The sequence below is a fragment of the Oncorhynchus mykiss genome, chromosome 12, assembly GCF_057628025.1.
Source record: "Oncorhynchus mykiss isolate SJ-2025 chromosome 12, ASM5762802v1, whole genome shotgun sequence".
In the NCBI taxonomy this organism is placed as follows: Eukaryota; Metazoa; Chordata; class Actinopteri; order Salmoniformes; family Salmonidae; genus Oncorhynchus; species Oncorhynchus mykiss.
Window position 1 is genome coordinate 57,409,097 of NC_143033.1, and position 144,179 is coordinate 57,553,275.

A 144,179-nucleotide genomic window follows, 5' to 3' on the forward strand; every position below is an offset into this window, starting at 1 on the left:
TATATATCTTGTCACACCCTGACCTTAGAGAGCTGTTTCATTTCTCTATTTGGTTAGGTCAGGGTGTGATGTGGGGTGGGCATTCTATGTTTTGGTTTCTATGTTTCTTTATTTCTATGTTTTGGCAGCTAAGATAAAATGCTACAAGGAAGCAGTGAGCAGCCACGCAAAACGGTCTCGAGTGGCAACCAATCTGCCCAATTAGCTGTTTCCATACACCTACTTATGTTGATCCTCCCACTTATTTCGCAACACCCACTTTCAGACACTCCACAAATGCAGTTACCCAAAATGTACACATTTTTTTACTAGTCTTGCCAGCAATCTAAACTTGTAGTAATCATCACCGAATACTGACTGGGCACACAGTACATGTGCCCAGGGGCCCTGACCTCCTGGGGGCCCCCATTGATTTTGTTAGTCACTCTCACTCAGATATAATTTACATGGCATAAGTCAAAATGTGTAGAATTGCAGGATATTAGCTGTATGTTTTTTCTCTCTGTCCCATGACAATATTTGTAGATTTGCATGAAATGTTTTATAAAATTGCTAAACTTCTCTCCGCCCCATGGCATAATGTGTAGAATTGCATAACGTTTGCTTTAAAACGACAACATTTTCTCTACTCCCCATTGCAAAATGTGTAGAATTGCAGGAAATTAACCATTAAACTACAATTATTCTCTCTGCGGTCAACGGGAGCACTACAATATTTTGCCCGCGCACCACAACCAAATCTGGGCCTGCATTCAAAGATGCCAGTCACTTTTTAGAGAAGCCCTGACCCCGCCCAGCACACGTTTTTCATTTGTGGATGCTTTCCAGACAGACAAGTGATGGGCAGAGGGGAGATCGTATTGCTCAGTGGGTTCGCCTGGGCATGTTGAATTTTAAAACATTACAGATAGAAATTGAATGAATATAACTGACATGATTCCTTAGAATCAGAGAGGCATGTTTGTTCTACGTCAATCTTTTCTATCTGAACTTTGGTCCGTCCTCCTGCTGAACGCGGCCCTGGTATCCACTCTTCCCTATGTATGTGAAGCTAGCCACAATAACGATTAGCCACAGTAGTGGAATTTGCGGTTCGCCTTCTAAATAAAAGTCTGTAGTTGAAAGTGACGCAAATAGTGGAGTCGTGCCATATATGGACTAGATAATAACACACGGGTCAGAATGTTGTTACATAATTTAAGATTAAATACAATAATTAATTAGTTTGACAATAAACAGAAAAAACTGTTGAAATCCTACTGTGGATGTATTCGACTGCATAATTCCATACATATTTTGTGTTTCAGCCTGAATTTAAAATGGCTTAAATTGAACATTTTTGTCACTGGCCTTCACACAATACCCAATATGGTCAAAGTGGAATTATGTTTTTTATGTTTACAAATTAATAAAAAATGAAAAGCCAAAATGTCTTCAGTCAATAAATATTCAACCCCTTTTAATGGGGTTGATTGTCCTGGTACCACACTGACAGGTCTCTGACCTCCTCCCTATAGGCTGTCTCATCGTTGGCTGTGATCAGGCCTACTGCTGTTGTGTCGTCAGCAAACTTAAAGATGTTGATGGAGTCGTGCTTGGCCATGCAGTCGTGGGTGAACAGGGAGTACAGGAGAATAAATAAAGCACGCACCCACTGTGTTGAGGATCAGCATGGCAGATGTGTTGTTGCCTACCCTTACCACCTGGGGATGGCGCGCCAGGAAGTCCAGGATCCAGTTGCAGAGGGAGGTGTTTAGTCCCAGGATCCTTAGCTTAGTGATGAGCCTTGTGGGCACTATGGTGTTGAATGCTGAGCTGTAGTCAATGAACAGCATTTTCACATAGATGGTCCTCTTGTCCAGATGGAAGAGGGCAGTGTGGAATGCGATTGAGATTGCGTCATCTGTGGGTCTGTTGGGGCGGTATGCAAATTGGAGTGGGTCTAAGGTTTCTGGGATGATGGTGTTGATGTGAGCCATGATCAGCCTTTCAAAGCACTTCATGGCTACTGACGTGAGTGCTATCGGGTCTGTATTAATTTAGGCAGGTTATCTTCGCTTTCTTGGGCACAGGGACTATGGTGGTCTACTCGAAACATGTAGGTATTACAGACTCGGTCAGGTAGAGGTTGAAAATGTCAGTGAAGACACATGCTAGTTGTTCCGCCATGTTCTGAATACACGTCCTGGAAATCCGTCTGGCCCCGCGGCCTTGTGAATGTTCACCTGTTTAAAGGTCTTGCTCACATTGGCTACAGAGAGCGTGATCACACAGTCGTCCGGAACAGCTGGTGCTCTCATGCATGCTTCAGTGTTGCTTACTTTGACACCGCACATTCATGAACTCAGGATTTCTGAATAGGCCTTGAAACCATTCCAGGACAATCAGAAGCACCAGCCCCAACAGTAGGTCCACTTACTACAGGTACATCCATGTAATCTCCATCAGTCCGCACTGTACTTCTACCAATCTGTTTTAAGGCCTCTGCATATGATACATCATGACTGATCCTATATTTCTGAGCCTCTCTAGCCTCTCTCTGTACCTGACATCCACCAAATGCGTCACTGTGTTATCTCCCACAATTACAGCACTTAACCATCACATTGCTTCCACAATCATCGTAATCATGTGCCCCTCCACACTTGGCATATATTTTCTTTCCTTTACACTGAGCAGCTACATGTCCCAATCTTTGGCATTTAAAACACTGCAGTGCATATGGGACAAATTCTCTAACAACGAAGCTAAGGAATCCTATCTTTTTCCAGCAAGACTGGACACTGATAAGCCTTCACTTCTTTGACCCTCTCGCATACTGATCAACCTTTTGGCCTCAAACACTCTGCCTCCCTTCACATTTTCTTTAATATCATCTATGGACATATTGGAACCACAGTGATGACTCCCCTCAATCCGGCGCCGACAGAGATGGCCGCCTCGCTTTGCGTTCTCAGCAAACTATGCAGTATTTCTTTTTTTTATGTATTATTTCTGACATTGTTACCCTAGGAAATCTTAAGTTTTATTACATGCAGCCGGGAGGAACTATTGGATATAAGAGCAACGTCAACTTACCAACATTATGACCAGGAATACAACTTTCCCGAAGCAGATCCTCTGTTTGGTCTACCACCCAGGACAATGGATCGGAGCCCAGCAGCAGAAGGGGAAGAAGAAGCGGTCTTCTGGTCAGGCTCAGTAGACAGGCACATCGCGCACTGCTCCCGAGTTTACAACTCGCCAACGTCCAGTCTCTTGACAACAAGGTAGATGAAATCCGAGCAAGGGTTGCCTTCCAGAGAGACATCAGAGATTGTAACGTTCTTTGTTTCACGGAAACGTGGCTCACTTGAGACACGCTATCGGAGTCGGTACAGCCACCTGGTTTCTTCACGCATCGCGCCGACAGAAACAAATATCTCTCTGGTAAGAAGAAGGGCGGGGGGGTATGCCTTATGATTAACGAGACGTGGTGTGATCATAACAACATACAGGAACTCAAGTCCTTTTGCTCACCTGACCTAGAATTACTTACTATCAAATGTCGACCGCATTATCTACCAAGATAATTTTCTTCGATTATAATCACAGCCGTATATATATCCCCCCCCCCCCCACCACGCAGACACATCGATGGCCCTGAATGAACTTCATTGGACTCTGTAAACTAGAAACCACATATCCTGAGGCTGCAGTCATTGTAGCTGGGGATTTTAACAAGGCTAACCTGAAAACAAGACTCCCTAAATTTTATCAGCATATCGAATGCGCGACCCATGCGGAAAAGATCCTGGATCATTGTTACTCTAACTTCCGCAACGCATACAAAGCCATAGCCCGCCCTCCTTTCGGAAAATCTGACCATGACTCCATTTTGTTGCTCCCAGCCTATAGACAGAAACTAAAACAGAAAATGCCCGTGCTCAGGTCTGTTCAACGCTGGTCCGACCAATCTGATTCCACGCTTCAAGATTGCTTCGATCACTTGGACTGAAATATGTTCCGCATAGCGTCGGATAATAACATTGATGAATACTCTGATTCGGTGAGTGAGATTATTAGCAAGTGCATCGGTGATGTTGTACCCACAGCAACTATTAAAACCTTCCCCAACCAGAAACCGTGGATTGATGGCAGCATTCATGCAAACTGAAAGCCTGAACCACTGCTTTTAATCAGGGCAAGGCGACCAGAAACATGACCGAATACAAACAAGTGTAGCTATTCCCTCCGCAAGGCAATCAAACAAGCTAAGCGTCAGTATGGAGACAAAGTAGATGTGGCAGGGTCTACAGTCAATCACGGACTACAAAAAGTAATCCAGCCCCTTCACGTACCACGATGTCCTGCTCCCAGACAAACTAAACAACTTCTTTGCTCTCTTTGAGACACGACACGGCCCGCTACCAAAACCTGCGGGCTCCCCTTCACCGCAGCCAACGTGAGTAAAGCATTTAAACGTGTTAACCCTCGCAAGGCTGCCGGCCCAGACGGCATCCCTAGCCGTGTCCTCAGAGCATGCGCAGACCAGCTGGCTGGTGTGTTTACGGACATATTCAATCAATCCTTATCCCAGGCTACTGTTCCCACATGCTTCAAGAGGGCCACTATTTTTCATGTTCCTAAGAAAGCTAAGGTAACTGAGCTAAATGACTATTGCCCCGTAGCACTCACCTCCGTCATCATGAAGTGCTTTGAGAGACTAGTCAATGATCATATCACCTCCACCCTACCTGACACCCTAGACCCACTCCAATTTGCTTACCGCCCCAATAGGTCCACAGACGACGCAATCACAACCGCACTGCACACTGCCCTAACCCATCTGGACAAGAGGAATACCTATGTGAGAATGTTGTTCATTGACTACAGCTCAGCATTCAGCACCATAGTACCCTCCAAACTCGTCATTAAGCTCAAGACCCTGGGTCTCGACCCCACCCTGTGCAACTGGGTCCTGAACTTTCTGACGGGCCCTCCCCAGGTGGTGAGGGTAGGAACCCTGCTGATCCTCATCACTGGGGCTCCACAACGGTGTGTTCTCAGCCCTCTCCTGTACTCCCTGTTCACCCATGACTGCGTGGTCATGCACGCCTCCAACTCAATCATCAAGTTTGTAGATGACACTACAGTGGTAGGCTTGATTACCAACTACGACGAGACTGCCTACAGGGAGGGGGTGAGGGCCCTCGGAGTGTGGTGGGAGGAAAATAACCTCACACTCAACGTCAACAAAACAAAGGAGATGATTGTGGACTTCAGGAAACAGCAGAGGGAACACCCCCCCTATCCTCATCGATGGGACAGTAGTGGAGAGGGTAGTAAGTTTTAAATTCCTCGGCATACACATCACGGACAAACTGAAATGGTCCACCCACACAGACAGCGTGGTGAAGAAGGCGCAACAGCGCCTCTTCAACCTCAGGAGGCTGATGAAATTCAGCTGGTCACCAAAAACACTCACAAACTTTTACAGATGCACAATCGAGAGCATCCTGTCGGGCTGTATCACCGCCTGGTACGGCAACTGCCCCGCCCACAACCGTAAGGCTCTCCAGAGGGTAGTGAGGTCTGCACAACGCATCACCGGGGGCAAACTACCTGCTCTCCAGGACACCTACACCACCCGATGTCACAGGAAGGCCAAAAAGATAATCAAGGACAACAACCACCCAAGCCACTGCCTGTTCACCCAGCTGTTGCTTCACCAACTTTTTTTCCATTTCCTCCATTTCGTCCCCACTACTCGCTGTCATTTCCCCCGCCTTTGGGGGGGTGCTTATGTGAAACATAGCATTTAAATGTTGAACACCGTTCAAACTGAACGCAGCCCAGGCAAATGCAATCCATCAACGCACTATGTGGCATTGATCAACCAATTGTGTTTTAGATACCACCCACACATATTTGTTTGATACCCCCTTATTATCATATTGGAGGAAGAAATACAGAAATAAAGAAATAAAGAAATAATATAAATGAAAAAAATGAAAGTGGGATTAATTATTGAAATAGTTATTGATCTATTTATGTGTGCATTCATTCATCCATTTATTTCTAATTACTGCAGATTTGGTTCTCCATACATTCCAATCTTGTTTAGCATTATCTAGTCCAAATATGGCATGATTCCACTATTTGTATCCGTTTGCAATCACTGTCAATTTGCAACTTTTATTTTGAAGGTGAACCCACAAACGCACACGAAGATGACAACTGTCGGTTACCATAGCAACAGAGTAACCAAAAATGTTCTTCTTGTGAAAAAAAGTGTATGTTATATCCCCATAAACATGCATAAAAATGATTTACAGGCAACATAAATTACTAACCCCAAAATGTATTAGAAAATAATGATTTGTATTGTTATATGTGACTCCATAAACCTATAATGTTAGCCAGCTAACTAGCTAGTCATGTATGTGATAATGTTTCACCCTGCAGGCTACGACCCCGCCCACAGCTGACCCCGCCCTGTTCTATGTGCAACAAGAAGGCGTACTCATGGAGAATGATTGATGCCTCTACTGGCAAAAAGACCATATTAGCATTGGCAGCGCCATTGAGGGCTTCCACCATGTTAATGTCGTCAACTGGGTGGGACTTAAAACTTCATTGGCTGATCACTCCTGTTGACCCTGTTGGTGTCCAACTGGGTCATCAGGAGGGATCAGCCAAATCGTGAAGAAGAAAATTGACTTCTTCAAAATGAATCTGCCCATGCTGTCACAGACGCTGTAATGGCAGAGATACAAAAATGAGTCCTCTATCTATCTCCATGTGGGTACTTTACTTTTTAGGACATTTGTTGGAAGGATGATGAGAGAGGGAATTTAGCTGTGTCGATGAGGTAAATTACGAACTAAGGGGAAATGCGACCGCATGCGCTGGCAGAGCGTGGAGGTCAATGAAAGTATGTTGAGCCTGGGCACAGAAAATTAAACAGAAAATTAAAAGATGGAAGAAGGTAACATCTACCACTACACCTGACGAGAGTGAGGATGGGTGGGAAGAGGAAGTCAAACGAAAGAAATCCAGCATGGCAGGAAAACATAAAAGCAAAAGGTGCAAACAAGCAACATTACCACTACACCTGACAAGAGTAAGGATGAATTACCTGGTGGCAGGTGCGGTGAAGACCGCCGAGATTGAGTCTCACCCTGATGATGACAACTATAATTCTGGCCAAGTGGGAGTGAGACTTTTGGAGAGAATGGATCCTTGTAGTCTGGAGGATCCATATGTGGTGTCAGGTACGGTGGAGAAGAGGTTGGGGATTGTTGAGTTGGTGAAAGTAACTCAAAGTGAACTCGTGATGATTTTTTGTGGTTATACCATCCAGAGGGAGTGGGCGATTCATACCAAGTGCCTAGGGACAAGTCCTGTTACTTGCTTTGTCCTCCGGAGCAGGGCGCCGTTGAAAGGAGTGATAACTGGAATGGCATTACATGTTGAGGAGGAGCAATTGAAATTGAAGATTCCCGGTGTCTGTGACGTCCCCAGTTTGCTGCGACGTAAACCTGGTAGAGATTGTGGTGAAAAAGAGAAGACATTGTCTGTTTTGCTGATTTTTGTATGCAGAGTCTTTACCCGGCAAAGTTGAGTTAGGATGTGCCTTGAGAGATTTTGTCCCAAACCCATTACAGTGTTTTAGGTGCCAAGCTTATGGTCATGTTGCAGCAGTTTGTAGGAGGGAGATTCATACATGTGAGAAGTGTGCAGGAGGGCATGAGACAAATGATTGTGTAGTACCAGTGGAAGAGATTGTGTGTGTTAACTGTATACAGTTGCAGTCGGGAAGTTTACAAACACTTAGGTTGGAGTCATTAAAACTTGTTTTTCAACCACTCCACAAATTTCTTGTTAACAAACTATAGTTTTCGGAAGTCGGTTAGGACATCTACTTTATGAATTATACAAGTAATTTTTCCAACAATTGTTTACAGACAGATTATTTCACTTATAAATCACTGTATGACAATTCCAGTGGGTCAGAAGTTTACATACACTAAGTTGACTGTGCCTTTAAACAACTTGGAAAATTCCAGAAAATAATGTCATGGCTTTAGAAGCTTCTGATAGGCTAATTGACATCATTTGATTCAATTGGAGCTATACCTGTGGATGTATTTTAAGGCATACCTTCAAACACAGTGCCTCTTCGTTTGACATCATGGGAAAATCCAAAGAAATCAGCCAAGACCTCAGAAAATGAATTGTAGACCTCCACAAGTCTGGTTCATCCTTGGGAGCAATTTCCAAACGCCCGAAGGTACCACGTTCATCTGTACAAACAATAGAATGCAAGTATAAACACCATGGGACCACACAGCTGTCAGCAAGGAGGGCATTCTGTCTCCTAGAGATTAATGTACTTTGGTGCGAAAAGTGCAAATCAATCCAAGAACAACAGCAAAGGACCTTGTGAAGATGCTGGAGGAAACAAGTACAAAAGTATCTATATCCACAGTAAAACGAGTCCTATATCGACATAACCTGAAAGGCCACTCAGCAAGGAAGAAGCCACTGCTCCAAAACTGCCATAAAAAAGCCAGACTACGGTTTGTTATGTTTGGAGGAAAAAGGGAGAGGCTTGCAAGTCGAAGAACACCATCCCAAACGTACAGGGGTGGCACGGGGGTGGCAGCATCATGTTGTGGGGGTGCTTTGCTGCAGGATGGACTGGTGCACTTCACAAACTAGATGGCATCATGAGGAAAGACAATTATGTGGATATATTGAATTAACATCTCAAGACATCAGTCAGGAAGCTAAAGCTGGTTTGCAAATGGGTCTTCCAAATAGACAACGACCCCAAGCATACTTCCAAAGTTGTGGCAAAATGGCTTAAGAACAACAAGGTCAAGGTATTGGAGTGGCCATCACAAAGCCCTGCCTCAATCCTAAAGAACATTTGTGGGTAGAACTGAAAAAGTGTGTGCGAGCAAGTCCTTCAAACCTGACTCAGTTACACCAGCTTTGTCCGGAGGAATGAGACAAAATTCACCCAACTTATTGTGGGAAGCTTGTGGAAGGCTACCTGAAACGTTTGACCCAAGTTAAGCAATTTAAAGGCAATGCTAATAAACACTGAGTGTATGCAAACTTCTGACCCACTGGGAATGTGCTGAAGGAAATAAAATATGAAATAAACAATTATCTCTACTATTATTCTGACATTTCACATTCTTAAAATATAGTGGTGATCCTAACTGACCTAAGACGGGGAATTTTTACTTGGATTAAATGTCAGGAATTGAGTTTAAATGTATTTGGCTAAGGTGTATGTAAACTTCCGACTTCAACCTTAAATGCATGAATAGGGAGGAAGTAACCGGCCTCACATTCCACTACAGTAGGTGGCGGTGTGGGCAACTCACTGTTAATTTCCTCCAATATATATTTTATGAAGAAGATATTGAGCTAGAATTTGGTGTCCCCTCCAACTTTCGGATCTTTAATATCCACCCGCACAGTAGGTGGCGGTATTCACATATTCTTGTTGCGATCGCAATTATACCAAAGAAGAAGAAAAGGCTAGCGAACCAAAAGCAACAGAACCAACATGGCGGAAGGTATATGTATTTTTACGCCCTTTCTTTATTAGCTAGCTAGATGCGGATTAAATGTATTACAGGAATAGCTGAATGTCTATAAGATATTTGATTTAATGGGGATTTGCAGTGTTTAAAAAAAATAACGACTGTCTCTTTTTCTTGTGCATTTAGCGGCTAATTTTTATTTGCAGCTAGCTAGGGGTCGTAACTAGTTACTACAGCCACAAAGTTGTACACCCCGCCCATTTCTACAATGTATCTTCTTAACATGCTATTTGAAATTGAACCTTAACCACACTGCTACCCAAAACCTTAAACTAAGACCCAAATGCTACGTTTATTTTTCATGAATTGTTACGATATAACCAATTATAACATAGTGCTTGTGCTATCTAGTGGAAACCCTAGCTAGCTGGTAAGGTGGTCTGGTGTTGATGGTGTGATTTGGGCGGAGAAAGCATCTTGCCAGCAATACTTGTGAAGCTAGACACTTTAATTCGCGGGGTGCTTGAACACAATTCACTGGATTGGTATATCTAAAGAAAGCCGAATTTGCTAAGGGAAGTGATTATACACTTCTTACGTTAGTTTTTCGTCAATATTGTAGTTAAAACTAACGTTAACTGTACAACTCGACCCCAACACAGAGTACATTTATGTCGAGAATAACGTTCAAATGTAGCTAGCTAGTTGGTTACTTAACTTGAGTTGCTGAATTTGGTGTTGCATTATTGAATGGTTTTATTTTTATTGTAGCTAGTGAGCTAAAAGTATAGCTGCATATATTGTATGAGTTTGTGGGATAGATGGCAATTAACGTTAATCTCGACTGAAGATAAATGTAACTCGAGTCGGCAACACATTTACCCGATTTGACACAGTACAGTGAAAATATTTTGAATAATGTGACTTCCGCCAGTTTTATTTTTTTGCTCATTCAACTGTGTGGCAGCCTCCTCGAAGAGTGCATTTACAGTAGGTCTACAGTACATGCTAACTAACTACTCCGTGTCAATTATAACGCTACACCAGCAGGTGTTTGTGTAGCTCTAGCACGTCATGGAGTTGTTTGTGCTGCCTAAAACTTGCATGGATTGATTTTGTTAAGTATTTCCCTTTTGTCATGCTAAGCCAGCCAATATTTTTTTTTACGAGCAAACGTTAGATTTCAGAAGCTTGTCACTCACTTTAATCCCAAGTGATGTGTACAGTTGGATAAGGCTGTAGTTTTATTGCCCCTAAAAAGTTTCTTCTAATGATGCCCGTACGTGCTGAGTTGAAGGTAACAAGCTTAAGACATCCTCTCTTTTCAAAATGAATGGAACCTTATGAATGAAGTGTGACAGGTATGAGTGGCACTTGGGTATAAAGCATGCATTTAGATTGTGGCTCTGAACAGTTTTTTTTGTTCAACAGCTCCGCCTATCTTACTTATTACATCAGTGAACCTTTCCTGTGGTCGTTGATCAGTTGGTACCGCCTTACCCATGACTATAGCCAGCAAGCTAGTGTTAGCCTTTCACTCTGACTCGAGGGAGGGCAAAGTTATGTGCTGCCTCAGCATTCTGTCTCCACTCAAATTTAGGGAGAAAGGGGAAGGAAATGGGAGAGGGAAGTAAGTGCAATTCTGGGCTGAGTGGGCTCAGATGTGTACTAAACCCTAATGTGAAACATCCATAGCTTATATCCAGACAGGAAGCTGCCTTGCAAAATACTAGGTCTTCTTTAAACAATACAACCTCAATTAGGGATACTTTGGCAAGAGAAAATAACCACGTATCCATCTATTTTTTTAAGTGAGTAATGTGAGTAACCATAAGTGAGTAACCAGATAAATAAAATAAATCACAACCGCTATGATGGAAACAGGAAGTTTTGGTACAAGTTTTATAAATGCTGACAGATCATTTGTTCGTTTGACATGGTGGGATATATTTTTGTGTCTGTAAAATGTATTATGGGAGAAATAGTGACGGAAACTCCTTTATGCACAAATATTTATATAATAACCATCATATCGAATTATTAGGCTACAGATGAAATAAGTGATGATGAACTTCACATGGTGGTGAAAGTGCACGGTATTAACTTGACACTCCTTTCAAATAAATGTTGAGGATCTTATTCTGCTTGACAAATACAAATATTCTCCATAATTTCATTATGTCGGCTAACCTACCTGCGGAGCCTACCCACACTGTATCTGCGAGCTGTTAGCTAGAGTGCACATGCCAGTACCAGAGTATGCACACTGCTATTTAACGCAACAGTTTTTGTGACTACTATCGGTAGAGTTTTAAAAAATGTGACGGAAACCCTTTCAACATTACATTTTTATTCAGTACATGAACACTAAGCGAAAAAGTACATTTTGTGTACACTATGAGTACACACTGAGTTTTATCCTCGACAAGTCAGTTTGTTGGAAACATACCACTTGTGGGAAAATTTGCATATTTTCTTTATGCAGATTTGGAATATTCTCATGAAAATCTGTTGCCAATTGGATGGAAACCTAGCTAATGAGACTTTCTTTAATGTGCTGTTTGGTTGTACAACAATTCCTATTTGTCTTAATTTCCTTAACTGGTTAAACAACACAAAGCATTGTGAGACAGAATGTGCTCAATGCAACCTTGCTTTTAAGCAGCTTTCTTCTTCTCTTCCCCTCCTTTATCTCTTTACTCTCTCTGTGACAGAGGAGGTGGCCAAGCTGCAGAAGCACCTAGCCCTGCTGAGGCAGGAGTATGTGAAGATGCAGCAGAAGCTGGCTGACACAGAGAGGCGCTGTGCCATGCTTGCTGCTCAGGCCTCTGTCCAGGGCTCCACCAAGGCCTCCGTAGCCGGGTCAGAAGACACCTTTATCAGCCGCCTGCTGGAGATCGTGGCCGAGCTCTACCAGCAGGACCAGTACAGGTGAGGAGAGGTGTGTGTGTGGGGGCATGTAGTTTGTGATGTATGCAGCGACATACTGCCATGGTAACACCCGGTAAGAGGACCTGCTTTATCATTGCTCCTTTGTTTTCTTGAGGTGGAAAGCCAAGAACAAGAAAATAATTGCACTTTATGTGATATCATTGTTCAAAATCGCATTGATTATACCAAGCCGGTTTTAGATTTTCTGATTCACAGCTATCTACAGAAATCCTGAGAAATTATGCAATACTTAACTAGTTACTTTAGCGATGAACATATTTTTTCTCACTTATGTTGTGTTTGTTTTCATGTTTGTAGTGATCTGAAGGTGACTGTTGGAGAGACGACGCTCAACGCTCACAAGTTTGTCCTGGCTGCTCGCAGTGATACCTGGAGCCTGGCTAACCTGGCCTCAACCTCCAAACTGGACCTGTCTGGTGAGCTACCCTCCCTGCTGTCACACTCACGTCACTATAACCCAGAATGTAATCTCAGTAAACCCAGAAGTAAAATCTCACATTAATTTGGGTTGCTACGCCATGAACTTGCTGCGCAAAAAAGAAGTCTCCACCCTCGAGTCCGTTGTGTTCATAGTTTTGGGAAAATGCACCACAAACGGTTCCTTCCAGCAACTGCACTAAAAGCAGTTCATTCATAGTGTAGCTTTAGTTCAGTGGCGTTATCTTTCATTCCACTCGGGGTAGTTAACTCCGTTTCTCCCATGCTGGGTGTTCCAGATGCCAAGCCGGAGGTTGCCATGGCGATGTTGCGCTGGGCCTACACAGACGATCTGGAGCTCAGTGAGAACGATGCCTTCCTCATCGATCTGATGAAGCTGGCCAACCGCTTCCAGCTGCAGCTGCTCCGAGAGAGGTAGGCAGGGGCTGAAATACATTGGCTGTGTTTGAGAGCAACAAATTCTGCTTAGTCACTGATCTGTTACCGACTGTCATCTCATTCACACGTGCACACACTCTGGGGGTTGGAAGTTGTTCTAAAGCCAAATGGTGTTACTGGTGGTTTACTGCCTAAGGGCACATGTGCTCTTTGTGTTTTTCCTGTCTTCTAAGGAAGCTATAAATGCATTGTCCAATATTTCCAATTGACATCAGTGATCTCAAACATTGCTTTTGTTCTCTTGGAACAGGTGTGAGAAAGGGGTGATGTCATCTGTGAATGTGAGGAACTGTATCCGGTTCTACCAGACTGCTGAGGAGCTGGACGCCACAACACTCATGAACTACTGTGGAGAGATTATCGCCAGCCACTGGGTGAGTCTCCACTGTCCAACTGACTGTTAAATGTTCCCCTGACTATCCAACTGTGGACAAGACGGTCTCCGGGTTCATGGGAAAGTCAGGCCTGGGATTGAAGGGGCTTGAATCAATACACAATCCATTTAATCTCTCAGATGACGTCCCGAAGTGCTCGGCCTGATCATGCATCACTATACTGGGATCTCAATTTACAGTGCTATTGATTATCCTCTAGCTCCCATCTGGATGATCTGTTACATACTTAACTCTTCTTAACCTCATCTAAAACTCTGTTTCAAAACACCTTTAAAGGGAAGATTGCAGGATTAGGTTGCTGTTAAACATTCTAATTTGTTTAATCCTTCAAACTAAAAGTTCCAATGTGACATATCACTTGACAATTGTATTTTTGGGAAAACCGTCTATTTTATGTGAATTTGACCGAAGCCACGTCGGAAAATAGTTTAGAAAAGTGACGTAAAGAGGAGCAATGCGCAACCAGGAGTGACGCAAACCACTGTCCACATAAGACGGTAAAGAATGAGTCCTATTGTTTTTGCAAAACTATTTCGGCACATTGAAAATCAAGATAAACCTTTACCATCATAGTAGACATTAAACGTCTATAACCAAACTGGCTAAAACTCTGTAGTTGGCCAATGGTAGCTATTTCTAGCCACATGCCAACCTGAGTGCTACTACTAGCAGTAGTAAATCCAGGGATAATTACTGACACAAACATTGCCTTCCATGATATCCTGCATGTTATATCGGCCAATAATGACCAGGCAGTTCAGAAAAAGCAAAGACTTGAATAATGAAATTGATCCGATTGGTGTTTGACCATTATTTTCTGCAAAATGTGCAGTATTCTGATGTAGCTAGCTTTCTATCACCAAACACCATGCTTGATCCGTGTGAGTGGGCCAGTTGATTTTGCATGGTCAAGTGCCAAGTCCTTTTTTTATCATCTACTAGTAACATGACAACTCTTTGGGCACTTTACTACCTACTTACCCGATTCAGCTTCATCACTGAAGCCACCCCGTTGTGCTGTAACACCATTGGTGTCAATGGACTTGGAGCCTACAGCTTCATGGGGAATCCACTCTTCCACTATTGGAAGCAGTCATAATCATTTGAGCCCGAACATTTCTTTTTCTCTCCCCGATTTCGTGGTATCCAATTGGTAGTTGGTCTTGTCCCATCGCTGCAACTCCCGTACAGACTTGGGAAAGGCGAAGGTTGAGAGCCGCGCGTCCTCCGAAACACGACCCCCGCCAAACCTCACTGCTTCTTGACACAATGCCCGCTTAACCCGGAAGCCAGCCGCATCATTGTGTCTGAGGAAAAAACATACAACTGGCGACCATTTCAGTGTGCATGCGCTTGGCCCGCCACAGGGGTCGCTAGAGCGCAATGGGACAAGGGCATCCCAGCTGGCCCAACCCTCCACTAACTAGGACGACGCTGTGCCAATTGTGAGCCGGATCATGGGTTTCACAGTCGCGACTGGCTGCGACACAGCCTGGAATCTAACCAGGATCTATAGTAACACAGGAGGCCCTGTGAGCCCCAACTATGACTGAAGGGCCAGGGATTCCCATGACCCAGTCTGCCTGAAGTGGAACAACTTTCTCCTCGCATTTCGACCAAATGTGCATGCCGGTGAACTGCCGCCACCACCAGGCCTTTTTTCTCTTGAAGTCAAAGCCGCAGTGTACAGTCGTGGCCACAAGTTTTGAGAATGACACAAATATTAATGATCACAATTTGCCTCAGTTTGTATGATGGCAATTTCCATATACTCCAGAATGTTATGAAGAGTGATCAGATGAATTGCAATTAATTTCAGCCCTGCCACAAAAGGACCAGCTGACATCATGTCAGTGATTCTCTCGTTAACGAGGACAAGGCTGAAGATCACTCTGTCATGCTGATTGAGTTCGAATAACAGACCTGAAGCTTCAAGAGGAGGCTGGTGCTTGGAATCATTGTTCTCCCTCTGTCCACCATGGTTACCTGCAATTAAACACGTGCCGTCATCATTCCTTTGCACAAAAGGGCTTCACAGGCAAGCATATTGCAGCCAGTAAGATTGCACCTAAATCAACCATTTATCGGATCATCAAGAACTTCAAGGAGAGCGGTTCAATTGTTGTGAAGAAGGCTTCAGGGCGCCCAAGAAAGTCCAGCAAGCGCCAGGACCGTCTCCTAAAGTTGATTCAGCAGCGTGATCGGGGCACCACCAGTACAGCGCTTGCTCAGGAATGGCAGCAGGCAGGTGTGAGTGCATCTGCACGCACAGTGAGGTGAAGACTTTTAGAGGATGGCCTGGTGTCAAGAAAGGCAGCAAAGAAGCCACTTTTCTCCAGGAAAAACATCAGGGACAGACTGATATTCTGAAAAAGGTACAGGGATTGGACTGCTGAGGACTGGGGTGAAGTCTTTTTCTCTGATGAATCCCCTTTCAGATTGTTTGGGGCATCTGGAAAAAAGCTTGTCCGGAGAAGACAAGGTGAACGCTACCATCAGTCCTATGTCATGCCAACAGTAAAGCATCCTGAGACCATTCATGTGTGGGTTTGCTTATCAGCCAATTTTGCCTAAGCCATGAATAAAGAATGGTACCAACACATCCTCCGAGAGCAACTTCTCCCAACCATCCAGGAACAGTTTGGTGACGAACAATGCCTTTTCCAGCATGATGGAGCACCTTGCCATAAGATAGATGTTTTGTTCCCCAAGCCACTTAGCTATTTTGGGTCCATGGCCAGGAAACTCCCCAGACCTTATTCCATTGAGAACTTGTGGTCAATCCTCAAGAGGCGGGTGGACAAACAAAAACCCACAAATTCTGACAAACTCCAAGCATTGATTATGCAAGAATGGGCTGCCATCAGTCAGGATGTGGCCCAGAAGTTAATTGACAGCATGCCAGGGCGGATTGCAGAGGTCTCGAAAAAGAAGGGTCAACACTGCAAATATTGTCTCTTTGTCAATAAAAGCCTTTGACACTTATGAAATGTTTGTAATTATACTTCAGTATTTCATAGTAACATCTGACAAAACTATCTAAAGACACAAAGCAAACTTTGTGGAAATTAATATTTGTCATTCTCAAAACTTTTGGCCACGACTGTATTGTTGGTATGAGTTTTTGATAAATGTAATTCATATTGCGAAAATAGAAGTGTGTAATATTTGTTGTTCATAAACTTTTGCATAAAGAGCATTTAAATAGATTATAATCTATCTACGCTGTTAGATTTTTGGAAATATATTGTGCAACCTGTCCTTTTTTTAAATTAAAATCAATCCATTCAATAATCTAGCAGCCAATTTGTACTCAACAGCTGAATCTGAATGGTATCACTACCTAGTTTCCCATAGCAACCGCAGTGATTACCCTATATTTATTCAGCAGCAGCAGGCTGCCACTGCAAATGATATTGTATGATACATTCTTTTTTTCTCAATTTTGTACAATTTTTTAAAAAATATATATTTCTACAATTTTCAGGGTGGTAAAATGTCAGTGTAAACTTAAATGACAAACCAGGATAGGCAGTAAGTAGAAAAGGTAACGGATCAATATGTTTGTAAATAATATCATATTTGAGCACTAACAATCACCAAAATAAACTAGACAGTCATGGAGAATCTAAAATTCCATGGGCCATGGATTTTGTTGTTTTTAAGTCACTCCGATAGCATTATAACACGGCATAAGCAATTGAAAAATGTAGCTTTGCAGGAAATTAGCTTTGAAACTGCAATTTCTTCTCTCAGGCCCATGGCAGATGTGTAGAATTGCAGGAAACCTGCTTTAAAACTAATTTTCTCTGCCCATGGCAAAATGTGTTGAACAGAACATTTGCTTTTAAACAGCAACAGTGAAACACTGCTGAAAAAAATCGTAGGGGAAACACTGCAACTGGTCATCTGTTCTGTCTCCTTGTGTCCAGTCTGTGGGGTGTATCCCATATATTTTAAGTCCTGAGCCCATAATTGAGTTATATCTCTGCGTGTCAAGAAGCCCATTGTCTTATCACCTCATTAATCCCATGCTCAGTGGCCAGATCCCTGTGATTCTCAAGTTTCTGTTAATGACTAGGACCAAGGAAATTACTTATCTTTCTTCAGCTGACTGACTCCTGTTAGTGCTGCTGCTGACTCTGCCTGACTGATTGCGGTGGCCCATGAAGGCTCAATTTGCTGTTTCATTATACTTATATTACTCTGGTGTAGGCTTTGATTAGCGGTTTGGACTGAGGAGATAGAACTGATTTCAATATGAATATAATTTGGCACTGTCAGGTGTTTTCATTCAACACTAAAGAAAATAGCAAATAAATTTAATATAGAATAAAAATGCATCCACCTGTCTAATTGTAACACCTCCTAGATCATATAATTTCTAGAAGGTAAAAAGCCCCTCAAGACCACTTACAATGGCAATGTCAATTCTAGTAATGATATTTCTAGGACCCAGATGACAGAGCTTTTTCATATTTTCATATTTTAAAAAAATAAACTCCCATCTTTGTCTCAACAGGATGACCTAAGGAAAGAGGACTTCAGCACTATGAGTGCTCCGCTGCTCTTCAAGATGATCAAGTCTAAAACAGATTTCCCTCTTCACAAAGCCATCAAAGTTGAGAGGGAAGACGTGGTCTTCCTCTACCTCATTGAGATGGACTCGCAGGTGAGAGAGCTTCACATGTTGTCCTCTGAGAAGTAATTTCACAGAAGACCAATATGCTGTTCTCAGCTGGAGCAGGACCTGTATTAGGGATTATTTATTTAAATAAGCTTTGTTGCGCAATTTAAAGGTCAATATACTTTATTTCAAACAGTTAGGGATATTCTAATGAATTTAGGCCTTGTAAAAAATACATCTAGGCTAAATATAAGACTTGCACAACCATAAGACCCACTAATAATGACATTATTTTATCAAAATAGTTTAACCTGCTTTTTTCCCCCAATAGTCACTGATCTGACTTTCAAGTCTGTCTGTGAAAATGCCCTTTTTGTTAACATTTTTGCCAGAACCATGCATATGCACATTCACTAAGAATGACCATAAACAATCTCTCAGCACAAGCTCACATGCTAGTCAGTAGCCAGCTAGTCTTTATATTTAAAGTTTAGCCAACTTGGATCTATTTGCTTGCTAACAAGGTAGAATAGTTTAATCGTTTTACACCCTCCTGTCTGTCTCCAACCTCCAACTGTTAGAACAACAGCCTGTTTACTTTGTTTAGATGTTGAAATCAAGTGCCCTACCTGGATAAGAAGATAAGCATTTCTCGAGTTGCTATGTCAATTCCTTATTTAAATACATTTTATGCTGCTAGCAATGTGTGACAAACAGAGTCATTTTCCTCAATCATCGATACTCCGTGTTTGGGTTGTCTGCTCTGTGCTAAATTTTGGAAGTTGAGACATAAAAAAAAGGTAAGGGAATCAACCGATTTTCTGTTGGACCAAAACTCAAATGCAAATAGCGAGTTGAAACTGCTTGTTGTCAGAGTGAAATAAGTTATATTTTGTCGTTGTCGAGTGGCAGGGGGAGGAGCTTAGTGTCTGCAAGTGGGAAGGAGCGAAGTAGAGACAAAAATGAAAAAATATAAAAACCTTGATTCTTGCGATACAGCAATTTGGAACATGGCGCTAAAAGATGAATTGGATATATCAGGAGTCTGTTAGAGTGCTGATAAAGGATCAGTTACAGACCAGTGTTGAGAAGCCAACTATACCTTTTTTTCTTCCTTCTTTATATACATCTTGTATTCTCCACATTTGCAGTTGCCTGGGAAGCTGAATGAACTGGACAACAATGGAGACTTGGCCCTGGACCTGGCTCTGTCTCGTAAACTGGAGAGTATCGCCACCACGCTGGTCAACAACAAAGCAGACGTGGACATGGTGGACCAGAGTGGCTGGAACCTCCTTCACAAAGCCATCCAAAGAGGTAGGGGGTGCCGCACATTCTCTCTGCAGTATGTCACATACTCGCGTACCGTATGGCTTCAGACACATTGCATTATCCACAACAACACAGCCCTCCCTATGTAAAGCTCAATGCTGGGCTAGAGATGAACCATGTTGAATATTAAGGGTAAAGACACACCCCATTGTGCGTCCTAATTAGAGGTTGACCGATTATGATTTTTTTTCAACGCCGATACCGATTATTGGAGGACCAAAAAAGCCAATACCGATTAATCAGCTGAATTTTAAACTTTTTTACATTTATTTGTAATTATGACAATTTCAACAATACTGAATGAACACTTATTTTAACTTAATACATCAAGAAAATCAATTTAGCCTCAAATAAATAATGAAACATGTTCAATTCGGTTTAAATAATGCAAAAACAAAGTGTTGGAGAAGAAAGTCAAAGTGCAATATGTGCCATGTAAAATATGTGCTATGTAAGAAAGCTAACGTTTCAGTTCCTTGCTCAGAACATAACAACATATGAAAAGCTGGTGGTTCCTTTTAACATGAGTCTTCAATATTCCCAGGTAAGAGGTTTTAGGTTGTAGTTAATATACACTGCTCAAAAAAATAAAGGGAAGACTTAAGCAACACAATGTAACTCCAAGTCAATCACACTTCTGTGAAATCACTGTCCACTTAGGAAGCAACACTGATTGACAATAAATTTCACATGCTGTTGTCTATTCCATTTGCACAACAGGTGGAAATTATAGGCAATTAGCAAGACACCCCCAATAAAGGAGTGGTTCTGCAGGTGGTGACCACAGACCACTTCTCAGTTCCTATGCTTCCTGGCTGATGTTTTGGTCACTTTTGAATGCTGGCGGTGCTTTCACTCTAGTGGTAGCATGAGACGAAGTCTACAACCCACACAAGTGGCTCAGGTAGTGCAGCTCATCCAGGATGGCACACAATGAGAGCTGTGGCAAGAAGGTTTGCTGTGTCTGTCAGCGTAGTGTCCAGAGCATGGAGGCGCTACCAGGAGACACGCCAGTATATCAGGAGACGTGGAGGAGGCCGTAGGAGGGCAACAACCCAGCAGCAGGACCGCTACTTCCGCCTTTGTGCAAGGAGGAGCAGGAGGAGCACTGCCAGAGCCCTGGAAAATGACCTCCAGCAGGCCACAAATGTGCATGTGTCTGCTCAAACGGTCAGAAACAGACTCCATGAGGGTTGTATGAGGGCCCGACGTCCACAGGTGGGGGTTGTGCTTACAGCCCAACACCGTGCAGGACGTTTGGCATTTGCCAGAGAACACCAAGATTGGCAAATTCGCCACTGGCGCCCCCCTGTGCTCTTCACAGATGAAAGCAGGTTCACACTGAGCACATGTGACAGACGTGACAGAGTCTGGAGACGCCGTGGAGAACGTTCTGCTGCCTGCAACATCCTCCAGCATGACCAGTTTGGCGGTGGGTCAGTCATGGTGTGGGGTGGCATTTCTTTGGGGGGCCGCACAGCCTTCCATGTGCTCGCCAGAGGTAGCCTGACTGCCATTAGGTACCGAGATGAGATCCTCAGACCCCTTGTGAGACCATATGCTGGTGCGGTTGGCCCTGGGTTCCTCCTAATGCAAGACAATGCTAGACCTCATGTGGCTGGAGTGTGTCAGCAGTTCCTGCAAGAGGAAGGCATTGATGCTATGGACTGGCCCGCCCGTTCCCCAGACCTGAATCCAATTGAGCACATCTGGGACATTATGTCTCGCTCCATCCACCAACGCCACGTTGCACCACAGACTGTCCAGGAGTTGGCGGATGCTTTAGTCCAGGTCTGGGAGGAGATCCCTCTGGAGACCATCCGCCACCTCATCAGGAGCATGCCCAGGCGTTGTAGGGAGGGCATACAGGCACGTGGAGGCCACACACACTACTGAGCATCATTTTGACTTGTTTTAAGGACATTACATCAAAGTTGGATCAGCCTGTAGTTTGGTTCTCCACTTTAATTTTGAGTGTGACTCCAAATCCAGACCTCCATGGGTTGATATTTGATTTCCATTGATAATTTTTGTGTGATTTTGTTGTCAGCACATTCAACTATGTAAAGAAAAAAGTATTTAATAAGAAAATTTCATTCATTCAGATCTAGGATGTGTTATTTTAGTGTTCCCTTTATTTTTTTGAGCAGTGTAGTAATTTATAGGGCTATTTCTCGCTATACCATTTGTATTCCATATACATTTTGACTATTGGATGTTCTTATAGGCACTTTAGTATTGCCAGTGTATCAGTATAGCTTCCGTCCCTCTCCTCGCTCCTACCTGTGCTCGAACCAGGAACACATCGACAACAGCCACCCTTGAAGAAGTGTTACCCATGCAGAGCAAGGGGAACAACTACTCCCAAGTCTCAGAGCGAGTGACTTTTGAAAGGCTATTAGCACACACCCCGCTAACTAGCTAGCCATTTCACATCGGTTACACCAGCCTAATCTCGGGAGTTGATAGGCTTGAAGTCATAAACAGCGCAATGCTTGAAGCACAGTGAAGAGCTGCTAGCAAAACGCACAAAAGCTAAATATGCAGGTTTAAAAATATACCTCTTTGTAAGGCATTGATGTTTATGGTTAGGTACACGTTGGAGCAATGACGGTCCTTTTTCCGCGAATGCGCACCGCATCGATTATATGCAATGCAGGACATCCTAGATAAACTAGTAATATCATCAACCATGTGTAGTTAACTAGTGATTATGATTGATTGTTTTTTATAAGATACGTTTAATGCTAGCTAGCAACTTACCTTGGCTTCTTACTGCATTCGCGTAACAGGTAGGCTCCTCGTGGAGTGCAACAAGAGGCAGGTCGTTATTGCGTTGGACTAGTTAACTGTAAGGTTGCAAGATTGAATCCCCGAGCTGACAAGGTAAAAATCTGTCGTTCTGCCCCTGAACAAGGCAGTTAACCCACCGTTCCTAGGTCGTCATTGAAAATATGTTCTTTAACTGACTTGCCTAGTTAAAAAACTTGCCTGTCTAAAAACTATATTTTAAAAATAAATGGCCAAATCGGTGTCCAAAAATACAGATTTCCAATTGTTATGAAAACTTGAAATGGCCGATTTAATTAGGGCCAATTCCGATTAATCGGTCGACCTCTAGTCCTAATTCTCCACACGTCTCCTGATGTGCGCACTACTACAGCATCTGCACACAGCCAGTCATGGAATGGAAAAGTGTGGAGAATGGAGAGACAGATCATGATTTCCCTGGCCCCTTCTCTCCCTCCGCCCCCGCAGGTGATGAATTTGCCTCCACCTTCCTGATCCGCCACTTGGCCCAGGTGAACGCAGCCACGGTCGGGGCGGTAGAAACCCCTCTGCACCTGGTGTGTTCCTTTAGCCCCAAGAAGCACTCTGGGGAGGTGATGAGTGGCATGGCCCGCATTGCAGAGGCCCTGCTCAAGACAGGGGCCAACCCCAACATGCAGAACAGCAAGGGAAGGTGGGTAATACTATATGGCAATCCCTCTGATCCATTGAGCCCATCTGGTGTGATATAGCAACGGTCTATTCAAATGGGAGTTGATGTTTCGACTGATTGTTCTGACTTCAAATCAGCATCTGAACTTATTTTAAATTTGATTTTAAAAAATTACAGCTTTTTTCTCTCCAATTTTGTGGTATCCAATTGGTAGAAGTTAGTCTTGTCTCATCGCTGCAACTCCCGTATGGACTCGGGAGAGGCGAAGGTCGAGAGCCATGCGTCCTCCGAAACCCAACCTTGCCGCACTACTTCTTGACACAATGCACATCCAACCCGGAAGCCAGCCGCACCAATGTGTCGGAGTAAACACTTTGATCTGTTTGTGTTACATGACGTATTTTTGTCATGATCCCGATACTGTGACTTTATACGTTTTTTATTTCCCAGAACTCCCCTACATGAAGCGGTGGTGTCGGGGAATGAGCCTGTGTTCAACCAGCTCCTACAGTGTAAACAGTGAGTTAAAACAGAAAACCATTTACTAAACCAACGACCTGGGTCCTACTCCCCATTGACCTTATTGAAAACAGCCTCAGGAGTAGCCTCTATTTCCTGGTGTAATACTGTCATCTTTTCTCTCGCCCCCCCCCCCCCCCCCCTTTCCTCTGCTCTTTCTTCCTCGCTTCCCTCCTGTGCCTCTCTCCCAAGGCTGGACCTGGAGCTGAAGGACCATGAGGGGAGCACAGCTCTGTGGCTGGCCCTGCAGTACATCACCGTGTCCTCTGACGCCAACGTTAACCCCTTTGAGGACGACGCTCCGGTGGTGGAGAATGGAACACTGTTTGATGAAAACAGCTTTGCAGCCCAGCTCATCCAGAGAGGCAGTAACCCAGACGCACCAGACACAACCACAGGTAAAATGTCTCATTTGAAGGGAACATGCTAAAATGTATACATGTTTATGTATGATTTGTAACTTGGATGAATATGATGCAATAATATAAAGTATTAAACAATACGGAAGTCAGTGCACTTATGTTTTTGAATCTTACTTTCCTTTTCCCTTTCTTTCTCTCGCTTATTCCTTCCCTCCATTCCTCCTCAGAGAACTGTCTCATGCAGAGGGCAACGGGTGTAGGCAGTGAGGCTGCTGCCCTCTTCCTGGCCACACATGGGGCAAAGGTCAACCATGCCAACAAATGGGTATGCAATGATGCACTGCAGGATCACATGAAACATCATACCTCTGCCAGTTCATCACAAATTACTACTTCAGACACTACAGTACAATAGTGAATCATAAGTTATACTGCATCACAAACTACTTCGTCATACAAGCTAAACCCCCCCCCCCCCCCCCTCATCCTGTCTGTTTGTATGTCTGACGCTGTGTGTGTCTCCTCCCCTCCCCCATAGGGTGAGACCCCTCTCCACACGGCGTGTCGCTGTGGTTTGGCTGGCCTGACAGCAGAGCTTCTCCATCAGGGGGCTAACCCTAACCTGCAGACGCAGAAGGCCCTCCCCGATGAGGCCCTGGCCCAGGGGGTGTCCCTGCAGAGCCCGCTCCACATGGCCATCGTACACAACCACCCCGACGTGGTGTCAGTCATCTTGGAGCAGAAAGGTAGGTTAGTGGACAGTGGGCAGCATCTCTGTGTCAAACAGCCCAGGGAGATGAATGAACATGATTGACACCCAGCGTGAAAATTGGAATTGTTACCTGCATACCAACAATTTTATTCCCTGGTGTTTCTAGCCAATGCTCTTCACGCCACCAACAACCTGCAGATCATCCCAGACTTCAGCCTCAAAGACTCCATGGACCAGACGGTGTTGGGCCTAGCCCTTTGGACAGGTAGGCTTCACCAACAACAAAAAACGCTACACTCATCAGATGGGTAGCTACTAGCTATGTCAGTGTGAAAGAGCCTGCCGACGCTCTATCAATTTAAAATGCTTTTAAAGGGATACTGTGAGATTATGACCTTTGTCTACATAACCAGAATCGGATTAATTTGTGGACATGATTTGTATCTCTCTTTGTCCAGTATGAAGGAAATTAGAGGTCATTTTATGAGCCAATGTTAACAAGCGTAAGTGAAATGACTCTAACTCTACAGGTACGCTAGCATATGCTAATGTACCTGTAGACTTCCAGTCATTGGAAGACTACGGGTACTCCACCAGTTCAGTTCATGGGTAAGTAGAAAGATGACTTAATTGCCAAAATTGCGGCGTATAACTTTAAAAGCGGAGTAGTTTCATGTCCTTGTAGGGCTCACACCTTCACACTTCCTCCTCCTTTTCCAGTCTCGCATGCCATGGATAGCGAGACAAACAGAGTAGGTATGTGCAGCCAAACGTTTCTAGTCATGATAGTCCAACCTAAAACATCGTCCATAGACCAGTGGTTTTCAACCTGTGGGTCCGCACATTTTAAACGTAAAAAAAATAGATTTGTTTTCTTCCTAATTACTATTAATACTTCCTATAGTATTTTAAGCAATTTTTACATTTACTTTTCACAATGCAAATTTTAATAATAGGCCTTTCACTGCTAAAATGTACTACATTTGACTGCCAAGAGATTTTGTTAAAATGATTTTTGACTCTGCAAATGGTCCTCAAGCTTTTGACTAATTTGGTGGTCCCCGGAAAGGAGAAGGTTGGGAACCGCTGCTATAGACGTAGTCCACGCTGGAGTCGAGCAGTAGTTCCCTTTACAGATTATCCCAGATTGAGTTCTGGTTCCTGCCGTGTGCTCCACTGCTTTGCCTGTGCTTTGCACCTGCTTCTTTTGGGCTTTTCCCTATCTCTTAGATAAAGATACAGAACAAATACAGTGGAGATGTGCAATTAACAGGATTTTAAAAGGGTAGTTTGGTCTCACGGAACAATGATCTGCATCAGATCATGTGTTCAACCTCACTGCCATTCGGGATCCACAGCTTTCAGTATGTCTGTGTCCTCTCATCTGTCCCTCAGGTATGCACACCATAGCAGCCCAACTCCTGGGCTCTGGGGCGTCCATCAACGACACCATGTCCAACGGTCAGACCCTGCTGCACATGGCCATCCGCAGACAGGACAGCAAGAGTGCCCTGTTCCTCCTGGAGCACCAGGCTGACATCAATGTCAAGTAGGAGGACTCGGATCAGGAGCTTCATAAACCAGCAGATGCATTTCTCAGTTCTTTATTTCCCCTCAAGGGGAATTTTAATTTGCCATCTTAAAAGTCAGATAACGTATCATAAAGAAACTGTGGAGCAGTCTCCCATTTTATACAACAATGCAAAGATGTATGGAAGCACAAGCCATAGGTGATATGATCTGTAGTGTTACACATTGGCTGAGTATCTCTGTGAGGTGTTTATGTAAGTAGGTATAAAAAAAAATCTCTCCCTGCAGAACCCAGGAGGGTGAGACGGCGCTGCAGCTGGCCATCAGTAACCAACTCCCCCTGGTGGTGGACGCCATCTGCACACGGGGGGCCGACATGTCCGTGGTGGACGAGAGGGGACACCCCCCTCTGTGGCTGGCCCTGGAGAACGGTCTCGAGGACATCGCGTCCACACTGGTGAGATTGGAGGAGAGGGGGGTAAAGGAGAAAGCGATGGGGGGAGGAAGAGGAAGGGGGTGGTTGTGGAAGTGGGAGCCCACAAATGAATTTAAATAAGAGACTATGTTATCCCATGATGGTTGTATGTGAGAGCCTCAAGTGTTCTAGTCAATAACGTGTATGTCATGAGTAGGGCCAGGAGTCATCCAGGTCAGGAGAGAACTTCTGGTTGGTCCTAGTTTTGAGTGGGATTGGTATGAGAATGTCTGCTTGTTTCTGCTACTGTAGGTCCGACACGGTTGTGATGCCACCAGTTGGAGCTCTGGCCCCTCAGGCTGTCAGCAGACCCTCCTCCACAGGGCTGTGGATGAGAACAACGAGGTCACCGCCTGCTTCCTCATCCGCAGGTCTGTCTGATCACACTCATCCCTCACAACGCACTCATTCCTTTTGATCAAATTAACACATTTATATAATGGAGCGAGTGTTGCCGATGCGTCTCACCTTCTAATGCACTCATCCCTCAACGGGTGGCTGCACTCAGCCCTTACTGTGGTCTCACAGCAAATTATACTCATCCTTCTTTATAGCAAATATATTAACTGCCTTTTTATATCTGAGAGTGGCACCTCACCTTTTAATGCCCTTATCCCTCAATGTGCCCATATTCCTTGCATTGCAAGTGCTGTGCTCTACCAACTGAGCTACACAGCAGTGGTTTCCAACATTACATTTTTTTTTGTAGTATCTTGATGGCATATACAATTCTGCGGCACACCTAATTACCACTAAAATTTAATTTAGTGGTAATGACCTGATTGATACTGTAAATCATCTATTGTCTGAATGATGCTGTCACCCCCGTGCTTCGCGGTTGGGATGGTGTTCTTTGGCTTGCAAACCGCCCCCCTTTTCCTCCAAACATAGCAATGGTCATTATGGCCAAATATTGGCCGTTATATTTTTGTTTCATCAGACCAGAGGACATTTCTCCAAAAAGTACAATCTTTGTCCCCATGTGCAGTTGCAAACCGTAGTCTGGCTTTTTTATGGCGGTTTTGGAGCAGTGGCTTCTTCCTTGCTGAGTGGCCTTTCAGGTTATGTCGATATAGGACTCATTTTACTGAGTTTGAAGGCTGACCTTGAAATGCATCCACTGAGTTTGAAGGCTGACCTTGAAATGCATCCACAGGTACACCTCCAATTGACTCAAATTAGGTCAATTAGCATATCAGAAGCTTCTAAAGCCATGACATAATTTTCTGGAATTTTCCAAGCTGTTTAAAGGCACAGTCAACTTAGTGTATGTAAAATGCTGACCCACTGGAATTGTCATACAGTGAAATTAATCTCTGTAAACAATTGTTGGAAAATGTATTGTGTCATGCGCAAAGTAGATGTCTTAACTGACTTGCCAAAACTATAGTTTGTTAACAAGAAATTTGTGGAGTGGTTGAAAAACAAGTTTTAATGACTCCAGCCTAAGTGTATGTAAACTTCCGACTTCAACTGTCCATACAAATTATTAGACCAAAGGTCTAACAGTTCACCTGACAACAGTTCACCTGACACAAGACTGAATCCAAACATTACACTCTTGTGCCTTTTGCATTTACTGTACTTTTGCGCCATTTGTTGTAACTAATTCTGAAAATACTCAGGATATGGCTGGGCAATAAGGCCCAAATATAGTATCACAATATTTTTAATATCTTTGACGCTATTTGATGTTTTTGAATAATAAAAATTATACATTTTGCTTTATTAGTTGGGTGGCAACACATACATTCTAAGGGATTTCAATGGGTCTTTCTCCATTCTGATTATTTTATACTGTTCAACATCAATCAATTTCCGTCCCCCCTGTATTTTAATTAATTTCTTAATTTCCTGCACTGATTTGAGAGAATTTTCACACTAGCACATAAGGCTGCACGATATGGGCAAAAAAGGCCTTATTTTTAACCTAATGTTGCAATTGCTATTTGACTTGCAATTTAGATCAAAACACTTGGGTGAACTGTTGGAATCATGGAAATTCGTTAGTTAGAATATAAGTCATTGAGGGCCTTTGAATACAGTGTTTGCCATGACAACGAATGAAAATGCCAAGGAGTTATTGTGACTGGGTAGGAACCAAAGTGTTTGTCAGTGGTTTTACTAAGGGACTCTATAATCTTTGCCTACATTAAATGTTTCTTCATGTTGCCAACATATTCATGCATTGGCTATTCCTCTTTGATTTAGAAGAAACTGTTGCACAAACAATATGCTGATTTAGGCCTACGCCATAACGGGTATCAGGCTGTATAGTTCTGATTCAGTAGATTTATTACTGAGCTAGCTAACACAATTAAAACATTTACAAGGGTTTGAATGAGGACTAACTGGTGTCTCCAAGTGGGCGCACACCTTTCCAAAGTGTGCACAGTTCCTAAGCCATTTCAATGCGCTTCTATGACTCAAAGAAGATTCTTCAACTATAAGGTACTTTTTGGAGCTCTCTTAGCTGTGCCGTTTGGGAAATAGAGCAAGCACACTTTAAGGTCATTTGGAACACATCCCTGCATCCCTGCATCCCTGCCATCACACAATTACTCTTTAGGCAATCCAAAAACAGTGTAGTATAAATCGCAATCTGCGTAAGGTGGGCATAATTTGAAAGTTTATTCTGTTGCCAACATGACTAGCTAAATTATAAAATACGGTCTTAGGGCTAAGCTTTCACAAGGCAATTCAGAGAAATGGATCACCATTTTGGTGCGCATAGAAAGTCATGAGGGGGTCTGACAAAGTGCGCAGAAGCAGAGCGTATCTCCCATTGAGCTATAAAAGAGGGCCGCAAACAGATCTATTCCCTGTGTGATCACTACCGTCTCTCTCGAAATGAATGACTGAGCACAGAATGCACCCCTGCCCTACAAATAGAATATCAGATTTCAGAGCGTGATGTCAGATATGTTCTATCAGAATGGGTGCTTCATCCAATATCCTGTATGACAGCTGTGAGCAGCCAGTCGCATCCCCCTAACCAGCCATTAGCCTACTCAGCTGCTTCTTATCGTCCGTTCTTTCTGCGCATCGCCATCAGTTTTGAAATCTTATTTAGACATGATGGCAAGCTGTGGTGTGCAGACAGTGATGGGGTTTGTTATATTTGTTTAATTATTGGCGTGGCAAACCCTGTGGTATCACTATTGTCATGACTGTCTTGTGAGGATCACGTTCCAATTTGGTGGGATTGTGACAGGAACCAGGCTTCTCTTTCTCCCACAGAGGGGAGAGGGAGGGTGCTGGATGGTTGACCGTTCATACCCGGTCGTAAAGTTAAGCACGATAGATCTTGTCCTCTCTCTCTTTCTCCGTTTTAGTATCAACCAAAGGAATGCCTTTGTCTAGAGAGACTTTTGCCCACCCAAAACTCCAATGTCCAAAAAGTGAATATCGGAACAATATTTCTAACAGAAGAATGTGGGGAATGGTCAGTCGGTAGATGTAGAAAACTAACTTGTTTTTTTTACATTTGTGATGTCAGTTGAAATACTGTAACTTGAAAAGGATACCCCCTTTATCTGTCAAGTTTTCATCCAATATGTGGTGCATCCAATATGACAAATTATGAAAGTAATTTTGTTAAGATTGGAATGTGAATTTAGGAGTCATAAGAGAACTTGTAATCATATCCTTTGCACATTAAGTAGCCACGCTCCGAGGTGAGGTCAGAGAACTTGTCACCATGACCAAGAGTGCATAAAGACTTGGAACAGGTTTCAACCTTGAAACGTGAGGCGGGTAGCTTCATGTTGGAAGTGGTTGACGCTTTGAACCTCAACACGAGGTGAAGAAATGAACTCAACTTCCTTTGGACCAGAGAGACGAAGAGATGTAGCTTATGTACATCGTTGTCTGAATCCTGAATACCAACACGAGGAGGAAGAGGCGAGAAGCTCACTTCAGACAATCACTGGTACAGCTGATTAGCTGTCTTAAGTCAGATATTGAGAAAAGCGAGTAAAAGTGAGACTATCATACTACGCTCATCATCAATGGGAACTGACGGGCTACGGTTCGTGTGCAAGTTACATGATTAATATGAGGACAGTCCTAGAATGTATCCACGATAAGTGTCCTCGTTCTCTCTCTCTCATATATATATATATATATATATATATATATATATATATATATATATATATATATATATATATATATATATATATATATATATATATATATATATATATATATATATCTCTCTCATGGAGCCCCAGACCGAGGGTGATTGACCGTCATCTTGAACTTCTTTCATTTTCTAATAATTGCGCCAACAGTTGTTGCCTTCTCACCAAGCTGCTTGCCTATTGTCCTGTAGCCCATGCCTTGCCTTGTGTAGGTCTACAATTTTATCCCTGATGTCCTTACACAGCTCTCTGGTCTTGGCCATTGTGGAGAGGTTGGAGTCTGTTTGATTGTGTGTGGACAGGTGTTTCTTATACAGGTAACGAGTTCAAACAGGTGCGGTTAATACAGGTAGTGAGCGGAGAACAGGAGGACTTCTTAAAGAAAAACTAACAGTTCTGTGAGAGCTGGAATTCTTACTGGTTGGTAGGTGATCAAATACTTATGTCATGCAATAAAATGCAAATTAATTACTTAAAAATCATACAATGTGATTTTCTGGATTTTTGTCTTAGATTCCGTCTCTCACAGTTGAAGTGTACCTATGATAAATTATAGACCTCTACATGCTTTGTAAATAGGAAAACCTGCAAAATCAGCAGTGTATCAAATACTTGTTCTCCCCACTGTATATAACAAACTATAGCTTTGGCAAGTTGGTTAGGACATCTACTTTGTGCATGACACAATTGTTTCACTTATAATTCACTGTATGACAATTCCAGTGGGTCAGAAGTTTACATACACTAAGTTGACTGTGCCTTTAAACAGCTTGGAAAATTCCAGAAAATTATGTCATGACTTTATAAGCTTCTGATAGGCTAATTGGCATCATTTGAGTCAATTGGAGGTGTACCCGTGTATGTATTTCAAGGCCTTCCTTCAAACTCAGCGCCTCTTTGCTTGACATCATGGGAAAATCAAACAATAGCACGCAAGTTTGCAACTGCACATATGGGAAAGATCATACTTTTTGGAGAAATGTCCTCTGGTCTGATGAAACAAAAATATAATTGTTTGGCCATAATGACCATCATTATGTTTGGAGGAAAAAGAGGCAGGCTTGAAAGCCGAAGAACACCTTCCCAACCGTGAAGCACAGGGTGGCAGCATCATGTTGTGGGGGTGCTTTGCTGCAGGAAGGATTGGTGCACTTCACAAAATAGATGGCATCATGAGAACGGAAAATTGGCTATATGGGTCTTCCATTGTGGTCGCAAATGGGTCTTCCAAATGGACAATGACCCCAAGCATACTTCCAAAGTTGTGGCAAAATAGCTTAAGAACAACAAAGTCAAGGTATTGGAGTGGCCATCACAAAGCCCTGACCTCAATCCTATAGGAAATGTGTGGGCAGAACTGAAAATGTGTGTGCGTGCAAGGAGGCCAACAAATCTGACTCAGTTACAGGAGCTCTGTCAGGAGGAATGGGCCAAAATTCACCCAAATTATTGTGGGAAGCTTGTGGAAGGCAACCTGAAATGTTTTATCCAAGTTAAACAATTTAAAGGCAATGCTACCAAATACTAATTGAGTGTATGTAAACTTCTGACCCACTGGGAATGTACTGAAATAAATAATTCTCTCTACTATTATTCTGACGTTTCACATTCTCAAAATAAAGTGGTGATCCTAACTGACCTAAGACAGTTATTTTTTACAAGGATTAAATGCCAGGAATCGTGAAACTGAGTTGAAATGTATTTGGCTAAGGTGTATATAACTTCCAACTTCAACTGTATCTGTTGTAACAAGCAGTCATATCTTGTCAGTCCGCTAAGGACCTTTTTCATGTAAAGGGTGTATGTTTATTGTGTTATTATTTAGTAAGCGAGTAAATAAATAATTAAACCAGTATGTGTAGTACTGAATAATGATGTAGGCTGGGGTTTTTGCAGATCCAAGAAGTTTACGAATGGTCAGAATGATAAGAGGTAATAATTATGAAGATGACTGTTTATCGATGAAATGGGTCCTTTAATTCGGGAGATGGTAACTCTCTAAACAACTTCTTCCGTGGTGCCCCAAATCCTAATGAGTTAATTGTAACAATGAATTTAATTGAGTAACAAGTCAACATATTTTGTGGATTAAATAGGTAATTAGATTAATGAAAGTAAAGTCACGACACTATACTACTCGGTATCGTGAAACTTAGCCTGGGATCACATTAGTAAAATGTTGGTATTGTGACAACCCCACTCTGAAAATAGGCTATTTTTTTGCGTTTTTCTGTGCTAAATGTCTTTGTCACCTTTTTGGACCCTCACAAGTTTGCATCCCTGATTTATAATCCTCAATGCCTCATCTTTCAAAATGCATCGAGTCATCTTAATTTACAGCATTAACCTCACTTGGACAACAAAACATTGCAAATGTTGCCCAATTACCGTGAGGGATGGGGGCACGGTGCTCGTTCAAACCCATATGGTGATGTGACGTGCAGAGCCAGAGCTCTGATGTCATGTATCGCACGTTAGTGTACAGCCACTACGTTCCAATTTGGCCGCTTATTAGTGTATTGTTGTTTGGCTGCTAATTAAAACACTTTATTTACTTTAACACAGTCACCTATAGAGTTTGGCCAACTTTTACACTAGCTGCCATGTTAGCACATTTCAGCAGTCCCATTTATCCATTCTTTATTTATGGAGTGATAATTCTCCAGATTCCAGTTGAGTTGAATCTACACTGAACATAAACACAACAGGTAAAGTGTTGCTCCCGTATTTCATGAGCTGAAATAAAAAATCCCAGAAATGTTCCTTATTTCTCTAAAAATGTTATTATTATTATTATTATTATTATTATTATTATTATTTCTCTAAAATTAGTTTACATCCCTGTTAGTAAGCATTTCTCCTTTGCCAATATAATCCATCCACCTGACAGGTGTGGCATATCAAGTAGCTGATTAACAGCATGATCAGGACAATAAAAGGCCAATCTAATATGTGCAGTTTTGTCACACAATGCTATAGATGTCTCAAGTTTTGAGGGAGTGCGCAATTGGCATGCTGACTGCAGGAATGTCCACCAGAGCTGTTGACAGAGAATTTAATGTTAATTTCTCTACCATACACTGCCTCCAAAGTTGTTTTAGAGAACTTGGCAGTATGTCCAACTGGCCTCACAACTGCAGACCACGTGTAACCAAGCCAGCCCAGGACCACCACATTGGGGGGTAGTATTTCTGTCTGTAATAAATCTCTTTTGTGGGGAAAAACCTATTCTGGTTGGCTGGCCCTGGCTCCTCAGTGGCTGGGCCTATGCCCTCAAAGACTCACCCTTGGCTGCACCCCTGCCCAGTCTTGTGAAGTCCATAGATTGGGACCTAATGAATTTATTTAAATTGACTGATATGAACTGTAACTCAGTAAAATATTTGAAATTGTTCCGTTATTTAAATATTTTTATTCAGCATAGTTGAGGAATCCATCTTGGTTCTGAATGAGTCAGCAAGAGGAAGTAGTTTCATGATTAACCAGTGTGATCTGTGCCTAATGACTGTCTAATCTAACCCGGTCTCTCCTCTAGTGGTTGTGACGTAAACAGCCCACGGCGTCCAGGTCTTAACGGAGAGGGGGAGGAGGAGGCCAGGGACGGACAGTCACCCCTTCATCTGGCAGGCAGCTGGGGGCTGGAGGAGGTGGTGCAGTGCCTTCTGGAGTTTGGGGCAAATGTCAACACACAGGTATGTCTCACTTACTTACTTACTTCCTTAGACTTTTTATTCCTCCTAGGCCGTCTACTGCAGTTTTTCAGCATATGCAGTCTCACTGACTGTCAATCCACAGGTCAGTTTCACCAGGCAGTCATTCCTTTAAGCACAGGCATCTCCCACTCCTCACTTTTATTAGATTCTTCCACTTTGAGAGTCGTGGTCCAAAAGCATGCTTAATGAGTGAGTGAGGAGTATCTCGTGTCTGTCCCATCAAACCCCGTTTATTGTGGCTAATATGAGCTGTGTCTACCCAGGATGCAGAGGGTCGAGCGCCTATCCACATTGCCATTAGCAACCAGCACAATGTCATCATCCAGCAGCTCATATCCCACCCGGACATACGTCTGAACGCTCGTGATCGCCTGGGCATGACCCCCTTTGCCTGCGCCATGACACACAAAAACAACAAGGCTGCAGAGTCCATCCTCAAGAGAGAGCCCGGGGCTGCCGAACAGGTGAGAGACATACACAGGCATGGGCAATTGAAATTATTTCACTATTCAAATTCTAGATTTTGGGGGGGGGGGGGGGGTATATCTGGGTAATCTAAATAAATATTACATTTTATATATATTTTAAACTTAATTGGAGACTTTCTCTGGATAGAGCCATCATTTGAATGCGTGTTCTATTGCCAACATGTTACAAAATACGATGGTAATTGTAGTGCGCCTAGAATAGTCCGGTGCGTTCAAGTCGTGTTCCCTGCCAAATCTTTTCACAATACGACAAACATAGCCTCATTCTGTTCAGAACAACCCAACATATGATGCTATGTCATCTTGCATAGTGATCATAAACATTGACACTGTGTATGACATTACTTTTATGATCTGGATATGTGAAGTGCACGTTTTTTGACATCAACGCGGTAATTATTATGATCCTCCTCTTTCAAAATACTTTGAGTCCTATTTAAAGCAGTTCCCTCACTCCGACGATAAAACATTTGCAATGTCACCCAATTAGCGGGAGTGATGGGAGTAACTTATTTTCTCGTGGTGTTCAAGTTCAGAACCGCTGTCAGTCAAAACAATACTGCGCTGTGAAGTGGAGACCTTGAGCTCTCACATAATGTATAAGGTGTTACTGTACAGCCACTGTGTTCCAATTTAGCTGCTTATCAGTTTTCAAATCTGCTATTTTGAGTCCGTATACAGGTACGAGTGTAAAGAGTTAAAAGTAGGCCGAATCCTAACGTCAGTTCGAATATTTAAATAACCGTGCCCATCCCTACTTTGTTACAAACATTGTGTATGATGAAGTCTAACCCCCACCATCCTTCTCTTTCCTCTCAGGTGGACAACAAAGGGCGTAACTTCCTGCATGTGGCGGTGCAGAACTCTGACATCGAGAGTGTTCTGTTCCTGATCAGTGTCCAGGCCAACGTGAACTCCCGGGTGCAGGACGCTGCCAAGCAGACTCCTCTACACCTGGCTGTTCAGGCTGGCTCTGAGATCATCGTCCGCAACCTAGTAATGATGCCTACCCTACCTCCTCACCAGTAGCTAAGCGGCTTTCTCACCAGTGTGAGAAGCTGTAATTGTGTGAATAGCTGTGTCTTTGGGCTCTATTTTAGCAAGCCTAAGTCGATCTTGGCGCTCTTGCGTGGCGCTGTAGCACAGTGGGAATTGATGCATTTTATAACTTACAGGTGTGACGTGGGCTTGACCACTCACTGGCCAATCAACATGCTCCATGGCTTAATACTGTAACTGTGGTGGTATTATCCAAACCCAGCACAATAGAGCCCCAATTGTCTGTCTAGGGTGTTTCGTCATAATTGCAGTCATGGTGTGCAGATGATCAGATTGTGAAGTGTTTAATGTCAGGAACCACATTTAATATGCTGTTCTGAGATACGCAACTCAAATGTAAAAGGGACAACCTGGAATGCAACCAATGTCTGTGTGCATGTCTGAGATGCTTGTGTGTCTGATTTCGACTCTTATCTGACTCTTGTATGTCCATTGCAGCTGCTGGCAGGGGCCAAAGTGAATGAGCTGACCAAACACAGACAGACAGCTCTACACCTGGCAGCCCAGCAGGACCTGGCTACTGTCTGCTCTGTGCTGCTGGAGAATGGAGTGGACTTCACTGCTCTGGATGAGAATGGCAACAACGGTACTGACTGAGCCGTAATCTAGGCTGTAACACAAATGGCACCTGTTCTGAGATAGCTATGATTCCATATATATATATGCACTACTTTTGACCAGGGAAGTAGAGATGATGGTGCCATTTGGGACACAACCGTAGATGGGGCTGTTTCAGCTTAGATTAATTTTCCAACTCCTGAAATTGAATTAGTTTGAAATTCTGCTATGCAGTGCCATTACCCTGCACTCTCTTGTTTCACTGTTTCTTTGTCTCTCATCTCAGTTTAGCTCGTGTTAATACTCAGGTTTTCTTCTGTCTTTTCTCTCCTCAGCCCTGCACCTGGCCGTAATGCAGGGTCGCCTTAATAACGTGCGTGCCCTTCTCACAGAGTCCAACATTGATGCGGAGGCCTTCAATCTCAGGTACACTCCCTCAACAGTACTTCAGTTCTGTTTTACAGTTCAAATTGATTTACTTAATGTAAAAACACATTGGTAATCTTCCTTGCCGAAGCTCTTACATTAAAAACAGCAAGTAAGATCAAGATGTTGAAGGACAAAGGGAAAGGCTTAATGTGTTTGTTCACTGAGCTATTTTTGGTTTTGTAGGGGCCAGTCATCGATGCACGTTCTGGGGCAATATGGGAAAGAGAATGCGGCGGCCATCTTTGAACTGTTCTTGGAATGTATGCCTGAGTACCCTCTGGACAAACCGGACAATGAAGGGAACACAGGTAGGACTGAGTAATATATCACTTTTAATTCAAATGTAATGTTTTAGGGTGATATTCCAGATACCTGTATTGCAAAAATCATTTTGTTTTTGAGCATTTATGTCCACTTGTTGTCTTTTTGGTCTCATCTCCTTCGCTCCTTCTGCTGTGACTGCACACCTTCCCATTTACACACCAAGCCCCTTCCCCTGCCACTCACAATAAAAATATTTGAGATCACTTCTTCCTCTCTGACAAGCGGTTTCAACTCACTATTTCAGTTTTGGTCCCACAGTGTCAGTCATATGGACACCGAAAGACTTTGAGACATTATTTTACTGTAACCTTTCTAATGATACATTTGTTTATGTATCAACTACTCACACAGAGCAGAAACTACTAAAACTGGAGTATTAAGAACATTGATTCTGGAAAAATAATTCTCAGTTTGTCGCACACTGGCAGCATTTTAGCCAAAGACTGTTATATTGGCTGTCTAGTTTGTTTTATAAATGTGCAATAAGCATTAAGAACAATTTATATGAGGAATTGGCAACTCGTTCTCATTCCGAGAAATAAGGTAGATTTTAACATCTGAACAAAGTGCACACGGTAGCATGCTTTACATTCAGTTGGAGACGGACAGAAGTGTTTTCATAACAATTCAACTGTTCTACCTTGTTAGCTAGCAAATGGATCCAATTTGGCTAAACTTGAATTATAAAGATTAGCTGGCTACTGACTAGCACGTGGGTTTGTGCTGAGAGATTGTTTGAGACCTGTGTTTATTTTTTATAAATTAAGAAGTTAATCATTATTAGTGAATGTGCATTATGCATGTTTCCGGTTGAAATATTTAACAAAAAGGGCATTTACATCGACATATTTGAAAGCCATATCAGTGAATAATACAAAAATTAGATTAAACTATATTGATCAAATAATACCTTATTAGTTGGTCTTTTGGTTGTGCAAGGCTTATATTTATCCGAGGTACAATTTCACAAGCCCTGAATTTATTAAATTATTGCAGACTGTTTGCAATGCATTGTATTTTACCTTGTTCAGTCGTAGCCAAAAGTTTTGAGTGACACAAATATTAATTTTCACAAAGTCTGCTGCCTCAGTTTGTATGATGGCAATTTGCATATACTCCAGAATGTTATGAAGAGTGATCAGATGAATTGCAATTAATTGCAAAGTCTTTCTTTGCCATGCAAATGAACTGAATCCCCAAAAAACATGTCCACTGCATTTCAGTCCTGCCACAAAGGGACCAGTGGACATCATGTCAGTGATTCTCTCGTTAACACAGGTGTGAGTTTTGACGAGGACAAGGCTAGAGATTATTCTGTCATGCTGATTGAGTTCGAATAAGAAGCTTCAAAAGGAGGGTGGTGCTTGGAATCATTGTTCTTCCTCTGTCAACCATGGTTACCCGCAAGGAAACATGTGCAGTCATCATTGCTTTGCACAAAAAGGGCTTTGCAGGCAAGGATATTGCCATTTAGTTGATTATCAAAAACTTCAAGGAGAGCGATTCAATTGTTGTGAAGAAGGCATACGGGCGCCCAAGAAAGTCCAGCAAGCGCCAGCACCGTCTCATAAAGTTGATTCAGCTGCGGGATCGGGGCACCACCTGTACAGAGCTTGCTCAGGAACGGCAGCAGGCAGGTGTGAGTGCATCTGCACGCACAGTGAGGCGAAGACTTTTGGAGGATGGCCTGGTGTCAAGAAGGGCAGCAAAAGAAGCCACTTCTCTCCAGGAAAAACATCAGGGACAGACTGATATTCTGTAAAAGGTACAGGAATTGGACTGCTGAGGACTGGGGTGAAGTCATTTTCTCTGAATCCCATTTCTGATTGCTTGGGGCATACAGAGAAGACAAGGTGAGCGCTACCATCAGTCCTGTGTCATGCTTCTCAGCCAAGGGAGTGGGCTCACTCACAATTTTGCCTAAGCCATGAATAAAGAATGGTACCAACACATCCTCCGAGAGCAACTTCTCCCAACCATCCAGGAACAGTTTGGTGACGAACAATGCCTTTTCCAGCATGATGGAGCACCTTGCCATAAGGCAAAAGTGATAGCTAAGTGGCTTGGGGAACAAAACATCTATTTTGGGTCCATGGCCAGGAAACTCCCCAGACCTTATCCCATTGAGAACTTGTGGTCAATCCTCAAGAGGCGGGTGGACAAACAAAAACCCACAAATTCTGACAAACTCCAAGCATTGATTATGCAAGAATGGGCTGCCATCAGTCAGGATGTGGCCCAGAAGTTAATTGACAGCATGCCAGGGCGGATTGCAGAGGTCTTGAAAAAGAAGGGTCAACTCTGCAAATATTGACTCTTTGCATCAACTTCATGTAATTGTCAATAAAAGCCTTTGACACATGAAATGCTAGTAATTATACTTCAGTATTCCATAGTAACATCTGACAAAACTATCTAAAGACACTGAAGCAGCAAACTTTGGAAATTAATATTTGTCATTATCACAACTTTTGGCCACGACTGTACAACAAAGCTTATTTAGAGAGAACATTTCATATCGAGATGTATGTCATGAATCACCCATAAGTCTAGATGTGATTTTCAGGCCATATCTCGCCCAGCCCTGAACACCGGTATGAAGGTGTTTCTGTCCTTACTAACAGCTGCCTTATTCTCAAATGTCTGACTTGTGTAAGTCATTTTTAATGACATTTACAGTGCCTTCAGAAAGTGTTCATACCCCTTGTTGTTTTTACAGACTAAATTCAAAAAATAGTGCAGGGGGTGGGCAACTCCAGTCCTCGAGGGCCTGATTTGGTGTCACACTTTTTCTCATCCCTAGAAAACACAGCTGATTTAATCAAATTGAATTCTAAACTGAATATAATTATTAGGTGATTATTGGTCAGCTGTGTTAGCTGGGGCAAAACTTTGACAGCAATCAGGCCCTTGAGGACTGTAATTGCCCAGGCCTGCATATTGATAACATGTATTTTTAAAATAATGTATGAACACTTTCCCATAAGTCTCTAAGAGCTTTACACGCCTGAATTGTACATTATTTGGCCATTTTTATTATTTAGCTTGACAGAGCTTGAAGAATTTGATTGTTGAGCATTGCTAGAAAGCCATTTTTCAAGTATTGCCATACATTTTCAAGCTGATTTAAGTCAAACTAACTAAGCCACTCAGGAACATTCAATGTCATCTTGGTAAGCAACTCGTGTAGATTTGGCCTTGTGTTATAGGTTATTGTCCTGCTGAAAGATAAATGTGTCTCCCAGTGTCTGTTGGAGAGCAAACTGAACCAGGTTTTCCTCTATGATTTTTCCTGTGCTTATGACTATATTGTTTCTTTTTACCCCCCCAAAAAACTCCCTAGTCATTGCCAATGACAAGCATACCCATAACATGATGCAGCCATCTCCATGCTTGAACATATGAAGTGGTACTCCTTGATGTGTTGTGTTGGATTTGTCCCCAAACATAACACTTTATATTCAGGACCCAAAAAATATTTGCCACATTTTTTTGCAGTATTCCTTAAGTACGTTGTTGCAAACAGAATATGTTTTTTAATATTTGTATTCTATACAGGCTTCCGTAATTTCCCTGTCATTTAGGTTAGTATTAGAGGTCAACCGATTAATTGGCAACACCGATTTTCAAGTTTTCTTAACAATTGGTAATCAGCATTTTTGGATGCCAATTATGGCCTATTACATTGCAATTCACGAGGAGACTGCGTGGCAGGTTGACCACCTGTTACGTGAGTGTAGCAAGGAGCCAAGGTAACTTGCTAGCTAGCATTAAACTTATCTTATAAAAAACTATCAGTCTTAACATAATCACTAGTTAACTACACATGGTTGACGATATTACTAGTTTAACTAGCTTGTCCTGCGTTGCATATAATCAATGTGGTGCCTGTTAATTTATCATTGAATCACAGCCTTCTTCAACTTTTCCAAAAGTGAATACACAAGTATATTTTCTTAAACGTGCATATTTAGTTAAATGAAATTCATGTTATCAGGCAATATCAACTAGGAAAATTGTCACTTCTCTTGCATTCAGTGCAAGCAGCAGTTTGGGCTGCCTAGCTTGTTGTGAACTGTGTGAAGACCATTTCTTCCTAACAAAGACCTTAATTAATTTGCCAGAATTTTACATAATTATAACATAACATTGAAAGTAGTGCAATGTAACAGCAATATTTAGACTTAGGGTTGCCACCCGTTCGATACGGATCGGTTTCGTATTTCACTGAAATAATTATTGTTTTGTTTTCGAAATGATAGTTTCAGGATTTGACCTAAGGCTCGTATTTCTGTGTGTTTATTATATTATCATTAAGTCTATGATTTGATATTTGATAGAGCAGTCTGAGCGAGCGGTGGTAAGCATTCATTCAAACAGCACTTTCCTGCGTTTGCCAGCAGCTCTTTGCAATGCTTGAAGAACAGCGCTGTTTATGACTTCAAGCCTATAAACTCCCAATATTAGGCTGGCAATACTGAGATAACTAGTCCGATAATTCCTATAATAAATACAACCTAAAACTTCTTACCTGGGAATATTGAAGACTCATGTTAAAAGGAAGCACCAGCCTTCATATGTTCTCATGTTCTGAGCATGGAACTTAAACGTTAGCTTTCTTAAATTACACATATTGCACTTTTATTTGTAAATGATGGTGGGAAATAAGTATTTGGTCACCTACAAACAAGCAAGATTTCTGGCTCTCACAGACCTGTAACTTCTTCTTTAAGAGCCTCCTCTGTCCTCCACTCGTTACCTATATTAATGGCACCTGTTTGAACTTGTTATCAGTATAAAAGACACCTGTCCACAACCTCAAACAGTCACACTCCAAACTCCACTATGGGCAAGACCAAAGAGCTGTCAAAGGACACCAGAAACAAAATTGTAGACTTGCACCAGGCTGGGAAGATTGAATCTGCAATAGGTAAGCAGCTTGGTTTGAAGAAATCAACTGTGGGAGCAATTATTAGGAAATGGAAGACATACAAGACCACTGATAATCTCCCTCGATCCGGGGCTCCACGGAAGATCTCACCCCGTGGGGTCAAAATGATCACAAGAACGGTGAGCAAAAATCCCAGAACCACACGGGGGGACCTAGTGAATGACCTGCAGAGAGCTGGGACCAAAGTAACAAAGCCTACCATCAGTAACACACTACGCCGCCAGGGACTCGAATCCTGCAGTGCTTGACGTGTCCTCCTGCTTAAGCCAGTACATGTCCAGGCCCATCTGAAGTTTGCTAGAGAGCATTTGGATGATCCAGAAGAAAATTGGGAGAATGTCATATGGTCAGATGAAACCAAAATATAACTTTTTGGTAAAAACTCAACTCGTTGTGTTTGGAGGACAAAGAATGCTGAGTTGCATCCAAAGAACACCATACCTACAGTGAAGCATGGAGGTGGAAACATCATGCTTTGGGGCTGTTTTTCTGCAAAGGGACCAGGACGACTGATCTGTGTAAAGGAAAGAATGAATGGGGCCATGTATCGTGAGATTTTGAGTGAAAACCTCCTTCCATCAGCAAGGGCATTGAAGATGAAATGTGGCTGGGTCTTTCAGCATGACAATGATCCCAAACACACCGCCCTGGCAACGAAGGAGTGGCTTCGTAAGAAGCATTTCAAGGTCCTGGAGTGGCCTAGCCAGTCTCCAGATCTCAACCCCATAGAACATCTTTGGAGGGAATTGAAAGTCCGTGTTGCCCAGCAACAGCCCCAAAACATCACTGCTCTAGAGGAGATCTGCATGGAGGAATGGGCCAAAATACCAGCAACAGTGTGTGAAAACCTTGTGAAGACTTACAGAAAACGTTTGACCTCTGTCATTGCCAACAAAGGGTATATAACAAAGTATTGAGAAACTTTTGTTATTGACCAAATACTTATTTTCCACCATAATTTGCAAATAAATTAATTAAAAATCCTACAATGTGATTTTCTGGATTTTTTTCCCTCATTGTGTCTGTGTACCTATGATGAAAATTACAGGCCTCTCGTCTTTTTAAGTGGGAGAACTTGCATAATTGGTGGCTGACTAAATACTTTTTTGCCCCACTGTATATATTAAAAAAATATATTATACCGATTTTAATTGGTATTGGATTTTTTTGGTCCTCCAGTAATTGGTATTGGCGTTTTCTTATCACAACTATTAAACGGTAACTGTTTTAAAATCATCAATTGGTCTTATGTTAAATCCCTAAGCAGTTTTGTTCCTCTCCTGCAAGTTAGGAAGGACACCTTTATCATTGTAGTGACTGGGTGTATTGATACACCACCAAAGCCTAATTAATAACTGCAACATGCTCAGCATCTGCTTATTTAAAATAAATAAAATAAAAAATCACATCCACCAATTAATGTCATTCTTGCAAGGCATTGAGAAACCTTCCTGGACTTTGATTAAATATGTGCTCTAAATTCACTACTATTCACTATGGTCGTATGTGTGGGGTACAGAGATGAGGTAGTTGCTCATAAATCATTATAGAACACAGAATGAGTCCATGCAACTTTTATTATGTGATTTGTTAAGAGTATATGTACTCCTGAAGTAATTTAGGTTTGCCATAACAAAGGGGTTGAATACTTATTGTCCAAAGGCATTCAGTGGCGTAAAGTACTTAAGTAAAAATACGTTAAAGTACTACTTCATTTGTTTTTTGGTATATCTGTACTTTACTATTTATTTTTGACAACTTTTGACTTTTACTTCACTACATTCTTAAAGAAAGTAATGTACTTTACACATTTTCCCTGACACCCAAAAGTAAAATTACATTTTGAATGCTTAGAAGGACAGAAAATGGTTCAATTCACACGTTTATCAAGAGAACATCCCTACTGCCTCTGATCTGGCGGAATCACTAAACACAAATACTTTGTTTGTAAATGATGTCTGCGTGTTTGAGTGTACCACTGGCTATCCGTAAATGTAAAAAACAAGAACATTTTGCAGTCTGGTTTGCTTACTATAAAGAATTTTTGTAAATTATATGTACTTTGACTCAAGTAGAATTTTACTGGGTGACTCACTTTTACTTTTCATTTTATATTAAGGTATCTTTACATTCCAAATATGTCTACCAACAAAATTCCGCTTTGACATTGAGGTATTGTGTGTCGATCAGTGACACAATTTAATCGGTTTTAAATTCATGCTGTAACACAACAAAATGTGGAAAGACTCAAGGAGTGTGAATACTTTCTGAAGGCACTGTATATAGTATTGTTAGTGTGCATAGTCACTGCAAGATAGGATCAGTGCAGATAGTCTGGGTAACCATTGATCAAAGCTGCAATATGTAACTTTTTGGGCGACCCGACCAAATTCACATAGGAATGTGATTTATTGATTTGTCATTTTCTATGAAGGCAAGTCTAAAAAGCAGTAGATCTGTTTAATGTGCGCTATATCTATGCTTCCCGTGCTTGTTTCATTTTTGCGTTATTTACTTTTGGTTTTGGACACCAGCTTCAAACAGCAGAAAATATAATATTTTGGGTTATGGAAAATATATTTCACAGCAGTTTAGATGGTACAATGATTCTCTACACGACTGCTTGTTTTGTCGCATAAATTGAAATTGGGTGAACTTTTAGAATTTTAGCAACAAGGAAATTGCTTAACGATTTCTGCACATTCTACCTTTAACTATTTTTAGTAGTCTTATAGCTATTTAACACTCTTATGGGGATAGAAGCTGTCTCGCAGCCTGTTGGTCCGAGAGCTGATGCTCCGGTACTGTTTACCGGACGGTAGCAAAGTGAACAGTCTGTGGCTTGGTTGTCTGGAGTCTTTGGCAATTGTTCTGATCTTACACTTGGACCGCCTGATATAGAGGTCCTGGATGGCAGGGAGTTCTGCCCCAGTGATGTAATAGGCTGTCCGCACCACCCTCTGTAGCGCTTTGTCGTCGAGGGTGGTGCATTTGCCATACCAAGCGGTGATGCAGCCAAGCAAGATTCTCTCGACGGTGCAGCTGTAGAACTTCTTGAGGATCTAAGGGCCCATGCCAAATCTTATCAGCCTCCTGTGGGGAAAGAGGCGCTGTCATGCCCTCTTAATGACTGTGCGGGTGTGTGTCTACCATGTTAACTCCTTAGTGATGTGGACGCCAAGGAACTTGAAGCTCTCGATCCGCTTCACTACAGCCCTGTTGATGTGGATGGGGGTGTGCTCTCTCCTCTTTCTTGTTCTTACTGATGTTAAGATGTTATTCTTTAGAACAGTGGTTTCGAACATAAAATGTATTATATTTCCTCACGGTCAAAATGAGCTAAAAATAGTCCTCTTTCCTTCGCTTTTGGAATTTGATGCTCCCTGACTGTCTAGCTTTCGTTTCGATGACTCGTAGCAAGTTGGACAGAATGAAGACTGTAAATGTAGGTAGATCCATTATCATTTATACACCGTTTCAATTTGGTTTAAGTAATTTCAATGGCAGAAAATAAATGTTTTGCTCAAACCACCTGCGGGATCTGCCCCGCTGGCCATATGTTTGACACCCCTGTTCTAAAGAATAACATCAAACATTTTTGTTCCTCAGTTATGTTGCTGGCCTACATGAAGGGCAATGCTAACCTCTGTCGTGCCATTGTGAGGTCTGGAGCTCGTATGGGCCTCAACAACAACCAGGGAATCAACATCTTCAACTACCAAGTAGCCACCAAGCAGCTGCTCTTCCGCCTTCTAGGTGAGACGCTTGGTCCTGGTGTACTCCTTGAATAGATATGCTATTCGCTGCAATTGGTTTGTTGTACAGTAGTTCAGCATAGAGTACAGTTCATAAGAACACAGTCTGTAGTTTACAGTAGTTATATATCAGTTAAGCATAGAGAAGAGTTTATTTGATCATTTGATCCATGCATTAATCATGATCGTCATGGTGGGTACAATTTTAAGGTATTTTTAAGAAGGGGAGCAATTGTCATTGTGTTTGCTTTCAAATACTTGTTTCGATGTATCGCTAGGACTGCCTTCTCTCTTGGGAATACCTATCAAAAAGAGCCGCTCTCCCACCCTTTGTTTTTTATTGCTTCTCTTCCTCACTACTCTAGCTCTCCTCATATCGGCTGGATACCTGTTTGCCTGCTTAATCTGCTTACAAGTGAACCGTGAAGGATATCGCTGGTTGAGTACTAATCTTAAGGGTTTTTTTCATGTAGAAATTCCTTTTCTACTTCTGTCTCACGGCTAGCTATTGAGACTCAGTTAGCCCACACTGCAAGGCTAACATGGATAGCTCGCTGAGAGGTAAGCTAACCTCACTAGAATACCCTACCTGCAACATGGTGGCATTGCTAGCTCCATTCTCTTGTCTAGTTTAACCTACGTTTACCCGTTGCGTTAACTAGACCGACCGTCTCTGCATCAAGGCTCCGTCGGTCGCGGGAGCATAATCTAAAGGGCAACTCTGCCCCAACGCGGTTTCCTTCAGCCAACACTGAGCTCGCCACGGCATACCTTCACTACAATGTAGCTGCTAGTTAGCTAACTCCACAGGAAAGCTAACCACACCAGCATTACTACCTGCAACACAGTAATATTGCTAGCTCCCTTCTCTTGTCTCGTTTAACCTACGTTTATTTGTTTGTATTAACTAGAGCGACTGGCTAACCTCACGACACTGCAGTCGTGGGAGAATACCTACCCTAAGCTGAACTGCCCCCATGCGGTTCCCTTTGGCTAGCACTATGCTAGACACAGCATTCCTTAGCCACGAGGTAGATGCTAGCGCACGCATTACTATGCTCACCCCAGCTAGCATTAGCCCCGAGGCTTCTAACTAGCTATCTTACAGTGGCTAGCTTGCTGGAAAGCAGGCTAACCACACTAGCATTCCTACCTACACATACATTGCATTAGCATGGCTAGATAAAGCAGAAACAAGTTCCCTACCTGCCCAGACGGTAGTATTGCTTGCTCCCTTCTCTCGTTTAGTACAACCTATGTTCACTCCTTTGTGTTGACTCGACTGACTGGTTTAGTGTCACGGTATTATGGTTGTGGAGATTTTCAGCCCGATTTTGAACAATGCACCCATGCTGTTACTTTCGGATAGCACTATACTAGCTGTAGATTACGCTTAGCCTCACGAAGTGGATGCTAGCTAGCTAACGTCTACACTAGCCTCACGGCTATAGCATTCATACATAGTGCTCACTTCAGCTAGCCATTAGCCGCGAGTCATCTAGTGAAGTAGCTCAGGCCTTTCAAGGCTAATTTGCAGCAATGCTGAAAAGCTTCTCTCGTTTTAGTACACCTAACGTTCACTCGCTTTCATTGGCTAAACTGACCAGCTACACCTTACAGTCCTATGGTAAAAAGAGACTCTCAAACCCGAAGAAACAACGCTATTCACTCGGTTGTCTTTGGCTAACGTGGTGCTGGCAAGCTCGGCCATTCAGCAGCTAGGTGAGTGAACATTAGCTAGCAACACCTAAAGCCTCATGGCTAAGCGTTGACTAGCACGCATAACCTGGTTATGTAATGCTTTTCCACCAGAGTTATGGCCCCTGCAATGGGAAATTCTCTAACAAGTCCTGCGAGTGAGATTTTACTGAGTACCGGCCTGTGCTTGGCCAGTCTACTAGTACTCGCTGCTAAAACAAGCTAGCTAACCAGTCTGGCTATTGCTAGCTTAGCTCTGGTATTTAGTTTGCCTAGCATTGATTGCGTTGTGCTTAATGAGCCGGCTCTGCTAGGTGGTGATCCGGTCCACGAGATGGCTTGAAACAGCTAGCTAACGGGACAAGGGTGGCTTTACCACTTGGCTATCTGGTATGGTTCACATAATGTTCAGTTGTGCCCTCTGCACCTTTTTTGATTTTCAAACCAAGGCTGTGTGAGTTATATGTTAGTCGCCAACAAGCACTGTCTCCACTCCGTATCCTAATAGCACAGCCTCCAGAAGTACGTATCAGTCATAGCCAACAACAAAAGTCGCCGCCATGTGGCACAAGTGTGAGATGCGCAAGAAAGGTGGCGAAGTCTTCAACTTCTGCTGCCCCGCAGACCTGGGCCCCTGTGGCAGCCTGTTGGTTCCTGCATCTTGCTCACAGCTGGCAGGGAACAAAGAGCTGGCCTTGGGGGAATGAGGTCCTCTGCAACACAACAGTCTGCCAAAACTCAGGCTAGGACCCTGAACCAGTTCAAACCTGTTGGGAAGCAGTTTTACACTGCAGCCGCATCAAGGATCCAGCCCTCTAACCCTCCTAAGGAAGGTAAGGGTCGGCCAACCTAGGGCGCAGCCCTTGTGGCTGAGGAAGCTAGTGTGCTGGGTCTACGGCTTTCTGCCCTACCCTCTTTCTCTTTGGGTTTAACGGTTGCTACTCCTTCCACTCTGAGTTTCGCAGCAGTGGGAATGCAGAGCATTAAGAAAGAAAAAAACTATCTGTGCAGAAGCTCACTTTTATGACTGTGCTCATATGAGAGAATGGAGTAGACACACTATGTGTGTCCTCCCCCGAGTGCCCGCCTCCCTCAAGCTCTCCCCCCATCGCCTTCTCAGGTTTTTAGCCAATGGTAGAAGTCAGCATGTCAGCACTCCCTCCGGTCTCATCGACACATGGAGCAGTAGGGCAATCTCTTTTGCCATCCACTGTGGCTCTTATTCCCCCGTGCCTATGGCCTCTTGCCTCTGACTGCTATGGCGCGGACTGTCAGTCTAGCCAGTTTTGGTATGCACTGCTCCAGTTTTCCCGACAGCGGGCGCTGGGGAAACCTAATCGTTCTCTTTTCGACTATATCCTGCCTGATCATGGGGACCATTTATATTTATTTATAATGGCAAGGGTGATGGCCTTCGGAGGGGTTTTGAAGAGCGCACTCCTGCAGACAAATTTACCTCTTGTGCACTGTTTTTGTGCGGCATGTACTGGGCTTCCTTCACTTTTAAATTTTTTCCCCGATGGGTTGTGTCCCTGCACCTTCTCGGTGCATACTCCTATATATTTTTGGGACCTGAGGGGTGCTGATGTTGGGACTACCCTGGTTTTGGAGAGGATGCTTTGCCAAACCGGAGTAGGCCATATCCCCACGTGTATTTGAAAGAGAACTTAAGGTTATTTGCGTAACCCCGGTTCTTTGATAATGACTGAGCTGTATCCCACATTCTCCTGTTTGCAAGAGCGTGAGAAAGAGAAGCATGCTTGAGGATAACCAGAGGATGGGAAAGTGGCTCCTTTTATGGAAGTGAGGGTGTCTCCTCATTCGCCGCTACCAGTCTGTTTACGACAGAGAAGCATTTGATAGGTACTTCCAATAGAGTAGCAAACCCCACATGATACATCTCACTCATATTAACAGATAACCAGGGTTATGCAGGTGACCTTACCTTTCGTGTGTTTTAGATATGTTGTCCAAAGAGCCCCCGTGGTGTGATGGCTCAAACTGTTATGAATGTGCTGCCAAGTTTGGAGTCACCACAAGAAAACATCACTGGTAAGAACCGGAAAAACTGTTTACTAATAAAGACTGCTTCAGTCCTTTTTAAAGGGGCAATCTGCAACATGTTTTATTAACTTACAAATGAATTAATGGTATCGCCATTGATCCTTGAGTAATATAGCACGATTAATGCCTCCGTGAGCTTGGTTGAACTTCAGAACCCAAAATATCAGCTTATTTTACTCCAATGTTTTACATTGTAAATATAAACAAATACTTTATAGCAGGGTTCCCCAACTGGCGACTCGCAGGTGATTGTATTTTTATTTTTTTATGGACATACGACTGTAAAAACTCCAGCAAATCAGTTCCATGTGATTTAATCTCTTCCAAAGTATTCCCACACAAGGTTTGAAATAGTTTTTGTCAAATATTATATCTGAATTTGAGTGGTTACATTTTTATTTTATTTTGCCAAAACAGTGGCGGGTGGTGCTTTTATCGTTAGAACATCTGATTGCCCCTTTTTAAGTGAAGTGAAAGTCTGTCCTGTTGACCTTTAATACCTAACTCTGTCTCCCCCACTCTGCTCTTCTTACTCATCTCCTTCCGCTCCCCCCTCCCCTTGCTCCCTGTCTCCACCCAGCCGTCACTGCGGCCGCTTGCTCTGCCACAAGTGTTCCATAAAGGAAATCCCCATCATTAAGTTTGACCTGAACAAGCCTGTGAGGGTCTGTGACATCTGCTTCGACGTACTGACTCTGGGTGGGGTGTCCTAACAGCACCGGACAGCATGCCCTCCATCCATCCGAACCTCCCTCCCCCTTCATCTTCCCATTATGGGGTGCCAGCCGTGCCTGGCTCACCACCCTGGCACTGTGGGCTGGGCAACACCAGGCAAGGTGGCGGCGCGGCAGTAGCAGCCAGGTCTAACTTCCTGGAAAGTTATTGGACAGAGTATCGGACGGACCACAACCTCTGTACTAGTCATTCCAGTCTATACAAATATGTTAAAGTTCTAGCAGGACTTATGAAGTAGAATTTATAAAACATGTTTTTTTGATCAGTCATCATGATGTGAAATTGGATTAAATGAAACGCTTGCTTAGTGGCTCAGTGACTCCAGGACTGGGCTAGTTGGGGGGGGGGGGGGGAGATGTTCTTCAGATTGTCTTACTAAGGACTGATCATGGTTTTGACCCAAGATAGAATTTATCAAGTGTTTGAAGGAATCATGAGAATCAATGATGAACATGTAATGGTGTCAGATTGCAGGAGCGGTTAGACCCTTGTCTCTGTTGGGAGCTGAAAAACGAACAGACAGTATTTCTCCAGTAGCAGCCACTCACTGGCCCACTCATCAAATGAATCCATCACTGCACTGTGCTGCTGAGACAGAAAGCAAAACACCTGCTGCTCTCCAAGACCTGCCCTGCATCACAATCTGTCATTTCTCCCGACTTCCCTTCATGGATTTTAAAGAAAGGATTGCTATACAAATTTCACCGGTGCCCACTGATAAAAATAACAAATTATTGTGATGCAGGGCTGGGTTTACCCCCTCTGTTGTAGTGTTTTCAGGTGTTCATCTCTGTTCTACTTCTGTCAATTTAAGATGATCACTTTGTTTTGCTCTCGACTTTTTACTGTTGGCTGTGTGGCTGGTTCTAATAAGAATTAGAGGCCGGTGTGTTGGATTTTAAGGGAATAGAGTTGAGTTACTATGAAGCAGATCATGTTTTTTGTTGTTGGGACTACAGCTTTTTCACACACAAAATAATATATATTTTTTTTATCAATGCTTCAACATTACATTTTTGATTCAATGATTAAAATATTAATGAAACACTCAATTTTAACTCTCTGCTTGTAAAAAAAAAGGAGAAAGAGATACATGATTTCAATGTAACTGCATAAAACAACCTCATAAGCATTTATAGACCACCACTTAATCGGTAAATGGGACAAGACACTCAGCTACTAAGTGTAATCAATGTATTTTCCATGAGAACTGGAAAGGCTGAGAACCTTTACCATTTAAGGTTTTGTTAGTCCCAAATGCTAAATAATCCTCGCTATGAAATTATACGTTTGATAAAATGCCTGTCAATGCATGTCATTTAATTTGTAGCGTATACATTTTTTATTATATCATAGTCCTCATGAATTATGTTTGCCACCCAGATCACTGACATGTACATTCCATTTAATCCGGGCCTACGGTCCTCTTGTTGGGGATTTGTTATATGTAACAATTGGTATTGCCTCAATTCAGGTGTTGTCTTGACCTACCAGTCTGGTTTCCCCGGACCAGATTAAGCGAAGTCCTTGACTAAAAATAAATTTCAATGAAAATGTTGATGCCTTCTTCAAATCCAGAACTAGGTTTATTATTCTGTGTCAAGAAAACAAGGCATTTTTTTTTCTTTTTTTCCTGATTCTTGATTTCAAAACCTAACAGGTGCACTTTATCAAGATTACATGACATTTCTGATCATAAGGGGAGAGAATGTGAGAATGAGTTGGTGGTTGCCACTGGCCTGTCAGTGGTCTGTTAAATTGTACAGATAAATGTATAATATTTTTGACCACTACAATTGTTTTGTACTTAATGCAGTTAGCTTTTTTTGTAATTGTGACAACTGAAATATTTGCCTCTGTTAATCTTTTATGCACATTGTTTCAGTATGCTCAGATATCTAGCCTGTTTCTTCCTTGCGAAAGGGAGGACGACTTTACATAAAGGTCATCAAATAAGAACAGGATCTTGTTTTTGGCTCTGTACTTTAAATACAAACATGTCCAAGACTAACTGCTTTTAGCAACGTGAGTGTATTTAGCATACACTAGCATTTCTCTCAATTGTATTGGGTTGCACAAAAACAGTAAGCGGGAAACCAGAAGTTAAATAGAATTCCATTTCAACTTACTATTCCGGTGGGCAGGATGATTGGGTTCATTTGAGAAAATATCTAAAGGATCGTATTATCAAAATAACTTTCCAATTGTGTGTTTCTTGTTGACCAACTTCCATTCTGCTTACATCATGTCAAAATAAAAGTCCTATACATGTGCCATGTGGACAATAAAGGAATACATTTTGGGGGACTTTTATTTTTGACAGGTTAGAGAGGAAGTGGGTCTACAACAGACCCACGTTTGGCAAGTCTGTTTCATTTTTTAAATATATATATATTTTTTATTTCACCTTTATTTAACCAGGTAGGCCAGTTGAGAACAAGTTCTCATTTACAACTGGCCAAGATAAAGCAAAGCAGTGCGACAAAAACAACTTCATGGCACATGTTCGCTCCTGTCCTTTGTCTTAACCACAAATGAATGTCCTCTGACAATTACCAGTTAGATGGAAGTACAAACGTGTTTTATAAAACATGTTTCTTTTTGTGTGTGGTCAATTGAAGAAAAATATAAACGCATGACAATTTCAAATATTTTACTGAGTTACAGTTCACATAAGGACATCAGTCAATTGAAATAAATTAATTAGGCTGTAATCTATGGATTTCACATGAATGGGAATATAGATATGCGTCTGTTGTTCAGACCCCCCCCAAAAAAATACAAGCTTCACTACACAAGCATTAACATATGCTGTCCATGTACAGTGCCTTGCGTATTCGGCCCCCTTGAACTTTGCAACCTTTTGCCACATTTCAGGCTTCAAACATAAAGATATAAAACTGTATTTTTTTTATGAAGAATCAACAACAAGTGGGACACAATCATGAAGTGGAACTACATCTATTGGATATTTCAAACTTTTTTAACAAATCAAAAACTGAAAAATTGGGCGTGCAAAATTATTCAGCCCCCTTAAGTTAATACTTTGTAGTGCCACCTTTTGCTGCGATTACAGCTGTAAGTCGCTTGGGGTACGTCTCTATCAGTTTTGCACATCGAGAGACTGACATTTTTTCCCATTCCTCCTTGCAAAACAGCTCGAGCTCAGTGAGGTTGGATGGAGAGCATTTGTGAACAGCAGTTTTCAGTTCTTTCCACAGATTCTCGATTGGATTCAGGTCTGGACTTTGACTTGGCCATTCTAACACCTGGATATGTTTCTTTTTGAACCATTCCATTGTAGATTTTGCTTTATGTTTTGGATCATTGTCTTGTTGGAAGACAAATCTCCGTCCCAGTCTCAGGTCTTTTGCAGACTCCATCAGGTTTTCTTCCAGAATGGTCCTGTATTTGGCTCCATCCATCTTCCCATCAATTTTAACCATCTTCCCTGTCCCTGCTGAAGAAAAGCAGGCCCAAACCATGATGCTGCCACCACCATGTTTGACAGTGGGGATGGTGTGTTCAGCTGTGTTGCTTTTACGCTAAACATAACGTTTTGCATTGTTGCCAAAAAGTTCAATTTTGGTTTCATCTGACCAGAGCACCTTCTTCCACATGTTTGGTGTGTCTCCCAGGTGGCTTGTGGCAAACTTTAAACAACACTTTCTATGGATATCTTTAAGAAATGGCTTTCTTCTTGCCACTCTTCCATAAAGGCCAGATTTGTGCAATATACGACTGACTGATTGTTGTCCTATGGACAGAGTCTCCCACCTCAGCTGTAGATCTCTGCAGTTCATCCAGAGTGATCATGGGCCTCTTGGCTGCATCTCTGATCAGTCTTCTCCTTGTATGAGCTGAAAGTTTAGAGGGACGGCCAGGTCTTGTAGATTTGCAGTGGTCTGATACTCCTTCCATTTCAATATTATCGCTTGCACAGTGCTCCTTGGGATGTTTAAAGCTTGGGAAATCTTTTTGTATCCAAATTCGGCTTTAAACTTCTTCACAACAGTATCTCGGACCTGCCTGGTGTGTTCCTTGTTCTTCATGATGCTCTCTGCGCTTTTAACGGACCTCTGAGACTATCACAGTGCAGGTGCATTTATACGGAGACTTGATTACACACAGGTGGATTGTATTTATCATCATTAGTCATTTAGGTCAACATTGGATCATTCAGAGATCCTCACTGAACTTCTGGAGAGAGTTTGCTGCACTGAAAGTAAAGGGGCTGAATAATTTTGCACGCCCAATTTTTCAGTTTTTGATTTGTTAAAGGAGTTTGAAATATCCAATAAATGTCGTTCCACTTCATGATTGTGTCCCACTTGTTGTTGATTCTTCACAAAAAAATACAGTTTTATATCTTTATGTTTGAAGCCTGAAATGTGGCAAAAGGTCGCAAAGTTCAAGGGGGCCGAATACTTTCGCAAGGCACTGTATATGTGACCAATGCATTTTTATTATCTGAATTGAAAAGAGGGGCATGGCTCAGAAATCCAGTCAGTATCTGGTGTGACCACCATTTGCCTCATACAGCGCGACACATCTCCTTTGCATAGAGTTGATCAGGCTGTTGATTGTGGCCTGTGGAATGTTTTCCCACTCTTCAATGTATCTGCGAAGTATATTGGCGGGAACTGGAACACGCTGTTTATCCAGAGCATCCCAAACATGCTCAATGGATGACATGTTTGGTGAGTATGCAGGGCATGGAAGAACTTTGACATTTTCAGCTTCTAGGAATTATGTACAGATCCTTGCGACATGGGGCCGTGCTTTATCATGCTGAAATATGAGGTGATGGCGGCTGATGAATGGCGTGACAATGGTCCTCAGGACCTCGTCACGGTATCTATATGCATTCAAATTGCTATCAACAAAATGCATTTGTGCTCATTGTCTTTTGCTAATGCCTGCCCATAACATAACCCCACGCCAACATGGGGCACTCTGTTCACAACGTTGACATCTGTAAACCACTCGCCAACAAGATGCCATACACGTGGTCTGCGGTTGTGAGGCTGGTTGGACGTACTGCCAAATTCGCTAAAATGACTTTGGAGTCTTATGCTAGAGAAATTAACATTCAATTCCTGCAGTCAGCACACCAATTGCATGATCCCTCAAAATGTGAGACGTCTGTGGCATTGTGTGTCTGTGGCAAAACTGCACATTAATGGCCTTTTATTATCCCCAGCACAAGTTGCACCTGTGTAATGATCATGCTGTTTAATCAGCTTCTTGATATGCCACACTTGTCAGGTGGATGGATTATCTTGGCAAAGGAGAAATGCTCACTAACAGGGATTAAATACACATTTTTGCACAAAATGAGAGAAATACACTATTTGTGCAAAGAACATTTCTGGGATATTTTATTTCAGCTCATGAAACATGGGCCCAACACTTTACATGTGGAATTTATATTTTGGTTCCGTGTAGTATAAAACACTTCCCTTCTATTCCTAATTATTGAGTGTACAGTATTTGGCTATTTGCACTTGCAATTAGTTGACATATTGCATATTAATTAAACTAAAATGTACATGCATAAAGAACAAAAACCATTCAACAGAGGTTATATTCAAACTGACAATCAGATATCCAGTCATTCTAATTCAGAACTCTTGGGAAGTTTTAGATAACAGTATATAGGCCCTTGTGTGTGAGGTGGCCCAGCCTTCACAGAGCCCCCTTTTGTCTAACCTCACCCTCTACTCTCTGACAGGACATGACTCAGCGTGAGCGGGGGGGCAGCCCTCATAATCCTGGATGTTAGGGTTTTTCACTGTGGAGGAGTTCTGGACACATACACAGTGAGAGCTGCCCGAGCCAAGAGAGAACAGTACCCTCGGTACGCCGGCCTAGTCTCTCTGCACTCCACCACTGAGGAGAGAAAAGAACAGTCCAATCAGAGCTACATGCTTAAAAATACACTTCCCTAGTAATGCTTCCAGAGCATAGACTGATCTCTATGATGGCTGTGAATGCTTCTATCCATACTAGTTGATAGGAGGCAACGATTAATGTTATTTAGGCTTGAGTTAGCGCCCCCTAGTGTATGATATCCTTCAGCATGTTAGGGCCCACACACATTGCCACCATCAACCTTAGGCTAGTAAATACAATGGCCGTGGTCGAGAACATCAAATCCATGGTATATTGTTGATTGTTACTGACTGATCTAAAAATAATAAAAGAGTAGTTACTTATGATTCAGGGTGATTTGTAGATCAATCAGTCGGTAGTCGCCTGAACTTCCGACTGCAATGTCAAACATGCACAAAGTTTCTCTGTGCACCATGATGTCAGTTCCTCTTGGTGGAGCACCAGACCCGTCCTCTCCTGGCAGCACTCCACTCTGAGTTGCTGGCTGGGAGGTGTTACTTCTCAGCCTGGGCTTGGTCCTTGAGTGTCTGCCCCTCTTCCAGGGCTGCCTCCACCTGCAGCAAGGCCTCTGTGGGCTCTCCACCGTCACTGTAAAACTGCCCCCACCTGTCTGCCTGCAGCATATCACAGAGGGAGGACTTGAATCTCACAACTTTCAAAGGATTCTCTGTATATTATTGTCCTTTTGGGTTAACACAGGGTTTTCCAAACTCGGTTCTCGGGTGTCTGCAAGGGCCTTTGAACCTTATGTTCATGTATGTAATGAACTAGCCTGGGTACCCGTCTGTTCAATAAGTATCATTGCACTTCACTGCTTGCAAATGCATCACAATTCTATAAGGAGTTGGAAAGACTGCATTAACAGACTGGTACCCAGGCTAGTATTGAGTGCAATAATGACAACTGTGCTAGTATCAATGACAAAAGTTCCTTGGTCAAATGGACCATGCATGGGACCCTCGTATGAAGATACGATGGCCTACAGGCATTGATACCCACCCATAGGCTTGTAGTCCTTGTGATAGAAGGTCATCTAGTCTTACAGGGACACCACCTGAGCAGAGGTCAGACTGGACACATCATCAGTCAGACTGGTATCTGTAAAGTCCCCATTGGTCACATACACGTTTTGCAGATGTTATTGCGGGTGTAGCGAAATGCTTGTGTTTCTAGCTCCAACAGTGCAGTAATATCTAACAAGTAAGATCTAACAATACACACACATTTAAAGTAAAGGATGGAGTTAAGAATATATACATATTTGGACGAGCAATGTCGGAGCGGCATACACTAAAATACAGTAGAATATAATATATACATATGAGATGAGTTGTGCAAAATATGTAAACATTATTGGATGGACAGGTAAAGGCCCTTGCTGTTCTCTCCGCTGTACAGAGATAACTCCTCTTTGGTTATGCGCTGCACAGGTCGTCAGTGATGTGGGCACAGTCCTGGTGTAGTAATAGTAAAGATGTTCTCATCTGTGGTATTAGTATTGCCACTAATACACAAATAAATGAAATTATAAACCCTAGCATTATGTCGAAGCCTTCGCAGCTCAGCTATTCCTTGTCATGTACCGTTACATTTTGTCAATTAATTAAACATGTTTAAAAATAATCGCCGTTTCTGTATTTTTATTTCCGGGTATGCGTTTAATCCACTGAGCATGCTCACATCAGTGCAGAGTTACAAACCACATAGTTTATATAGTTCCCTGGTTTGGCTTGGTGTCCGCACGTTCAGCAATGCACGGTATAATCGTGAATCTGAGAGTTTTGTACTGCAGCTATATCATGAATAGTTTTATATAAGAATAGGCCTACATCAAATATTGTTTTCTATATGCATCTAAGCTATTTCATGATCCGGGCCTAGAACGTACACCTCCGCCCATTGGGTCCAAAGTTTCTGATGACGTAGCGAGCGATCTAGTAGGGCACGTACTGAACGTCAATGCGGTAGTGGAACGAAACGGAAGAACACAGGTTGGAAAGGGCTGTGGATTTTTCAATCCCGTTTACAAAACTGTCTCCAACCGGACCTCTACGAATTTTAGGAAAGCCAGAGGCCGCTATACAACATGGGAAACGCAGAGAGCGGCTGCGGAGGTGGTAGTGGGGACGAGGAGGATGTCGAAGCCGAAAGCCCCGGGTTCGCGGAAGGCAGTCCGGCCTCTGCGGCCACGGGCGTCGGCGTTGCTAACAGTGGAGGCTCTGGTTCTGGAAGGAGTGGAAGGGGATCGAATAACCCTCCAGTGCCGGGCTGCGGACCACCTACCCCAGGGGTGCTTTTAGAGCAAGTCAAACTGAGGGAGGCGGCGGCCCGCATTAGCGACTCGGGGGTCGCCATTCCTGAGTCGGTCCTGGCCGGGAATGAGGGCGTCCTGGTGCGGTGGCTCGAGGATCGGTTGAGCCGGGGAGAGGAGTCTGTAAATGTGGAACAATTTTGCGAGATGCTCGAGAGCCGAGACGCTCCGCGAGATGAGTGCGAAGAGGTACAGTATTTCCGCGATAACTACCATAATATAAAGCCCACAATATTTCTTATACCTCAATGTTATCATAGGAAGAGCGAGTGTCCACCATTATGTGATTCGCAGCTGAGTGGCTGAAAGTGTTTTGTTTACATTGTAGGCCTGGTTACATGTCCTCTGACTAACCCATGCCAAGCAATAAGTGTGTCACGACACCACGAGCCATAAAGGGACATTATGTGCTGTCAGACCTTTACGTTTGTCAGTGATCATTGATATTTTGATGCCAAACCTTCCTATTTTCTGCTCTATCTACAACAAGCTGCATTGTACTTTTTGTAGACCTTTTAGCTACGTTTTCTGTCACGAGTTGATATATGAATAGGACCTGCTCCGTAATGAATAGCTTTGCCTTTATCTCTGTCAATGTAGGACATTGTGTGCCTATGGCAGGGTAGGCATGCTTCAGAATGCTATGGAATCCTGACTCACAGTAACATCCACAATCCATAGAAACAGTATACCTGTCTGGTTTGACAGAGAGACACAAAAAAAATATAGTGTAATCTCATAACAGATTATCAGCATAGGCAGATATCAAATAGCTCCATGTTTTGGTTCTAGGGTCTGTGTCACTTTTATCCTGAGCTGACAGTTGTCGGGCCTTTCCTGGGAAGATTGTTGTAGAGGCCAGGGGGGTCAAGGCATTGGCAATGTGTCCACCTCAGGTCAGTGTGTCAAAAATATTAGCTTCTCTCCTAACCCTGTCACCCAGGTGACGTCCTAGTGTAGACTGAAGCAGAGGTGAACAACCTGCGTAGTTGAATGTCTATGTCCCTATGAGTGTATTTCCTCATGTTTCTCTGTCCCTGCCCTAGGCCTTTGGTCAGTTTGACGCAGAGGGAGATGGAGTGGTGGACGTCGAGAACATGCTGATGGCTCTGAAGAACTCCAACGGGGCCAATCTACAGGGAGAGCTGAGTCACGTGATCAGACAACTCCAGGCATGCACCCTAACCCCAGGTAGGAACAGACCCAATGTGATACTGATGTATGTTATAGGTTAATGGGGAGTTATGTTGTGGTGGGTATTCTGTACATTGTGGGGAGTTGCGATAGGAAGACTGGGGAAAGGATAGGGGCAGAGGGCTTAGAGGACAGAGGGATAGGCAAAGATGTAGGTAAAATGGATTTCTGTGTTCACCAACAGCATGATACATCTTATATGTGTATCTTCCTTCTTTATTTTAGGATTTGTTGACATATTCTCCAAGTCCAAAGACAGGTTGGGAGCGCACGCCTCAAAGATCCTGAAGTTCCTCCACAGGAACCGTATTCCCAGTAGTGCCATCCCTTTCCCTGTTCTAGAGGGATACAACAGCATTTGTACCATGAGGTCTACTGTGGTGCAGGACTTCCTAGAGTTCCTCCTTCAGAAGGAGAAAGGTGAACAAAAAGTATTATAAAATATCGATAGAATACCCTCTGGGAACATGAATGTTGTTAAATTAGCACAAGGAGATTGCCGTGTACTAACAACCTATTATTACACATCAATTACACACATCTTCAGATCATGAATGTCATGTAATACTAGTTTACCCTTTATTCACCATGAAACAACACCTCAGTTTGTCTCATTGGGCTGGTTCTCCTCTCTCCCTCCTCCCAGACTTAGACATCCAGTACAGGGCAGAGTTGAACCGGGACCCAGAGGTGGATAAAGTGAAGGTGGTCACACAGTGCTACAACTTCATAGAAGCTTCGTCCAATGCCACGGACATCCACAAGATGACCAACGGAGAGACTGTGACCTTCTGGCAGTCAGACGGCAGCGCCCGCTCACACTGGATAAGGTGAGAGACAACAGCTAACAAGCATGGCTTTTTAATCAGGGTTAGATCCAAGCCGTTCACATCCAGCTTGAAAGGGAGCTGTGGCTAGCTTTCTAATGTACCTTTGTAGTTTATTTATATATATTTATCTTTGAGTACACTATTATCTTTGAGTTCAAATGTTGTTTGATTTCCTTGTGTCCAGGCTAAAGTGTCATGTTTAGGGCAATGAGTTTTACCTGATCAAGTCACATTCTCAGGTTAAACTCGGGGCCCTACTTTTCATTTGACCTTATCGTCGTATTTTCAGGTTGAAGATGAAGCCGGACGTGGTGCTGCGTCGCCTGGCCATCGCAGTGGCATCCAACGACCACAGCTACATGCCCCAGCTGGTGTCGGTGGCCGTGGGCAAGAACCGGCGATCGCTGCAGGAGATCAAGGATGTGCGCATCCCCTCCAACGTCACAGGTTACGTGGCCCTGCTGGAGAACGCCAACATCACTCACCCCTGTGAGTCAGTCGCTGTCTGCCTGCCTGCATGTCACAAGGGCCTTTAACTCCAGAAAATAATGATACAGATCGATGTGGGTGCAATCCACCCGGATCATGAGTCTAATGTGAAAGCTCCTACTTTATTACACACTACTCAATTCATCCAGTTCCTCCAGTTAGTATTTTGGGGAGGCTAGAAGTCTGCTTCTCTGGTTAAGCTTCTGTTTGAAATTGATTCTCCCTGGATTTTGAATACAGTATACATCAGGGGTCAGCAAACTTTTTGGCTCAAGGGCCACATTGGGATTTTGAAATTCATTGGCGAAAAAGAGCAGTTATTTCAAAACGTATATCCATGATATTTTCTGCATACTTTCTATCTAGTTTTAGATGTGTTTATTTATTTTATTACTCAATTCATCAGGCTGTAGACCACCCCTGGTGACAGAGGTTTTAGTTTAATATGTTTTTGTTCAGTGTGCCAACTTGTAGCGTTATTTATTAGAGAGGGGTAAAGAAAGATTTTGTTCGGGCGCCAGGCAGGTATTAACCATGCCGAAAGGAAAAGAGTAGAATAGAGAGAGTACCACTACCAGACCCACACACATCAGCAGAAGAGACTGCCTAGAGGGTAGCCTGTTTCCCAGATAGCCAGTGGAGAGAAAAAATAATACACACCATATAAAACCCACATCACAGCACAGGGGTAACCCAAACAAGAATACCTCATACAATAATACTAATACTAATAATGGCAGAGCAATTCAACAGAAACTTCATACAAGAACGAACCCAGTCATCAACATAGGATTTGCAATAATCTGTATTATTTTCTAGTGGATGAGTGCAGAGGGTATGAATGTGGGGGGGTGTTCATCAACACAACAAAGGCCTTAAAAATGTCCAGTCTTCTCGGCCACATGTCATTAGTACACCTCAATACAGTTCACATAATAATACACACCTTGCAAGCAACCTCCCTTTTAACTAAAATGTCCAAATACTTCTGGCAGGGCAATAATAGTCCAGCTCTAATGAACTTCAATGGGAAGTGCATTGGAAAAATAGAGAGTCTGTTGCAGGGTAAAGCACTGGAACGATAGAGGGAAGAGAAAAAGAGAAAGAGAACAAGAGAGATCTTAGCTGTGGTCTTCAGGCGTGCAGGTGTACTGTCTGACTGTCCGATGGTTTGTATGTTAAAGCTTCGCAACAATGTTGCTACTAATCCATGCGATCCATAACGGGCGTGTTCCCAAATGAAAACAACCACGACCTAGAGCGATTACACCGATGATTGAGTTAAACACTCTATAAACTACACACGCTGAAAACAAACAAAACTTCTGCAGCACAGCACACACAATCAAACTGTCGCGCCACCAAAGAGCTCCTCCCCAAAGAGCTGAATGAGCTCTCTTTATTTCCTCCTTCCTTACTGCTCATGCGCTCTTAAAGTGGCAGTGCACGGTGAAGGCTCCGTGCAGATTTCGCCACAAACTGAAGACATGTACCCTCTGGGATTAGTCAAGTATTTCTGTCGGATCCTATCCCACGCCATTCAAATCATTCCGCTCTGTGGCCTCCAGACATCCAGATCAACATCAAGCGGTGCCTGAGTGATGGTTGTGACACGCGGATCCACGGGCTGAAGACCCTGGGCTACCAGATCACCAAGAGTAAAGAGGTGTCTGTGTCTGATGCCTCGGCTATCTGGTACCTGTCACTGCTCACCTCCCTGGTCACAGCCTCAATGGAGACCAACCCTGTCCTGGCACAGACTGTCCTACAGAGCACACAGTGAGTACCAACTAGAGACAGGGTTATGGAAGGGTGCTATGTCATGCTTATTTAGGGGTCGTAGTAGGAGTGCTGATCTAGGATCAGGTCCCCACCTGTCCCTATATATTCTTATTCATTATGATCTAAAAGGTGAAACTCCTACTCTGAGAGGCTTTGTGGATACGGGCTCTGATGTTATGAATGGGTCTATTGCATGCGTATGAAGGGATCATCATTAGGGCCAGGAGTTTTTTTCTGACCACTTGACCTAACCAGGAACAACTCCTAGTTGTCATGATTATGAAGAGGTTCTGCAGCATTTCACTTTTGTCACCAGTAATTGAATGCTTTGACTTGACTTTTTGTTGTGGCGCTGTGTCTGAGAGCTTGGTTTCTTCTGTTCCCTCCTCGTAGAAAAGCCTTAAAGCACATGCCACCACTGTCCTTAACGCCGTCGTCCACCGAATTCCCCAAGTTCTTCTCCATGAACATCCTCGAGGAGGTGGACGGGTTCCTGCTCAGAATAGCAGAGTAAGTCTATAGTAGTAGTAACTATATAATGAGTATGACTGACAATTAAAAACATTCAAATGAGAATAGCAGAATAATGCGTAGATCCTGTGATTACATCATTACACTGGCCTCTCTATGCTGATAATCTCGGAGCCTACCATGTTTACATGATTATGTTGATATTTATTTTATTTATTATGGATCCTCATTAGCTGCTGCCAAGGCAGCAACTACTCTTCCTGGGGTCCAGCGACATCAAGGCAGTTATATACAATTACAAATATTACATGACATTACATTTCAGAACACTTTTCACAACATGTTAAATGTGTTCCCTCAGGCCTCTACTCTACCATCACATACTGTATCTTCTACTATACAAAATCCATGTGTATGTGTGTGTGAGCACACATACACATACACTGTATTACCTTAACTCTTTGTAAATACTCTCTCACTATCTTTTTCTCGCGTGTAGACATGCACACACGCACCCCCCCTCTCTCTCTTCTCTCCCCCTCACACACTGTCTCGCACTTTCTTTCTCTCGCACACTCTATCTTATGTATATCTCACACCCACTCACCATCTTTCTGTTTGTCTTTACACTCAATCACTCTCAGCCTCACACCATTTTTTCCCCCTCTTTCTCTCTTCATCCCCCTGTAGTTGCTGTGTGACCCCTGATGCAGAACTGACCCTGTTGGCCTTTGCCCTGGCCCGGGGCAGTGTGGCTAAGATCCTCCAATCCCTGTCTGGTATCAGTGAGCACCTGGAGGCAGAGTACAGAGCCTCGTCCCTCATCTCCTCCATGGCCTCAGTCAGACTGCGCCTGCTCTATCGCAACGGTAACCTCAACCAACCCCGCTTACAGTTTCCTTCTCCCGGTCTTCAGCCAACCCCGCTTACCTTATCCACTATGTCCCTCATGCCGTATGGCCGTAGTAGTTGAGGCAATGGGCTGCTGACCCGACAATTCTGGCGATGGTGCTGTGATTATGTTTTAGATCAGTGTTTCCAATATGGTGGGCCAGGATCAAGCCTGATTCTTTTTGAATCACTTGTAGACACTAGTTCCTGGATAGAAACGTATTTGTGGGACACAAGAAAACTTTAGGGATACAAAGAATTTGAGAATTCTGGATTTTCTGGTTGGAGGATTCCGGATTTCCTGAATATTCCCTCCTGATTCCGGGAATCTTCCAACCAGGTTTTCTAGAAAACCTGTGAATTTGGGGAAATTTACCAGAATTTTGCAACCCTAGTTAGATTACAAATGGTTTGCGACCATCGACCTTTAGATATGGCTGTTCTGAAGTGATTGCGTGTCTTGTTCCCTACTCTAGGGAAGACCCTTCAGTTGCACCTGCAGGCCTGTGATGTGAAGGGCAAAGAAGAGAAGTCGGGACCAGAGAACATGCTGACTGAATCCGCCGCCACTGGAGACGGTATAGTTACTGCAGTCTCTCTTGTCTCTCTCTCTCTCTCGTTCACGCTCTCCAAGTATGTGCATGTTTGAGTTTGCATGCTTAATCAGTTGCTCTAATGTTCTGTACAGGGTTTCTCACAGAAAGTGGTAAGAAGAGAGCTAGCGTGATCCTGTCTACAGAAGACCAGAGCAACTTCCAGGTCACTCAGATGAAGGTTAAAGTGAGTGTGTGTGTAGTGTTCATATATTGCAGTAGTGCATTGGTGTTCACAGCAATGGGGTTCTCATGAAGTATTAAGCATCCTCTATCAGTCTATTTGTGGCATAGTGGGTGTTTGCACTTTTGCTCCCTACCATTTGCTGTTTTCTCCCATACGATCTGTGTTTTTCAACAGGTCCGTAAAGGTGCCATTGGAGCAAAGTGTGGCCTGGTGTTTGCCTACAGTGAAGGAGACACCTTTGATGCAGAAAAACACTTCAAGAGGTTTAAGAAGTATGACTCCTGGAACTACAAGGACTACAAGGAGTTTGTGCAAGACAAGTAAGGACCTCCCCGGAGTGGTACCTGTTGAACCCAGATGAACTGCCTATTTATTTTCTTCTGGATTTAACTCGGTAGTAGTACAGTCATCTCATGCACCAGACATCCTACCCATGTTCGTAAGGTCTGGTATAAAACGAGGCCTTGAACTAGAGTCAGTATAGTGACCTGTTCCGAATGAATGAATATGACAGTTCCATATGAATGTCTGACCCCTGGTTTGTCATGTGACCTACCTTGCAGTCTGAGGATTCCACTGCAGGCGGAGGATGAGCCCATTGGCTGGTTTGAGCTGGAGGATGACTGGAACGATGTGGAGATCAAACTGCAGACTTGTCGCGTTGCAAAGGTACTCAACACTCTTTCGCGCTCTCTATCTCTCTCTTTTTTCTAGTTTTACTATCGCTCTCTGCCCTGTCCAAATTATTGTTTCTCCCTCCTCTCATTCAACCACTCTTCAATACTTTCTCTCTCTGACACTCAACTCCCCTGCTCCTCCCTCTCCTCCCCATCTACCAATCAAATAAGAGTATCTATGTGCAGAAATCAGATATTACTATGTTTCCCAATATGTAATGTTAATTGTGTGAATCCATCAATTAGCGGTGTAAGAATAGTCCCACCATCCACATTTATGTAACACTCATACTGATAACTGTGAGGTGACTCTCTTCCCCGCCCTCCCCCAGTTCCTGATGGTGAAGTTCCTGTGTGCGCGGCAGGACAGTGCAGAGCGTCTGGGCGTCCAGTCCCTGTCCTTCAGTGGGTACCTGTGTCCCGGGGCCGAGAGGCTGGATGATCTGGACGACCTGAGCCCACAAGGAGATGGCTCAGAGGGGGACATGGTCACTGGACTCACCCTGCTCAAGAAGACCCTCTTCTTCATCCAGCAGCTCACACGAGACATGGTACCCACTGTCAGTAGTACCCTCAGTCATTATACTGTAAGATTAGATTTAATTGTATTATTAAAGTGTTATGCATATTAGCGCCACACCGGCAGTCACAAGTTATGACCGCAGAAAAATTACATTTGACCCTTGATTTGCGATAACTAGGCTTCTCCAAAACTGTGATGCCACTGATAGTCATTGGTAGCCTACCAAACTTGCTAACAGTTCAGCGCTCTATTGTCCCTCTAATCATTCTGACATCAATGCAAATACAATCAAAAATCGAATCAAAAACTTCATGAGAGCCCTGGCATTCAGAGTTAGACCGGAATAGGATCACCTGTTGCACAGCGAGAACCAGCTCCTTGTAGCTGGTTGATTCATGGAATGAAATAAGTGTTCCTATAAGCTCATGTTGCACAACATTTCTATAGGCTATGCAATTGCGTAAGAATACAGAGTTTTGATGGCCTCTATTAAAAAGGATCCCATCAGCTTTCTATAGGCTTTCTATATTTATATATATTTAACTTCAGAGTAGCCTACCTGGCTGGCATGAAAATTAACCGCAGAAAAAGTGTCTGCCATTCAAGTGCATATGGATCACATCTTTTTTTATCTGCCCATTCCATGACAGACTGACCAGGTGAATGGGCAATACAAAATATTTAAGTGGCTGTGAACGGGGTATGATAGTAGGTGCCAGGCAAACCGATTTGAGCGTGTCAAGGACTGCAACGCTGCTGGGTTTTTCACACTCACCAGTTTCCTGTGTGTATCAAGAATGGGCCACCACCAAAAGGACATCCAGCCAACTTGACACAACTGTGGGAAGCATTAGTCAACATGGGCCAGCATCCCTGTGCAACACTTTCAACACCTTGTCGAGTCCATGCCCTGACGAATTGAGGCTGTTCTGAGAGCAAAAGGGGTTGCAACTCAATATTAGGAAGGTGTTCCTGATGTTCTGTACACACAGTGGCAAGAAAAAGTATGTGAACCCTTTGGAATTACCTGGATTTCTGCATAAATTGGTCATAAAATGTGATCTGATCTTCGTCTAAGTCACAACAATAGACCAACACAGTCTGCTTAAACTAATACACACAAACAATGGTATGTTTTCATGTCTTTATTGAGCACAATGTGTAAACATTCACAGTGCAGGGTAGAAAAGCTATGCGAACCCTTAGATTTAATAACTGGTTGACCCTCCTTTGGCAGCAATAACCTCAACCGAATGTTTTCTGTAGTTGCGGATCAGACTTCACAACGGTCAGGAGGAACTTTGAACCATTCCTCTTTAACAAAACTGTTTCAGTTCAGCAATATTCTTTGGATGTCTGTTGTGAACCGCTCTCCTGAGCTCATGCCATAGCATCTCAAATCGAGTTGAGGTCACTCCAGAAGGTACATTTTCTTCTGTTGAAGCATTTCTGTTGTTGATTTACTTCTGTGTTTTGGGTTGTCCTGTTGCATAACCAAACTTCTGTTGAGCTTCAATTGACGGACAGATAGCCTAACATTCTACTGTAAAATGTCTTGATAAACTTCCAATGTAATTTTTCTGTCGATGCTAGCAAGCTGTCCAGGCCCTGAGGCAGCAAAGCAGCCCCAAACCATGATGTTTCCTCCATCATACTTTACAGTTGGGATGAGGTTTTGATGTTGGTGTGCTGTGCCTTTTTTTTATCCACACATATTGTTGTGTGTTCCTTCCAAACATCTGAACTTTAGTTTAATCTGTCCACAGAATATTTTGCCAGTAGCGCTGTTGAACATTCAGGTGCTCTTTTGCGAACTTCAGATGTGCAGCAATGGTTTTTTTGGACAGCAGTGGCTTCTTCCATGGTGTCCTCCCATAAACACCATTCTTGTTTAGTGTTTTACGTATTGTAGACTCGTCAGAGATTTTACCATGTTCCAGAGATTTCTGTCAGTCTTTAGCTGACACTCTGCACTGTGCTCTTGCAGTCATCTTTTCAGGACGGCCACTCCTAGGGAGAGTAGCAATACTGCTGAACTTTCTCCATTTATAGACCATTTGTCTTACCGTGGACTGGCTTTTAGATATATAGGCCTTGATATATGTAGGCCTTTCCAGCTTTATGCAAGTCAACAATTCTTAATCTTAGGTCTTCTGAGATCTCGTTTGTTCGAGGCATGGTTCACATCAGGCAATGCTTCTTGTGAATTGCATTTTGAGTGTTTTTTATAGGGCAGGGCAGCTCTCACCTACATCACCTGTCTCATTGATTGGACTCCAGGTTAGCTGACTTCTGACTCCAATTAACATTTGGCAAAGTCATTAGTCTAGGGGTTCACATAGGTTGGAAAAAGTATGTTGAAATGTTTAAATTACGTATTCAATATAGACAAGAGCAATACAATACTTTGTTATTAGTTTAAGCACACTGTTTGTCAATTGTTGTGACTTAGATGAAGATCAGATCAAATTTTATGACCAATTTATGCAGAAATCCAGGTAATTCCAAGGGATTCACATTTTTTTTTCTTGCCACTGTATATTATTTAATATATGTAAAGACCAGACTAAATTGAGAATAGTCTGATGGGTGAGAGTATTATCTAGTGCTTGTCAAATTGTGAATGAGAGACTGATGAAGTGTGTTTTTTCAAATCATTATTAGTTGCAAAATCTAAACATATAGCCTAACCTTTGTATTCCAACTAAATTTATATAAATAAGTCAATTTGGCATGTAGGAGTACCTATTTCTTTGTTAACCGCTCAACATAGAATAGCCACTCTCCCTCAAATCGTTTGGAGACAATATCCTTTCTCTTTTATTCAGCTATGTTTATTGTATTGTTTTTTTACTATAAAATAATATAAAATAATACCACTGGAATTATAAGCAAATCTTGCCTGCTAAATGAACTAGTGTAGCCCACAGCCATATGACATAGCCAGATCAGGACCTAACATAAGGATGACTCAGAATAGGCTATTCTATTCTTTTCAAATAGGCTACTTTTTTTTCATGTCATAATGTTTATTTAGCGAATAAATCATGGATTTATTGTGAAGGTGTAGGCTATATTAAATGGATTTATTCTACTTTTTTAAATGTTTGAAAGGTCTGCATCAGTGGCTTGTGGGCTGTGCGCGGAAGCCGGAGATGCTTAACGTGTTTGTTAATTGTTGGCGGAGAATGACTGCGAGACCTGCAGTTAATTGCATGACAATCACCAGCTGAGAAAATGTCATGACCGCGACAGTCATAGTCATGCGTCTTTAATAATGCCCAGCCTAAATGTGCTTATAAGACACTATTTGCTGCAGCAAAATAAAATGAATCATTATATTTGCCCACTTATACACTACGTATCTCAGTGTGGTCTGTACATGTTGACTGTCTTTTAAGTCCAAGCTCAAGATGGGAGACAAATGAATAAGGCCAATTAAGTGAACTGAACTTAATTTAGGTCCGTCAGTTCTCAATACAGCTGTTGTATTCGTTTTTAGCTCTCAGATTTTGAATGGTGTAGTCGAATAACTTTGCTTTGACAATGATGTTATTTGATGATCATGTTGATCTCCTCTGTATCTAACTCTGTAGGATGTGTCCCTGTTCAAGCAGAAGTTTCTACTGGATTTCAGTGGCCTCAACCTCATCCTGTTCTGGAGCTTCTATAACAAACTCCGGGAGATGTGAGTACAGAGAGACATTATACTCTAGATATGAGTCATGATTACCTATTCTGTCCATGGCCCTTCCTGTATAGATAAAGTGAACGTTTGTGTTGGTTTAATTATGGTGTGGTCATTGTGGTTCGGGATGAAGACATCTCATCACACGGTCACACATGGGACTGCTGCTTTTGTGGTCTGTGATTGGAGTATGATCGGCGTATGACATCTGTCTAACCAACCTTCTGTCGCTCTGTCTTCCCAGTGAGGGAGAGGAGGTGATGAAGAGCAGAGTGCTGGTTCTTCAGCTGCTCCAGAACTGTTTCGCCGTGCTGCCCAGCCCCAGCTCGCTGGAATTCAGGGGCCTAGAGGAGAGCAGGGGGACTGAGGATGGAGCAGTAACCTCAGCATCAGCCTCCGCATCCCCGTCCACATCCAGCAGTAGCGAGCCAGACTCTGCCAGGGCAGTGTGGGAGCTCTACACCCACCTCTGTCAAAGTAAAGGCCTTGTACATCTATTAGACACACAATGGTACCGCTGTATCAGTAGTTTCAGTGTTCCTTTTCGTAAAATGCTCTTGGAAGGCAAGGGAAAATATAAAAAATGATAAAAAAGCTACTGGAGACTAGTATAAAGAGTATTGGAAGTGGAGAAGGTTTAAAGTCGTGATTTGTGTTGTTGTGTTGAGCAGTTGTAGATGGTCCGGAGGCTGAGGGGACAGTGGACAAAGCCCTGAGGAAGGAGGCAGTGAAAGCCGTTCTGAACGGAGCGGCCATCTTCTTCCCAGACAAACAAAGCAGAAGAGACAAACTCTTCCACATGATGGTGAGTGACTGGGAAAGAGCTCCATCTGCTGCTTGACAGACCATTGGCATTGGGGGAACTTTGTGCTGTTTATGTTGTTGTTAACAGCTATACACGATATTCTCTTTTTAATTGTTTCAGAAAAACATCACAGAGGAGGATCAGCCAGAGTCTGTGAAGTTGACGTTTGAATCGCTTTGTAATTACTTCAGGTAATAATGTGTATATACACACACACACACACACACACACACACACACACACACACACACACACACACACACACACACACACACACACAATTGGTGAATTAGAGCTCAGTTGTCTTCCCTTCCTCTGCTACAGTGACCAGGATCCCAGTGGCCTTCTCCTGCTCCCTCCTAAAGGAGCTCCTTCAGACTTTGACATCAGCCCCATCCTCAGTGTCATGGAGACCTTGCTGCTGGTGGCCACTCGGGAAGTGAGTCCTCTAGTGGAGCAAATGGCCTCAACAGTGCACCTGTTTTGGGCAGTTTCCTTGGCCTCGTTCCAAACTGTAATGACAAAATGTTGTGTTAATTAAGGTAATCTCTTCTGTATGTCTCTCTCTCTCTCTCTCTCTCTCTCTGTCAGTGTGAGGTGATGATGGTGGATGTGAGTGGCGGGGCCAGCAGGAAGGTGCTACTGTCTCTGTTCTGGGCTCTGCAGGGCAGCCTGCTCTCCTGGTGTTACCTGCAACTCAAAGGAGGGGTTTCTGCAGCCCCCACCGCTGCAGACCTGGCCAGAGATATTCTCCTCAAATGTAAGTGTCTCACCAATATGTCTGACTTTCAATATCCCTGTGTACAGGCTCTCCTAGTTAGTTAGTTGAAGAGGAATAAATGAACAGCATGTCCTTGATTTGTTGTTACATGGGACAATGCTGTCAATGGATGCTAGAGTGGGTCATTGAATTAAAGGACTGATTAACTTTTTTTTTTTTTACCAAATCAACGTAAATAGCTTATTACAGTAGGGCCCAAACACTTTTTTTTTGCAATTGAACTTGGTTTGGGTGAAACTTATCCTACCTGCAATAGACTTCCTCATTGCTTGTTCTGCAGTATGGGAGCCACGGATAAACATGAACAAAGGCTCCAAAGGCACCCAAATACATCCTCTTAGAAACGGCAAATGCTCCCACGTGGAAATGTAACGCTGAAGTCCACCAAAACGGAATAAAACTTTGCGGATAATTTAATGTGTGCAGCATCTAAAGACCCGCTAAGAGCTTTGCAGTTTCTAAAAAAAAATATTACAAAAAATACGTATTTGGGTATTTTTGGATGTTTATCTGTAGTTCCCATACTGCAGAACAAGCAATGAGGAAGTAAATTGCGGAAAGGTACGTTTCTCAAAACCAAGCCAATTCCTCCAAAAAAGTGTCTCTAACATGCCATTTTCTTAAACAATAGGGATTTTGGGAGGGGGGAAAAAGGTGAACCACTCCTTTAATTACACTTGGTGAGGTTGAAGGGAATCTGTATATGAATTAAATTACAGAGATCCACAGCGAATAAATAGTGTGTCTCTTCTTTCTCCCTGTAGATGTGGATCAGTTCCTGGGCAGCACTAAGACCGTGCTGGGAGACCTGCTGCAGAGATACAGTGGAGCTGAAATCACTGACAAACTCAATGGATCCATCCTGGCCATGGCCACCAGACAGATGGTACACTCTCTTTGTTTCTATCACTGTGGAACCCCCCCCCCCCTTGCCTCTTATTACTTACTGCGTGCTATGTCACTCATTCAATAGTCAGTTCTGCGAATCTGGACATGTAGTAGTTACCCAGCAGTTTGTAAAATCCACCTATCGCATGTCTGGCCTTTATGTTCTACCTAAACTGAACGAGCTAAAAGAAGCCATCACACTGAACCAGAGAGATGCTCACGCTAACCTTCTTGTCTGTCAGATGTTAATGCTAATACCAACCCTCTGGGTCTGTCTCTGTCAGATGATCTTCTTGTTGGAGCTGTGTTTCCTGGACATCCCTCACTGTATTCTGCTCACCAGTTTCTCCTCTCTGGTTGTGCTGCTGAAAAACCTCTCCAGTGAAACGGCAGACATCTTCTCTAAGGTCAGTCAGCCTTCATACTATTGTAGAGGACTGGGACTGTTTGATGTCATGAAGAACTGTATGGTTTATGTAAAAGGAAACGAATGAACCCATATGCTGCTTTTGTCTGATTTGATTACGGTTGCAACATTCCAGCATCTGTCCCAACATGAGAGAATATGATATATCCTCCAACCAGGATTTCTGGAAAACTGCAGAATTTTAGGAAAGTTACCTCAAGTTTGCAACCCTAGATGTGATGTTAATGTGATATGTGTTGTGTCACTGCCAGGTGGACCTGGAGAGCTGCCAGCAGCCCCAGCAGCCGGTGGTCCTGAGGACCTGGAACATGGAGTCTCCTCATAACTACGAGAACAGCAGACACGAGACCACGATCTTCGCCTGCCCCGGGGCCACTTCCTTCGAGGTGGAGTTTGACGAACGCAGTGAGACAGAGAAGAGGTGAGCATAAGAGCCACACACCATTCTGTCTCTCTCTTTATCGCTGTCTTCCTGTCTCTTTTCTTCCTCTCTCTCTCTATATATATATATATATATATATACATACATACATACAGTGCCTTGCGAAAGTATTCGGCCCCCTTGAACTTTCAACCTTTTGCCACATTTCAGGCTTCAAACATAAAGATATAAAACTATTTTTTTGTGAAGAATCAACAACAAGTGGGACACAATCATGAAGTGGAACGACATTTATTGGATATTTCAAACTTTTTTAACAAATCAAAAACTGAAAAATTGGGCGTGCAAAATTATTCAGCGCCCTTAAGTTAATACTTTGTAGCGCCACCTTTTGCTGCGATTACAGCTGTAAGTCGCTTGGGATATGTCTCTATCAGTTTTGCACATCGAAAGACTGAACATTTTTTCCCATTCCTCCTTGCAAAACAGCTCGAGCTCAGTGAGGTTGGATGGAGAGCATTTGTGAACAGCAGTTTTCAGTTCTTTCCACAGATTCTCGATTGGATTCAGGTCTGGACTTTGACTTGGCCATTCTAACACCTGGATATGTTTATTTTTGAACCATTCCATTGTAGATTTTGCTTTATGTTTTGGATCATTGTCTTGTTGGAAGACAAATCTCCATCCCAGTCTCAGGTCTTTTGCAGACTCCATCAGGTTTTCTTCCAGAATGGTCCTGTATTTGGCTCCATCCATCTTCCCATCAATTTTAACCATCTTCCCTGTCCCTGCTGAAGAAAAGCAGGCCCAAACCATGATGCTGCCACCACCATGTTTGACAGTGGGTATGGTGTGTTCAGGGTGATGAGCTGTGTTGCTTTTACGCCAAACATAATGTTTTGCATTGTTGCCAAAAAGTTCAATTTTGGTTTCATCTGACAAGAGCACCTTCTTCCACATGTTTGGTGTGTCTCCCAGGTGGCTTGTGGCAAACTTTAAACGACACTTTTTATGGATATCTTTAAGAAATGGCTTTCTTCTTGCCACTCTTCCATAAAGGCCAGATTTGTGCAATATACAACTGATTGTTGTCCTATGGACAGAGTCTCCCACCTCAGCTGTAGATCTCTGCAGTTCATCTAGAGTGATCATGGGCCTCAGCTTGTTTAAAGCTTGGGAAATCTTTTTGTATCCAAATCCGGCTTTAAACTTCTTCACAACAGTATCTCGGACCTGCCTGGTGTGTTCCTTGTTCTTCATGATGCTCTCTGCGCTTTTAACGGACCTCTGAGACTATCACAGTGCAGGTGCATTTATACGGAGACTTGATTACACACAGGTGGATTGTATTTATCACCATTAGTCATTTAGGTCAACATTGGATCATTCAGAGATCCTCACTGAACTTCTGGAGAGAGTTTGCTGCACTGAAAGTAAAGGGGCTGAATAATTTTGCACGCCCAATTTTTCAGTTTTTGATTTGTTAAAAAAGTTTGAAATATCCAATAAATGTCATTCCACTTCATGATTGTGTCCCACTTGTTGTTGATTCTTCACAAAAAAATACAGTTTTATATCTTTATGTTTGAAGCCTGAAATGTGGCAAAAGGTCGCAAAGTTCAAGGGGGCCAAATACTTTCGCAAGGCACTGTGTATATATATATATATATATATATATTCTGTTATTTTCATTGAACATTATGCCTTATCAGACACTTATTCTTAGCATATCTGACCAACTGTTTGCCTGCATGTAATTATTTGAATTCCTCTTCATGTGACATAATATCATCAAGAGATTAAGGAAATCTCTTTACATTTCCATTACCTCATGTAGCGTTCTCTTGAATCCTGGCAGATACGACTACCTAGAGTTCACAGACGCCAGAGGAGGGAAGGTCCGCTACGACATGAAGGTCGGGACTGAGAAATGGCCAAAGGTAGGTAACCACGGCTGAGATTAGGGCAGTGGGAAGGTAGGCCCCTAAATGGCAGGTAATCCAAGTAAAAAGACCAGCAGGCGGCCAGTACTTTGCAATAAACTTTTAGTGAACAATAAACAGAAAATATTTACAAAAGAATACATATAGGAGCAGCTCAGCATTGTACATGAGGACGCTCAACTGCAGGGTGTTTCTAGAAATAGAGGCGGGGACAAGTAAATGTCACATGACAGGAAAATAAACTATATACCTAACATATATGCTACATTTTCACATTACAAGATGAAAAATAACACACAGGAATATATTTGAAGGAAGAGCGTAAAGAACAGTACAGGCACTGGTGCGCAAAACACATTCTATAAAAAAGAGACTATCGCGATTATCAAAAACTCAGATAAACAAGGAAAATCCACAAGGCTATGCTAGTCAGTCTAGATATGCTAGAAAAATGTTTAGTTCTAGTTGGTTTGTTTAGTCCATGGGGAGCAAATGTATATTTTTGTAGAAGAAAATGGTCAAAATCAGCACCTCTCATTTTCTCTATTGCCCAGAACTGTAGTTCATTGACTGTGTGTTAGTGCACGATAAAGTGGGCTGCTAGAGGCTATTTAAGCTCTAATAGTGCTTTTGTGTTCTGTGATCCGTGTTCTCAGTGCGCGTGTGGTCTTCCCGATGTATTAGGGCGCTGGATAGCCCTGATGACTCCTTCAGAGGAGCATTTAGTCAGGCTCTTCAGGGTGATTGGCTTGTTGGTTTTTGGATGCGGATATTGTTTCAGTTTTTGTGACTGTGCGTACCAGGAACAGTGTGCGCAGGTAACCACGGCTACCCGAGACATTACCGAAAGTACTAAGTGTTTACTAAGAAAACACATGGTGAATTGATAATTGGACAGTTATAACGTATGAATGACTTGTCTGTTTCTTTGGCGTCTTGTCCCCTGTCTGTGGTAATGACAGTTCTCCATTGTGTTGTTTGCTCCGCAGAAGGTGACGTTTGAGGCTGGACCCCAGCTGCAGTTCCTGTTCCACTCAGACAGCAGCAACAATGAGTGGGGCTATAAGTTCACAGTGACGGCCCACGGCCTGCCTGATATCACCGTGTCCTGGATGTCAGACCTACAGCTCCTGGTGGCCCGACTCATGGGCCGCCTGGCCTCCAGAACCATGGCCCTCAAATCACCCCACGGTGAGAGGGAGGGATTTAGAGGGGTGGAAGAAGGGAAGGAGGTAGGGGGTTAAAGGGCGATGGAGACAGAGATATTGAGAGAGAGAAAAATCTCCCCATTTCTGTTCTTTCTCTTAATTCACACACTAAGGCCTGCACCCAAAAGTATTACCCTCCCCAGTATATGTGGTTTTTGATCATATGTGATATGTTGTCATCAGAGATCCGCAGTGTGAAGGAGCTTCCTGCTGGGAAGATGGCCCACGTCCTGTCCTCTCCTCTGTGGAAGCCTGTCTTCAGACACGGACTCATTGAATCTCCCCACGTCCACACAGATGAGGTATGGTGTACGAGCACTGAGTCCGTGTTTATATTTGTATATACCTCTCACTCCATAGCTGAATGCCAATGCATAAATGCAGGTCACATCATATTGTTAGAGCCACAGAATGAAATAGAAAAGTATTTGATTGTATATGTGTGGTTACTGCACTTTCTAATATTCTCTCTTGCTCTGTGAATCAGGTGGTGAAGACATGCCAGCCAGGTTGTTCTGATTGTTTCATGAAATTCTGTGACGACTTTGGTCACTGGAACCCGACAGAGGAGCCACTAGACAGCAGGACTCAGTTGATGAAAAGACTCATGCTGGCCTGCAAGAAGCAGCCAATTAGGAACGAGATAGTTGCGGGGTGGAAGGCTGACATGGCGGTGAATGCCATCTTTGCAGCCATGATTTACCACACGCCAGCCCTCAACCAAGCTCTCAGGATCTATGGTAATTGAATAATTAGATTGAGTGATTCATTTAATTTATTTGATAATTACAAAAATGGCGCCATGTTAACCTCACCCCTATTCACTTTTTCTAAAGCAGGATGCCTTTTCACATTTTCTAAATGTCCATATAATCTTCCCCGCATTGTGCTACACAATAACCTTACGCAAAATGTGCTGTGGCATTCGAACATCTCAAAGCTGCGTTATGTTTCTTTCAATGAGAAAAGCATTTACTTTTAGTCTGTTCAACAGTATTGAGACTCTATCACAGAACTTGATTGATAGATCCATGACTCTGCGAAACGACGCAGTACCTGCAGTGAGAAACTGTCAAGGGCTTGAGGTGCTCAACATCAGCTTTTAGGCTTGTGTTAAGGCCCCCATTAATCTGAGATTGATCCATTATTTGAAGAATCTCACTCAAATGATACACAAAAGTATTGCAGGTCTGACATCCAGGACACGGTGATATCAGGCAGGCCGCGGGCCGTCACTGTGAACTTATAGCCCCACTCGTTGTTGCTGCTGTCTGAGTGGAACAGGAACTGCAGCTGGGGTCCAGCCTCAAACGTCACCTTCTGCGGAGCAAACAACACAATGGAGAACTGTCATTACCACAGACAGGGGACAAGATGACAATTCATAGGTTATAACTGTCCAATTATCAATTCACCATGTGTTTTCTTAGTAAACACCTAGTAATTTTCAACATTTTCTTTGTGACACACAGAAGAGTCCTGTCACATGGCTGAAAATACTTTCTTTGTGATGCTTTCAGATCGCAGAAATCCCCTCAGAGCAGTTCTGTTGCTGGATCTGGAACGGTTGGAATGATATCACTATTGTGGACTTTACATTTAAGTGACTTGAGGTTCCTACACCTAATGACTAACAAGGTCTCTCAGATTACAGAGAACAGATTCTTTGGGCTGCGAAGGTTAGAGACCCTAACGTTGGAAAGTAATCCAATTATAAACATGGGAAGATTCTGCATTCGTCCATCTCACCTCCCTGAAGAACAGCCAGGGGACAGAGTCATGTTAACGTCATCTTTTGGCTTAACAGGGAGGTGGAGATGACGTGCAAAAATGAAAATGGTGGGCCTTCCGAGTGGCACAGCGGTCTAAGGCGTCACTACAGACCCAGGTTCGATCCTGGGCTGTGTTGCAGACGGACGCGACATTTAGAGTTTTCTTTCTTCTCGACTAAGTTCCTTCCTCCTACATAACTATCTTTATTACAAGAGGAGTATTCAATATTTACAGACTTGGGGTGAAAAACGTATTTATTATTATTATCATTTATTTTTTTACATTTTGTTCTGTGCTATGCTCTTATGTTTAGAAAGCGGGATAGGCGTACTGGTGGCCAGTGAGAATAGGACGCTAATCCCTATCATGGTTGTTATGTGCTCAGCGCTGTTGTTGATATCCACTGTTTTAACTAGATTTCCCCCCCCGCTTCCCCTTCTGTACTAGTAGCCAGCCAGGGTGGTCAGGCGAGTCTGAGTGAAGACTTTGTGCAGGTTTTCTCACTGGCTGAGAGCATCAAAACATGGATGGTGAGTTGTCTTTTGAGTGAATCATTAAACTCAAATGATCCCTTTGATTGGTTCATTGGCTATACAATTTAATACGGCAATTTAATTATATTTCTATGGGAAATGAACCTATAAACTGCATATACACACAGCCACACAGAAGACAAATAACACACAATCAGAGGCCCCTATCAGTGGTGTGAGTGTGTTGTGTTCTGTTGTTTTCAGTTGGAGATGAAGCAGCGGTATCTGGTGGGCAAAATGAATGTCTCTGAGGAGGAGAAGGAGGAGGGCCACTGTGAAGTAACCATGGATGGTCTCGGTGAGCACTACAACCCTTCTGATTTGTATTTTAAACGTACTGATTCAAATATCTTAACTAGAATCATGCATATTTATGGACAAATGCTTCAAATCTCTCCCTCCTGCCACTTCCTTCTCCTCTAGCTGAGATGGTCCTTGGGAAGGCCAATCTTTTGTTGAGATTCCCCCCCAGTGGTGCTTCTTCTCGCTTGGACACCGACTTCTCCAGGGTAGCAGAGGGCAGCGCTGTCCTCCTCCGCTCCACCTCCATATCAGAGGGGGACTTCCAGCCGAGCACCTCGTTGGGAACCCAGTCCTCCCAGGCAGCAGGCTCTGAGGTGGGGGGCTGTGAGGCAAGGTCTGGAGCTGTGGGCCCAGTGCCTGGACCAGGCTGCCCTCATTCTTTCAGGGTCCATCCCCAAGGTTCGACAGCTTCTGACCCAGGGCCGGGCCCATCCAGCCAGGGCCTCCTGGGATCCACAGAGAGCCTGTCTTACCAGCCAGGGGCAGCAGAGCCTGCCTCCCCCTCCACCTTCCCCCGGAAGGCTCCCTCCTTCAGCCGGGGACGCCTCCGCCTCCTCTCCTTGCGCTCCGTGGAAGAGCCTCGCTCTGTCCCCTCTATCAAGGAACGCTACCCTCTCCTCAAACACATCATCAACTTCATGAAGGACCAGACACTGACTACTGTCAGGTATGTGTCATTGTCATCCACACACTGGGCACTGGAAGGCTTAATTGTTTGGCTTTGTTGATTAGGAAGCAGTGATTTCCTTTTACTCATTTATAGATGTGTTATTATATTCTCGTTCTTAAACTACTAGATTTAACAGACTTGCTCTCTAGAGCCAATGTTGTGATTTATGTTTTGCTAAGCCTTTTGTTTTTGTGTGCGTATTTATATTTATCTACCTGTGCAGTGTCCGGCAGACGCTGTCCTTGAACAAGGCCCAGGCTCAGAGTGTGTGTAAGGTACTGGAGACGGTGCAGCAGTGTTTACTGTCCCTGGGGAAACCACACCTCTTCCAGGCCCCCTGCATTCTGTTCCTACAGGAACTGCTGGCCTGCCAGAAAGACTTCACCAGGTCCGTCTGACCCTATCAAGACTGATTTTATCATGTGTAATGTAGCTGTCATAAAGGCTTCATGATTGCATGCATAACGGTCTGATTGAGATCCACTGTTTTGTATTGATATAATGATCTATTCCCACCTTATTTTCCTGTTAAGACACTCATTCAGGGTTTGTTTTCCCTGGGCAGTTATTTCTCCCAGTTGTCTGGAAGTGGGCAGGAGCTGAGAGAGAAGGTGAGGAGGTCCTACCATCGACTAGTCCTCATGCTGGTGGAGGCAGTACAAGGCTTCAGCAGTCTCAACGAGAAGTATGTATTCATTAATCCCTGTTCAGTTGAAAATCTGCTGCATAGAGAGACATAACGTGTCATAAGCCTGTGTTATAAGAGTTATACTGGTCGGCTGTGTTGCTGTGCCAGTTATTACACAGCGTTTGTGAGTATAGAGAAAGTAAGTGAAACCCATTCTGCTCTCTCCTCCCGTCTCCCATTAAATGTGCTGATTGATAACTCATTTGTGTTCTTCCCTTCCCCTCCCCAGGGTCCTGCTGCCTGCCCTTTCCTGTGTTCAGACATGCCTGCTGCATCTCCTGGACATGAGCTGGGAGGTGCAGGACCTCCCCCTGTTCCTCCAGATCAAACTACCTGACCTCCTCCTCACCATGTCCCAGGAGAACATCAGCGTGCACGACATTGCCATCAGGTACTGTCCGAGGAGAGCAAGAGGAATGGTGCCAACTAGTGGTGTGGAGTGGTGGCGCTGTTTACTAGCATTTCACCAAGGGTTCAACTACTCTTATCTTCATAATATATGCCACATAACGTACATTGTTTTGCATTAGACACAACCGCCTTCTTCATGCGCTACAAGACTTGAGTGTTGTGGCCTGTAAAAAAGATCTACTATCAGTTTTTATTTGAAGACCATGCTCCGCTAGATATTAGCCAGACAAAAAGGGTAGGATATCACCTGAAGGTAACATGTTACCTAAATGTGAGAAAATGGCCGCCTCATCTTCCACCCTGTCTGATTTTTGTCCCCAGTCAGTGGACGGAGGAGGACGAGATTGCAGACTACAAGAAGAACCGGGACTGGATGGACGAGTGTGTGGACGGGATGTTTGAGAAGTGGTATGACAAGATTGACGAGGAGGGTTCCATGGAGGACAGGAGAAAGGTAGAGTGGACTCGGACCTATTCATCCCTAATACTCAATCCCTAGTCCCTACCCCCTCGGCACCCGTGTAGATCTGAGAGTATCGGATAACGTCACTTTTTGACTGCTCCGCTTTTTGATTTGAACAAAACTTTTGATACGTATTTGGCAATGGTAGATGTGGTCAGAAAAATACTTTCTGGAGCTCAATGCCAAAACATTTCAAAGATAAATGGTTGAGTTAGATATATAATTATATAATGCACGGTTGTCAAACAGGGTGGGTGTCATGTGTGATAAATAAGATGCATGACTAACGAAAATACAGACCGGTCAATTTAATTCCACTAAATTATGCAAATGTGCCTATTGACGGATAAGCATGACTGGTCAAATTGAACTGTTAACATCCCTACTGCGTGGTCATGTGCTTAGTTCCTTATTTGAGTCAAATAAAAACAGACAACACCTTCTGCCATAACCTCCCGTGATAGTCGGTACATAAGGCGGCAGCTGATCCACAAAAACATCTGGGATCTCTGCAGTATGAATAATTCCTTGGCAAACATTTACTCATAGTCTTCTTCTGAAAACCATCTCCTAATCTCTGATATGTTATGTGGTCACTTGTAAAATAGCAAGGGAAAGTTGCCATGTGAAGAATACGTAGCTGGTGTTACACATTTATCCTGAACAGGGTTCTTTCAGGACCCCAGAGAAAAAGAATGGCCATGATGAGGAAGTTAGGAATTTAACAAAAATGTCAATTCTAATTACAATTTTGTCATTGAAATGCATTGAGGACAATTGGAATTAGAATTTCAGTTTACCGCTTGAATTGAAATGGAATTGACCCCAACCATGTCCATGATATTGTCCAAAAGCTTGAGGTAATTAACCCCTCCCTGTCCTCAGATGCACATGTTCATAGCTCGTTATTGCGACCTGCTCAACGTGGTGATCTCCTGTGATGGCTGTGAGAGGATGGCCCCCTGGCACCGGTACCGCTGTCTGCAGTGTATGGACATGGACCTGTGCAAGACCTGCTTCCTCAGTGAGTGCACACACACACACACACACACACACACACACACACACCCTACCTGTGTAGAGCTGGACCTGAAGTGTCTTGTTTAAGCTTCAACGTGAGAATGTAAAACAGTTGCATCTTTCCTCAAAACTACCTGAACTGTCTCTGTGTGTATCTAGGTGGTGCCAAACCCGAGGGTCACGAGGACGACCATGAGATGGTGAACATGGAGTATGCGTGTGACCACTGCCAGGGCCTCATTGTGGGCAGCAGGATCAACTGTAATGTCTGTGAAGACTTTGACCTCTGCTTCGGCTGCTACAATGCCAAGAAATACCCCGACAGGTAACATACTAACACATTTTTGTTTCGGAAACACTTTAGGCATAACGCTAAAAGCATGTATGAGGCTTTGTCTTTTAATGAGGCTTATTATATGTTACGTCTCTATCTAATCGATCTAAAACCTGCTAAAGCTGATACGTCTTCCTCAGTAGAATTGACTGCGGCGGTAATGCACAGGTACTGCAGCAGCCTACCGTCTCTCACCCTGTCTCTCGGTTTTCCTTCATGTCGTCCTCCAGTCACCTCCCGACCCATCGGATCACCGTCTGTCCCATGGTGACCATCAGGATCAGTGACCGCCACCGTCTCATCCAGCCCTACATCCACAACTACTCCTGGTTGCTGTTTGCTGCCTTGGCCCTGTACACCTCAGGTAAACGTGCTCAACTCTTATCCTCTGGCATAAAAATGAAAGGGAGCTTCAAGTCAATAGTCTGTCACATAACAATGACGAAACGGGAGCAGCACTCAACTTGATGGAGTTGTAATTGTCATTGAAAAGTATTTGTTTCTTTTCTTTACACCTCAGACCTGAGCAGCGAGAGACAGCAGGAGGGGGAGCCTCTGGGGCCAGACACCCTGACCCAGGCCTCCGCCCTGCAGACACGCTGCTCACAGCTCATTACCGAGTGCCTGCTCAAGGGACAGACTGGCAAAGGTAAGCCTGTATATCTTGTAGTGATGGGGAGGGAAATTATACAGTTACATATCGCAACTTGTTAGGGTTTCTATTGAATCATTCCATCCCTGTGTGTGTGCAGGTCTGCGGTCCTCTGCCCTGCTGTCCCTGCTGGCCTCTAATGAGTCAGAGAGTGAGCTGTGTCCTGATTCACCCTCCCAGGAGCTCAGCATCAACACCACCACAGAAGACACATCCTCTCTGCCTGGCTCCACCACTGCTATCTGCTCACCACTGCCCTCTAGGGACAAGGTGAGTTACTAGACCCTGGCCTGGAGCCAGGCCTCGGCTTCCATATTGTGTCCCTACTCCTTGTAAAATGTCTGTTTTTACCGATGTGATTCTGCTTCAGAATCCATTTCCCCCTGCAGCTGTTCACTTCTACTGCTCCAATACACCACCACACACTGACGATCCTTCTTTCTGTTTGTCCATCAGAGTAAAGCCCAGGGGAAGGAGAAAGGGAAGGAGAAGGAGGTGCAGTCTCCCCCTGCTGCCCTGGAGGTGTGCTCCACATCAGAGGGAGAAGGAGGACAGGAGAAGGGGAAGAAGAAGCTGGTGAAACAGGACACCCTAGACTCGTCCAGCCTCAGCCAGACCCCGTCTCTGTCCAGCGAGGGAACACTCTCTCCCGTGGTCAGAGGTGACCAGCCTTGTGCTTTTCTAATCACCCCCCCCCGCATGGAATTTAGTAGTCGCTTTGAATCCAATTCAAATGAATGTGTGTCAGACCATTGTTAGCTTTCATCACCAATTGGTGAAATGGTACAAGAATGTTGCGGATATCTTATAGCTGAATTGAATGTTGGTTAAGTCATCCTGTCCACCGACCTGTTTGAATGAGTGTGTCAGTCGGTATCACAGCATTCACCCATCCATCTTTGTCCATGACTGCTGCGCCTAATCTAGTCTGGAGATGAAGCTAAGTTAACCTTTGCCTGTTTCCCTGTATCCCCCAGCTCCAGAGTCAGTCTCAGAGACCATCACCTCTCCAACGCCTGAGGACATAGAAGAGATGAGAGAGATGATGAAGGAGAGGGATGAGAAGATGGAGAAGATGGCCAAGGTGCCCATCCAGGAGCATGTGTTTGCAGAGTGCTCCAGAGAGAGGATCCTGGGGCTGCTAGCTGCCATGCTGCCTCCAGCCAAACCGGTAAGATGGTTGTACCACAAGATAGCAGCAGAAGCTAGGAAGTCCATACTTCTATGAAGTGCCTGAAGTGCCTTCAGTTGTATTGTTCTGAATAGCCAAGGGGGCTCAGAGCCAATACACCGTTCTTTAAGTTCAAGCGGTCACTTAAGTTGCCCTTTGTAACTACACAGTAATAACTAACAACGGTTACTATGCAAGGCAATATTGTTACTACAGTTATTACTGTGTAGTTACCGCTGTAACTATTTATCCTCTGACCTCTTGCATCTCCCCCCTCCCCCAGGGCTCCACCCTTGCTCTGTCCAGCCTGAGCCCCATCCTGCCACAGCTCTTCAGGGTGGTCATCTCCAATGCCGGGTGTCTGAACGAGACCTACCACCTGACCCTTGGTCTCCTGGGGCAGCTGCTGTTGAGGATACCACCCCTGGAGGCGGACGTGGCCGTCAGAGAGGCCCTAGCCGATAAGTACGAGCTGCTCACCCCTGGAGAGGGGGCTGCCTCCGGGGCTGACACACAGGGCTGGAAGACCACCCAGCTACTTTTCAGCCTGGGGGCTGTCTGTCTGGACAGGTAAACAATGGCACCATAGACATGCACCACAGTGAACCGGAGAGTGGAACAGGACATCCAGTAGATCTAGATGTGCATTCAACTAGGGAAATAGTTTGCAAATGTTAGCTAATGTTGGCTAACATTTGTTTTGTGTTACCCGCCAACATTCGCTAATGTTAGCAAACAATATAGAAGGTAGTGTGTGGCGAATGTAAATAATCAGGTGGCCATGTAGGCTGTCTGTTACATGTACTGGAATGGCAAGGTCCTAGAATATTGCCACAAAGCAAATCCTTACAAAAGGGAGTTATTTTGCAGCTCACAGTAACATTTTCGATTGTTAATTAAAATAGTTAAACTGAAATTTTCCTAAGTTTGCCGCAGATTTGACTGTATTGCTTGACAATTATTCTAACACCACTGTTGTAAAGACATCTCTTCTCCCGCTCTCTTCTTTGTTGTCATATAGGACGCATCTAAATCTGAAGAGGTTGCTTGACAGTCATTGTTATGATGAAGTCACTAGATATATTTTCTCTCTCTTTTGAAATATAGTCGTATAGGTCTGGACTGGGCGTGTTCGGTGGCTGATATCCTGCGGAGCCTGAACGCCTGTCCCCAGTGGAGTGTTGTCATAGCAGCCTTCACTGACCACTGTGTCCGGCAACTACCACAAACGCTCAAACGCACCAACCTCTTCACCCTGCTGGTGCTAGTCGGCTTCCCTGAGGTACTGACTAATTCAGCTACTATTTTTATGGAATATGTTAGGTAGTTTAGACAGCACACTACAGCTCGCTATCGCATCCACATTCCATTCCCACAGGGGGAAGCAACAACCTTGTCCAGATGCTGAGCCTGGTTGATAAGCACATCGGGTGCTGCCAATTAGGGTGATCATCTGTCAGTGTCCCAGCTTGCAAGCCATGAGGCTGCTGGGTTTGTTTGTTGGCTGTGAGGCCTTTTATTCAATTTTATTAGCCTGTTTTGTAGTTTTCCTGTTTGCGTATATTTGTTTCCGTCACCATCTGACCATAATAATCTGCTTGGGCTCGCAGACTCAAAAGAGTCAAGACAAAGCTGGCCCTGGACCTAAGGTAAGGTTGCTGTCTCCCTGGGCACATGTGCATCCAACACGGTCCTCAAACGTTGATTTCTCACATGAATTCAAAAATGTATTCAGGTTACAGACCAGTTAACTAGGCCTAAGACTCCTGGACATAACAAGTGCAACAATATTAGCAGGCTAGTCAATCAGTGTTGTAAGACTTTTTGGATGACATAGGCCAAAACAAACTGCAAATGCGTCCAATGAGTTTGTAGTCACAAGCTTGATGTAGTAATTATGTGAAAGGAATATGAATACAATACAGGGTGTAATCATTAGTCCAACAGTTTCTATCTACAGTGAGGGAAAAGAGTATTTGATCCCCTGCTGATTTTGTACGTTTGCCCACTGACAAAGAAATGATCAGTCTATAATTTTAATGGTAGGTTTATTTGAACAGTGAGAGACAGAATAACAACAACATAATCCACAAAAATGCATGTCAAAAATGTTATAAATTGATTTGCATTTTAATGAGGGAAATAAGTATTTGACCCCTCTGCAAAACATGACTTAGTACTTGGTGGCAAAACCTTTGTTGGCAATCAGAGGTCAGATGTTTCTTGTAGTTGGCCACCAGGTTTGCAGTAGATCTTCTCCAAGTCATTAAGATTTCGAGGCTGACGGTTGGCAACTCGAACCTTCAGCTACCTCCACAGATTTTCTATGGGATTAAGGTCTGGAGACTGGCTAGGCCACTCCAGGACCTTAATGTGCTTCTTCTTGAGCCACTCCTTTGTTGCCTTGGCCATGTGTTTTGGGTCATTGTCATGCTGGAATACCCATCCACGAACCATTTTCAAATCCCTGCCTGAGGGAAGGAGGTTCTCACCCAAGATTTGATGGTACATGCCACAGTCCATCGTCCCTTTGATGCAGTGATCTTGTCCTGTCGCCTTAGCATAAAAACACCCCCAAAGCATAATATTTCCACCTCCATGTTTGACGGTGGTGATGGTGTTCTTGGGGTCATAGGCAACATTCCTCCTCCTCCAAACACAGCGAGTTGAGTTGATGCCAAAGAGCTCCATTTTGGTCTCATCTGACCACAACACTTTCACCCAGTTGTCCTCTGAATCATTCAGATGTTAATTGGCAAACTTCAGACGGGCATGTACATGTGCTTTCTTGAGCAGGGGGACTTTGCGGGCGCTGCAGGATTTCAGTCCTTCACGGCATATTGTGTTACCAATTGTTTTCTTGGTGACTGTGGTCCCAGCTGCCTTGAGATCATTGACAAGATCCTCCCGTGTAGTTCTGGGCTGAATCCTCACCGTTCTCATGATCATTGCAACTCCACGATGTGAGATCTTGCATGGAGCCCCAGGCAGAGGGAGATTGACAGTTATTTTGTGTTTCTTCCATTTGCAAATAATCGCACCAACTGTTGTCACCTTCTCACCAAGCTGCTTTGTGATGGTCTTGTAGCTCATTCCAGCCTTGTGTAGGTCTACAATCTTGTCCCTGACATCCTTGGAGAGCTCTTTGGTCTTGGCCATGTTGGAGAGTTTGGAATCTGATTGATTGATTGCTTCTGTGGACAAGTGTCTTTTGTACAGGTAACAAGCTGAGATTAGGACCACTCCCTTTAAGTGTGTGCTCCTAATCTTAGCTCGTTACCTGTATAAAAGACACCTGGGAGCCAGAAATCTTTCTGATTGAGAGGGGGTCAAATACTTATTTCCCTCATTAAAATGCAAATCAATTTATAACATTTTTGACGTGCGTTTTTCTATTCTGTCTCTCACTGTTCAAATAAACCTACCATTAAAATTATAGATTGATAATTTCTTTGTCAGTGGGCAAATGTACAAAATCAGCAGGGGAATCAAATACTTTTTTCCCTCAATGTATCTAACATGAGTTTCTATTGGACAAATTCAGGTATGTTTATCCCCGTTTTGTTCCGTTTGCTTCTATTTAAGAAACATTTTTCAACAGAATCACCTGTATGTATACACCCCTGATCACATTCAAACACAGTTCACTTTCATAGCAGCCACATACAAACAGCATGATCCCTTTGACTGTTGTATAATTCCTTCTCGCATCTATGCGCTCTTCTCCTCTCACCTTTTCCCTTCACTTGTGGACAGTGCACAACACATCAGCTGCCTGTGACCAGGCGCAAAACCTTTCCAAACCAAACCTTTATCATAATCGCTACACACAGCCTACATCGTGGTCACCCTATTACAGTCATAGTCAACATATCTACTTGAACTAACGCGTTAGCAAACCCGCTACAATCATGCAGTACAGTGTACAGTCAGCAGCAATAAATTAATAAAACCAAAAGCTTACCTTGACTTGGAAGCGTTTCAGTGTTGGATAGCCATATCCCGCTAACTAACACAACATTCCTCTCTGTTTGAGTTGAGTGTTTGAGTAGGCTGAACTAGCTCGCTGCATTCGCTAGATAAGTAAGTGAAATTGTGAAAAATACAACAAAATACAGCTAACTCTATTGCTTCTCCTTCATTTTTGAAGAATTTCATTTGTTAAAAACTGTTCAACTATCTTTCAACTACTCACTACACTGTAGTGCTAGCTAGCTGTAGCTTATGCTTTCAGTACTAGATTAATTCTCTGATCCTTTGATTAGATGTACAACATGTCAGTTCATGCTGCAAGAACTCTTAATAGGTTGGAGGACGTCCTCCGGAAATTGTCATAATTACTGTGTAAGTCTATAGAAGGGGGTGAAAATCACGAGCCTCCTAGGTTTTGTATTTAAGTCAATGTACCCAGAGGAGGATGGAAACTAGCTGTTCTCCGGCTACATAATGATGCTACCCTACAGAGTGCTGTTGAAGCTACTGTTGACCTTCATTGCAAACAGTGTGTTTGAATCAATTATTTGGTAGCTTAAATACAACTAATATATATATATATATATATATATATATATATATATATATATATATATCTAAAAAGGATAACTTTTTTTATGTTTCACTATTTTCATTTTTATGAAATCCACTGGAGATGATGGTCCTCCCCTTCCTCCTGAGGAGCATCCAATGATATATACCTATATACTATTGACAATTTACAGGAACTCAATCTAAAATCTAATTTTATTCCTTGCATGCTTTGTAAACAACAGGTGTAGACTAACAGTGAAATTCTTACTTACGGGCCCATCCCAACAATGCAGAGAGAAAGAGAAAAGTAGTAACACGTAATAATAAATACACAATGAGTAACGATAACTTTGCTATATACACGGGGTACCAGTACCGAGTCTATGTGCAGGGGTACAATGTAATTTAATTAGATATGTACATATAACTAGAAATAGAGTGATTAGGCAACAGGATTGATAATAAACAGTAGCAGCAGCAAACCATGTATTCGGGAAGTATTCAGACCACTTGACTTTTCCCACATTTAGTTACGTTACAGCATTATTCTAAAATGGATTAAATAAAAACAAATCCTCATCAATCTACACACAATACCCCATATTGACAAAGTGATAACAGATTTTAGATTTTTTTTGCAAATTTCTTAAAAATAAAAAAGGGGTGGGACTATTTAATCCTTTTTAGAATAAGGCTGTAACGTAACAAAATGTGGAAAAACTCAAGGGGTCTGAATACTTTCCAAATACACTGTATGTGATGAGTCAAAAGTTAGTCTGGGTAAACTTGAACTATTTAGCAGACGTATTGCTTGGGGGTAGAAGCTGTTCAGGGTCCTGTTGGTTCCAGTGCATTGGTACTGCTTGGTGTGTGGTGTCAGAGAGAACAGTCTATGACTTGGGTGGATGGAGTCTTTGACAGTTTTTAGGGCATTCTTCTCGAGGTCCTGAATGGCAGGGAGCTCGGCCCTGGTGATGTACTGGGCCGTATGCAATACCCTCTGTAGTGCCTTTGCTGTCAGATGCCAAGCAGTTTCCATACCAATCGGTGAGGCAGCCAGTCAAGATGCTCTCAAATGGTGAAGCTGTAGAACTTTTTATGGATCTGAGGGCCCGTGCCAAATCTTTTCAGCCCCCTGAGGGAGAAGAAGCGTGCCCTCTTCACGACTGGGTTGGTTTGTGTGGACCATGATACAATCTATCTTTAGTGATGTTGACACCGAGGAACTTGAAGCTCCCGACCCGTGCTCGGATCTCTGTTTCCTGTAGTCCACGATCACCGCGATTGTCTGGCTGACATTGAGGGAGAGATTGTTGTCCTGGCACCATACTGCTAGGTCTCTGACCTCCCTATAGGCTGTCTCGTCGTAGTCAGTGATCAGGCCTACCACCATTGTCTTCAGCAAACTTGATGATGGTGTTGGCGTCTTCGTACTGCATCACTCAACCTGCTGCTGTCTCCTCCACTAGTCCACCATTCAAGGGGCTTGAAGACCTTCTGCCCTGCACTGTTGTGCCCTCTGTCTGACCCTGGCTTTTTCTGCTATCCTAGGTGCTGTGTATGGGCACCCAGTCAGTGTTCATAGACAATGCCAACGAGCAGCATCATATGATCCTACTCAAGCACTTCACCGAGAAGAACCACGCTGCTGTGGTGGATGTCAAGACCCGCAAGAGAAAGACAGGTGAGAGGACGGACTGTCACAAAGTTAATTTCATACATTTTGCTCATGGTGCACATAGTAGAGCTGTATTTTAAACCCTCACACATTTGTGTGTCTGTTTTGATGTTTTTATACTGCTGCAACCAAATTGCCCAGCAACGGGACAATAAAGATTTTCTGAATCTGTATGCCACCCCTCTCCTGTCCTTACAGTGAAGGACTACCAGCTGATCCAGCCGCAGGACTCCAGTGCTACAGGCTCCCACAGCCCAGGGACCCAGGTCCAGGGCGTAGGTCAGGGTCAGGGACCCCCCCAGGCCCAGCTAACCCGCTACCTCAGTAACTTCACCTCCATCATCAGCCACCTGCTGCAGCGCAGTCAGGACAGCAGCACCCCCGACGCTGTGGAGGCCTCCTGGGTCGTCTCACTGGCCCTCAAGGGCCTCTACAACACGCTCAAGGTACCTCAGAAACAAAGCCACCTTTTGGTTATCATCACTCAACTTCTACAGTATGTCCCTTTCTCTCTCTTCAATATGACATTTTATGTTAATCACCTGTGCTGTGTTTTTCTTCTAGATTTTTCGTATTTTTATTGAATGTCCATTTCCATCTTCTAGTGGTTGACCTTGAAGACTTTGTCTAACATTTCCTGTTGTGTTCCTTCCCTGTAGAAGCACGGCGTTGCTGAGGCCCAGGAGGCCATCCAACAATCCGGTCTGACCCAGCTCCTGGTGAGGAAGTGCAGTAAGGGGACAGGCTTCAGTAAGCTGTGGCTGCTCCGAGACCTGGAGATCCTCTCCATAATGCTCTACTCCTCCAAGAGAGAGATCCACAGCATGGCCCAGGGCCAGGACGGGGAGAGGGAGGAGAAGGAGCAAGACAAGGAGCATGACTCGGACCACTCTAGTTGTTGTGCCGACGACCCCGACCCCAACCGGCCTGACCCACTGGAGGGGCTCGACGAAGAGACTAAGATTTGCTTCCAGGTCTGCCCACATCCTCATTGTACTGTTTTTTAAATTTTTTATCCTACTTCTGACACTAATGTATCGAAGGGCGACAGCCCCTTGGCTCTCCAGTCTCGATCCCAGTTTTCCAGTCGGTAGGCAAACTTGTTAACCACTGCTTTAATAGCACTAAACCACTTGGACGAGAAAGTAACGATATCTCTCTCTCTGAATTGTAACAATCTCTCTGAATTGTGTCTGTTTCAGATTACCCATGATGCCTTAAACGCGCCCCTGCACATCCTGCGGGCCATGTACGAGCTGCAGATGAAGAGAACAGACTCCTTCTTTCTGGAGGTGCAGAAGAGGTGAGAATTGGATCACATTCCTGTCATACATTCCTCCATACAAATCAAATCACAATTGAATTTAAGTCACAACACACTTTACAGAAATAAACAAATATATGCTTCATAAAGAATGTGTTTTGAATACCATTGCACCAATGTCATGTTCATGCCGGACTTGTGTAGCTTTCATCCATCCCAGACAATGTTCTGCTATGACGTTGCATGATGGTGGCTGACTTGGTTGACGACCCGCAGGTTTGATGGAGACGTGATCAAGACGGACGAGACGATTAGGACGCTGGCTCAGAAGTGGCAGCCCACCAAGAGACCTCGCTCTGAGGAGAGGAGCACCAAGGCCGTGGACACTGACATGATCGTCGTGCCCTGTGTGGTGAGAGCACTGCATTACATTTGACGTAGTTTGAAGAATTGGTGTCAGTAAGATAATAGAACCAGTTGATAAATAACCCACTCCCCTTCCCCCTTCCTCTCCCAGTCCAAGCCCAGTCACTGTGAGAAGGCTACGGAGGAGACCACGGTGGTGACTCAGAAGCTGATCACCAACACAGAGACTGACCTCCAGCTGAGCTACGCCAAGCAGCGCCGCACCAAGTCCTCCGCCCTGCTGCACAAGGAGCTGGACGCCCGCAGCAACCGCTCTGTCAGACAGTACCTAGTCAAGGTAGGTGGATGCGGTGGTCCTGTCTGTCTGGTTCAGTTGGTACTGTAAGATCATGGCACTAGCTAGCAATGTCAGTGTTATGGGTTCGATTCCTGCAAGGATCACGTATACTAAACGGGCTTGTTTCCCGGACACATATTAAGCCATTGAACATGCTTTTTTTAGGCCAGGACTTGTCTTAATCTGTACCTACTCAAGAAGTATGCAGTTGCTGTACTGCAAGTGGATTTGGATAAAATGGTCTTCTAAATGATATGATGAAATCAATATCTTCAGGTGAACCAGGCCATCGCCACCCTGTATGCCCGCCACGTGCTGGCGTCGCTGCTGGCTGACTGGCCCCAGGGGGCGCCACTGAGTGAGGAGGCTCTGGAGCTGAGCGGGGCATCACACATGGCCTACATCCTGGACATGCTGATGCAGCTGGAGGAGCGACCACTCTGGGAGAGGGTAAGCGTGTGGCGGTGGTGTGTGTGTGATGTTTCACACAGGGAGTTATTGAGCTTCCACTCTGGAAACGGGTGAGAGGGGGTGCACAAAATTGTGTGTGAGTGAGTGGTATGGAAATGTGTAGGGTGTGTACATGTTGATGTGGGTTAACTCATTCCTTTGGTCACCAGATTCTACAGAAAGTGCTGGTTGGCTGCAGCCAGAGCATGCTGGGTAGTTTGTCTCTGACAGCGTGTCAGTTCATGGAGGAGCCTGGCATGGCCGTGCAAGTCCGGGAGTCCAAACACCCCTACGACAACAACACTAACTTTGAGGTGGGTACCACATAGATCTAATTCCCCACTGAGAACTCTTACCACATCAGCATCATGTTGTGTGGGTACTTTACTGCAGGAGGGTCTGGTGCACTGCACAAAATAGATGGCATCATGAGGTAGGAAAATTATGTGGATATATTGAAGCAACATCTCAAGACATCAGTCAGTTAAAGCTTGGTCGCAAATGGGTCTTCCAAATGGACAATGACCCCATGCATACTTCCAAAGTTGTAGCAAAATGGCTTAAGGACAACAAAATCAAGGTATTGGAGTGGCCATCACAAAGCCCTGACCTCAATTCTATAGAAAATTTGTGGGCAGAACTGAAAAAGCGTGTGCGAACAACAAGGCCTTACAAACCTGACTCAGTTACACCAGCTCTGTCCGGAGGAATGAGCCACAATTCACCCAACTTATTGTGGGAAGCTTGTAGAAGGCTACCTGAAACCTTTGACCCAAGTTAAGCAATTTAAAGGCAATGCTACCAAATACTAATTTAGTGTATGTAAACTTCTGACCCACTGGGAATGTGATGAAAGAAATAAAAACTGAAATAAATCATTCTCTCGACTACTATTCTGACATTTCACATTCTTAAAATAAATTGGTGATCCTAACTGACCTAATACAGGGAATTTTTACTAGGATTAAATGTCAGGAATTGTGAAAAACTGAGTTTAAATGTATTTGGCTAAGGTGTATGTAAACTTCAGACTTTAACTGTATATCAGTATCAATGAGTATTTGCAAGAAAATGATACATAACTTCAAATATAAGCATGTGGAAGTGGTTTTCATTCTTTTGATATTAAGATAATTCCACGCCAGATATGTACTGTGGCTTTCCTGTGTGGCCTACTGGAGGAAGCATGCGTTGGACTAACTGTTATGCAGCCGAGCAATGATTTTGTAGAGCTTCCTCTCTCTGTCTCTGTCTCTATCTCTATCTCTATCTCTATCTCTATCTCTATCTCTGTCTCTGTCTCTGTCTCTGTCTCTGTCTGTAGGACAAGGTGCACATCCCAGGGGCCATCTACCTATCTGTGAAGTTTGACTCCCGCTGTTACACTGAGGAGGGCTGTGATGAACTTATCATGGGCAGCAGCTCTGACTTTCTCCAGGATCTGCACAACTTCAGCGGCTCCCCACAGAAATGGACTGACTTCGAGATCCCTGGTGAGGGGACAGGAGAGAGGGGGCTGGGAGAGGGACTGTCTGGGAAAGAGGGGGTTGGGACAGGGACTAATGGCAGGGAGAGAGAGATGGGCTTGGAAGAGAGGGGACGGGGAGACTAGGAAAGGGAGAGGGGGGTCTAGGCGAGGGAGAGTGTTGATTACTGTTGTGTGTTTTCTCCACAGGGGATACTCTCCACTACAGGTTCATCTCAGACATGAGCAACACAGAGTGGGGATACAAATTCACTGTCACTGGGGGACACAGGGGCCGCTTCCAGACAGGTCGGTCTACACACATGCATGTACGCACACTTACATACACACACTGCAGCGGCATTGGGAGAGTGAGAATGATGAACGAAGTGGGCCGGGGCTAGCATCAGCTGAGGACCTGTCACATGTGGTTAAGCTTTTATAATGGGTGTCTAATGCAGCTGACTACACACACACACACACACACACACACACACACACATACACCCACACACACACACACACACACACACGAGAAGAAGTGCTACTGAGTGCTCTCTGATCATAGAGGGAAATAGTTTCTATCCTTTCACGTCTAAATCTCTCTTTGTCTCTTCCTCAAACAGGTTTTGAGATCCTAAAACAAATGTTGGCTGATGACCAAGTGCTTAGCCACCTCCCATTGGCTGACATCTGGGAGTGGCAGGTGGGCGTGGCCTGCCGCCAGACCGGGAACCAAAGACTGAAGGCCATCCACCTGTTGCTCCGCCTCCTGCAGTGTCAATCACAGAGGTGAGACTCCGTCCAATGTCCCTGTCCCTCGCATCCATCTTGAACGCATGCACGCACAGTACACACACAAGTAAATACGCACACACACACCTCATTCTGTCACCTGCTCAACGCTTTCAGGACTTCAGGCACTACTTAGCCTAGTTTAGAATCAGGTACCTAGAGTAACAAGCTGGATTCACACTCCCAAACACACGACTCAACCGCACTCTTTGCCTACTAGAACCATAAAGCAAACGTGTCACAAATATTGGGGTACACTATTATACTTGAGACTTTGGTAAAAAACCTACTGATTAGCAGCTGAAACCATTTAATAGTTTCCTAGGATGATATTCTGGTGACCCCTTTTGTACCCAATTTCAAGGCTCAGTATGAAGATTACAAACACATCTGTATCCTCTGCGTCTGTGTTTCCCCCTAGAGCTAAAGAAAACAGTTTTTGCTTAGAGTATTCCAGAGAAGCCTAATGTCCTGATAGTTGCCATGGAGATGAGGTCACATATCTATTGGAGGATTTGCATATTTTCCATGCCGTTGGCCCCGTCTGGCCGTAGTGACATCACCCTGACTAAATAGAATACACAATGTGTTATAATAATAATAATACATGTCATTTAGTAGACGCTTTTATCCAGAGCAACTTACAGACTTGCGTGCATACATTTTACGTATGGGTAATCCCAGGAAACGAACCCACTATCCTACAGATGTATGTCGCCGCCTAATGGTGAGAACTAACGGAGCTTAACTTGACCCAATTTGCAGGTTCACATCTCACTGAAAAGACACCGTGTGTGTGTGTGTGTGTGTGTGTGTTGAGTGTGTGCTAGTCTCTAACTCTTATATCTGTGTGTGTGTGTGTGTGTGTGTGTAGGGGCTGTGAGCTGACCCTGCTGAGGCCTCTATGGCAGCTGTTCATGACCATGGAGAGCGGTCTGAGTCAGGACCCCACCAGTATCACTGTACTGCTTCCCCTACACAGAGCACTCACTGAGCTCTTCTTCATCGCTGAAGCCAGGGCCATGGTGAGAAACACATACACACAGACACACTTGCTGCTGTCCAATTAGAGGACATAACATTCTATGACGGGAGGGTAGTAGTAAAAGGTTGTACAGGTTCATACGTAGTTTACTAATTCCCAAAGAGCTCGTCTTTTTTATCAGACATGTCAATGTGAAGAACCAGTTACCAGTCTACGGATAGTGCTGGCACTCTAGATGTGTTAATGCACTTCTCAATATGTGTGTGTGTGGTAATCTGTGTTGTCAGCTAGCCTGCCTGTTTCCACCTAGGAAGGTTAATATAGCACTGTCACATAGCCCTGACCCCTCAGTGTGTTATTCAGCCCACCTGTTCACCTGCTGGGCCCAGTCCAGGCCCAGAGCAGCAGGTCTGCCATCTGTCACACAACACAGCCCCTGGCACCTGCTGCCTGGCTGGCACACCACTATTTATTATCTCTCTAGCTTGATGGTGGAGAGAGAGAGGGATGGAGCCTGGGAGGGGGAGAGGCAGAATGAAAGAGAGGGTGGAGGAGGGGGAGAGAGCGAGAGGAGAGATGGTGAGGATGAAGCGAGAGAGAGCTGCCCACCTGAAACCTTCAATAGGTGCGTGGGTGACCAGTTGCTCTTTAACCTGCCTTGAATTCTGAATTAAGGAAAGGCATGCATGTGGTTTGCAGTCCAGCAGGAAATGATCCTTCCAGCTTGGTGTCCCTTAAATTGTCTACATTGTGTTCTGACAGGTGGAGACATTAGTTAATCTTTTCATTTTTTCTTAAAATTAGCTAGTTCAAGACGGAACTGTCACGTCTACTTATTTAAAGATAGATACCCATTCAACCTGACTGGCTATAAAGGCTCTCGACTAGAGTAGTTCCCTCTCCTCTCCCCACTGAATGAATGCGGCTTAAGCTGCCAGTCCAATAGTGAAATTACTGAAATGAATGATCTGTTGACTTGTCACAGAGATGGATCTCCACCGCTGGCTGCTGGGGATATGAGAGGAAATGAGTATGTCTGGGTGTCTGTCTGTCTGGTTTGGGCTAATACCTATGGTGGATGTGTTGCTGTTGTTGTTGCTGTTGTTGTTGTTGTTGATCTGTGTGTGTGTGTGGGCTTCAAACTAAGGTTGATGTGTTGTTTTCATGTGGGAGTGTTGTGTGGTTCTACCAGCAGGGGGCAGTAGGAGTTCCCACTAGCACTCACGCAGTCACACTGGGTACCATAGTGATGGCCTGAGATCGACACGCAGTACAGACACTGATTCACCTAAGAGGAACGTGTGTACCTATCCATCGATTTATCCATCCATCCATCCATCCATCTATGTATCTAACTACATACACTACATGACCAAAAGTATGTGCACACCTGCTCATCGAACATCGCAACCGAGAGCAGACGGTTTTTACTAGTTGCGCCTAAACGGTACCACTTCACAATAACAGTACTTCCAGTTGATTGGGGCAGCTCTAGCAGTGCAGACATTTTACCAACTGACTTGTTGGATATACTGTGTGTATATATACAGTACCAGTCAAAAAACACCTACTCATTCAAGGGTTTTTATTTTGACTATATTCTACATTGTAGAATAATAGTGTAGACATGAAAACTATGAAATAACACATATCAAATCATGTAGTAACCAAAAAAGTGTTAAACAAATCTAAATATATTTGAAATTCTTCAAAGTAGCCACCTTCAAAGTAGCCACCCTTTGCCTTTGATGACAGCTTTGCACACTCTTGGCATTTTCTCAACCAGCTTCATGAGGAATGCTTTTCCAACACTCTTGAAATAGTTCCCACATATGCAGAGCACTTGTTGGCTGCTTTTCCTTCACTCTGCTGTCCAACTCATCCCAAACCATCTCAATTGGGTTGAGGTTGGGTGATTGTGGAGGCCAGGTCATCTGATGCAGCACTTCATCACTGTCCTTCTTGGTCAAATAACCCTTACACTGCCTGGTGGTGTGTTTTGGGTCAATGTCCTGTTGAAAAACAAATAATATTCCCACAAAGTGCAAACCAGGTGGGATGGCGTATTGCTGCAAAATGCTGTGGTAGCCATGCTGGTTAAGTGTGCCTTGAATTCTAAATAAATCACGGTCAGCACCCCCACACCATCACACCACCTCCTCCATGCTTCACAGTGGAACCACGCATGCAGAGATAATCCGTTCACTTACTCTGCGTCTCACAAACAAAAAATCTCAAATTTGGACTCATCAGACCAAAGGACAGATTTCACCTGGTCTAATGTCCATTGCTCGTGTTTCTTGGCCCAAGCAAGTCCCTTCTTCTTATTGGTGACCTTTAGTAATGGTTTCTTTGCAGCAATTTGACCATGAAGGCCTGATTCACGCAGTCTCCTCTGAACAGTTGATGTTGAGATGTGTGTTACTTGAACTCTGTGAAGCATTTATTTGGGCTGCAATCTGAGGTGCATTTAACTTTAATTAACTTATCCTCGGCAGCAGAGGTTTGCCTTTCCTGTGGCGGTCCTCATGAAAGCCAGTTTCATCATTGCACTTGATGGTTTTTGCGACTGCACTTGAAGAAACTTTCTTCAAAAAGTTATTGAAATGTTCCGTATTGACTGACCTTCATGCATTAAAGTAATGATGGACTGTTGTTTCTCTTTGCCTATTTGAGCTGTTCTTTTCATAATATGGACTTGGTCTTTTGCCAAATAGGGCTATCTTCTGGTTACCACCTCTACCTTCTCACACCACAACTGATTGGCTCAAACGCATAAAATAATAAAAAATCCACAAATTAACTTTTAACAAGCCACACCAGTTCATTGAAATGCATTCCAGGTGACTGCCGCATAAAGCTGGTTGAGAGAATGCCAAGAGTGTGCAAAGCTGCCATCAAGGCAATGGGTGGCGAGTTTGAAGTCTCAAATCTAAAATATATTTTGATTTGTTTAACATCTTTTTGTTTACTACATGATTCTATGTGTGGTATTTCATAGTTTTGATGTCTTCACTATTAATCTACAATGTAGAAAATAGTAAAAAATAATGAAAAACCCTTGAACGAGTAGGTGTGTCCAAACTTTTGACTGGTACTGTATATAATCCATCTCTCTCTGTATAATCAACCCACAGAAAAATACTTGTTTTTTTTACAAACACTCTCACAAACACCTAAATGTGTTTGTTTGCTGCAAAGCCTATTTACTGCTGACTCACTCTCCATATCTGAACTGGTGGGTAGTGAAGTGTTGTGTTCTGCGAAAGAACAGAGGAGGAGGGGCATCCCAGAGGTGTGCAGGGCCTTGTCATACATATTGCACACTATTGTGTGTCCCAAAAATGACCCCCACTAACCTTGCCACCACCACTGAAAAAATCAGAGGGGAAACACTGACCATAGCCTCAGCATGCACTAGTCTGTGTGTGTGTGTGTGTGTCTAAACCTTAGACAAACCTTAGACTCTGTTCTACTATGACACACACACACACACATACACTTACACAAAGAGAGAGAGATCGACACACTCACACCCTGACAATATATTATACAGATGTCTATGCTCAGACCAGACTACAGGAGTTGTGAAGGTGTAATAGATACGTCATCACCTTTGTCCTAAAAATAATTATGAGCATTGAATCTGCTTTGTCAGTGTGTTGACGAATGGGGCAGTTCCCAGTAAGGTGATGACATACAGCGTAGTTCACAGTTCCATGTTGACACCTGATGCTGCCAGCACGGCGTGCTGTTGAACATGTTGACACCTGATGCCGCCAGCGCGGCGTGCTGTTGAACATGTTGACGCGTCAGGTTTCAGAGCCTTTACTTTTATTAGGTTTTCAAAAAAACTAAACGAGGAGGACCAAGTACATTATGTAAGCCTCCACAAATAGCACCCTACTCATATTTGAGGTTCATTTGACAGAAACAATAGACCCGAATCAACATTTCTGTTAATGTGACAAATAAAGGCAGCTTGGCTAGTTGTCAACTGTAGCCTGTCTGGTCTATCTGGTGCAGGACTTATCATCCAGAACCAGTAGACATACTGTATGAACTGCCAAGGCTCAGTGGTTAATATACAGTCACTTCTGCTGCATCCCCAAACAGTGTCTTATGTCGTGTCTCGTGACAGAGCTGGCCAGCGTGCATGGGAGATGTGGGTCTGGGTTCCCAACTTCCGAAACGTTTGTTCTATGTGCATGAGAGCACCTCGGGAATATGTTAATCTCTAAGACATAGGCTGCATCCCAAATAGCACCCTTTTCCCTGTGTGTAGTGCACTACTTTTGCTTTTCAAAAGCAGTACACTATGTAGTGAATAGGGTGCTATTTGGTACGCATACAATGTACTTCAGACAGGAAGTGACTTGTATAAAGGCGTTTCTAACATCATCAAATGGATCCTTTAGTTATATTTGCCTATATCTCCTGAAGTATACATGTCAGGGATTGTCGCGCACTGTCAGCTATATAAATAGTCCTAGATATTACCTTAGTATAAACAGCAGGCTGGGACAGGGAGAGCGAGGATATGTCCCAAAATACACCCTATTCCCTATATAGTGCACTACTTTTGACCAGAGCCTTATGGACCCTTGTGAAAGTAGTGCACTAAATAGGGAATAGAGTCACATTTAGCAGCTTGCGAGACTGACGGATGGAGGTATGAGGGTCTGGATTGTGTCTCCCTCTCCTACTAGCTTCACCATAAAAGCTCCATTTGGCCAGTCACAGTCTTATCTATATTGTGGAACTCTTCTCTCTCTCCACGGTTACATAATAACAGTAACACCAGACCTGCCTGGGTTCAACTAGGATTTGTTTTTTCGTCTAATTCCAGAGTGTGGTTGAGCCTGTCTGGAGTGCCAGGTGGGTGAGGTTTGGAGTTGCACTTCTGGGGACTATTACATTAGTTCCATTGCGCCAGACAAGCTCAATTAAGCGCAGCTGAAGTATCTGACAGAAAACTAATGCTATTTGAACCCAGGTCTTCATGACAGAGTTATTCTTTCTCAGAATTGGCTTCTTCTGCTGGAAGCTCTATTTTATTTGTTAGTAATTTTGAAGGATTTTCCTACGCTAAATTCTACATACCACAGAAAGCTGTTCTCAGTACTCTTGAGGTAAGTGGTCAGAAACTCTCCCAGTGACAAGTGAGATTGTCTCTGGAATGTTTCATGAACTCTTTCCAGTGAATGTACTGTAGGTTGTATGGGCACTTTTGGCAGAAATCGATGATTTGAAAGCATAGCATATTCACTGATTGTACCTCAGTTTTATTGCTCAATGTATGTTCTGTGCGTGGAAGTCACAGTGTAGCAAGCATGTAAGGACGGATGAGCAAGATCTTATTGAGAAGGACGACAAACCATTGTCTTTGTTTTACAGGAGGAAGGCATTCTCCAGGAGTACCTATTAGCACTGACCACCAATGAACAGCTCCTAGCCCGCACAGCACTGGTAAGAACTTACAGTTAGACTTGCACCACTTTGTACTTGGTAATGTTGAAGACGGGGATTGACCACCAGCATCATGATGTTAGCAATGTAGAATGTAGATGTAGAAAGTTTTTTCCATCTCATATAAAGATTTAGAGCTGTAACTACATATTCTACTCACCCAGGATGGTAATGCTTAGAAACTATTATTTCAAATATCTTCCAAGTACTTACACTTTGCCTAGGACTACTCTGTGACCTAGATGGTTATCAATATCATGAATGATGTATTTTGGAATGTGGGCTCAAACATATAGGTTAGATAACATTCTCACTGTGCCTCCAGACCCAGATCTCCGTAATATTTCAGAACATACTCCATTCATGCAATACAAATGACGTTGACATTCCACTTTTAAGACTGTTGTCAATACGGAAGTGTTCAGACGACGCGGATTCTACGCTACAGGACTGTTTTACCAGCACAAACTGGAGTATGTTCCGGGATTCATCCAATGGCATTGAGGACTATACCACATCAGTCAACGGCTTCATCAATAAGTACATTGACGACGTCATCCCCACAGTGACTGTACATTTCCCAACCAGAAGCCATGGATTACAGGCAACATCTGCACCGAGCTAAAGGCTAGAGCTGCCGCTTTCAAGGAGCGGGACACTAATCCGGACGCTTAGAAGAAATCCTGCTATGAACCATCAAACAGGCAAAGCGTCAATACAGGACTAAGATTGGACCCTACTACACTGGCTCTGATGCCCGTCGGATCTGGCAGGGCTTGCAAACTATTACATACTACAACGGGAAACCCAGCCGCGAGCTTCCCAGAGACGCGAGCCTGCCAGACAGGCTAAATGCCTTTTATGCTCACTTCGTGGCAATCAACACTGAAGCATGCATGAGAGCACCAGCTGTTCCGAACAACTGTGTGGTCACGTTCTCCATAGCCAATGTGAGCAAGACCTTTTAAACAGGTCAACATTCACAAGGCCGCGGGGCCAGATGGATTACCATGACGTATACTCAAAGTATTCTCGGACCAACTGGCAAGTGTCTTCACTGATATTTTCAAGCAGACCACCATAGTCCCTGTGCCCAAGTACACAAAGGTAACCTGCCTAAATGACTTCAGCTCGTACCACTCATGTCGGTAGCCATGTAGTGCTTTGAAAGGCTGGTCATGGCTCACATCAACACCATCATCCCGGAAACCCTTGACCCACTCCAATTCGCATACCGCCCCAAAAGATCCACAGATGACGCAATCTCAATCGCACTCACCACTGCCCTTTCCTACGTGGACAAAAGGAACACGTGAGAATGCTGTTCATTGACTACAGCTCAGCGTTCAACACCATAGTGATGAGCTTTGTGGGCACTAAGCTAAGGATCCTGGAACTAAACACCTCCCTCTGCAACTGGATCCTGGACTTCCTGGCGGGCTGCCCCCTGGTGGTAAGGGTAGGCAACAAGACATCTGTGCGTTGATCCTCAACATGGGGGCCCCTCAGGGCTGCATGCCGAGTCCCCTACTGTACTCCCTGTTGACCCATGACTGTGTGGCCATGCACGACTCCACCACCATAATTTAAGTTTGCTGACGACACAACAGTGGTAGGCCTGATCTCCCTCAACATGAGCAAGACTAAGGAGATGATCGTGGACTACAGGAAAACGATGGCCGAACACGCCCCCATTCACATCAACGGGGTTGAAGTGGAGCGGGTCGAGAGTTTCAAGTTCCTTGGTGTGCACATCTCCAACAAACTATAATGGTCCAAACATACCAAGAAAGTCGTAAAGAGGACACGACAACGCCTTTTCCCCCTCGAGACTGAAAAGATTTGGCATGGGTCCACATATCCTCAAAAAGTTCTACAGCTGCATCATCAAGAGCATCCTGACCGGTTGCATCACCGCCTGGTATGGCAACTGCTCGGCATACGACCGTAAGGCGCTACAGAGGGTAGCTTGCACAGCCCAGTACATCACTGGGGCCAAGCTTCCTAACATCCACGACCTATATACTAGGCGGTGTCAGAGGAAGGCCCAAAAAATAGTCAAAAACCAGTAACCCAGGTCATAGACTGTTCTCTCTGCTACCGCACGGCAAGCGGTACCGGAGCTCCAAGTCTAGGCCCAAAAGGCTCCTTAACATCTTTTAGCCAAAAGACGACTGAACAATTAATAAAATGGCCACCCAGACAAATTACATTGACACCCCCCCACCCCCCCTATGTTTTATGCTGCTGCTACTTGCTGTTTATTATCTATGCATAGTCACTTTACCCCTACCTACATGTACAAATTACCTCGGCTAACCTGTATCCCCGCACATTGACTCTGTACCGCCACCCACTGTATATAGCCTCGTTATTTTTAATTTTTTTTACTTTAGTTTATTTAGTAAATATTTTCTTAACTCTATTTCTTGAACTGCATTGTTGGTTAAGGGCTTGTAAGTAAGCATTTCACAGTAATGTCTACACCTGTTGTATTCGGCGCATGTGACAAATAATTTGATTTGATCTGTTTTCCCGTTTGTCAATCAGGGTGTGATGAGTCCCAGAGTGAGAATACCGGTGGTCTTTAGTTATAATATTCAGCTGTTCCTCATTTCCTCCTCTAATGGTGAATCATAATGCTAGTGACACATAGCAGACTGCACACACACACAAACCCCCTACCGGTGCTTTGTATGTGGGCTGCTGCTGCATTCTGTACTAATGTATCTGGTAATTACCTCTCGTTATCATGCGTGGCTTAGCGAACATCATCTCCGCCCCGCTATGCTGTGATCCCGAACAGAAGGGCAGAGGTGCAAGGGGGCAGCAGGCAAGCAGTGTGGAGGGAGGGGGGATTCTGGGGTTGGGAGATGCACGATTAAAATGCTAATGTCTGATTGTCAGAGCTGAGAAGGGTTTACCTGTCTAAAGATGTCTAAAACCTCATTGATCTTAGTCTATTATCGGCATTGGTTGAAGCTCAGTGTTCAATTAAAATATCCCTACCATCATATCTATGCCAATTTGACACCAATCTTGATTAAAATTCGCAAATCAACTTGATTGGAGGTACACAATACACTCCCGGTCTCTCGTCATGAACCGTCCGGTTGTTATCGAGAACCACATACCAGATTTTTTGACAGGGTTGTTAGCAATTCCCTTTTAAGAGTTTTTCTCGCGCCTACCTAGCTCAAATTTTAGACATCGGGTTAAAACAAGACTATAGCCTCCTTAAAGTGACAATTGGACTTAAATGCCGGAATGACTACATTTGTAGGTGCAACAGTTTTTATTACATTTGTAATTTATTGCTCTCACGTGCTCATTTATGTACATTAAAAAGCAATTATGTGCAGCTGCTAGCACCATGAATTCAAGCTAAGGTTAATCAATAAATGCAAATATATATTTGGATTAGCTAGGTAGGTACACTGGAAGGTTATACAGTGCATTCAGAAAGTATTCAGACCCCTTGACTTTTTCCACATTTTGTTACAATACAGACATTCTACAATGTATTCTAGTTTTTTTCCCCTCATCAATCTACACACACTACCCCATAATGACAAAGCAAAAACAATTTTATACATTTTTGCATGTTTATTAAAAATAGAAAACTGAAATCACATTTACATAAGTATTCAGACCCTTTACTCAGCACTTTCTTTGGCAGGGATTACAGCCTTGAGTCTTCTTGGGTATGACGCTACAAGCTTGGCACACCTGTATTTGGGGAGTTTCTCCCATTCTTCTCTGCAGATCCTCTCAAGCTCTGTCACGTTGGATGGGGAGTGTCGCTGCACAGCTATTTTCAGGTCTATCCAGAGATGTTAAATCGGGTTCAAGTCTGGGCTCTAGCTGGGACACTAAAGGACATTGAGACTTGTCCCAAAGCCACTCCTGTGTTGTCTTGGCTGTGTGCTTAGGGTCGTTGTCCTGTTGGAAGATGAACCTTTGACCCAGTCTGAGGTCCTGAGCGCTCTGGAGCAGGTTTTCATCAAGGATCTCTATGTACTTTGCTCTGTTCTTCTTTCCCTCGATCCTGTCTCCCAGTCCCTGCCGATGAAAAACATCCCCACAGCATGACACTGCCACCACCATACCTGACGCTTGGTGTTCAGGCCAAAAAGTTCATCAGACCAGGTTTCATCAGACCAGAGAATCTTGTTTCTCATGATCTGAGAGTCTTTAAGTGCCTTTTGGCAAACTCCAAGCTTGCTGTCATGTGCCTTTTACTGAGGAGTGACTTCTGTCTTGCCACTCTATCGTAAAGATCTGATTGGTGGAGTGCTGCAGAGATGTGAGAACCTTCCAGAAGGATAACCATCTCCACAGGGGACCTCTGGAGCTCTGTCAGAGTGACCATCGGGTTCTTGGTAACCTTCCTGACCAAGGACTTTCTCCCCGATTGCTCAGTTTGGTCGGGCGGCCAGCTCTAGGAAATGCTCCATTTTAGAATGATGGAGGCCACTGTGTTCTTGGGGACTTTCATTGCCTCAGATATATTTTGGTACCCTTCCCCAGATCTGTGCCTCGACACAATCCTGTCACAGAGCTTTTGCTCTGACATGCACTATCATCTTTGGGACCTTGTATAAACACGTGTGTACCATTCCAAATCATGTCCAATCAATTGAATTTACCTCAGGTGGACTCCAAGTTGTAGAAACATCTCAAGGATGATCAATGGAAACAGGATGCACCTGAGCTCAATTTCAAGTCTCATACCAAAGAGTCTGAATACTTATGTAATACCTCTCTCTTTTTTTTTTTTCTTTTTTTTTTTTGTAAAAATGTCTTAACCTGTTTTCGCTTTGTCATTATGGGGTGACGTGTGTAAATTGATTAATCAATTTAATACATTTTAGAATAAGGCTGTAACGTCACAAAAATGTGGAAAAAGTCAAGGGGTCTGAATCCTTTCCGAATGCGCTGCAACTCTTCTCTCCCTGCTCAACTCCTCCCCTCTCACACATTCCATCATCCCCATCTCTCTCTCTCCCCCTCTTTCTCTCTCTCTCACTCCCACGTTCCCTCCTCTCTCACTCACTTGCTCATTCACTCACTCTCTTTTTTTTATTTATTTTTTATCTCGCAGGCTCTGAAGAACATCGCAGCCATCAGTCTGGCTATCAATTATCCCAATAAATCCACCAAGCTGCTCAATACATCCCCCTGAGAATGGAGAGAGAGAGAGACGGAACAGTGGAGAGAGAGGAGGAGAAAAAGAAAGCTAGCGACTTGAAGGGGTGGATATCCTCACATCCTGTCTCTGCCAGCTCTGAAAGAGGGATGAAGGGGATGGAGAGAAAGAAAGAAACACCCTCTGAATGTCTTCCTACAACAGCAGAACTGTAAAAGGGATTCACTCCTTCCTTCCCTGCTTCTATTCTCTCTCAATCCCCATTTCTATCCTCTCTCAATCCCCCTGTTTTCCCTCTCCATCTCTTTATACTATTTTTACTGACTGGGGAGAAGGGGGGCTAACTCGACAACAACACATCACTCTATCACAATCCTTTTGCCTTAGGTGAATACAATGTATCAGCATCGTGTGGGTTTCAAAGAAAGAAGATAGCCTAGCCGTGTCTCTTTGTTTCAGATTAAGATGCTGCAGAAGCCCCTCTGCTAAAGCAAATTAAGTGTGCCAAATTTGTCACCTTTCTGTGGAGAAATAGAAGTTTATTTTCTGTTTATTCTTTTTATTTTTAAACAAAAGCCACCTTGGTTTTAGAAAATCGGTCGCTCATGGAGAAAGCGGGTCACCTTGCCTAGCTCCCCGAATCCCTTTCTCTCTGTGGACAATGTAGAGCAGAACTAAAAATACAGCTACAGCCCAGAACAGGAGAGAACATTTCTGTTTAGGCTCCTGAGCCTCAGATTTGTCACCATGGGGAGAGAGAACTGAGCTCCGACCTAACATCTCCACTGTGTTTTCTCCACAGCTTCCTCCTTTTTGTGAACATAGAGGACAACTGTTTTTGGCCCCAGTGTCATCTGTCTATATCACAGTACTTAATTTAGAGGGTCATACGGGGTTACTCTGGAAATAGTCTCATGTTGTCATACTTTCTAGTCTCATTCATTTGGGAAACAGAATGGGAGATTTTGCAATCTAGGTTCCTCTATATATTGTATTTCAGTATATTCACACAGTATATTGGATTTCAGTATTTTCACGCAGCGACATAATGGGAGAAATTGTCATCTAGGTTCCTCTATATATTGGATTTCAGTATATTCCCAAGGTATATTGGATTTCAGTATATTCACACAGACTATAGGTATATGCACCTGTTGACATGGTAAAATGACACAGTGCATGGACATGGCACCAATGTGGTTAACAGGAGAACTCACTTTTGTTGACAGTCACTTGTGTTGGCTAATTATGACACGAGTGAAATGCTCGACCACCACGCACCACTGTAGAGTTGTCTGCATGACAGTGGTCATCTATTGATGGGGGTTATATTATATATTCACACTCTGGCTGTATACTGTACTGTAGCTTCAAAGGACACACATGAGGGAAAAGTGTGTTCCTGCCATTTCTGTTCAAAGCTAAGGGAGAACAGGGTTAGTCAGCTGTGTGATATGAAGCCCATTGTACAGCAAACACACACACACACACACACCGTATAATGTGGCTAGTTTATTATAGTAGCCTGGCAGTCCATGCTTAATGTGCCATAACCAACCTCTAGCTTGTGTTCCTTCATTGTCATGCTAAAACTACTTGAGAATTGGCTATAACACATTCAGTATGTGGACCTCTCTATTAAATAGTGAGTATTACCTCCACATATCAGAACTATGGATATTTGACCTGAATGAAATGCCAGATTGAGATATTGATGCGGGCATGTGATTGGTTGTGGTCAGATAGGTGTGTGAGCTTTCTGGAGTGTGATTGGTTCTCATCAGAAACATACGAACTTCTTATGTTTCATGATCACATTTAGAATTAAATTGTTTTTGTTTTAGTTCTTTAGATCTTTTGTTTTTGTTTTTATTCCTTTTTTTTCCCCTTTTGATAAATTCTCCTGATCCAATAGATTAAAAGACGAATGCCCTTTATTTTAAAACAGCTTCCTTGGGGTGAATTGGATTGACGATTCTATTGCAGTGTTATTTAGTACGGTGATGGAAATTCATTGCAATATTCAGAGTTCTATTTTTGTTTAAGTTTTGTGTGTGGCATAAGTTAATAGGGAAGACAACGGATGCCAAAGAATACCCTTTTTGTCAAATCATTAAATGTGTCTGATATGATATCTCTTCCAACCAGAGCACTTTATGGATGTGTTAACATAACAGCTCTGTATTGTGTGGAAATAGGGGAAAGGAAGGAAAACTATAAGAGATGTGTTATTTTTATTTTGGAGGTCCTGTACTGTTATTGAGAACCGGCATAGAGAGGGTTAGCTGGGTGCTAGCTGACGATGACACAGGCTGTTGGATCTCCAGTGTTTTTGTTTACATGAGCGTCAGCCAGTGTTGAGCATCTAAAAACGGCCGTCACATGGCCACCAAGATGACCCCCGACACGGGCTTCTCTTCCCTCCCAGAGAATCCAGTTCAACAGCGCCTCACGTATACTCCCCTACATCTTTATTTGGACAGGGAAGCTAAAAGTTAAATTTCTCTCTATATTTACGAATTTTGGATTTGAGATCAAATGTTTTATGAGGCGACAGTACAGAATATCCCCTTCTGTTGGATATTATTTTCATACATATCTGTTTCATTGTTTAGAAAGGAAAGCACTTAATGTATCCCCCCCCCCCCCCCCCCATTTGAAGGTACCATACGAATTTGGGCAAATTCACTTGGTGTATTAAAGTAGTCAGAAGTTTAGTACTTTGGTCCCATATTCCTAGCACTCAATGACTACATCAAGCTTGTGACTCTGCAAACATGTTGGATACGTTTACTATTTGTTTGGGTTGTTTCTGTTGTGTCCAATAGAAATGAATGGTAAATAATACATTATTATATGAGTAATGAATCCACTTTAATTGTAAATAAGAATAGAGTAGGTTTCTGAACACACTTAGGTGGATGCTACCATGATTACGGATAATCATGAATGAATCATGAATAATGATGAGCGAGAAATTAGAGGCATCAATATTATATGCCCCAAAAAAGACTAACTCCCCTTTTATTGGTAATGGTGAGAGGTTAGCATGTTTTGGTGGTATGATCTTTGTTCCTCTGTAACTTTGTCGCTCATCATTATTAACGATTCATTTATGATTATCCGTAATCATGGTCACATTCACATTAATGTAGAGGTGTTCAGAAACATTTATATTCTTATTTACAATAAAAGTGATTCCAAAATCACAAATGACATTATTTACATTCATTTCTCTTGGCCACAACCTTAACCAACTGCAAATGCATCCAAGAAGTTTGTAGTCACTAGCTTGATGTAGTCATTGCATGCTAGTAATATGGGATCAAATACTAAGACAGGAAATGACTGATAATACTTTAACATTACTTATTTTATAAATTTCCCATCGTTTTATACAGTATAAATACGAAAGTATGTGGACACCCCTTAAAATGTGTGGATTCGGCTATTTCAGCCATACCCGTTGCTGACAGGTGTATAAAATTGAGCACACATCCATGGAATCTCCATAGACAAACATTGGCAGTATAATGGCCTTACTGAATAGCTCCGTGACATTCAACGTGGCACCGTCATAAGATGCCACCTTTCCAACAACTCAGTTTGTCAAATTTCTGCCCTGCTAGAGCTGTCCCGGTCAACTGTAAGTGCTGTTATTGTGAAGTGGAAACATCTAGGAACAACAATGGCTCATCTGCGACGTGTTAGGCCACACAAACTCACAGAACGGGACCGCTGAGTGCTGAAGGGCAAAGCGCGTAAAGATCATCTGTCCTCGGTTTTAACACTCACTACCGAGTTCCAAACTTCCTCTGGAATCAACGTCAGCACAAGTACTGGTCGTCTCGAGCTTCATGAAATGGGTTTCCATGGCTGAGCAGCCACACACAAGCCTAAGATCACCATGCGCAATGCCAAGCGTCAGCTGGAGTGGTGTAAAGCTCGCCGCCATTGGACTCTGGAGCAGTGGAAACGCGTTCTCTGGAGTGATGAATCACGCTTCACCATCTGGTAGTCTGGGTTTGGCAGATGCTAGGAGAACGCTACCTGCCTGAATGCAGTGCCAACTGTAAAGTTTGGTGGAGGAGGAATAATGGCCTGGGGCTGTTTTTCATGGTTCAGGCTAGGCCCCGTAGTTCCACTGAAGGGAAATCTTAATGCTTCAGTGTACAATGACATTGTAGACAATTCCGTGCTTGCAACTTTGTAGGGAAGGCCCTTTCCTGTTTCAGCATGACAATGCCCCCGTGCACAAAGCGAGGTCCATACAGAAATGGTTGGTCGAGATCGGTGTGGAAGAACTTGACTGGGCTGCACAAAGCCCTGACCTCAACCCCATCGAACACCTTTGGGTTGAATTGAAACGCCGACTGTGACCCAGGCCTAATCGCTCAACATCAGTGCCCAACCTCACTTGCTCACGACACAGACAATGACACAGACGACGCTGGATTCCTATCGAGCAGATGGTTGTAAATAATATTTTTATTACGTTGAAATGACTCTCCGGTTAAGTAGTGATGCGTGACATATGCCTAGTTTCCTGAAATTAGTCATACATAGCTGTACGATAAAGAATGCGACCTACACACTTCCTTAAACCTAAAATGAGTTAAACAGTTGTTTTATGTCGAAAACCGACACAAAGCACATCAGTAGAACTAATAAAAATGCATTTTTGCAGAGCATCTCCCCCTGTTGATACGGAGGACGCATGCCGATTAAATGGCCAAAATGTTGGTAAGACATCACTAATGTCACAATATTTTGGGTAAAGTAATAAAGGTGAAATATTTTGGGTAGATGTTCCTAAAACTGATTAACTATGTATAGAAGGATTATAAAGTATGACAATTATTGTTTATTGACGTGTCATGAATTTACTGTGATGTCATCATATTTGTATATGGCTTATTATACTTTTATGTACTACTAGATCATATGGATTGAAAAGTTTAAAAAATCATTTAAAAAAGCCAAAGGCCAAAGCTTTCTGGGTCGTCTGGCTAGATTGATGAATACAGCCATAGTACAACAGTGCAAAGCTAAAGAGTACACTGTAAGTGATTTTGTCCAAATACTTATGTCACCTTCAAATGGGGGCACTGGATACATAAAGTGCTTTCATTTATGAACTGTAAAACAGATATGTAGGATAATCCCCTCAAAAAGGTGACGTGGCCTCGTTTAGCATTTAATCTCAAATCCAAAATGCTGGAGTATAGAGCCAAATTAAAAGTTTTTAGCTTCAATGTCCAAATATGTAGGGGGGTGTATCTACAATGTGCCTACAGTAAAAATAAAAAATGAAGAAATCATAATTGAACTCTCATATTATTGTAAATGTCTTCAATTATATTTTTAAAGATAAATATATTGTTTAATTTGAGCTTTTTTCTATCTTTTTACTTTTAAAGGTTTTTGTTTTTTTGTTGAAGTTTATTTGAAACTGACTTAGGTTTGAATGTACATAGTTGTGAATATTGTTAATTGCACATAGTAATAATAATGTAGGGGAAAAAGAGGAAAGTATTTCATATCAACCCCCATACAAAGAAGAATTATAATATATTCTATTGTTCTCTAAAGACGAGACAATTTGATTCTTTTGATTTTGTATGAGTGGCACATTGGAGAAAGGGGGGTGGGGGGGAGTACTGCTTAGATTGAATTGTTATCCGTTTTTAATTAAAACACAATTTTGATGCGGTACGTGTTTGTCTCTGTCGTCTTTTTTTTCTGTCTTAGATGTTCCTACTCAATAGGGACTTATTTTGAAACTAAACTTTTAAATATTTTCTTGTTAAGTCAGACTCGGCAGCATTAAATTGGAGCTGTCATACCACATTATTACAGCCTTCATGTCACTGGATTTTTTTTAAATTAGTATTTTATTTAACCTTTTATTTAACTAGCTAAGTCAGTTAAGAACAACTTCTTATTTACAATGACGGCCTACCAAAAGGCCTCCTGCGGGGACGGGGGATAAAAAAAATATATACACTACCGTTCAAAGGTTTGGGGTCACTTACCAGGCCAAAGACCCCTCAGAGACACCAATACTCCTTAGCCGGGCCCACAAGAATGGAATGGTCTACTGTATCAAAAGCATTTGCCAAGTCAATAAAAATAGCACAACATTGCATAGAATCAAGGGCAATGGTGACATCATTGAGGACCTTTTAAGGTTGCAGTGGCACGTCCATAACCTGAGCTGAAACCAGATTGCATATCAGAGAGAAAGAAAGCCAGTCAGTTGATTATTGACAATGTTCTCCAACACTTTTGATAAACAGGGCAAAATAGAAATAGCCCTAAAACAGTTAGGATCAGCTTGATCTCCCCCTTTAAATAAAGGGTGAACCGTGGCTGCCTTCCAAGCAATGGGAACCTCCCCAGAAAGGAGAGACAGGCTTGGCGATGATAGGGACAGCAACCTTAAAGAAGAAAGGACCTAAACCCTCTGACCCAGATGTTTTTTTGGGGGTCAAGTTTCAGCAACTTCTTTAGCACCTCGGACTGTGTGAATGCCTGCAGGGCAAAACTTTGTAGCGGGGCAGGGGAGAAAGAGGGAGGATCATCGGGGATAGTCGCTTTGTAGAGGGGCAGGGGAGAAAGAGGGAGGAGCATCGGGGATAGTCGCTTTGTAGAGGGGCAGGGGAGAAAGAGGGAGGAGCATCGGGATAGTCGTATTAGAAGAGGTGGGAGATGAGGAAATGTTGGATGGGCATGGAGGCGTCAAATAGGAATCCTTACTTAAAGATCTCAGCAATGTGCTTCTTGTCAATAACAACCAGATCATCAACATTAAAAGACATGGGCAGCTGTGAGGAGGAGGGTTTGTTCTCCAGATCATTTTCCAGGACTTCTTGGTGTTCGACCCACAGAGAGAAAACTGTTCCTTTTTTCTTTAATTAGGTAAATTGGTTAAGAACACATTCTTATTTACAATGACAGCCTAGGAACAGTGGGTTTGTTCAGGGGCAGAACAACGTATTTTTACCTTGTCAGCTCGGGGATTTGATCTAGGCTACTAGGCTACCTGCCATTCCCTAAACTAACTAACTTTGGCCTTCCAGATAGCCTGAGTGCACTTATTTCTCATTTTCCTTAACAAGAGCCAGTCAGCCTGAGTATACGTGTGCCGAACCTTTCGCCAAATGCAATTTTTGAGGTAGAGTAACTGCAAGATCACGGTCGAACCAGGGGCTGAACCTGTTTTTAATTCTAATTTTCTTTATCTGGGTGTGTTTGTTAACAATACCACTTCAAATTTTAAAAAGAAGGTCCAAGCATCAGAGGCCAGTTCATGCTCATTAAAGTTTTTTAGCAAGCATCTATGACAAATCAGGACAGGTAGTTTCACTGAGCAGCCATTATGAACACAGGCTGTAAAACAGTGATCACTAAGGTCATTACAGAAAACACCAGACTGATACCTATCAGGATTGTTTGTGATGATAACATTAGGAGAGTAAGTAGCCTTTTCTAGGTGTTTGGAGTCATACCTTGTGGGATTGGTAATAATCCGTGAAAGATTTAGGGAGTCCCATTGCTTTAGGATTTAAATTAGGTGGTTTAAGCATGTCCCAGTTTAAAGGTCACCTAGCAGGACAAATTCAGACTTAGTGTAAGGGGCCAGGAGAGAGCTTAGGGCAGGTAGGGTACATGCTGGTGCTGATGGAGGACGATAGCACCAAGCAACAGTCAACAAAGAGCTATTTGAAAGTTTCATGCTTAAAACCAGCAAATCAAATTGACCAACACATCTGGATTGGAGTGGTGAACCCACACTTTCGATTGATCCAGTTTAGGTAATAAGCTTCTTGTGTTAACGTGCAGAAAACCCAGGCTTTTACGAGAGCAGAAATCAGTAAAGCAAATATCAGAGCTCAAATCAGAATTGGGGCTAGCAACTGTAGATGGGCCAGCATGTACATGCACATTTTCAGATTTCATCAACAGTAATACAATGCACAGCAGTGCTGATTTATGACATCTGAATGCGCATCAGATGGCAACAAGACCAGGAGGCCAAAAATGTTAAATACATACATTTTTCAATCGCAAGTAATTGTGAAAAAAGGACTAACAGGTAGACTCGATATGACGTAGATGTAAAAAGTAAACAGCATAGTGGGTCAATTTCCACAACAACTAAGAGCGTTGAAGTGCAAGGCTCAACTTCTCCGTTGTTTTGATGGCCTTGCAACCATGTTGCCATGTGTCGTCAATGTGCCGCACATTGCATTCTGCGCAATTCTGTGACAAGGCGAACTCTTCTTCAAAGAGTGAATTGGAGACAATTTGGCGCTAGCTGAAAAACCCATCATTAGCATGAATTTCGTGAATAAGAGGTACAACATTACACATCTTGTGTAATACATGTGTAATGCACGTCTTTGTTTTGCATGTTCTCGAATCCCACTGGTCGTCCTCTGTCCCTTCTAATTCCACTTGTCTGTCTGTCAGTCTATTCAATCAAAATTACAAGAGTGGTAATTTTCAGACAGACCCAGGCCAGGTCCCTTGGTGCATCACACCACGGATCGCTTGGCCTAGCCGACCAGGTCGGTGCCCTTGAGCCGGAGCTTGGTGGTGTCAGATGCTTTGTGGATACGGGCCCTGATCTCGCTGTGTTTCTCCAGGCGGCTGGGATCAAAGCAGTGCTCACATGGCTTCAGCTTGGAGTTGGCAGCACTTTTAACATACGTTTCAACCAGAAGCTGTGCCACCTCTCCAAAAGATTGGCTGCTTCATGGGCATAGAGGCGTGAACCTATTTAAGTAAGTAAATACATGTTCACATTAAATGTAGGCTACAAATGTATTACAACTGTAGCAGGCAAATCCTTCTCCTGGATGTATATGCTGAGTGTGCAGGATTCTATTCCAGCGTAGCACTAACACATCTGATTCAACTTATCAAACCTAATGAGTTGATGATAATGTGCATTATTGCTGGGCTGGAATAGATCTATTGCTCACCCAGAAGATCAGGGAGTTGAGCAAGGTTGGCCACCTCTGGTATAGACTTTTTTTTGTTCACCTGAAGTTATGCTTACTAAGTGGTGGCTGCGTGCAATTTGCATAAAGTAGAGCAGAGCTGAACTTTTTCTATCGCTCCACTAGCAGGGTTTGAACCACTCACCTTCCCACAATCCCCTGCGTATTGCTCTGTGCTCCTGTTGAAATTGAATGGGGGCGGCACTTCGTCTGGCGAATTCGGAAGTGGTGGAAACCCTTCTTTATCCCGGAACGAAGTGTCGTCTCTCACGACCCCAGGACACACAGACATTCCATTGCATAAACACACACACTTCATCCCCCCTCTACTGGTCGGGTGCCCAGAGCAGAAGGCTCTGCTGTGCACCATTGGGACTCCTGCTCTTGCTGGAGCAGGTCCGCCTCCAACCCTTTGGGACCAGTCAGAAGACCACCACGACAAGACTCCACCTACATTATTCTATGTATAAAAACTGTTGTAACCTTTGTTTAGGCCTTTTTTCAGCTAACTCCATTTTGAGCTATATGAATCAGGTCCGTGCACGTTAAACTGCTAGGACAAGATATCTTTGACCTTAATAAACTGCCTTTTTGCTATACTTGATACTTGATTCATTGGTTGCAAACCAAACGGAAGGGTGACCTCTCGCTAGGAGTCATCGGCCATTCAACTTGCCTCAGGAGACTGATCAGAGCGCTTGACATAAAAGGTAAGCAGAGCCTGTTAAATCAAAATCTGCATATTGTATCTTAGCCTACAACCAAATTTTGATCAGTAGTACTGAGCGTGAGTATGAATTGCTATTAAATTGCTTTTAAGAAATCAAGGCATGGTTAAAAGATATCTTGCATAAATAGAGACTGGTTAACTGAATCTGCATGTAAAAGATCCTATTAAATAAGTTGTAAACTGTTTAATTGGTTATGTTAGAGGTGTAGTCGAATAGATATAGTACATGTAAATTTGGCGTTCCACAAGACAGAGATCGGGAATGAGGTGATCATTGCATATCAAACTATAATTAATATAACCAGATTTGACGTTCTGCGAATTTGTTGTGCCCAATTCAGACAAAACATTTGTTGGGGAATGATTGCCATACTGTGAATAGATAAACAGTGTAATGTTGACGGACATTGAGCTGAATACTGTTCTTACCAGTTGCCGAGCTGTGAGTTAACCCAGCCGCCGTGCTGAATGCTGACTGGTTATTATTTTTCCTCTTTCCGCTGTTGGTATTCCTACAGAGATAGAATTATTCTGATAATTGTTATAGAATCGCCTAAATTCACTGATACATCGTTCCAAAAGGAATCACCGAATCATTTCTAGGAAATACCTAAATAAATCGCTGAACAAATTCAAATAAAATACCGGAGAAACACACACGTGGTTGGGCGTCACATACTGATCACCCCCTTTGTATGCGAGGGTGGGGGTGGAAGAGATAAGCCTGAGCCAGCACAGCAGTACATCCCTGGTCTCGACCAGGGACGGGCTAAGCATACAACGATAGAAATAAACACCACATAGTAAGGTTTGAATATACCTAAATAACGCATTATACACATTATCAGACGAATTAGATAAAATGTTTGCAGCCACCACACCCAAACTCAAATTCAATGAATATTTAGATCAGAGTATGATTGATAGAGCGGGAGGTAAAGAACAGTATGGGAAAGTGGAGAAAGTGTGGAAAGGATTACGGATAAAATGGACACAAGCTGGTTACTTTAGCGGAGGACCCCCTACAGAGGGGAAACTCCAAGATATGCAGACAGAACTAGAGGACGCAGTAGAGCATGCAAAAGCGAGTGAGACGGAGAGAAACAAGATACACATGTTCAAGAAAGTAGGCACGAGAGAGAGAGAGAGAGCGGTGGTGGAGCTCAAGATAGGGACATGGGCCATACAGGAGAGTAGGAGGGTGCTACCAAAAGACAAACCAGACATGATGTGCGTGGCTTCTGCGTCAACGGGGGATGTTAAAGCCCCGCCTGAGAACTTGCCCACGGCTACCCCTGAGGCCGCTTTTCCCTCTCTATACCCAAAATTGTCAATGGAGGCAGTTCAGCCCCCGCCATACTCAAAGGGACAAAATCACCGGAGCCCGTCACACAACCCATTCCACAGTAACAACCCTTTCCTCACCAGGGCACCTCCCGCAATACAGGCCCCAGTCCTAAGCATACAGGCAGGCCAGCTCAATGGGGCTATGAGCTTCGGAATAACAGGAGGGCAGATAGAGTGAGAGCCACTCCCCACCACCAGCACTCCACATCCAGGGAACACCTCCCAGAAGCGAGAACACCAATGCAAGGAAGGAGCCTTCCCCGGAAACTCTGCCGGTTCCCTCCTGATAGATCTCGGAGGCTCAATAGGCTCTGGAGCTACAGGTGGGCGTTTCCTACCTCAGCCACGAGAGTCAGGCAACAGAAGATGATGAGGACAGCAACAGAAAGACACCCACCAGTTCAGAAATAGACTGTGAAATACAACACTTAAGGAGAGAATTAAGTGAATCAATAGCCCAAGCGAAGGGCCTGATGAATAATGAAGGCAGAGGGATGGGTGAGTACCACATCGAAGGCATGATGAAGGGAAAGGTGACTGACATGACTGAAACACAGGGGGCGACCGCCACCCGGAAGTCTGCCAGGGTGGCTGGACTAAGATCTAAAGGAGTGACCACCAGAGAAGACTGGGACCTGGAACAGGGTGGAGCCAGCATGTATCCCCTACGCCCAGCAGCTGATCCACGCTACGTAGAGTACCAACCCTGGAAAAGGACTGACCTGACCACACTGATGGAACAGATGCCCAGCCTACATGGAGGAGCCTCCGCATGGCTACACCAGCTGCAGACTCTGACCTCTGGTCTGGATCTCTGCCTAGGAGACATGAAAGCACTACTAGCCAGAGCCACCAACCATGGGACCATGAACGGCAGCATGACAGCAGCCGACCTCAGAGACCAGCCACCCACCCTGCCCCTAGATCGTTTCAGGACCATTTTATGGGATGAACTGCGCAGATCTTACCCTACTGAAGGGAACTATGCCACTCTGTCCTCCTTCACTATCAGGACGTGGAGGAGCACCAGGGAGAGGAAGAGGAGGATCCCCACCTCTACACTACAGCCCACCAGAACCTAGCTATATGCAGCAGGAACAGCCGGAATACAACCACCCAGGATCCAGCCACATGCAGCAACAGCAAGATATGGCAGGGAACGCTATGCCCTGGCAATGAAGATGTCCCCCACCCGCTGCAGGACAAGGGAGCCAACTTACTGAAAAAAAAAGAAAAAAAAAAACATTTTTACCCATACCAATGAACCTCCTCCCACCCGGATCATCAACAGGTTTTGCACAACTGACAACAGATCTATCTGCGGTTGGATGTTTCTGTAAAAGACGAATTCACCTCATCCGTCCTTTTCCAGAAACAAGAGGGGGAGGAAGCAGAAAGAACAAAGAACAAAGGACTGGTGGAACTAAAGACCCTTCAAAAGGTCTCACACATCTGGTGGCACCCTCAAATTAAAGTAATGACTGACTTATTTTGCGACGTAATGACTGACTTATTTTGCGACGTAATGACTGACTTATTTTGCGACGTAATGACTGACTTATTTTGTGACGAATGCAACATTTGTGGCAGCCACAACTCAAAGAAACCATATCAAACACCAATGGGCTCATACCCAGTACCTAATGCATGTTTTCAGGACATTAGCATAGATTACACAGATATGGGTGTAGACAATGTAACCAAAGGGAAACGCTATCTTTTAGTCATGGTTGATAGGTTCTCCAAATGGGTTGAGGCAATGCCAACAGCAAAAGAGGATGCCAAGTCAGTCATTAAGTGGCTACAAACCAAACTAATACCAAGGTATATTGACAGTGGCTCACATTTCAGTAACAAACACCTAAGACAGGTGGAAGAAAGATTTGGCATAACCCACAGATTTGGATCTGTGTACAGGCCCCAATCTCAAGGTCTGGTGGAACGTCAAACCAAAAGTTGAAAGCTAAGATAGCTAAAGTGTGTGCAGGTTCGAAGTTGACATGGGTTGAAGCCCTGCCTCTGGCGTTGATGGCCATGAGAGCCTCACCAGGAGCAGGCACCCATCTCTCTCCTCATGAGATAATGACTGGAAGAGTCATGCCTGGTCCACCAAGGGAGGGAGGTCATATGCCCGCCCTTGATGTACAACAAATTGTAATGTCTGATTATGTGAAAAAACTGACGGTTCTCTCTGCAGCACTCTCTACCCAGATTCACAAGGTCCAGGAGGGGGAGCTGCAGGGGGACACGCCACCACTGAAGGTAAAGGTTGGTGACTGGGTGAGGGTTAAAGTCCACAAGAGAAAGTGGCTGGAACCCAGGTGGACTGGACCGTACGAAGTGAAGGAGGTTACTTCACACTCAGTCCAGGTCAAAGGTAAATCAGGCGCACCTTGGCACCACCTTACACATTGCACCCAACTCCTTCCAGAACACTGACTGAAGTCTGAGCTGATTTGAGTAGCCTAATTCGATACCAAATTAAGACACTCCTGACTCAGGTGATGGAGTATCAAACTCCATCTCCCCTGACAAAGGAACCTCGCCCAGTTAGAGGGATATTTCTCTCTCCCTAGGCAAGGCTAGGAATATCTGGGCCTTTGTTCGTGATATTCCTACTGATATTTGAGGTGTCCCTGGGCACTTTCACATGGTTAATAGAACAACTATCACACCCTACCACATCACGTACACTTACCCTGTCCCCTATCCCTGACACCGTCCCTAACATCACTCACTCCAATCACTCCGGTCCCAAACGTAGAATTACACCTACAGACCAACAATGCACTCCATACAAGGTTAGAAGAACCACCTTATTGCCTAGTTTCGCTGCATAATAGAGGGGGCTTCTTGTTTTCGTTATATCCTCCTTCTCGTTTCTGCTATAGTTTTCACGTCTTAAAAGATGTGAAGAGGGGGATTTGTCATATATACATATATTCATACACATAGCTCATATATTATACAGCGCCAAACTTATCCGCTTGACTCAAGTCATTGCACGCACCCCTGTTCGAACAGGAAGCACCCTACCCCCAGCCATAAACTGCCAGTTTCAGTTTCTCTTATCTCACGACCCCAGGTCACACAGACATTCCATTGCATAAACACACACACTTCATCCCCCCTCTACTGGTCGGGTGCCCAGAGCAGAAGGCTCTGCTGTGCACCATTGGGACTCCTGCTCTTGCTGGAGCAGGTCCTCCTCCAACCCTTCGGGACCAGTCAGAAGACCACCACGACAAGACTCCACCTACATTATTCTATGTATAAAAACTGTTGGAATCTTTGTTTAGGCCTTTTTTCAGCTAACTCCATTTTGAGCTATATGAATCAGGTCCGTGCACGTTAAACTGCTAGGACAAGATATCTTTGACCTTAATAAACTGCCTTTTTGCTATACTTGATTCCACTCTGTCCAGCGTCCATGATTTGGTCTCACTCTCCTGTAAGTTAATCATCAACATCTCCACGTGAATTAAGGAATTGGCCTAATTCGTTTATTTATTTGGAAAATTTCAAGGATAATTTCAAGGATAAAAAAAAGTCAACAGAATAATTTCCATTGTGGTCCTCATCAGACGGGCAAACGAATGCACATCTCAGGCAAGACTTGGTTGTGCTAAAGGCACTTTAGAGTTTTTTTTTTCCCCAAATAATAATTTCCTCCACATTTTCTTTATATATATTTTTTTCTCAAACCTCCCACGGGCCAGATTGAATAACCACCCCTGCAGTATACAGTATGTAATAGAAATAGGCCAACATATGATCACAACACTGAACTAGATCAGCAATAGACTCATTTTCCGTCCTCCTTTTCTCATCTTCCTCCTTCACACTATTCTTGACTTGGACCCTCTCCTTGCTCACGTATCTCGCGGCTGCTGTCTGCTTTGGCTTGCATCTTCTCATTTGTTTTTCATTGCCTCTTTCCTCCGGAATAGCGCCTTCATGTCACCATTGTTAGGTACAGTGACTGGCTCTAATGGTGGTGTCTTGTTGGCGATTTTGGCTGCATTGACTGCCTTCAACAGCTTGGTGCTATAGAGGTACAGATGAAGTCGGAAAGTTTACATACACCTTAGCCAAATACATTTTGAACTCAGTTTTTCACAATTCCTGACATTTAATCAGAGTAAAAATTCCCTGTCTTAGGTCAGTTAGGCTCACCACTTTATTTTAAGAATGTGAAATGTCATAATAATATGGAAGACCCATTTGTGACCAAGCTTTAACTTCCTGACTGATGTCTTGAGATGTTTCTTCAATATATCCACATCATTTTCTTTCCTCATGATGCCATTTATTTTGTGAAGTGCACCAGACCCTCCTGCAGCAAAGCACCCCCACAACATGATTCTGCCACCCCCGTGCTTCACGGTTGGGATGGTGTTCTTGGGCTTACAAGCCTCCCCCTTTTTCCTCCAAACATAACGATGGTCATTATGGCCAAACAGTTCTATTTTTGTTTCATCAGACCAGAGGGTATTTCTCCAAAAAGTACGATCTTTGTCCCCATGTGCAGTTGCAAACTATAGTCTGGCTTTTTGGAGCAGTGACTTCTTCCTCGCTGAGCGGCCTTTCAGGTTATGTCAATATAGCACTCGTTCTACTGTGGATATAGATACTTTTGTACCTGTTTCCTCCAGCATCTTCACAAGGTCCTTTGCTGTTGTTCTGGGATTGATTTGCACTTTTCACAACAAAGTATGTTAATCTTTCGGAGACAGAAGGCGTCTCCTTCCTGAGCGGTATGATGGCTGCATGGTCCTATGGTGTTTATACTTGCGTACTATTGTTTTTACAGATGAACGTGGTACCTTCAGGTGTTTGGAAATTGCTCCCAAGGATGAACCAGACGTGGGGAGGTCTACAATTTTTTTTCTGAGGTCTTGGTTGATTTCTTGAGTTTGAAGGTAGGCCTTGAAATACATCCACATGTACACCTCCAATTGACTCAAGTGATGTCAATTAGCCTATCAGAAGCTTCTAAAGCCATGACATAATTTTCTGGAATTTTCCAAGTTGTTTAAAGGCACTTAGTGAATGTAAACCTCTGACCCACTGGAATTGTGATACAGTGAATTATAAGTGAAATAATCTGTCTGTAAACAATTGTTGGAAAAATGACTTGTGTCATGCACAAAGTAGATGTTCTAACCGACTTGCCAAAACTATAGTTTGTTAACAAGAAATTTGTGGAGCGGTTGAAAAACTAGTTTTAATGACTCCAACCTAAGTGTATGTACACTTCCGACTTCAACTGTATATGTCTTTCAGCACGCAAGTTTGATCCCTCTTGGTGTGGATGGGTCCCAGTGGCTTCCAAATGGGAGGAACAGTAACCTTCCCTCTCTGCTGAGATGTTGGAGCTGCATGCAGTCCTAGACTCTTCTCCTTACAGAAGGCACTCCACATCTGCAGCTGTGGAATTCTGGAGGGAAGATGTGGCTTCTTTTCCTCAGTCTCAATCTTTTCCACAGCCTTCAAACTAACAAATATTTTCAGAGCATTCGCTCTTTCTTCAGTCAAATCCTGTACTGGGATTCTGGAGGAAGGATGTGTGAAGAACTTTCTGCTTGAGCTCAGGAAGTATCTCGGTAGCCCTGTGATGAGATGGTGGGGCAGACTTAAGGGAGCAACACCAAGGTTTGCTATTGAAGGATTATCTTCCTGTTGCAGCTACAACAATCTCCTCAATATCAAGAAGATTGAGAGCGGTATCATTCGCACCTCGTGCTGCAACCTCAAGTTATCGTCTTGTAGCACTATTTATATTTTATGGTGATCTACTAGAATACACAGAGTGTACAAAACATTAGGAACACCTTCCTAGTATTGAGTTCCACTCCCTTTTGCCCTCAGAACAGCAGTCTCAATTCATCAGGGCATGGACTCTGCAAGGTTTCGAAAGCGTTCTTCAGGGATGCTGGCGGATGTTGACTGCAATGCTTCCCACAGTTGTGTCAAGTTGGCTGGATGTCCTTTGGCTGGTGGACCATTCTTGATGCACGCGGGAAACTTTTGAGCATGAAAAACCAAGCAGCGTTGCAGTTCTTGACTCAAACCGGTGCACCTGGCAGCTACTACCATATGTCACTTACATGTCACTTACATTTTTTGTCTTGACCATTCTCCCTCTGAATGGCACAGTCTGTGTCATTGTGTCATGTTTTGTGCTCTCAGTGTATATCAGAAGGATTCTGCCAGATTGTCTTCTTGATACTGGTGTTCTATGTTCAGTAGTCAGTCTACAGAATGTTTGTTTGGAATGTATTAATTAGTTGTGACATCATGGCTTAGCTCACACAGAATTAGAACATTCTACTTCTATGGGCTCACACGGTATGTAGTTTTGATGTCATAATGAACTAATATTGCCGAATATTGTGAATAATGCCACCTACCTGTATTGAACTGTTTGCCCTCATCTGACATTTCCTTGAGGGAGGGAAAACTGTTAGTGTACTCACTGAAATCTTCTAACACATTGTACATCAAATGATCTTGTAATATTAAAATGGACGCTTCATACATATGACAAGGGACAAAGCAGTTTCCTAATCATCACTTTATCTTATTGACTCAATGTGATCATCCAAATCAAATCAAAGTTTATTTGTCACGTGCGCTGAATACAACAGGTGTAGTAGACCTTACAGTGAAATGCTTACTTACAGGCTCTAATCAATAGTGCAAAAAAGGTATTAGGTGAACAATAGGTAGGTAAAGAAATAAAACAACAGTAAAAAGACAGGCTATATACAGTAGCGAGGCTATAAAAGTAGCGAGGCTACATACAGACACCAGTTAGTCAGGCTGATTGAGGTAGTATGTACATCTAGATATGGTTAAAGTGACTATGCATATATGATGAACTGAGAGTAGCAGCAGCGTAAAAAGAGGGATTGGGGGGGCACACAATGCAAATAATCCGGGTAGCCATTTGATTACCTGTTCAGGAGTCTTATGGCTTGGGGGTGAAAACTGTTGAGAAGACTTTTTGTCCTAGACTTGGCACTCCGGTACCGCTGGCCATGCGGTAGTAGAAAGAACAGTCTATGCCTGGACGGCTAGGGTCTTTGACAATTTTTAGGGCCTTCCTCTGACACCGCCTGGTGTAGAGGTCCTGGATGGCAGGCAGCTTAGCCCCAGTGATGTACTGGGCCGTACGAACTACCCTCTGTAGTGCCTTGCGGTCAGAGGCCGAGCAATTGCCATACCAGGCAGTGATGCAACCATCTCGATGTTGCAGCTGTAGAACCATTTGAGGATCTCAGGACCCATGCCAAATCTTTGTAGTTTCCTGAGGGGGAATAGCCTTTGTCGTGCCCTCTTCGCGACTGTCTTGGTGTGTTTGGATCATTCTAGTTTGTTGTTGATGTGGACACCAAGGAACTTGAAGCTCTCAACCTGCTCCACTACTGCCCCATCGATGAGAATGGGGGCGTGCTCGGTCCTCCTTTTCCTGTAGTCCACAATAATCTCCTTAGTCTTGGTTACGTTGAGGGATAGGTTATTATTCTGGCAACACCTGGCCAGGTCTCTGACCTCCTCCCTATAGGCTGTCTCATCGTTGTCGGTGATCAGGCCTACCACTGTTGTGTCGTCTGCAAACTTAATGGTAGTGTTGGAGTCATGCCTGGCCATGCAGTTGTGGGTGAACAGGGAGTACAGGAGGGGACTGAGCACGCACCCCTGGGGAACTCCAGTGTTGAGGATCAGTGTGGCAGATGTGTTGCTACCTACCCTCACCACCTGGGGGCGGCCCGTCAGGAAGTCCAGGATCCAGTTGCAGAGGGAGGTGTTTAGTCTCAGGATCCTTAGCTTAGTGATGAGCTTTGGGGGTACTATAGTGTTGAACGCTGACTCATGACTGTGTGTTTTCTGTAATCATATTTAACTCTGTAGTCGTCTGTAATACTAGCTTGATTTGTAGTACTGTAGGTAATATAATTGTATACATAATATTGTTGATTTGAATTGAAAAAAAAAATCCATGGAGTCACATGGTCAATGACATTTAATTTGACTCAAACCAACTTCAACTTCAAAGCCGATCATATTGGGCCTAGCTAACATATTATCAAGTTACTCCATATGTTTCATATGTATTGCAATCGCTATGATATAGGCCTAATATAAACATTAAACATTCAAGATCAAAACTAGATAAGATAAACGCTTTAACATGAGAACATAGTCACCTAAAATGTGCTTCACAATTGTAAATTGACGTATACATTCGGATGAATATTATTTTTGGATAAGATATGACGGAGGCTGTGTGAATAAAGGTCAGTCAGGACGGATGCTGCATTAAGCTACTGCATAGTGCTCGTGCTATTCTTGCTCAAATCCCCCCTTATTAACGGCCCAGTTATGTCTGTGCTGTCTTGCCAACTCCTATGGCCATTGTCGTGCCATTTGTCATATACAGCACAAACAGATCTGGGACCAGGCTACTCAAACACCACTAAGGGAGTGAACGTTATTTATAATTAGGGTTACATGGAGAAAATCGCCCCCACTCTTAAATTAAAATGGATGTCCTTACCTTCAGCAAAATAGGCCTATGTCAAATAAGTGTGTCTTGTTTGCAACAAACAATTCTGAGCATGATACTTTCCACCCCAGACAGAGTAGGCCTACCGACAAAAATTTCAACTTTAACTGCTGGCTACTCTTCTTTCGTGGCTTAACCCAACAAAATAAGGTCACAAGTGTTTCCCTAAATGTTGCCTGGGTTTAAACATGTTATATTGTACAGAATGTGAATAGAGCAATCAATTGATCGTGGCATAATTAGATTACTTACCAAGCAAATCAAATGTTATTTGTCATACTGTATACATGTTTAGCAGATGTCATTGCGGGTGTAGCGAAATGCTTGTGTTTCTAGGTCCAACAGTGCAACAATATACACAATCTAAAGTAAAGGAATGGAATTATGAATATGTAAATATTTGGACGAGCAATGTCAGAGCGGCATAGACTAAGATACAGTAGAATAGGACAGAATACAGTATATACATATGAGATGAGTAATGTAAAATATGTAAACATTATTAAAGTGGCTGGTGTTCCAAATATTAAAGTGGCCAGTGATTTCAAGTCTATGTATATAGGGCAGCAGCCTCTAATGTGCTAGTGATGGCTATTTAACAGTCTGATGGCCTTGAGATAGAAGCTGTTTTTCAGTCTCTCGGTACCAGCTTTGATGCACCTGTACTGACCTCGCCTTCTGGATGATAGCGGGGTGAACAGACAGTGGCTTAGGTAGTTGTTGTCCTTGATAATCTTTTTGGCCTTCCTGTGACATCAGGTGCTATAGGTGCCCTGGAGGGCAGGTAGTTTGCCCCCGATGTTGCGTTGGGCAGACCACACCACCCTCTGGAGAGCCCTGCGGTTGCGGGGCGGTGCAGTTGCCGTACCAGGCGGTGATACAACCTGACAGGATGCTCTCAATTGTTTATCTGTAAAAGTTTTTGAGGGTTTTAGATGCCAAGCCACATTTATTCAGCCTCCTGAGATTGAAGAGGCGCTGTTCTGCCTTCTTCACCACACTGTCTGTGTGGGTGGACCATTTCAGTTTGTCAGTGATGTGTACACTGAGTAACTTGAGGCCTTCCACCTTCTCCACTGCGGTCCCGTCGATGTGGATAGGGGGGTGCTCCCTCAGCTGTTTCCTGAAGTCCACGATCAGCTCCTTTGTTTTGTTGACGTTCGGTGAGAGGTTATTTTCCTGGCACCACAGTCCCAGGGCCCTCACCTACTCCCTGTAGGCTGTCTTGTCATTGTTGGTAATCAGGCCTACTACTGTTGTGCCGTCTGCAAACTTGATGATTGAGTTGGAGGCGTGCGTGGCCACACAGTCATGGGTGAACAGAGAGTACGGTAGGGGGCTGAGCACGCATCCTCGTGGGGCCTCAGTGTTGAGGATCAGCAAAGTGGAGGTGTTGTTTCCTACCTTCACCACCTGGGGGTGGCCTGTCAGGAAATCCAGGACCCAGTTACACAGGGCGGGGTTCAGACCCAGGGCCTCGAGCTTAATGATGAGCTTGGAGGGTACTATGGTGTTGAATGCGGAGCTATAGTCAATGAACAGCATTCTTACATTCCTATTCCTCTTGTCCAGATGGGATAGGGCAGTGTGCAGTGCGATGGCGATTACATCGTCTGTGGATCGGTTGGGGCGGTATGCAAATTGAAGTGGGTCTAGGGTGTCAGTTAAGGTAGAGTTGATATGATCCTTGACTAGTCTGTCAAAGCACTTTATGATGACAGAAGTGAGTGCTACGGGGCGATAGACATTTAGTTCAGTTGCCTTTGCTTTCTTGGGTACAGGAACAATGGTGGACATCTTGAAGCATGAGGGGACAACAGACTGGGATAGGGAGAGATTAAATATGTCCTTAAACACTCCAGCCAGCTGGTCTGCATATGCTCTGATAACGTAGCTAGGTATGCCGTCTGGGCCGGCAGCCTTGAGAGGGTTAACATGCTTAAACGTCTTACTCACGTCGGCCACGGAGAAGGAAAGCCCACAGTCCTTTGTAGCAGTCCTTTGTAGGTGGCACTGTGTTGTCCTCAAAGCAGGCGAAGTAGGTGTTTAGCTTGTCCGGCAGGCAAGATGTTGGTGTCCGCAACGTGGCTGGTTTTTCCTTTGTAGCCTGTGATTGTTTGTAGACCCTGCCACATACAGTTGAAGTCGGAAGTTTACATACACTTAGATTGGAGTCATTAAAACTCGTTTTTCAACCACTCCACAAATTTCTTGTTAACAAAGTAGTTTTGGCAAGTCGGTTAGGATATCTACTAATTTTTCCAACAGTTGTTTACAGACAGATTATTTTACTTATAATTCACTGTATGACAATTCCAGTGGGTCAGAAGTTTACACACACTAAGTTGACTGTGCCTTTAAACAGCTTGGAAATTGCAGAAAATGATATCATGCCTTTAGAAGCTTCTGATAAGCTAATTGACATAATTTGAGTCAATTGGAGGTGTACCTGTGGATGTATTTCAAGGCCTACCTTCAAACGCAGTGACTCTTTGCTTGACATCATGGGAAAATCAAAATAAATTAGCCAAGACCTCCACAAGTCCGGTTTATCCTTGGGAGCAATTTCCAAACGCCTGAAGGTACCACATTCATCTGTACAAACAATAGTACACAAGTATAAACACCATAGGACCACGCAGTCATCATACCGCTCAGGAAGGAGACGTGTTCTGTCTCCTAGAGATTAATGTACTTTTGTGCGAAAAGTGAAAATCAATCCCAGAACAACAGCAAAGGACCTTGTGAAGATGCTGGAGGAAACAGGTACAAAAGTATATATATCCACAGTAAAACGAGTCCCATATCGACATAACCTGAAAGGCCGCTCAGCAAGGAAGAAGCCACTGCTCCAACACCACCATAAAAAAGCCAGACTACGGTTTGCAACAGCACATGGGGACAAAGATTGTACTTTTTGGAAAAATGCCCTCTGGTCTGATGAAACAAAAATATAACTTTTTGGCCAAACATCGTTATGTTTGGAGGAAAAAGGGGGAGGCTTAAGGACAACAAAAGTCAACTTATTGGAGTGGCCATCACAAAGCCCTTACCTCAATTCTATAGAAAATGTGTGGGCAGAACTGAAAATGTGTGTGCGAGCAAGGAGGCCTACAAACCTGACTCAGTTACACCAGCTCTGTCAGGAGGAATGGGCCAAAATTCACCCAACTTATTGTGGGAAGCTTGTGGAAGGCTACCCAAAATGTTTGACCCAAGTTAAACAATTTAAAGGCAATGCCACCAAATACTAATTGAGTGTATGTAAACTTCGGATCCACTAGGAATGTGATGAAGGAAATAAAAGCTGAAATTAATCTTTCTCTCTACTCTTATTCTGACATTTCACATTCTTAAAATAAAGTGGTGATCCTAACTGACCTAAGACAGGGAATTTTTACTCTGATTAAATGTCAGGAATTGTGAAAAACGGAGTTGAAATGTATTTGGCTAAGACGTATGTAAACCTCCGACTTCAACTGTACATCTTGTGTCTGAGCCATTTAATTGTGACTCCACATTGTCTCTATACATGCCTGTTTGACTGCCTTATGGAGTGAATAACTACACTGTTTGTATTCGGCCATATTCCTAGTCACCTTGCCATTCTTAAATGTTAAATACACCGTATCAGTATATTCGTCTATGTTGTTCTCGGAGGCTACCTGGAACATATCACAGTCCGCGTGATAAAAACAATCTTGAAGCATGGATTCCAATTGGTCAAACCAGCGTTGAATTGTTCTTAGAACGGGTACTTCCTGTTTGAGTTTCTGCCTATAGGAAGGGAGGAGCAAAATCGAGTCGTAATCAGATTTCCCAAAGGGAGGGCGGGGGAGGGCCTTGTAGGCATCCCGGAAGTTGGAGTAGCAGCTGGAGCTGTTTTCCTCAAGTTTGCATTGTTAAAATCCCCAGCTACAATAAATGTGGCCTCAGGATATGTGGTTTCCAGTTTGCATAAAGTCCAGTGAAGTTCTTTGAGGGCCGTCGTGGTTTTGGGACTATACACGGCTGTGACTATAACCGAAGAGAATTCTCTTGGGAGGTAATACGGTCGTCATTGGATTGTGAGGTATTCTAGGTCGGGTGAACAAAAGGACTTGAGTTCCTCTGTGTTATCACAATTACACTATGAATAGTTAATCATGAAACATACACCCCCGCCCTTCTTCTTCCCGGAGAGATATTTATTCCTGTCTGCGCGATAAACTGAGAACCCAACTTTCCCGAACCTATGTTCGTATCCCCCAGGGCAATTGAAATACTCCCAGAGGCTGTTCTAAAACTCAACTGGCGGAAAAGAGGCACTCCGAGAACAACATAGACGAATATACTGATACAGTGTATTTAACATTTAAGAATGGCAAGGTGACTAGGAATATGGCCAAATACAAACAGTGTAGTTATTCACTCCATAAGGCAGTCAAACAGGCATGTATAGAGACAATGTGGAGTCACAATTAAATGGCTCAGACACAAGATGTACAGTTGAAGTCGGAGGTTTACATACATCTTAGCCAAATACATTTAAACTCAGTTTTTCACAATTCCTGACATTTAATCAGAGTAAAAATTCCCTGTCTTAGATCAGATAGGATCACCACTTTATTTTAAGAATGTGAAATGTCAGAATAAGAGTGCCTCTTTTCCGCCGGCTGAGTTTTGGAACAGCCTCTGGGATTATTTCAATTGCCCTGGGGGATACGAACATAGGTTCGGGAAAGTCGCATTCCTGGTTGTAATGCTGGTAATGCTAGTGCGTTCCCACCACTCTGATATTCAAAAGTTCTTCCCGACTGAATGTAATAACACAAAAAAAATCCTGGGCCAATAATGTAAGAAATAACACAGGAAAAAAACAAAAAACAAAAGTTTCCTAAGAGCTCGAAGCACGGCAGCCCTATCTGTCGGCGCCATTTTACCTGCAAAGCACATTTTTGGGTTCCTTGGCTATTGAAGGTTGTAGCTCAGCCTCTGAATGTCTAAGAAACGAAACAAATATATCCCCATTTGCGTCTGAGTCTTTCCCAGGTATTTTACAGGTGGTTTCTAGCATAAAGCATCGCGGACCAAAGCGCTGTGATTGACCACTTTATATTATCGGATCCATTTTCTGTTCTTTAAAATCTTAAGCTAACAAGGGGTAGGCCTGTGCTTTTTGACATTTTCTTTAATAAAAGGTAGGCCTATGGCATACCTTCTCATACACCCTCAATTCTAGTCTTGGTTTTAACTTAACAGCCCTTCATTGACACAGAGGTAGGCTATTTAAAGAGTGCATTGTGGGTGGAGTAATTGACTAACAAATCTATGGATATAGCAGCCTATAGCCTAATTTCATTTGTAAAACATGTAGGCGTACCTCCTATTTCTTAAATAGGAAGAAATATGCTCCAACACAAAGCCCTCTTTTGCAACATTTTTTGGACTAGGCCTAATCAACAAACAAAAAATACGGAAGAAGCCTTTGATGCAGCCTAGTTGTATTTACACCATCCCAGCAGCTATCTTAGAATATAACTTTGCTCTGTGCTTCTCTGAGCATGCACTTTGTAGCCTATAGGCTATGGATAATTTGGTTGAAACCACACTAAATAGCCTATAGGCACACTTGATATTGCATGACCAGCGGAGATTCAGAGATGAGGGGCGGCATCAGGCACACATCGATATATAGCCTAATAAGCAACTAATTTTAAAACACTGAGAAATATAGAAATATTATAATTTACAAATTACATGACTAGATTTAAAAAATACTAAACCCTCCCCTTAACTGAAATTGAAAAAGCATGACCTTCCCCCATTTTCCTCCAGGTAACCATTCTTTGATTTTTCTGGAATCTGGAGCCCTACCTTGCCATTCCAATTCTAGAAATCTGCTGTCCTTTTTCTACGTGTCTTGGCAGGACATGCAACTTCCTAACATTAATTAAACTAATTTCTCAGCCTTTGAAGTGACGGAAGAAGGTCATTACCTCGTTTAGTATTACCTCAGCTGCTCCCCTCCTCTTTCTCTCTCCCTCTTTCTATATCTCTCTTTTCTCTTTCCCCCTCTCCCTCTTTTTTCCCATGCCTCTCTTTCGCTTCTGTCCCCAGGCCAGCTGCTCCCCTCTTACTTTATCTCTACCCCTCTCTCTCTCCCTTCCTCTACCTCTCGCTCTCTTCCTCTCTCTGCCTCTCTTTCGCTTCTGTCTGCACGATTCACAATTTCAGGGACACCGGTGATGATGGGAATGACGATCGTCCGGGCGATAATGACATAAAATGGAGGAAATATTCAATAATGGTTCCAGAGGGGTGATTCACTGCCCTTTTGCAAAACACACACACACACACACACACACACACACACACACACACACACACACACACACACACACACACACACACACACAATATAGCCCCACACTAGGGGTGAATCAGTGCTCTGGCACCATCTCCCCCCTCCTCGTCCCAACCCTCTCACCCACTGTTCGAACCAAGAGAGAGGAGGGGGCGGAGAGAGAGAGAGATTCTGGAAGAAGAATAGGGAGAGAGAGATGGTGGTGATGGTGATGTCATCACATGGGGACACATCCTGCAGTCTGTGGGCTTATAAATAACCTGTGACACTCTGATGGTACGTAGCCCATTACAGATGCCTACGCATGCCGGATATCAGCACCGCACCACTGTGAAAACACTAGAACAACGGTCAATTTAGACTGAGAAGAGGGGGCTGCAGAGAAGATTGAGGGCATGATATTATTTTTCAGGAACAATCAAGCCAAGGTCTACCTACCTGGTCTGGCTGATCAGACCTGGCTGCCAGTTCACAGTTGGCATGACATCTGGGAGAGGTCCAATTCAATCTTATATGGTGGGACTCCCACTAAATACGATTTGCTTTAATTCAATTTGGGGAAACTTTATAATATATAATATTATACTTTATAAGCCCACATGCACTTTCAAGGACTTTGTTGCTCCTCCAAGATCTTACAGAACTATGTTGCCCCATAACTGATTTGAAACTATATATAGACATAATGTTACTTCTCTAGACTGTGTGTAAGAGCATCACATTACATACACACACATCTGAGGAATGAGCAATCCTGTCCAATGCTGAAGATTAGTGGCTCCTTCAGTGACGTCACTGGAAGTATGCCACTGCCACCCTCCCACCCATGTCCCTCCCTTCTTAAACCGCCATTAAAACATTATTTGTGTCACAAGCCATGTTTTTGTGTGATTTTCTATTAGATCAAACTGACTCGATTTATAAAGTTCACTAAATTGGCATCATCAAAGCTGGATTCATCTCTCTCTTTCTTTACTGTGGTGCTATTCCCAAACTCAAACTATGCAGACGTATGCCATAGTTATGTCAGTGGCCTATATATAAGCTTACAGCTCTCCCTCCCTCTCCCTCTCTTTCAGTATTTCGGGTGCGCGTGTGTTTGTTTTTCGGTTCATTGGATGAAAAATAAGTAACTGGGCTGACTGATGCCATGGAATCCTTTATTATGCTGTCTCAACAGAATCTATGCTCTTGTTTTCAAGTCTTCACAAAAAGCACTTGTACCTTGACCCAGTCAAAGTTTATGGCATCTAGCAATAGCCTGGTCCCAGATCTGTTTGTGCTCTCTTGCTAACTCCTATGATCATTGTTGGCATGACAATGACCATAAGAGTTGGCAAGACACCACAAACAGATCTAAGACCAGGCTAATAACACAGGGCTTTGCAGCATCCATAAGAAACAGATGGTCAAGCCTGTGGTGGGATGATGTGATGTCATTGTCTCCACTGCCCTTGGCTCCACAACTTCTTCCTCCGTTCCCAGGCAGCCTGATTGGTCGTCATAATGAGACCTACTTCATGATGCCCACTGGAGACAGGAAGGGCAGTGGTGGGTCACCTCCCACGAGGATCGCGTGTAATTGAGTATTTTAAATAACCTGGCAGGAATCAGACACAGGTATTGAACTCAACCCATAGAGATATCCCTCCACCCATATTTAGCTGCTACTTCAGATCACACCACCAGCTATTGTCTCTGATTGCATGGGGAGAGAAACAGGCCATGTTTTTGATGTAATTTCTCTTATCTCATTTCTCTTCATTCTAGACTAGAGACTTTTCTGCCAGCCCAGCAGGACCCACCTGTGGTATCAGGTCAAGGCTTGCCTCGATTCTAGGCTTCCTCCTCACAGCCCAGTGATGAACACGACTTGGGAGTGTGGCAACGTGAGAACAGGGGAGGCATAGTGATGATAGGTAGCTGTGACCTCAGACATGGCAGCCATGCTAAGCATGTTAATTTGATTTGTTTAGCTCCTCAGGGCTCTGAGTGACAGGAGGGACACCAGAGTGCAGTGAGGTGGAGCAGAGTTGGGTCTCGATGGTCTGCCTTGTTTATGTCTGGCTTGCCCTGTCCTTCTGAAGGCAGTGGGGTGGAGCAGAGTTGAGGCTGTCAGGGCTTGCCCTGTCCCTGTGGCTGTTTAAATATGAGCCTGGGTGTGCTGGGTGTTTGTCCATAAACCAGATCTCTCCTGCATCTCTCTCTGAATTTCCCCCTCTCTCTCTTCATCTTGCTTTCTTTCTTTCTACCTCCCTCTCTTTCTCCTCCCCCCTCTCTCTCTATCTCACTCCCTTTCCCTCTCGTCTTTCTCCATCTCTTTTCTCTTTCATCTCTCTATTCTCTCTCTCTTTTCATACTTCAGAATGCACAGACAGCACCTGGCTGGCCCCATAGAGATCAAACAGGGCTGGCTGGCTTTCACTTCACAATAGGACAGAGAGGACAGCCCTGAGTCAAGGCCAAGACTGTTCTCCATAGAGCCTTTTCATTGACAGATAATGTATGTGGGTTAGGCTTCTCTGTGACAGATATGTGAGGGCTACTGTAGGCTTTTCTGTGACAGATATTAGATATGAGGTAGTCTGTAGGGCAGGGGTATTGAAATCTTACCCTACGAGGTCCGTTAAACTGCTTTTTTCCTGTTCTACCTAATAATTAATTTCACTCACCTGGTGTCCCAGGTCTTTTTTTTGAAAGTAGTGGAACTGGCGTCAAGGTCCAGATTTGAATTTGAGGGGTGTTTTTGTGGCAGATAAATGCTACAAACTAAGATCAGCAGTACATTTTCTGAGATTGATTCCTTTTTGTTTGCACTAACTGCTAATGATGGTTTAGCCTACTGAGGCAATAGACAGATAATTACCTTGAATTTCAACAAAGTTTACTTTATTTCATACTTTTATTATGCTTCCTCCTTACTCAAGTTGATGCTGGTCGTGGAAAACATCTCTAGGCAGCACTTGGTTCAAACTCAGCCAAGGTTAAAAGAGAGGTAGAGGTTTTTCTATTCTCTTCTCGTCCTCCTATCCTCAGGCAGTGAGCAGCGAGTCTCTCCCACTCCTTCTCTCTTTTCCATCCCTCCCTATCCCTCTCCACCTTTGATTTATCCTGTCTTCCGGAGCGCAGGGAGTGTTGTGTTGCTTTTTCTTGTAGGAGGCAGACAGGAGACAGGAGAAGCGAGAGAGAAGTCGTAAAACTCCCATCAGTCCCAGCTGCGTGGCTCAGTCTGTGGCTCTCCTCTCCCCTCACTGCTGCCGCTCCAGCTGCCCACGGGTCACTAATGGACTGGGGCTGCAGGTGAGCCTGGAGGATACCATAGATACCACTCTCTCTTCCCCTCTCGCTCTCTTTTTCTCTCTTCCTTCCTCCCTCCCTCCCTCCCTCCCTTTTTTTGCCCTTTTTCTGTCTCTCTAATCTCTGAACATCTCTGAACAGCCACCACCAGATAAACCAGCAGATAAGGTTGCATAAGATAAGTGATGGAATAAAACATTTGATCTAATTCTGTGTTCAGACGAGGCCTGGCTGCTTAGTGGTTTAGTTCGAATAAGGTCACAAGTGCCTTATTAAATCTATTGGTCTATTTGTCTCAGTCTTATTACACTATTAGCTATGTGCTCCTACTGTGTGTCCTAATCATATCTAATCAGGATGAATAAGGATTCTATTGTAGGCCACACGCGTACTACGAACACACGCATACACACGCATACAAGCATACACACACACACAATCTAGGTCTGGGACATGATATGATCACCTTATTGATCTTACTGGGGAGATGTTAAAGAGGGACATCCAGTGAACATGCTATGAGTCAAATGGTGTAATAATGTGAGCCTAACTTAAGTGCCTTAATTCATCATGGTCTGAATACGCACACCCCCACAAATTACATTATGCTGCCCAGCTGCACCATGTCCTCTATTTTACAATTACTGGACCATCCCTGAGTTGTGGGATGTGGCCTATTTGAACAGAACCCGCTATGTTTTGGAAAGCGAGAGAGAGAAAGAGGTTGGGGGAGAGGGGTGGGAGGGGGAGTTAAATGTCAGGATTCTCTCAGGGAGAAATCCCTCAATTAGGGGTGTATTTATCAGAGACACAGGGGGTTGGCTGAGAGCCCACCAACTAACCAACCACACACCATGCACCGGCCCTTATCAGGATGGAGATAAGACAGAGAGGGGGAGAGTAGAAACAATGAGGTAGTGAAGAGGGGAGAAGAGAGAGACAGAGAGAAAGAAAGAGGGAAAGGGGGATGGTTGAGAGGAATACGCATGGCGTGTGATGCAGTGTCCCATCCCGGCCAGGAAAGCATCAGACCTGCAAGGTCACCGCTGTTCTGAATACAGGAACTACTGCAGTCAGGTCCCTACGCCAACACCTGACTGAGAGACTACACACAGATGCACACACGCAGGCATGCACGCACACATATGCATGCACAGATGCACACACGAACACACACAGCTCCAACAGTGAACTCCATTGGCACAGACAGATAAACCAGAGGTAGAGAGAGGAGGGACAGAGGTGGATTGAAAGACTGCAAAGTGAAAAAGACTACAAAGAAACGCACACCTCCAACACTAAGCTCCTATGGCACAGTTAGAGCGGGAGTAGAGGAGAAGAAGGACAAAGACAGGCAGAAATAAAGATGCAGACTTTTATAAAACCTTTTTTCAAAGACAAAATCTCTTTGGAAATTTCATTTTGGCCAACTAGATATGGAGGTTGCATTAGACATTCCTGGTGTTAGGATGTGCAGCTAATAGTAAGTCATGATTCTAATTTGGATACTTGGTTGTTGTCACGTTCGTTATAAGGATCGGACCAAGGCGCAGCATGGTATGCGTACATTCTTATTTATTTAAAGAATTTAACACTGGGCGTGACAGTTGTGTTTGGTGGCATCCCTGACCTTGGCTGTGTCTCAGTACTGTGCTGTCGTCATACATACCACAGACACACAACAGACTGATATACATACAGTGCATTCGGAATGTATTCAGAACCCTTGACTTTTTCCACATTTTGTTATGTTACAACCTTATTCTAAGAACACATCCATCATTCTTAAATGGAAGAAGTTTGGAACCACCAAGACTCTTCCTAGAGCTGGCTGCCCGGCATAACTGAGCAATCGGGGGAGAAGGACCTTGGTCAGGAAGGTGACTCCTAAAGACTCTCAGACCATGAGAAACAAGATTCTCTGGTCAGATGAAACCAAGATTGAACACTTTGGCCTGAATGCCAAGCGTCACATCTGGAGGAAACCTGGCACAATCCCTATGGTGAAGCATGGTGGTGGCAGCATTATGCTGTGGGAAAGTTTTTCAGAGGGGAGACTAGACAGGACCGAGGGAAAGATGAACAGAGCAAAGTACAGAGAGATCCTTGATGAAAACATGCTCCAGAGCACTCAGGACCTCAGACTAGGGCGAAGGTTCACCTTCCAACAGGACAACAACCACAAGCACACAGCCAAGACAGCGTAGGAGTGGCTTCTGAACAAGTCTCTGAATGTCCTTGAGTGGCCCAGCCAGAGGCCGGACTTAAACCCGATCAAACATCTCTGGAGAGACCTGAAAATAGCTGACAGAGCTTGAGAGGATCTGCAGAGAAGAATGGGAGAAACTCCCCAAATACAGGTGTACCAAGCTTTTAGCGTCATACCCAAGAAGACTCAAGGCTGTAATCCCTGCAAAGGGTGCTTCAACAAAGTTGTTGTTCTCTAGGAATATAATATTTATGTAAATGTGATATTTCAGTACAAAAGAAAGAAGAAAAAATGAAGAAAATTCTAAAAACCTGTTTTTGCTTTGTCATTATGGGGTATTGTGTGTAGATTGATGAGGGAAAAAAAATATTATATAATATAATAAGGCTGTAATGTAACAAAATGTGGAAAACGTCAAGGGGTCTGAATACTTTCCGAATGCACTGTAAATAATAATTTGATCTTACTTGACTTGCCTAGTTGAATAAAGGTAAAATCAAAAACACAGACAGTGTCTGTCTGTGGTGTGTCTTCAGTCTGTATGATCGCAGCCAAGAGCTGCATTGCGGGGGACGCACCATGTAAAGCTGGCAAACCGCAGATTCTCTGCTTTACTCCATTTCAGTTTCCCCCATCTGATATCGGCACTGTGACTGTATGAATCTGTCGTGGTAGAATAAGAGCATCTTGTTTTTCCCCCCCATCAGATATACACAGAGAAATCAAACATTAGGAACACCTTTCTAATATAGAGTTTTTTTCACTGTAATAATCTTAAACAAGTGACATCGTTAAGGGATCATAGCGTTCACCTGGATTCACCTGGTCTGTCTATGTCATGGAAAGAGCAGGTGATCTTAATGTTTTGTACACTCAGAGTAGATGTCAATATTGCAGTATTGTTATCTTGAATATCATGGATGTAGTTTGTCACAGAAAAAATATAAATACATAAATATATATACAGTACCGTTCAATAGTTTGGGGTGACTTAGAAATGTCCTTGTTTTTGAAAGAAAATCTTTTTTTTGGTCCATTAAAATAACATCAAATTTATCAGAAATACAGTGTAGACATGGTTAACAACATGGTTGCTGATAATGGGCCTCGCCTATGTAGATATTCCATAAAAAATCAGCCGTTTCCAGCTACAATAGTCATTTACAACATTAACAATGTCGACACTGTATTTCTGATCAATTTGATGTTATTTTAACGCACAATTTTTTTTTGCTTTTCTTTCAAAAACAAGTACATTTCTAAGTGACCCCAAACTTTAGAACGGTAGTGTATATATTTTAATATATTTTTTCAATAGTCATTCCATAAAACATGAATACAAGGCTGAACTGCTCAGGGCGATTTTTCTTTTTCTTTCTCATCTCCCTTTCCACTTGTTCTACATTCCCCCCCTGGATTCAGGTCACACTTGGCTGAGCAGAACAGCAATGTGCTGCAGAGCAGCGGTGCTGTACACTACTTTATCATGGAGGTGCGTAGCTGGAGAAATGTACATTTGTCGTCAGGAGACACAGTGTAACTATCAGATGGCACCCTATTCCCAATATAGTGCACTGCTTTTGACCAGAGCCATATAGTGTGCCCTGTAGTGCACTATATCGGGAATAGGGTATATGGGCCAGGGTCAAAAATGGTGTTCTGTATAGGGAATAGGGTGCCATTTGGGACACAGGGAGTGTAACAATATCAGATGTCAGCCTGTGGCTCTGTGTCTGTGCTGTAGGATGGTCATCTGATAGTCTTTCTTGGTACATACCACATACACACAACAGACAGACCACAGACACACAATAGGATGGACAAAGTCAGAAGATGAAAAGAAAGACGTCGCTGAGAGATTTTAATTTGGTATTTTTTCCAGCCCCGAGGAGCGATCAGTGTTGTTTTCATTCATCAGAACTTGGGAGACAATGCAGCCGTCACACTGATGAACTGGAGCTGGTTAATACTTAATGACCCTGTCTATAACTGTGTTTACTTGAGCGTGTAGTCTGTACCGGCGCGGGGATATACTACTAATACACAGAGTGTGGAACAGTGCCAAATCCAATGCAATTGTATTCGTCACAAACTTCGTAAACAGCAAGTGTAGACTAACAGTGAAATAGTGGTGGTTAAAGTATCCAATCGTCATACTTGAGTAAAAGTAAAGATACCTTAATAGAAAATTCACAAGTAAAAGTGAAAAGTCACCCAATAAAATACGGCTTGAGTAAAAGTCTAAATATCCTTAAATATCAAATGCAAATGTAATTGCTAAAGTATAAATAATTTCACATTTCTTATATTAAGCAAACCAGACTGCAGCATTTAATTTTTTTCCTTTTCTTACGGGTAGGCAGGGGCACACTTCAACACTCAGACATCAATTACAAACGAAGCATGTGTGTTTATTGAATCCGCCAGATCAGAGGCAGTAGGAATGACCAGGGATGTTCTTTTGATAAGTGCGTTAATTAGACAATTTTCCTGTCCTACTAAGCATTCAAAATGTAACAAGTACTTTTGCGTGTCTGGGAAAATGTATGGAGTTAAAAGTACATTATTTTCTTAAGGAATGTTGTGGAGTAAATGTAGGAAAATAGAGAAAAAATAGAAGTGTAAAACATATAATAATAAAAGTAATAGAAAATACACAAGGAGTGATGTACTGGGCCTTAGGCACTGCCCTCTGTAGTGGCTTGCGGTCGGATGCCAAGCAGTTGTCATACCAAGCGGTGATGGATCGGAGAGCCCATGCCAAAACTTTTCAACCTCCTGAGGGGAAGAGGCGTTGTCGTGCTCTCTTCACAACTGTATTGGTGTGTGTAGACCATGATAGACTCTTAGTGATGTGAACACAGAGGAATTGGAAGCTCTCGACCCGCTCCACTACAGCCCTGCTGATATGAATGGAGGCTTGCTCGGCCCTCCGTTTACTGTAGTCCACCATCAGCTCCTTTGTCTTATTGGCTTTGAGGGAGAGGTTGTTGTCCTGGCACCAACGTTACTAGGCAACAGGACAGATACTAACCAGTAACATCAGTGTATGTGATGACTCAAATGAGTTAGTGCAAAAAGGATCTTGTCCAGGTAGGAATGGGCAGTGTGGAGTGCAATAGAGATTGTCATCTGTGGATCTGTTATGCGAATTGGAGTGGGTTCAAGGTGTCTGGGATGATGGTGTAGATGTGAGCCATGACCAGCCTTTCAAAGCATTTCATGGCTACAGATGTGAGTGCCACAGGGCGATAGTAATTTAGACAGGTTACCTTGGCGTTCTCGGGCACAGGGTCTGCTTGAGACATGTAGGTATTACAGACAGGGTCAGGGAGAGGTTGAAAATGTCAGTGAAGACACTTACCAGCTGGTCAGTGCATGCTCTCAGTGCACGTCCTGGTAATCCGTCTGGCCCTGCAGCCTGGTGAATGTTAACCTGTTTAAAGGTCTTACTCACATTGGCTACGGCGAGAGTGGTCACCACCATCCCAGAAACCACTCCAATTTGCATACTGCACCAACAGATCCACAGATGATGGAATCTCTATTGAACTCCACACTGCCCTTTTCCCCCTGGACAAAAGGAACACCTACAGTGGGGCAAAAAAGTATTCAGTCAGCCACCAATTGTGCAAGTTCTCCCACTTAAAAAGATGAGAGAGGCCTGTAATTTTCATCAAAGTTCTATTTTGGTTTCATCTGACCATATGACATTCTCCCAATCTTCTTCTGGATCATCCAAATGCTCTCTAGCAAACTTCAGACGGGCCTGAACATGTACTGGCTTAAGCATGGGGACACGTATGGCACTGCAGGATTGGAGTCCCTGGCGGCGTAGTGTGTTACTGATGGTAGGCTTTGTTACTTTGGTCCCAGCTCTCTGCAGGTCATTCACTAGGTCCCCCCGTGTGGTTCTGGGATTTTTGCTCACCATTCTTGTGATCATTTTGACCCCACGGGGTGAGATCTTGCGTGGAGCCCCAGATCGAGGGAGATTATCAGTGGTCTTGTATGTCTTCCATTTCCTAATAATTGCTCCCACAGTTGATTTCTTCAAACCAAGCTGCTTACCTATTGCAGATTCAGTCTTCCCAGCCTGGTGCTGGTCTACAATTTTGTTTCTGGTGTCCTTTGACAGCTCTTTGGTCTTGGCCATAGTGGAGTTTGGAGTGTGACTGTTTGAGGTTGTGGACAGGTGTCTTTTATACTGATAACAAGTTCAAACAGGTGCCATTAATACAGGTAACGAGTGGAGGACAGAGGAGCCCCTTAAAGAAGAAGTTACAGGTCTGTGAGAGCCAGAAATCTTGCTTGTTTGTAGGTGACCAAATACTTATTTTCCACCATAATTTGCAAACAAGGATTTTTTTTCTCATTTTGCCTGTCGTAGTTGAAGAGTACCTATGATGAAAATTACAAACCTCTCTCATCTTTTTAAGTGGGAGAACTTGCACAATTGGTGGCTGACTAAATACTTTTTTGCCCCACTGTATGTGAGAATGCTATTCATTGACTACAGCTCAGGGTTCAACACCATAGTTCCCTCAAAGCTCATCACTACGCAAAGGAACCTGAGACTAAACACCTCCCTCTGCAACTGGATCCTGGACTTCCTGACGGGCCGCCCCCAGGTGGTGAGGGTAGGTAGCAACACATCTGCCACGCTGATCCTCAGCACTGGAGCTCCCCAGGGGTGCGTGCTCAGTCCCCTCCTGTACTCCCTGTTCACCCATGACTGCATGGCTAGGCACGACTCCAACACCATCATTAAGTTTGCTGACGACACAACAGTGGTAGGCCTGATCACCGACAATGACGAGACAGCCTATAGGGAGGAGGTCAGAGACCTGGCCAGGTGGTTCCAGAATAACAACCTATCCCTCAACGTAACCAAGACTAAGGAGATGATTGTGGACTACAGGAAAAGGAGCAGCGAGCACGTCCCCATTCTCATCGATGGGGCTGTAGAGGAGCAGGTTGAGCGCTTCAAATTCCTTGGTGTCCACATCAACAACAAACTAGAATGGTACAAACACACCAAGACAGGCGTGAAGAGGGCACGATAAAGCCTAATCCCACTCAGGAAACTACAAAGATTTGGCATGGGTCCTGAGATCCTCAAAAGGTTCTAAAGCTGCAACATCGAGAGCATCCTGACCAGTTGCATCACTGCCTGGTATGGCAATTGCTCAGCCTCCGACCTCAGAGGGTAGTGTGTACGGCCCAGTACATCACTGGAGCAAAGCTGCCTGCCATCCAGGACCTCTACACCAGGCGATGTCAGAAGAAGGCCCCAAAAATTGTCAAAGACCCTAGCCACCCCACATGGTAAGCAGTACCGGAGTGCCAAGTCTAGGACAAAAAGTCTTCTCAACAGTTTTTACCCCCAAGCCAAATAGACTCCTGAACAGGTAACCAAATGGTTACCCGGACTATTTGCATTGCGTGCCCCCCCAACCCCTCTTTTACGCTGCTCCTACTCTCTTTTTATCTTATATGCATAGTCACTTTAACTA

General features: G+C 43.6%; 2 protein-coding genes and 1 long non-coding RNA gene across 7 annotated transcripts; 2 read left to right on the top strand and 1 right to left on the bottom strand.

Annotated features, from left to right (window-relative positions):
* The first annotated feature begins 9,355 nt into the window (after nucleotides 1-9,355).
* Nucleotides 9,356-52,645, top strand: LOC110538909 (ankyrin repeat and FYVE domain-containing protein 1). 2 transcript variants are annotated; one of them, XR_016485142.1, is made up of 25 exons: nucleotides 9,356-9,578; nucleotides 12,260-12,476; nucleotides 12,795-12,913; nucleotides 13,214-13,349; nucleotides 13,624-13,747; nucleotides 18,291-18,440; nucleotides 19,547-19,712; nucleotides 22,986-23,190; nucleotides 23,620-23,688; nucleotides 23,881-24,086; nucleotides 24,278-24,375; nucleotides 24,589-24,796; nucleotides 24,929-25,027; nucleotides 26,158-26,311; nucleotides 26,581-26,749; nucleotides 27,020-27,138; nucleotides 34,448-34,604; nucleotides 34,889-35,089; nucleotides 35,933-36,109; nucleotides 36,611-36,758; nucleotides 37,066-37,156; nucleotides 37,343-37,467; nucleotides 46,044-46,382; nucleotides 49,849-49,939; nucleotides 50,532-52,645. XR_016485142.1 is itself a non-coding variant. In XM_036937852.2 (25 exons), exons 1-25 carry the CDS (start codon nucleotides 9,569-9,571, stop codon nucleotides 50,662-50,664), a joined length of 3,519 nt encoding a protein of 1,172 aa, XP_036793747.2. In that variant the 5' UTR covers nucleotides 9,356-9,568; the 3' UTR covers nucleotides 50,665-52,645. The 2 variants fall into 2 exon arrangements, 1 of the variants encoding a protein (XP_036793747.2); XM_036937852.2 differs by having other exon boundaries at nucleotides 46,044-46,190.
* A 3,394-nt stretch (nucleotides 52,646-56,039) lies between these two features.
* On the bottom strand, nucleotides 56,040-58,500 carry LOC110537825 (uncharacterized). Its single transcript, XR_002475680.3, has 3 exons — nucleotides 57,581-58,500; nucleotides 56,902-57,195; nucleotides 56,040-56,578 (listed from the first exon to the last, which is right to left on the bottom strand). It is a non-coding gene; the product is annotated as an uncharacterized LOC110537825 (long non-coding RNA).
* On the top strand, nucleotides 58,260-112,869 carry zzef1 (zinc finger, ZZ-type with EF hand domain 1). 4 transcript variants are annotated; one of them, XM_090192831.1, is made up of 56 exons: nucleotides 58,260-59,081; nucleotides 59,939-60,083; nucleotides 60,312-60,506; nucleotides 60,733-60,916; nucleotides 61,206-61,405; nucleotides 62,974-63,184; nucleotides 63,581-63,697; nucleotides 64,349-64,527; nucleotides 65,026-65,127; nucleotides 65,238-65,329; nucleotides 65,504-65,649; nucleotides 65,893-65,998; nucleotides 66,339-66,566; nucleotides 70,126-70,217; nucleotides 70,462-70,694; nucleotides 70,889-71,022; nucleotides 71,143-71,213; nucleotides 71,347-71,461; nucleotides 71,614-71,782; nucleotides 72,568-72,689; nucleotides 72,976-73,098; nucleotides 73,370-73,539; nucleotides 75,359-75,440; nucleotides 76,433-76,634; nucleotides 76,835-76,953; nucleotides 77,139-77,391; nucleotides 78,872-78,954; nucleotides 79,162-79,255; nucleotides 79,381-79,927; nucleotides 80,154-80,318; nucleotides 80,496-80,615; nucleotides 80,848-81,009; nucleotides 81,351-81,483; nucleotides 82,378-82,516; nucleotides 82,672-82,837; nucleotides 83,077-83,210; nucleotides 83,367-83,495; nucleotides 83,599-83,768; nucleotides 83,955-84,159; nucleotides 84,476-84,669; nucleotides 84,953-85,239; nucleotides 85,777-85,951; nucleotides 90,748-90,880; nucleotides 91,073-91,320; nucleotides 91,534-91,848; nucleotides 92,077-92,177; nucleotides 92,415-92,550; nucleotides 92,656-92,841; nucleotides 93,118-93,291; nucleotides 93,462-93,605; nucleotides 94,616-94,784; nucleotides 94,967-95,065; nucleotides 95,383-95,548; nucleotides 96,426-96,576; nucleotides 101,934-102,005; nucleotides 107,110-112,869. In XM_090192831.1, the coding sequence occupies exons 1-56, from the start codon at nucleotides 58,668-58,670 to the stop codon at nucleotides 107,188-107,190; spliced, it is 9,282 nt and encodes a 3,093-aa protein (XP_090048957.1). In that variant the 5' UTR covers nucleotides 58,260-58,667; the 3' UTR covers nucleotides 107,191-112,869. The 4 variants fall into 4 exon arrangements, with proteins under 4 accessions (XP_090048957.1, XP_090048958.1, XP_090048959.1 ...); XM_090192832.1 differs by having other exon boundaries at nucleotides 78,875-78,954; XM_090192833.1 differs by having other exon boundaries at nucleotides 66,339-66,557.
* Nucleotides 112,870-144,179: the final 31,310 nt, after the last annotated feature.

Excerpts from the sequence above, each read along its gene's own strand:
- LOC110538909 (XM_036937852.2), top strand. Across the intron at positions 18,441-19,546 it reads TCATTGAGATGGACTCGCAG|TTGCCTGGGAAGCTGAATGA; the intron begins GTGAGAGAGCTT and ends CCACATTTGCAG. Across the intron at positions 46,191-49,848 it reads GCTGCTCTTCCGCCTTCTAG|ATATGTTGTCCAAAGAGCCC; the intron begins GTGAGACGCTTG and ends CGTGTGTTTTAG.
- zzef1 (XM_090192831.1), top strand. The coding sequence starts at position 58,668 with ATGGGAAACGCAGAGAGCGGCTGCGGAGGTGGTAGTGGGGACGAGGAG. Across the intron at positions 71,462-71,613 it reads TGCTGGTGGCCACTCGGGAA|TGTGAGGTGATGATGGTGGA; the intron begins GTGAGTCCTCTA and ends TCTCTCTGTCAG. Across the intron at positions 92,842-93,117 it reads TCAGACAGTACCTAGTCAAG|GTGAACCAGGCCATCGCCAC; the intron begins GTAGGTGGATGC and ends CAATATCTTCAG.